The sequence below is a fragment of the Megascapheus bottae genome, chromosome 15, assembly GCF_031878675.1.
Source record: "Megascapheus bottae isolate mThoBot1 chromosome 15, mThoBot2.hap1, whole genome shotgun sequence".
Lineage (NCBI taxonomy): Eukaryota > Metazoa > Chordata > Mammalia > Rodentia > Geomyidae > Megascapheus > Megascapheus bottae.
Genome location: NC_143523.1, coordinates 22,514,643 through 22,656,627, shown reverse-complemented (window position 1 = coordinate 22,656,627; position 141,985 = coordinate 22,514,643). Strand labels below are relative to the sequence as shown.

At 44.2% G+C, this 141,985-nt stretch overlaps 5 protein-coding genes across 6 annotated transcripts in view; 2 read left to right on the top strand and 3 right to left on the bottom strand.

Annotated features, from left to right (window-relative positions):
* The window catches only part of LOC150053947 (acyl-CoA desaturase 1-like), an 8,011-nt gene extending 7,340 nt beyond the window's left edge, over nt 1-671 (bottom strand). Inside the window, exon 1 of the mRNA XM_090346073.1 lies at nt 563-671. Within this exon, the coding sequence (XP_090202199.1) occupies nt 563-586 (24 nt within the window). The 5' untranslated portion in view covers nt 587-671. The remainder of the gene's footprint in view (nt 1-562) is intronic.
* Nucleotides 672-52,809: 52,138 nt separating this feature from the next.
* On the top strand, nt 52,810-64,890 carry Wnt8b (Wnt family member 8B). Its single transcript, XM_090346911.1, has 6 exons — nt 52,810-52,862; nt 61,110-61,143; nt 61,830-61,968; nt 63,090-63,215; nt 64,070-64,212; nt 64,345-64,890. The coding sequence occupies exons 2-6, from the start codon at nt 61,129-61,131 to the stop codon at nt 64,888-64,890; spliced, it is 969 nt and encodes a 322-aa protein (XP_090203037.1). The 5' UTR covers nt 52,810-52,862; nt 61,110-61,128.
* Nucleotides 64,891-68,972: 4,082 nt separating this feature from the next.
* Nucleotides 68,973-97,982, bottom strand: Sec31b (SEC31 homolog B, COPII component). Its single transcript, XM_090346072.1, has 25 exons — nt 97,883-97,982; nt 97,270-97,393; nt 90,456-90,651; nt 90,155-90,250; nt 89,075-89,218; nt 88,115-88,257; nt 86,410-86,509; nt 86,112-86,273; nt 85,183-85,317; nt 84,001-84,231; nt 79,963-80,037; nt 79,651-79,749; nt 79,199-79,298; nt 78,224-78,402; nt 77,837-77,963; nt 77,338-77,483; nt 75,992-76,165; nt 75,079-75,237; nt 73,394-73,577; nt 72,262-72,558; nt 71,512-71,570; nt 71,081-71,227; nt 70,726-70,845; nt 70,227-70,298; nt 68,973-70,021 (listed from the first exon to the last, which is right to left on the bottom strand). The coding sequence occupies exons 1-25, from the start codon at nt 97,959-97,961 to the stop codon at nt 69,842-69,844; spliced, it is 3,528 nt and encodes a 1,175-aa protein (XP_090202198.1). The 5' UTR covers nt 97,962-97,982; the 3' UTR covers nt 68,973-69,841.
* Nucleotides 97,983-106,158: 8,176 nt separating this feature from the next.
* Ndufb8 (NADH:ubiquinone oxidoreductase subunit B8) lies at nt 106,159-111,069 on the bottom strand. The gene is made up of 5 exons (XM_090346071.1): nt 110,938-111,069; nt 110,682-110,808; nt 108,940-109,039; nt 108,415-108,570; nt 106,159-106,346 (listed from the first exon to the last, which is right to left on the bottom strand). The coding sequence occupies exons 1-5, from the start codon at nt 111,023-111,025 to the stop codon at nt 106,254-106,256; spliced, it is 564 nt and encodes a 187-aa protein (XP_090202197.1). The 5' UTR covers nt 111,026-111,069; the 3' UTR covers nt 106,159-106,253.
* Nucleotides 111,070-112,545: 1,476 nt separating this feature from the next.
* On the top strand, nt 112,546-124,796 carry Hif1an (hypoxia inducible factor 1 subunit alpha inhibitor). Of its 2 annotated transcripts, XM_090346069.1 has the most exons (9): nt 112,549-112,734; nt 113,000-113,250; nt 116,577-116,725; nt 120,126-120,271; nt 121,235-121,341; nt 121,705-121,768; nt 121,987-122,097; nt 122,832-122,904; nt 124,632-124,796. In XM_090346069.1, exons 1-8 carry the CDS (start codon nt 112,555-112,557, stop codon nt 122,874-122,876), a joined length of 1,053 nt encoding a protein of 350 aa, XP_090202195.1. In that variant the 5' UTR covers nt 112,549-112,554; the 3' UTR covers nt 122,877-122,904; nt 124,632-124,796. The 2 variants fall into 2 exon arrangements, with proteins under 2 accessions (XP_090202196.1, XP_090202195.1); XM_090346070.1 differs by having other exon boundaries at nt 112,546-112,734; nt 122,832-124,796.
* The last annotated feature ends 17,189 nt before the right edge of the window (nt 124,797-141,985 follow it).

Below are 141,985 nucleotides of genomic sequence, written 5' to 3'. Positions count from 1 at the left end.
TCCTCAGTACCACATACACAGAAAAAGCCAGAAGTGGTGCTGTGGATCAAGTGGTAGAGTGCTAGCCTCGAGCAAAAAGTGTCCAAGGACAGTGCCCTGGCCCCTGAGTTCAAGCTCCATGACTTGGGGGGGGGAAAGAAGAAAGCCAGAAGTGGGGCAGTGGCACAAGTGGTAGAGCGTTAGCCCCTGAGGTGGTAGGGAGAAGAGCTTAGGGACAACATCTAGGGCCTGAGTTCAAGCCCCAGGATGGGGAGGGGGGTAAGAGGGCAGGGGGGACGCACAGAAAATTTCCAGAAAAACTGTAAGAGTAGATTTTGGCAAAACTGAAGCTAAAGGGGGTGGGTGAAATACCTGCACTAGTAGCAATTCACAAAGGAACCTCCCCTCCCCACGCTGGCTCTCGAGTGGGTCTTTCCAAAAAGCCGGGAGTCAGCTGCGTGAAGTATACAGCCACCTCCCCGCACGGGGCGAGCGCAGCCCAGGTCCCCTCGGCGGCTCCCACTCCTCCCCGCACTCGTCCCCGGGACCGCACGCGGCGGGCCCGCCGGCTCGGGAAGCTCACCCCTTGCAGCATGTGCGCCGGCATCCTGGCTCTCCGCCGCTGGGCGATCGCACGCTGGAGAGGTGTCCGGAGTGCTTCCGCGGTGCTCGGGGCTGCGGGGCTGAGGATTTAAAGGGTAGCACCGGTCGTGGGTGGAGGTGTCCCGTATTTCCTCAGGCCCCTTTTATCCGCTGCCAGCAGAGGACAAAGTGCACGAGGTTCGGGCAGCCCGGGCGTGGAGATGGGAGGGGACAGAAAGCAGAGCCGGGCCACCCCGCCGGGATGCTGCGAACGAACGCCAAACCCCGCGCCGCTCCAGCCCTGGCCTCCGGGGAAATGCTAATAAGGCTCCTGTAAACTCTGTCTTGTCATTGGCCAAAAGGAATTTGGTGCCACCTCGTCTTGCCGTCGCCATTGGCTCGGCGCAATCTGCTGTTCCCTCAGCTACCAGCTCCTTGCTCCCCTCCCCTCCTTTTCCCCTTCCTGGCTTGTCTTCCTTGGGTCCTTGTACCTTAGCACGCATCCCCGGGTGCCGTGACCAAGGGGGAAAGGACTTAGTTTGCCAGGAGAGGTTGGGCAAACGCAGGGGAATTGCACCCGGACGCACAGGGAGTGATTGGACACTGGCAACGTGGCCCGCGGAACCGTGTGGAAGCCCCGGAGGCGAACACCGTTCCCAACTGCCTTCTGCCTTTCCCGTTCCCCCAGACGCCGTCCGGAGGAGAGTGAGTGCAGCCTCCTTCCCGCCAGAACGCCGCTCGCCCTGGGATGCTAGCCGTCGGTGGCGAGGGCCCTGCCCTCCTGGTCGCAGTCTCGCGGGTCACCGGGCCTGGCGACCACTCTCAGTCGCAGAACCTGTGCGGGAGGTTTGGGAGACTCTTTGATCCTTTGGTTGGAATTTGGGGATCTGCTGCCGAGAAGAAGGCTGAAAGCGCAGACAAGTGTTTGCACACCACAGCAGGCAAAGACTAGCATGTGGAATAAAAATTGCAATAACAAGCGGGGAGTGAGTGGCCCCCCACGGCTACCAGTGCCTGCATGTGAATTGCTCGCCCTCCACCGCCCCCCCCCCTGTGTTTGCCAGTCCTGGGGTTTGAACTCAAGGCCTGAGTGCTGTCTTGGAGCTTTTAGTCAAGGCTAAGTGCCCTACCACTTGAGTCACAGCTCCACTCCCATTTCCGGCTGCTTTTGTAGTTTAGTGGAGGTAAGAGTGTCTTATATTCCCTGGCCTGGCCGGTTCTGACTGTGATCCTGAGTTTGTGTAGCTAGGATTAACAGGCATGAGCCACCAATGACTATTGCTCTACTTTAAAGAGAGGTGAGAGGGGAGAGATCAAATAACTTTGTCATGGTCACAGCACCTGGTGGACCTATGATTTGGGCATAGAAATTGGAAGCTGGAGCCAGGTACCAGTGGCTCATTTTTAGAATCCTAGCTACTCAGAAACGGAGACCTGTAGGATCACAAATCTCCATCTCCAATTAACAAGCAAAATGCAGGAGTGGAGGCATGGCTCAAGTGGTGGAGCTACCAGTCATGAGCAAGAAAGCAGAGTCAGAATCTCTTGTAGGCCCTAATTCCAACTCTAATACTGTGTCACACACACACACAGAACACACTTTGAAGCTGGTCCTACTGCCTTAGGCTGCCTGGGACCTGAGGTGTGTTGATGTCACATGCTTCCTGACTATCTCCTCTGGGCCTTTGTAAGCAATATCAGAGAGCTATTCATTCACCTAATGTGGTTCAGCTAATCTGCTACTAATCTATGGTGTCTGTTCAACCAACCTACTATAGAATGGAGCCCTATCACTGTACAAATGTGTTTCTTTAGTTCTGGAACCTAGAAGTCTGGAACACCAGCACATTTGATGTATGCAAGAATTCACACTTATTTCCAGGGTTGACAGGCAGCCATCATTTTTGTCTCTCAAGAAGAAGGAAAAGGTATGCCTGAGGTTATCTTTTTTTTTGGCCAGTCTTGGGGCTTGAACTCAGGGCCTGGGCATTGTCCTTGCTAAAGGCGAATGCTCTGCAACACCACAGCACCACTTCCAGTTTTTTCTGTGTATGTGGTATCGAGGAATCAAACTCACAGCTTCACACATGCTAGGCATGCATTATACCACTAGGCCACACCCCTGGCCCCAGAGGTTATCTCTTTGATAAGGGCACTAAGGTTATTAATAAGGGCTGTGCATGCAAGTCCTTATGTCTCAATTTCAGACAACATGTGAAATGGGGAATTGGGGGTGCAAGGTTAGAACTCAGTGTATTAGCCTGACACAAGTAACATACCTCTACTCTAACTATTCAGGAGGCTGAGATCTGAGGATTGTGATTAGAAGCCAACAGTAAAGCTCCAGAGACTCTTATCTCCAATTAACTACTCAAGAAAAGCTGGGTGCAGCACTACAGCTCAGGTGCTAGAGTGCTAGCCTTGAACAAAAGAAAACAACACCTAAGCCCAAAGGTTAAGTCCCAGCGCCAGAAAGAGAGAGAGAGAGGCATATTACACTTCTCTAGGGAAAAGATTCAGGATTTCTTGTGGGGTATATCCTTAATTGTAACTAAAGATGGCTCTTTCTCTGAGCCAACTTTCTTTCTCTATAACTGCCATTGCTTCTTCCCAATTCTAGACTTGGCATTCCTTTTCTTTTTCTTTTGCCAGTCCTAGTGTGTGAACTCAGGGCCTGAGCCCTGTCCTTGGGCTTTCTCAAGGCTAGAGTTCCACCACTTGTGTCGGGGTCCTTCGTCCCCGGTCCCTCTCGACTAGAAGGGATGGGGAAAAACACACCCCGATGAGTCCAAGCCACGAGAGGAGAGGGCCCACTGTCCTCCCGCACTCAGTCTTCCTTCCCCAGAGCACGAACAGAGACGCCATGCAGCTTCATCAAGACAGGAAAATCTCTCTCTAATAAACCCCCTCCTGAGGAAGTCCCTCCAGCGAATATACCCCCACTCTAGGTCCCAGCAGAGAGTGATAAACAATAACACATTTGTAACCAATGGTAATCAAGCCTTGGCCCTGCCTCTTGCGCCTTGCCTTGTCTCAGCAGAAAGTTATTAGACATGGCGTTGCTCGGCCCCCAACACACTTGAGTCACAGCACCACTTCTGGCTTTTTCTATATATGTGGTACCAAGGAATAGAACCCGGGTCTTTGTGCATGCTAGGCAGGCACTCTACCACTAGGCCAAACTCTAGGCCTTGGCGTTCCTTTTCTACCAGAGAAAGCCAGGAGATGCCTACCAAGACAATAATATACAAAAGAAATCATGATTCCTCTCCAAAGACATTCTGCTGCCCTGTGGAAAGCTCTTAAAGCCCAGAGAAAATATGGGTTAGGGGGAGAAGTTTAGGAAGAAAGGATTACAACCTATCTCACTGTTGATAAGTTTAGAATGGTGAATGGATCCTACAGGGAATATCACATGGCTGTTTGCACTTTCAAACTTCTGAAGCTTACAGATAAACACAAATAAAACTGGTAATATAGAAAAAGCAAGAGGGTTAGTATCAGAAGGTATGTAGTCAGTGTCAAATCGGAGTTTATAAATACACGTGATAATTCTTTGTTTACAAAGTAATTTGTAATTTAATTGATATTTTATTTTAGAAGGTGAACATAGTCAGTATACTTGAGAAATGGAGTTTAGAGCTCTAAATATTCCTGTATGAGATGCAGTACAATGTTTTCAAACTTCCTTTCTAGTTTTCACCGGAAGAGAATAAGAAAATACAGGCGTTACCAAGACATGAGAAAGGGTATCAATGTATGTGAAGTAATGCACCTTCTATCTGGTGAATATAACGTAACCCTTCTATTAATTACAATAAAAAATACATGAAAAGAAAATACAGGCGTTATTTGGCCATCTTAAGTAAATAGGACATCAGTGGCAAGAAGTGTTGTAAATTAATCTCTACACTTAGTTCTCCTGAGACTGCTACTTCAGGCAGAAGATGAGTTATTTTCAGCACAGGATTACGAGTACAAATCCATGCTGTAATCATTCTCTGGGTTCATTGCATTTCTCTCGGTGTCAGGGTTCTCTCTCCATCCTGGGAGAACTATACTCTTCTGATTCCACCTAGTACATAGCCAGGTGACACTGTTGTCTCAGAGGAATGCTTTAAAATGGAACTATGCCAGATTGTAATTGTCCCTCATCCATGTTCTTGGAAACTTGTCGCTACTATTGACATGAACACTACTAAAATGTAATTTAGGATTGAACGATGTGTCGTGTCTATTTCAGCCATTGTTCTGTTCACCTTTATTACTACACAAAATTGACAGGTGCTTCCAGTGATGAGAAAGAGCTACCTGTAAGTAATCATGTGTGATTATTTATTTATTTATTCATTCATGTATTAGTTTGTGATATTGAGAATTAGAGCTAAGTATTTTTTCTTCTTCTATTTCTCTGGCTAGGGAGTTCTTTTCCCTTTCAAATGGGGATTATGTCATCTCCTGAGACTGGGCTCACTGTAGCTTTCAACTGATTTGGATTCTAAGTTTGTGTTTTGATCAGGGGCCCTAGTTGAGCAAAAGGAACAAATTGTCCCAATTATGAGAGCAAAAGGTCAGCAGCCTCATGCTGATTGACAAACAACTAAATGCCAAGTAATGAAAGAACAATTAGGCGATGGCTCAGCCTGTAATCCTAGCCACTCAGGAGGCTGAGATCTGAGGATTGTGGTTTAAAGCCAGCTTGGGTGCTAAAGTCCTTGAGACTCTTATCTCCAATTAACATCCAGAAAACTAGAAGTGGCTGCTGTGGTTCAAGGGATAGGGTGGAAGACTTGATCTGAAGAGCTCAAGGACAGCACCCAGGCCCAGAGTTCAAGTCCCATGACCTGGGGGGCGTGGTGGTGGTGGTGGTGGTGGGGAGCGCAGTGGGGGAGAACAATTAGACTGGCAGGAACTCATACAAGAAGAAATATGGTTGCCACACAAACACTTGTCTAACACTGAACTTCAGTCATTAAGAAAAAAGTGTAATTTGTCAAAATCAATGACTTGAAAATATTCAATATGGGAAAGATGAGATGAGATAAACATTCTTTTGTTTATGTTTGCATGCCAGTCAGTTGTAACATTATTTATAATATTAACAAAGTAAGAAAACAATATTATATGTAACAAAAATATATAATTTAATGTATATTGCATATATGTATACTAATTAAAATATTTTTTTTGTGGTACTGATATTGGTGTATGAACTCTGGGCCTGTGGTCTGTTCTTTAGCTTTTTCCCTCAAGGACGGCATTCTAACACTTGAGCCATAGTTCCACCTCTGGGTTTTGGGTAGTTAATTGGAGATAAGTTTCTCATGGACTTCTTGCTCTGGCTGGCTTTGAACCATGATCCTCAGATCTCAGCTCTTGAGTAGCTAGCGTTACAGGCATGGGCCAATAGTAGCTGGAAAAAATTATTTATGGACTAAGGAGATGTGGCTCAGTGGTAGAGTGATTGCTTAGCATGTAGGAGGCCCCAGGTTTAAACAGAAAACCTGCTTCAGAAGAACTTCTAGCGATATTGGAATGTGTTCATGTTATAATGATGTTCACAAGTAGAACACTAATGTATTTATATGATCTAAACAATGTACAAGAATTTTTTTTTTGTGGGTCATGGGGCTTGAACTCCCTTGGACTCTGTTCCTGAGCTCTTCATCTCAAGGCTACTGCCTTACCCTTGGGCCTGGGCATTGTCTCTGAGCTCTTCAGCTCCAGGCTACCACCCTACCCTTGAGCCAAGCCCCACATCCCATTTTCTAGAGGTTAATTGGAGCTAAGACTCTCAGGTCCTTTAGTGCCTGGGCTGGCTTTGAACCTTGATCCTCAGATCTCAGCCTCCTTAGTAACTACCATTACAGGTGTGAGCTGCCGCACCCAGCTTGTATTATAGAAAGCAGGGGAATGGAAGTATTAGGCTGAGATCTTGGTGTAGTGAACCATTAGCTAATGTTGGGCAATTTATTCTGTGAACTTTAATTTTGTCATATGTCAAATGAGAATAATATCATTTGCAAGACGATTTTAGATGTTGAAAATGCTTTGTTCATTTTTGGGGTACATAGTAAATTGCAATTGCTATTACTTCCAAGATGCTTCATTTTAGTATTCAAAGTGGTCTAGTGGTCTACTTATACCTTCATCAAGCTACACTCACTGATTTCTACAAATTCTTGGTGAAAGGCAAAGATGTAATAACTCCTACTGATTGTCAAACAGACTTCATTTTCTCAACCTTCTGTTGCACCCTCCCTGCCAAAATATTTCCTATGGACGAGTACAATAATACTTGCCTAGAATCCCAACACTCAGGAAGGCTGAGTGAGTGAGGGAAGAGGACCTTGACCTTAAGGCCTGTTCAGACTGAGCTAAACAGTGAGACTGTTTCAAAATATGTGTGTATGTATATATGTGTGTATGTTGATCTGGCATATCCATATGTAGGAGAAGACAAATGTTTACACACACACACACACATACACACACACACACCCTTTCCTGACATACAACTTGTTATGAATAATCATAGCAGCATTCTCCATGACAACCAGAAATGGATATAACAGAAAGCCTCTACCTACTGACTAAAAGATACATGAGAAGTGATATAGCCACACAATAGAATATTATTTGACAATACGAGATAATTACTACATGCTATGATGTAAGTGAACTTTGAAAATAGAATGTCAAGTGAGAGAAGTCAGTGGCAAAGGATCATATATTTCATGTTTCTTGTTTCTATGAAGTGTCCAGAACAGTCAAATTTATAGACACAGAAAGCAATTGGTGGTTGCTCCTGGCCTGGAGGAAGACTGGAAAGTAATGTGTAAAGAATTCACGGGGTTGGAGGGAAGGTAATGAAAACATTTTTAAAAGTTGATCCCAACAACTTTGTGACTTGGTTAAATGAGTAAATGATATGGTACTGAAACTGTAACCAAAAAGCCTTCCAGACAGTGCCATGTCACCTACTGCAAATCCTAAGATTAGATGTCAGTTTGCTCAAATAAATGAGCACACTGAGGCTCATTGTTATGCAACCAGTCCCACAGATCTGTCCATCTCTACTACACGTGGTATTGTGTCATTGGGAAAAGAGGTCAGAGCTGCAGAAACTGTCCTCATAACCTTAGAGCTCAGGCTTTCCTACGAGAGAAGCAGTGCAAGGAGGGAGGGATAGAAAGTGACCCCTGCTTCTGTCTCCGGTTGGCTTCAGCTAGTTGTTTGGACTTCTAGATCTTCCCTGTCTTGTAGTCCAAGCTGAATGCCAGGAAGCAGTTAGCTAGGAGAAATGGTACAAGTGGACTGTTTTCCCCACTGCCCAGGGGGACAAAGTTAGGGCTGATCTGCCATTCTGCAGCCCATCTGGCACCACTGGCTCCTGGAGGGGAAGGGATGAGACAAGTGATGGGACCTCCACTTCCATCAGCATGCAGTTCACTTGTTTAGTCCATGTCAATGAAAACACACAGGGCCCTACACTTGCATCCTAAAAGAGATCTCCTTATTTCCTGCTGATGGAGCTTAATCCAGGGTGTTGGGAGAAGCTGGAGGGCTTTATGTAAGAAAAGTTGGCTTTAAAAGTCCCAAGGGAAGCTGGGAGTTTGGCCTAGTGGTACGAGTGCATGACTATCATGCACGAAGACCTGGGTTTAGTTCCTTGGTACTACATACGTAGAAAAAGCCAGAAGTGGTGCTGTGGTTCAAGTGGTAGAGCTCTGGCATTGAGAGAGAAAGCTCAAGGACAGTGCTGAGGCCCTGAGTTCAAGTCCCAGGACTTGCAAAACAAAACAAAATAACCTTGGCCGGGAGTTTGGCCTAGTGGTAGAAGGCTTGCCTCGCATGCACAAAGACCTGAGTTTGGTTCCTTGGTACTACAGACGTAGAAAAAAAGCTTGAAATGGTACTGTGTGGCTCAAGTAGCAGAGCTCTAGCCTTGAGAAAGCCTAACAATAGCGCTCAGGCCCTGAGTTCAAGCTCTGGGACTAGCAAAAGAAAAAAAAATTCCCAAGGGATTATTGGATTAGGTGTAGAGAAGAACAGGAGACAATTCAGAGGCCACAGGAAGGGTGGACACTCTAGGGTGAGACTGCACTGATTACAATGCTCAGAAGATGTCTCCTTCTAGGCTCCAAGCTAAATAGATGGTGCTATACATCTTCTATTGTATGATTTTTTTGTTTGTTTGTTTTTTCTTTGTTTTGTTTTGCCAATCCTGGGACTTGAACTCTTGGCCTGAGCACTGTCCTTGAGCTTTCTCAAGGCTAGCACTCTACTGCTTGAGCCACAGCAACACTTCTGGCTACATGACCTTGTTAGAGAAGAGGACAATGTAGTTGTCTAACCTGGCTCCCTGGATTCCCAGATAAGTGTCTGTCCTGTATTTGATCCCCTTCTTATTCCAGCCCTCTCCCCCTGCTTCTTCCCTATCCCTATATGGATACACAGGCTAGTTTGTGAGTACAGGTGTGTGAAGTGAGGAAAGACCTCTACTAGGCTGTGACAGTCTCTCCCAAAGACCTGGCAACAGCACACCAGATCAGGGAGTGAGCGAAACTGACATTCTGTACATCTCTGTGTCAGGGTGTGTGACAGAAGTGGACAGCCTTGGCATTTGAGACCTGAGGACAAAGGTCCTAGAGTTGTACCAAGGTTGGAACTTTCTGTGGTGGCCTGACTCTGGAAGGTTACAGGCCGCTCAATCTCTTCTCTGGAGTACTGCAGCTTCAGCCTCACATCTGAGCCTTTTCATTAGAGACAGACAGAGAGGACAGGCTGGCCTAGACCCTGGGTCTTCAATGCCAAATTAATGAACAGAAAGGAAAGTCAATGCCTTGGTTCAACTTCTAGACCAATGTGAGACGGCCAGAAGGGCTTTCTCCAGCTTTGCCTATGTGGTCAGAGAATCATCTCATTCACTAGGCATTCCCGGAGGGAACCGCCAGGACTCTCTGGAGCCTGAACCAGTGCCTTTCTCTCTCCCTGAGGTATAAGAAACAGATCTAACCCAACCCCTTCCCTTTGGCCAGACTTTCTTCTTTCCTCTATCCCTCCCTAGCCACTTCCCCTCAACCTACCTTGCTGTGACCTACAGCTTTCCCCTTTGTCCTATAGTTACCTGATCTGCACTGCTCTCACCCTTGCCTTGCACTGATATAACCTCATACTGGCCACAGTGTAGTTGCAAGATTCGAGGGCAGCTGGCCATGGCCTAAGAGTGTTTCCCAACCAGGAGTCTGTGTCTCCCATCCAGTTCCTCTGTGCCAACACGCTCATTGGGGTTGGAGTGTTGGCTAAGCCTCCTCTGTGCCCACTGGAAAGCCAATACTCCCTCCGTGTCAGGGAATGGAGAATGTTCTGCTGTCACCATGGATAATTCACAGGTTTCTAAGAGAAATGGGACAAAGCACAATACCAAACTATGCTAGCCAGTATCTGATGGGCACGAAGTATAAACATACTGCATTGTATGGGGTAGGAGTTTAGGGAAGGGAGAGGAACTCTCAACAGAGGAGGAGGCCTTAGGATTGATCAGAACAAGAGAGCAGGTCTGAGACAGAGTGATGTGGCAGTATTTTAGTTTTATGTGCACTGTGCTAGGTGCTCTGACAACTTAGCAACAATGATTATATGAGAGAGTGGTGTGGGGGGAGAATCACTACTTTGCAGGCTCAGAAAGGTTGCTGAGGTGGGGGATGCTGTGGTGGGAATATATACTGGGGCCTATTGTCTACTAGATGCCTCCAGGTACTCTGTGTATCTTTCATGAACAAATAAGTGGGTTCCCCGCCCCCAGCCATAGAACAGACATGCTAATCAAAAAACAGGGCCCTGTTTTTCCTGGTCCCACCTCTACCCACTGTTGTTCTGTGAGGCCATCATGGCCACAGGCACTGTGGAAACTGATCATGACCCTTGGGACAGGAATGTCTGAAAGGTCCTCCAAGCCAATTAGAGGTGTTTACCTTTCATTCCAGTGTCCAATTCTACTTTCTTCCCCATCTCTCTCTGTTCAAGAATGAAAAGGGAAGTATCCCAAACTCATTCTCAGCTTTGCTTTTGTCATACAAGGTATAAGTGTATGTAGTTTTGGTAAATGTCCAGGCTTTTCTCAGCTGTTGCCCCACCAGAGGGTTTGGCTCCTTCTACAGAGGGTTTTTATTTTCTTCTTTTTTTATACAAGAACTGGATATGCAATGCCATCTGGCCCAGATGCTCTTTTGGAATGCTTGTTTTTTCCATGGCCTTCTGTCATGTGGCAGTCCAAAGAGACAATTGCATTTATCCCTGAGGACCTGCCAGGAAGAGAGGAGCCATATCCAGGGCCCCATACTCAGTAGTCCCTTATCCCTCCTCAATTCCTCCAATCTCGAGCACTCACAGAGCTTCAAAGGGGGTCTATGACCTACCCAGTCCTCATCCCATACAAAGGCCAATACCTGCCTACTTCCTTATCTTAAGAGCAACCAGTCCTCTGGGTTATCTGGCAGTGCTGTAGCTACCCTAGCATCTAACTTGGTCTTGGCTTTGGATACAGCCTCACTGTTACTATGACACCAGGGTAAGGCCATCTGAGAAATGGGGAGCAGGCCTGATGCTGGTCATTGAGCTTTCTGCCAGGTCAAGCTGCCACTTAGGTTGTTGCTGAAGCCAATAAGCAGGAAATAAATCCTCTTCATGTTGATGAATTATAAACAAGAAGGTGTCAAAGGCAGAGATGTGCAAGGACTGAGGTTGGCCTGGGGAACCAGTGTATCTGGAATCTTCTAGGTATAGAGTCACATTCAAGGGGTAGAAGGAACCTATGCTTTGGACTCTGGGGAGAGATTAGGAGATGGCAGTGACAAGGGAACAGAAAGTGAGAGGTGATGAGTGAATTTCCCCCCTGAAGGGTGGGGAAGAGACAGGGCACTAGATAGAAACCCTTGAGGCAAAAAAAGCCATGGAGACTACACACAGGGCTGTACCTTAAAGACTACTGAGAACATCATTGACTGACAGTGTCCACCTGGGGGGCTGCCTTTCCCTGTACCCCATCTTTCCTGGATGCAGCCAGGTCAATATAATGGAGGGGAGGGGATAGAGTGCTTGCCTAGCTAGCCATGCACAAAGTTCTGGGTTTGATTCCTCCATGCACATACACAGAAAAAGCCAGAAGTGGTGCTGTGGCTCAAGTGGTAGAGTGCTAACCTTGAGAAAACCCAAGGACAGTGCTCAGGCCCTGAGTCCAAGCCCTAGGACTGGCCAAAAAAGAAACAAAAAAAGGAGGGTAAAAAGCCCAGTCCTAGGAACACAGCACTCTACTTAGCACTTCTTGGTGGCCTATTTTGGCTCCCTGACCATCTTACCAACCTCCCTTAGACACTACACAGTCTTTCACCTAGTCTCCCCCTCCTCAGGCTTATTTACTGGGGTCGGGTGGACATCAGCAGAGCCAGCATACCCCCTGCCCCTTTCCTCTGTCATGGCCATGATCCCTTACAGGTGTTTCCTGTCTGAAAGTCTTGAATACAAGTCCAGCCTCTGTATGTGTTAGGTAGAGGAATCAGTTCTACGCAGAAGGTGTCTAGACCTCTAGAATGCCTGAGGAAAAGAAGAAATAACCGAAAAGAGCTGATGCCCACATCAGAGACCAGATCTAGTGCACAGCCCTCCTAGCTGGTTTGTCACTTGTTTTTTTTTGTTTTGTTTTGTTTTTTCTTTGTCCATGTGGATGGAGGTTGGGGGGGGGGGTCTTGGTTGTGCTGCCACCCTGTGGCCATGACAGGTAAAGGTAATTTGTGTGTGCCCCCAGAGGATCTGTCCTGGAGCTCCATCCCTCTCTTCTCTCTAGTCAGCTGTGCCTTAGATGGGGTTTGCTGAGTGGCTCCAAGCTCCTCACATATATTTCCTTTTTCTCTCATGTTTTTCTTGTTCCTCTCTGGTCCCTTTTCCCCCCACAAACTTACATGGAGGTTCCATTCCATTCCATCTAACATCAGGCCACAGAGCCTGATTCAACTAGAAGTGATAATGCTTATAGACTAAGTACTTCATAGTGTTGGGTGCATGATGTCTGGATTGTACTCAGCAAGTGGGCATGATGGAAGCCACAGAGCAAGTTTCTAAGTTTTGTGACCTGCATTATCTGTCTCCTGATGGGGGAAATGGACTGCTTCCCTCTTTCAGATCTGCCTTAGAAAGCATGGGCAGATGAACATAGATACAAAGGACATACCATAGATACCTAGGAACTAGGGCATAGCTGAGAGTCTCCTTTGAACAGAGATTCCTTCATTAGTGGAATAGAAGGTGCAAAATGATAAGACTTATGAAATCCAGGATAGGAAGGAAGGGAAAGGCTAAAAATGTCTCATTTTAATGAAATAGAGCACCTCCAACCTCTGTCAAGTTCCTGATGAAACTGTTTTCCAGGTGGAAGGCTAGAGATAGCAGCCACAAGACTCATAAAAACAGAACCTTCCAGTGGGTCTGAGTGCTTCATTGTGTTCCCTCTAAACTGGGTTTGAATTCAGACCTGGTGCTTGCTAGGCAGGTGCTCTGCTACTTGAGCTACTCCCTCAACCCATCAGTGTATGCCCTTTTAATGAGAAGTCTAATGTATGTAGAAGCTCAAAGGACATGGAGAAATACCGGCTTCATAATCATCAAAGGATTCGACTTGATTACCACACTTGCAACTATTCCTCCCTCCTCCTTCTCCTCCTCCTCCTCCTCCTCCTTCTTTTGTCAGTCATAGGGCTTAAACTCTTTGCCTGGGCACTGTCCCTGAACTCTTCAGCTCAAGGGTAGTGCTCTACCACCTGAGCCACAGCACCACTTCTGGTTTTCTGGTGTTTAGTTGGCGATAAGAGTCTCAAGGACTTGGGCCAGGAGTTTGGGCTAGTGGTTAAGTGCTTGCCTAGCAGGCAAGAAGACCTGGGTTTGATTCCTTGATATCACATACACAGAAAAAGTTGGAAGTGCTGCTGTGGCTCAAGTGGTAGAGCTCTAGTCTTGAGAAAGCCCAAGTGTTCAATGCCTTGAGTTCAAGCCCCAGGACTGGCAAAAAAAAAAAAAAAAAAAAAAAGAAAGAAAGAAAGAACGAGAGACTCTTATCTCCAATTAATCGAAGTGGGACTGTGGCTCAAAGGGTAGAGCTAAGGCAGGGCCATAGCCTTTAGCTGAAGAGCTCAGGGACAACCCCTAGGGCCTGGGGTAGGGTGGTAGCCTTGAGCTGAAGAGCTTAGGGACAACACCCAGGCCCAGAATTCAAGTCCCATGACGCACAAAAAGAAAAAAAAAAAGTCTCACAGACTTTCGTGCCTGTGCTGGCTTTGAACAGTGGATTACAGGTGTGAGCCACTGGCACCCAGCTTGCAACTTCTTAAGTAAGTTTAAACACCATGAGAATGCAGAACGTCTTCCCACAAGGACTAAATTAACACATTGAGGGAGTCCTCAGCAGAGAGCAGGGAAAAGTGACAGGATGGACCCCAGACAGAGGACTGTGAATGAAGTTGTACAGCCTAGAGTAAGCTTTTGGAATGGTGAGACTTCTCATGTTAGAAACCCACGTGAGGACTGGGAATGTGGCTTAGTGGTAGAGTACTTGCCTAGCATGCATGAAGCCCTGGGTTCAATTCCTCAGTACCACATAAACAGAAAAAGCCAGGACTAGCAAAACAAAGCAAAACAAATACACTGCCGAATCCCTTCAAAACTCCACTGATCACAGACACCTTCTAGAATTCCAAATTACCTAAAGCTGTGGAAGCTTAAACTCCTGAGTTTTTCTGCCCACTGTCAACTCTTGGTTCTGCATCCTGTCTTGAGGTTTCAGTTTGCAAGTCAGGGGTCCAAAGACTCATGGGTGCAAGTCAGCAGTTTTTCCTTCCTTAACATTCAACTGGTCTACCACAAGACAGTTAACACTAACTAGTTTCTCATTGCTTCTTTTCAAAGAAAACAGTCATCTGGGAGTGTCTCGTTGGCAGACACAGGAGCAGAGATTGGCACTTAGCCATCTAGTAAGGTTTGGTGACAGTTCCTCAGCTCTAGACCATGCAGGGACTCATCCCTGTCCAGTGACCTGAGCGGTGGCCAGGAGATTCATGGGCCCAGCTTCATGACATGACAGCTACTTTTACTCTGTTTTAGAAGTCAGTTACACAGATTTATCAAGTTGTTAAGGGCCTGAGTTGTCAAGAGCTCAGAAACATTCAAGACTAGAACCATGTAAGACAGAGGCTCCTTCTGCCCTTTTTATTTGCCCCACTGTGGAGATGGGGTGAGAAAGGAAAGAGACTACTTTCCAGGAGACAACTTAAAGAGAAAGGCTGAAGGGACACAAGAAACCACTGAATTTGGTGGGGGAGCAACTCTCAGTCTCCTGTGCTGGCCTCTGTCTCCACTTCAATTCATGTGGGCTCTTTCACAACCTCTTTGGATGGATACACAGAACTCACAGATATGTGTGTGTGTGTGTGTGTGTGTGTGTGTGTGTGTGTGTCTAAAAAATGGCAGTGATGTCTACATCAGACTTTAGCAGGTACAGAAAAGAGCTATTACATTGTTAGAATTTGACTTTTTAAACATAGAGACTAGGCATTAGGTAAAAATTTAACAAGGGTAGTTTCATTCTTGTTATTCTTTTTCCTCTTTATTTGTCCTTTGAGAGTGGTTATGGCAAAGTTGTCAAGTATTCGTAGCCTGTGGACTTAGTTGGCTAATGCTTTCTCCCATTCCCTGGAACCCTCAGCTGAAAATCAACACTATTAAAACAAACAAGCAAGGAAACGGCAATAACATTGGGCCTACTGGCAGTGACTCTGGAGCTCCTCTGACTTGAATGAGTACCTGCCTCAGACCTTGCAAGACTTTCCACATCTCCCAGACCACTTTGTCCTTTACAGTTCATCATAGTCCACCATCACTTTCATTGTCACTGTGGTTTACATGCCTATTTTTTTTACTCATTGAAGGCAGGGATGTCTTTTTTGTTGTTCTTGTTGTTTTGTTTTTTTGCCAGTCCTGGGGCTTGACTGCTAGGCCTGAGAGCTGTTCTTATGCCTCTTTTGCTCAAGGCTAGCACTCTACCACTTGAGCCACAGCACCACTTCTGGCTCTTTCTGTGATTAACTGGAGAGAAGAGTCTCACGACTTTCCTGCCTGGGCTGGCTTCGACCTGTGATCCTCAGATTTCAGCCTCCTGAGTAGCTGGGATTACAGGTGTGCGCCACCAGCATCTGGCTAGGGGTACATCTTGATGTACACTCTCTGGATTGATCTCTTTATCCCTTTGTACTTCCTTTTGTCCAAAAGAGAAGGAAAAGGAAAAAGGGTGAAAAGGCTGAACCAGGTCCCTTCAGGTCATAACTTAACAGATACGTCTACTTCCCATTCAAACTAACTCTTGGAAACATTGTCATGGAATATAATAAGGATATTAAAGCTATTTATGCTCTCACTTCCCCATGTGTGTATATGTTGAGAATAGAACCCAAAACTCTGTGCATACTAAGTACCTTCTCTATTACTGGGATATGGCTTAAGCCCCTCCCTCACTTGAATATTTCTTATATCTGCCTCCTTTCAAATCGATACTAAATACTCACTCTAGAAGGGCCTACAAGTGGGAGATTATTTCTATGCAAGTATGAATGAACATATACACATGTAGACCTATGTGTGTGATATCACAATGTAGCCCAGAAATCTTGGTTTACCCAGAAATGGAACTTGGAAGGCTTTGAGGAATTAGTGGTAGGCATGTTTCTAGAATCCTATCATCAGTTGATTTGGTCAGCAAGCCCTCTTTAATACAAGGTATTAATGTATTTTAATACATCTCAATGTTAGTATAGCTGTATGCTTAAGCCCATCCACTGCCCTCCTTTTCCAGCTTTATTTTCTTTTCTTTTTTTTTTTTTAGATGTGTGCACCTGCATGTGCACACACGGGTTGGTACTGTGGTTTAAACTCAGAGTCTCTCTTTTTTTTTTTTTTTTCCAGTACTGGGCTTGAGCACTGTCCTTGGACTTTCTCAAGGCTAGATCTCTACCACTTGAGCCTCAGCACCACTTCCGGCTTTTTTCTATGTATGTGGTACCGAGGAATCGAACCCGGGTCTTCATGAATGCTAGGCAAGCATGTTAACCACTAGGCCAAACTCCCGGTCCTTCCAGCTTTATTTTCTTAATTGGTAGGAAACTTTTCTAAACTGTTCAGATTTTCATTCAGGTGAGAATTATGTTGCAATGAAGTAAAACTTAAGGAGTTCAGCCATAATAGGATTTACTGTTCAGGTAATGAAAGTAAAGAAAGTCCAAAGGAGGGTAGGGCTCAGGGTGGATACATGGAAAGCATTAATGACATGGCTAAGAGCTGTCTATGGTTGGGTAGTAGTGGCTCACGCCTGTAATCCTAGTTCCTCAGAAGGCTGAGATTGTGGCTCATGGGGTTCATGGTTCGAAGCCAGCCCAGGCAGAAAAGTCTCAGTGAGACTCTTAGCTTCAACACAGCACTCAAAAAACAGAAATGGCACTGTGACTCAAGTAGTAGAGTGCTAGCCTTGAGCACAAAGAGGCTCAGGGACAACTCCCAGGCACTAAGTTAAGGCTCCACAACTCTCTCTCCTCTCTCTCTCTCTCTCTTTCTCTCTCTCTCTCTCTTTCTCTCTCTCCTACTATTACTACTAGAAAATTCTAGAAGGGTCCAGAAATATCATTTCACTATCCCCTTAGGTCTTGAAATGGGTCAAAAGATCTTTCCTATAATCCTGCCCAGGGATTTGAGGCCTGAGCTTAAGAATTGGAGTGGGAGCTTCTTATAGCATGCAAGATAAGCAGGGGAGGTAAGATCGATCCCTCAAATAAAAGTAAGAGAGGAGGGAACAGATCTTAAGGAAGAATAGCAGTGCTCAGCATGGTATCCAACAACTGTTCACTTTAGCCTGGGAACAGGAAGCAAAGAAGTGAAATTATTTTAAAGTGATTTTATCTTTGACTACTCTGCTGTTATTATTACAGCGCTGATTGAACCCCATGAGAATGAAGAGTAATAAAATTTACCTGCTATGTTACTTTTTTTTTGTTGTGGTTGTTGGTTGTGGACCTTGAACTCTAGGCCTGGATGTTTTCCCTGAGCTCTTCAGCTCAAGGCTACTACCTTACCCCTTAAGCCACAGTCCCACTTCCCTGCGTCACTTTTTGTTCTTTTCTTTCCTTCCTTCCTTCCTTCCTTCCTTCCTTCCTTCCTTCCTTCCTTTCTTTCTTTCTTTCTTTCTTTCTTTCTTTCTTTCTTTCTTTCTTTCTTTCTTTCTTTCTTTTTTGTGGGTCATGGGGCTTGAACTTGGCCTGGGTGCTGTCCCTGAGCTCTTCAGCTCAAGGCTACCACCCTATCCTCAAGCCAAGCCCCACTTTGCCTTTTCTAGAGGTTAATTGGAGATAAGAATCTCAGGTCTCTTTGTTGTGCCCGGGCTGGGTTTGAACCTTGATCCTCAGATCTCAGCCTTTCTGAGTAGCTAGGATTACAGGCGTGGGCTACCAGCCCGGCTCCCTGCATCACTTTTTGAAAGTCGGTTTTTACACAGCATTTTGATTTCTTTCCCCTCCAGTACTCCATATATGCTAGGCAATTTCTCTGTTGCAGAGATGCCTCCCAGCTAGCTACCATGCTTCTTGTTCTTTCTTTCTTTCTTTCTTTCTTTTCTTTCTTTCTTTCTTTCTTTCTTTCTTTCTTTCTTTCTTTCTTTCTTTCTTTCTTTCTTTCTTTCTTCCTTTCTTTCTTTCTTGCCAGTCCTGAACTCAGGGACTTGAACTCAGGGCCTGAGTGCTGTTCTTGGGCTTTTTCAAGGCTAGAGCCTTTAGCACTTGAGCCACAGCACCATTTCCAGCATTTTTCTATGTTTGTGATCCCAAGGAGTCCAACTGGGGTCTTTGTGCATGATAGACAGCATTCTAACACTAGGCCAAACTCCCGGCCGCTCCCATGCTTCTTTAGTTCATTATTGTTTCAGGTTTTGTTTTGAGCCAGTGTTTGCCCTATATTGCCGGGCTGGTTTGGGGCACTTTGCCCTTAGGCTTCCAAGTGCTAAGATACAGGATTGTGCCCCAACATTTGGATTTACGTACTGTTTTTCCTTTCCTTCTCTCCTCCCCACAAGCACTCTACCACTAGACCACACTCCTGGACCTTTTTTCTTTTCTTTTTTCTTTTTGGTCAGTCATGGGGCTTCACCTCTGGGCCTGAGTGCTGTCCCTGAGCTCTTCAGCTGACGGCTACTACCCTACCCCTGGGCCTGGGTGTTGTCCCCTATCTCTTCAACTCAAGGCTACTGTCCTACCCCTTGAACCACAGCACCACTTCAGGTTTTCTAGTGGTGGTTAATTGGTGATAAGAGTCTCGGTCTTTAGTGCCTGAGACTCTTATCACAGATCTTAGCCTCTTGAGTAGCTAGGATTACAGGCGTGAGCCACTGCACCCGGCCCCTTTTCTCTTTTCTATTAGTGTATATTATATTTTGTGATTTGTTCGGATATACATGTAATATACTTTGATACTTCTGTTATCCCCTGGAAACCAGAATGAGGAAAATGGAAGCTTCTTTGAACATGATGATCTTTTGAGATTACCTAGTGTTTTCCCAATCCATTTTTGACTCTAATAATAGATCCTTCAAATGTAGTTTGTGTACAAGAACACCTTACAGATTTGCACAATCCTAAGTATTTGAACTTACTTTTGAAAGGTGAGTCAGAATCTTTGATCAGAAATATTTAGGGCAGTATAATGGTATATTTGTGTTGTTCAGAAGGACACTTTGAAGTAAGGTAAACTTGAGTTTAAGTTTCCATTCTACTTTCTTGCTCTATGATCTTGGGAGAAATCATTTAAAAACATGCTGCATCTCGGTTACCTGAATAAAACTGAGATGGTAGTTTCTACTCTGTTAGGGTTTTCTCTGGAACAATGTATACAAAGCCTGATGAATGAATGTTAATCATGGTGCTTGTTATTGAGCTTGGGTAACTGTGAAACTGACTTGAAGCTATGATTCAGAGGCATGATATAGCAGATCAGAAGAATTTCATTTCTATACAGAAAAAAAAATCAAATACTCTTTGTACTGAATGGTGAAACTACCCCTGGACTTTCTGTTTCCTTCAGAGCATTCTCATGTAGTCATTTGTCCAGTGTCTGAAAATTTCTGATGAGGCCCTACATGTAGTGACTTATTGGCATTTGGAACTCTGAATCAAATTCTGACTCCTTCCTTTCCCCCCCCCCTTCTAATGTCACCTTTTGAAACACATGCAGCAACTCTCTCTGTTACTGGATCTCAAAAGCCCTTCCCAGTGCAGCCACCGTGTCTGGTGATTCTCAGCAGCCAGTCCTTTGGTAACACTTCAGGAATGAAAGTGGTGTTTGTTAAGTGGCTCATTTCATACTGGAAAGCAGTAGTGGTTCAGCCTTTATGGAGTATAAGTTGCTCCCATCCACCATAAAGTCTCTCCCTTGGATCTACTTCTGTCCTTAGAGCAGAACAGAATCTACTACTCTAGAGGTAGACAGACCTGCATTTGAATCCTGGCTCCATTAGTTCTTCGTCTTGGGTAGGTGACTTCAATTCCAAGAGTCGAAAATAGGGATGATAACAGCACTCACACACAGGGCTGTTGTGGGATTCAATGAAAAATACATGGAGCAGTAGCACAGGGCACAAATCAGACATTCAGAGGCAATGAGTGGCTACTCGGGTCATTTCTTTCTCTGACAGAAGGAAGAAAGATAGACCTGTTGTGAATCTTTATGAGTGTCAGAAATCTGTGAGCAGCGTGTTCCAGCTAGACAAGCTTGTTCCTCACAGGAAGGCTAACCTGGGATTCTCATTACCTGAAGAAAATGGAAGAACTGAGGGGGGAGACTGCAGGAAAGAATAAGTTTGCAATCTTCTTCCACAGGGCAGCTGAGGACATGACTCTCTGGCATGACCAGTACATTCTGTTGACAGTGTGTTTATAGCATTTCACCTAAATGGGGTAGAGTATTCTATATGGGCTATGTACTTTTTTTTTTTAAGCTTATTGAATTCCAGGGAGATTCTGTGAGGCCCCAGGGGAGATATGCTTCCCTTTCCCAGAAATCCACTGCCTCTTGACATCTCCATAGGAGAGAAGTGGGATTGGTTGATTGCAACAGACAGTGGTTCTCAAAGTGTGAACCTATAGTATCAGCGTTCCAGATCTTGTTAGCATGCACATGTTGAACTGGGAGTATAGCTAGGTGATAAACTGCTTGTCTGTAAAGCATGTGATTCAGTTGTATGCTAGTTTTCTTATCAGTGGCGTAAAGAAAAGGAGAGAATCATATGAACTGGCATTATCACTCCATGGAGAACCTTGGCTTTCTTTGCCTTGTTTTTGACTTTAGATTTTAGCAGCCTGTAAGCCTGATGCCTATCTGATATCCTGGCTGGATGACCTCTCACTGAGACCTGGCAGCAGTATTCCTGCCTCACACTGTGAGGTTATTGGCCGGCTGTCCTTGTTTGTTAGGGAACCTAAGGTCCAGCTTCACTTCTCTTACCCAAGATTTGTATGAGTTTATTGTCCTCTTATTTGGACTAAGAAATATGTTCCAATTTCTTTCCCGCATCTACTAAATAGAAGTTGTCTTTCACTATTTTTGAGGACATTGCCATTATAGGTCAAATATAGTGTCATAACAGTCTACTCAGTTTGGAAATGATTCACTTATTTTATTCTTCTATTATGCTTTATTTTATTTTTTAAAGTTCCTACTGTTGGTTCAGCCCAACAAACAGAAACTGAGAACCTAATAAATCCCAGATGCTATGCCAAACAAATAAAACTCAACTCTTCGTTGCTAAGCATCAAACAGCATGGTGACCTGAGCTACTGGTTGAGCATCTACTGTGCTCCATGCGTTCTAAAAACTTTATCATTCATTTTCGCATTATAAGGAAACATATTCATCATTTTACAGCTGAAAAAGCCAAGACTCAAATTTCAAACTTAGGTCTATATTGTAAGGGACAGGACTGGGATTTGTTTAGGTCAGTCTGTTTCCAGAGTTTATGATCATTCTGCTATACCAAGTTTATTCCAGGACATGCCTTCCTTGACCCAGCTATTACCATGAACACATGTTATTGTCATTTTGCCAATGCATCCATTCATGCATGCCTTCATGCAAAAGGAAAACAGTGTTGTCCTGGTTCCAGTCTATGGTCATATATCAGTTTTAGTGTTTCTTTAGTCTAAAGAAAAAAATTCTCCAATTATTCTTTGCCTTTTATGACTTGATCAAATGGTAAAATTAACAATAGCACATTACAATCCATAGGGAAAACACTAAGAATGTATGTGTTCAAACATACATATCAAATGACTAAAGGAAGGAAGGAGAAAAATCTCTTCTTGAAAGGAATAACAACTATTAAATGAAATGGGAGTGAGGGAATAAAAATTGCCATTAATAATCATTAGGGGCTGGGAGTTTAGCCTAGTAGTAGTGTGCTTGCCTAGCATGCACAAAGACGTGGGTTTGATTCCCCAGTACCACATACATAGAAAAAAGCTGGAAGTGGTGCTGTGGTTCAAGTGGTAGAGTTCTAGTCTCAAGAAAAGTCCAAGGACAGTGCTTAGGCCCTGAGTTGAAGCCCCATGACTGGCAAAAAAAACCCCATATTAATTATGGTCATACACAGATACTGGAACACATCTAATGGGCTCCCATTATATGTATCTGTGAACTGTGAGAAGGACACAGCCTCTAGGGTTATTTCTAGTCCTTTAGAACCCTAAAATAGGATACTAACATGTCAAAACACGTTAGTTAAAGGAAAGATCATCATATTACCCAGACGAAACCCAGTAGACATCCCTGTCACAAAAAGTCAACGTTAACTCCAGCACTAAGGAGACAATTTGTAGTACTGGCAAGGGCATCACATAGCCTGGGTGTTTTCCCCCCAACATTAACTGACTTTGACCAGGAGGAAACATGAGACAAAACTAAATTGAGGGACGATCTACAAAGTAACTGTATACCTTTAAAAAAAATCAGTTGTGGGGCTTGAACTCAGGATCTGGGCTCTATCCCTGAGCCTATCTGTACTCAAGGCTAGCACTCTACCACTTGAGCCACAGCACTACTTCCAGCTTTTTCTGTTTGTGTAGTAAAGTGGAATTGAATCTAGGGTTTTATGCATGCTAGATAAGCACTCTACCACTAAGCCATGTTCACAGTCCTGTGGACACCTTTTAAAATCCTTTCTTTAAACCAGAATACTTAGAGCTTCCTTTCTTTAGTCCTGTGTGTATAGAGTGACTGAAATAAATTCCTTTTTTTTTGTCAGAAGTCTCTTTTCCAGGAAATACATGTACATATCAGGACGCCCAGGTGCCATGCCTGCTGCCACTCCCATGGCTACAGAGCCATTGACTCTAGAAGCCAGGAGGCTGTATCTCCACTGGAAACATTTGGCCAGGGTTTCTAGAATTTGGAGCCACTTTCCAAAGGGCATAAATAAAAGACAACTCAAGAAAGCACCATGTAACACAGAAATCTCTTGGCTCTGGGGAGTAAGAACTATGGAGGTTAAGCTGAGTCAAGGGAAAAAGGGCTAATTCTGGAACAGTTGCTGAAAAGACTGCAATCTTTCTTTCTTTCTTCCTGTTCTTTCTTTCTTTCTTCCCCTCTTTCTCTCTCTCTCTGTCTCTTTCCTTCCTTCCTTCCTTCTTTCCTTCCTTCCTTCCTTCCTTCCTTCCTTCCTTCCTTCCTTCCTTCCTTCCTTCCTTCCTTCCTTCCGTTCTTTCTTTCTTGTCCTAGGGCTTGAACTCAGGGTCTGAGCACTGTCCTTAGGCTGTCTCAAGGCTAGAGCTCTACCACTTGAGTCGCAGCACCACTTCCAGTTTTTTCTATGTATGTGGTACCAAGGAATCGAAACCAGGTCTTCGTGCATGGGAGGCAAGCCCTCTGCAACTAGGCCAGACTCCCAGTCTGGACTGCAATCTTTCTATGTGTCTTGTAATCACACCCTTCCCTACTGCATACCTTGATTTGCTTAGGCTACCATCACCCTTCCAGGTCTGATGGGCACTATCTAGGTGTATCTCTGTGCCAGGAAAGTGGGATTTCTTGTCTTTTCTGGGAAATGGGTCAGGCTGGAATAATAGATTAGGCTAGAGCTCAGGTGGAGGTGGATGAAGGATTAGAATGTTGATCTAAGAATCAAACCAGAAGTTAGATTAGCACTAGGAGTCAGAGGAGAGGCTGAACTTTAAACTACATTTGAAAACCAGTCTGGTCAGGATCTGGTTGAGGCCATCACTGGGTCATCTGAGGGATCCAACGGTAAGAGACTGGAGACTAGTGGCGAGTTCAGGAGTGAGAAGAAATGTCATTCTAAGGGCTGGACCAAGCCCAGCCCGACTGGTGGTTCAGTTTCCCCATGGTCCACTTCTGAGCAGTGTGAACTGGACCAGGTGATACAACATCAGAGCCTGACCATGGCTCACATGTCTTCATCTGCTGTGACAACCTACTGCTGGGGTCCCAGGGCTATGGCAGGGGCAGGGGCACACTGATTCCTGAGCACTGCACAAGCATGTCAGGGAGGACATTTTGAGCTACAATAATGTCTACTCAGCGAAGACCAGCTCCTCTTTGGGGACTCTCTGTCTCTGTCTCTGTCTGTCTGTCTGTCTCTCTCTCTCTCTGTCTCTCTCCCTCCCTCCTTCCATCCCTCCCTCCCCAGTCTGGGAGCTTGAATTCAGGGCCTGAGCCTTGTCCTTGGGCTTACTCAAGGCTAGCACTCTACCATTTGAACCACAGCACCATTTCCAGGCTTTTCTGTGTATGTGGTACTAAGGAATCAAACCCAGGGCTTTGTATATGCCAGGCAAATACTCTACCAGTAAGCCTGTTCCACAACCCCTCTTTGGTCTCTTTCAATGGCAAAGCATGAGTGAGTCCCTGCCAAGAATGCAAAGTTTCCTCTCTAAATCTGACACCATCCCAGAGTGTGGGAACAGCTTTCACCAATTCTTTAAAATACCCAGGGATCAACACTTTGAGAGACTTGTGGTTATTTCTCAGAATCCCAACTGTGAGTCATTGGAGATGGTGGCATGTGTCATTCAGGAATGGCAGAAGTAGGTTAGCAAAGAAATCGCAGACAAACCCAGACAAACATAGCCCATAGTCACACTTATCCTGCCCTGCAGACAATTCTCCAGGGAAGGTGTACACTCAGTTATACTGTATGTGTGCAGACACAGAATATGTGTGAGATGGTAAAATCTAGTCATAAAGCGCTGCCATTGCTTGGAAGCTTGGGAAGCTTTCTGCTGACTCAGACCTGTCTTTGCTCAGATGGCCTTTTCTGTGGCAGGTGGACATATCACTCCCAGAATGAGCTGGGGGGCTCCTCCCACTGAGGCAGGCTCACAAGCTACAGTGGAGGCGGCTACTACCTGGATATCTCTCTCTCTCTCTCTCTCTCTCTCTCTCTCTCTCTCTCTCTCTCTCTCTCTCTCTCTCTCTCTCTCTCTCTCTTTTTTGCCAGTGCCAGGGCTTGAACTCAGAGCCTGAGCACTGTTCTTGAGCTTTCTTAAAGCACCACTTACTGCTTTTTCTGTGTATGTGGTACCAAACCCAGGGCTTTATGCACACTAGACAAGTATTCTACCACTAGGCCACACTCCTGGCCCCTACATGCACTTTTTAAATTATCAAATAACATCTAGGTTTTGTTTGTTTGTTTGTTTGTCAGTCATGGGACTTGAACTCTGGGCATGGGCGTTGCCCCTGAGCTCCTCAGCTCAAGGCTACCACCCTACCACTTGAGCCACAGTGTCACTTCCAGTTTTCTGTGGTTAATTGGAGATAAAAGTCTCACAGATGTTTAGTGCCCAGGCTGGCTTTGAATCATGATCCTCAGATCTCAGCTTTCTGAGTAGCAAGCATCACAGGTGTGAGCCACCACGCCTGGCTTGACATCTAGTTGTTTTGTTTTTGTTTTTGTTTTGTGATGGGTTATTTTGTCATGCTGAGTGGAGAGAAACGTAGGAGATTAGTAATGCACATCTGTGGGTAGGTTTTCCAGAGTGTGGTCAACAATCATCAGTTGTTCCATCTACTTGTGAATTTAACACCTGAACTTCCCATTGAGAAGTGCCCAGACTGTGAAAGGTGACGATAACTGGAAGATGTTGGTAATAGAGGTAGGTCGTTGAAGGGTATGTTTGGCCCCAGCTCCTTCTTGTTACTCCTAACTCTCTTTTATTCTTCTCCAGGAAGTGAGCAGCTTTGCTCTAGTATACTTTCTTTCTTTTTCTTTCTTTCTTTCTTTTTTTTTTTTGTGGGTCATGGGGCTTGAACTCTGGGCCTGAGAGCTGGCCCTGAGCTCTTCCGCTCAAGGCTACTGCCCTACCCCTTGAGCCACAGGGCCACTTTCATTTTCCAATCCTTAAACTATTCTCTAAGGTTATTTGTCACAGTTATAAAATATCTGACTACTTTTCTTTCTTTTGTTTTGCCAGTCCTGGGACCTGAACTCAGAGCCTGAGCACTGTTCTTGGGCTTTCTCAAGGCCAGAGCTCTACCACTTGAGCCATTGCACCATTTCTGGCTTTTTCTATGTATGTGGGTCTTTGTGCATGCTGGGTAAGCACTCTACCACTAGGCCAAACTACTGGCCCTAATTTTCTGTAGTATTGTGTTTCAGCCCTACTATAACTTGGATCTAACCTTTTGAAAACATTTTATGCATTATTTAAGATATAGCACAAAGTATTTAATGTGATATAACAAAACACTCGTATCCTCTATCAGTTTAACATAGTTTGGTCACTTATATAAACTCTCTGGTCACATGTTCTTTCCTAGTATTCTGAATTTGGTGGTATATATTGTGTATGTGTGTTTGTATTTGTGTCTGTGTTTGTATGCATATATTCCTAAATTGTAGGTTGAAGATCGTGTGGTTTGAAGGAATTTAAAATCTTTTAATATTAAATATTCCAAAGTACTTAAGTATAATAAATTTAATTAAATATTAAATAATTACAATCATTTTCTCTATTCAGTATTGTATTTTTGATATTTTCCCATAATGCTATTCATTCCATTTTCTAGTTGATACATACTGACTTATTCTCCTTATTTTGCTGTGAATATTCCATATCTATCTTCTTGTGTATAAGAGCTTCTCTAGAAACAGGATTTTTAGAGTACAGCATAAAAGCAGTTTTTACTTTCCTAAACACTGATAAATTGTTCTCCAATAGTTATATCAACTTAGAGTCTCATCAGCAGTGTGAGAATTTCCACTGCTCCACTTTCTCATCAACACATGATACTCTCAAACCCACTTCTAACCTACTTTTGTAGCTTCAATTCCCACTGCCCTACTTCATGAATCTTTTATTCCTGCTAAGTTGTAATACTCACTGGTCCTTGAATGTCGTCTGGACTTAATTTACATTCTCCCTCAAGATATTATTGAATAGGTAACCCTGTCAAAATTCCTGCTAAATGTCAGGGAAACATTTCAGGATGAAAAGGGAAGGATTTCTACCCTAAAGGAAATGATCATATATGGGGGAGACAGATTGGCAAACAGTTCTATGATATAACTGTCACAGGGAAAGTGTGTACAGATCACAGTATGCAGAGAGGCAGAGGAATGGGGAAAGAGTAGGCAGGGGGCAGGGGAGAAGGAAAGGAAGACTTACAAAGGGAACTTGGCACCTTTGCAGTAATCTTTGCCTAACAGATCCACCCCTGTTTTCTTGTCCAATCACCATCAGCTTGAAGACAAGCTCCCATAATGCCTCATCACCCTAGGAAAGCATTTTGTATGAATTGCATTGTTTCATGTTATAAATATTTATATAAGGGCCGGGAGTTTGGCCTAGTGCTCGTGTGTCATGCACAAAGACCCAGGTTCGATTCCTTGGTACCACATACATAGAAAAAAACCGGAAGTGATGCTGGGCTCAACTGGTAGAGCTATAGCCTGAGAAAGGCCAAGGAGAGTGCTCAGGCTCTGAGCTCAAGCCCAGGACTGGCAAAAAAATTATATATGTTACAGCCTTTGTTCAATTATAACTTCAGTAATGCAAGATTCTGTTCTCTTCCACATCTTCTTATCTCCCAGATAGCACAGACTTGTTGACAAGCTGCATGGGTTCAGTAAGCCCTTGTGGAGTGACAGATTAAAACAAAACAAAAGGGCCTCCATCCTTGCTTTTCTTTCTCCCACATACTTTGCTTCAAACATTTTAAGTGATTACTAATGCAACTGCTGTTTACTGCTGCCAACATAACAGGAAGACTTTTAATACAAGCACTTTTCCCAAGTCATCTACGAGTCCCTTGTTGCAATGAACACATTGTGTAACACTTTTAAATTCCGGTCAATCCACAGAGCTTGCTCTAGTATTCTGTTTCTTGCTTATTTAGTGTTGCTACACTTTTCCCTTCAAAACCCCAGCCAACAGACAATATTAATCCTTGACCACTGTACTCATCAGCAGAACGAAAAATATCACATATCTTTCTGTATGGCTGAAAAAAATGTGAAGGGACTTGGAAGCGACTAACTTACATTCTCTAGACTAGTGTTCCTCTGTAACAGAGAAGGACCATTGATTTTCCATATATACAAATTAAAAATGTATTAAAGTCTTGTGAAAATAAACTCGAATTACTTATAGTCAAGCCTTAAGGATCAATGTCCTCATTGTTTCTTAGAACTTGGAAGTGCTACTGAGAGCACAGAACCCTACAGAGGGAGGTAGCAGTTGAACATCTGAAGACTATTTTTTTTTGTCCGTCATGGGGGTTGAACTCTGGGCTTGGATGCTATCCTTGAGCTCTTCAGTTCAAGGCTACCACCATACCCCTTAAAACACAGTGCCACTTCTGGTGTCTGGTAGTTAATGAGATAAGACTCTCACAGACCTTAGTGCCTGGGCTGGCTTTGAACCATGATCTTCAGGTCTCTGCCTCCCAAGATATTAGGATTACAGTCATGAGCCAACACACCTAGCTGCGAAGTCTGTTTTTTTTTAATTAAATAATTTATTAACATTGATGTTTACATCATATTTCAAATGACATGTTTAACAAACAAGTATTCAAGAAGGGAATCTCTATATACAAGCACTGGCACTTAGATTTTAGAACATAATTAAAATTAAGTTGAGGGTTTGTGTGTCATAGATACATATTAATTGATGTAATAAAATATTATGTCTATAGAATCATAATGTGAAGACTATTTTTCAAAAAATATTTAGGGAATAGTTGTGGAACATCTAGTAGATGTCAGTCTACTGTCCAAACTCCTACCCTATATGAAAGCAGGAGTCTGATTCTGCACCAGGGTTTTGTGGGATGTGTCCTAGGTGCTAACTCCAGTTCTGCATGGAATAGTGCTTTTCTTCCCAATAGTTTTTCCCACATACCTATTTACTAGTAGTATACATATGACATCATAAAGCGATTAGAAGCGCTAGAAATTACATGAATATCTTCCCATGTTGGCTTCTTTACTCCCCATATTAGAAATTGCCCTGCATTCCTCTGACGTTTTAAGGTTAGCAAAGTGCAGAGAAGATACAAAAAGCATCCCAGAGCCTGAGTTGTTCCGAGCCATCTAGTGACCAGCGCAGGCACACCTAGGCAAGCTGGGACTGGACTGGTATCTACTGACAGGCCTATCTGAGGAACTCCTTTAGACATGGATCCCTCATGAAGGAGGTAACGAGGCCATGATTTGAACACGATAGCAAGAATCTTTAAATTTCCTTCGGAAGGAGGTTCTATTTACATATAGTCTTAGAACCAAGATTGGTAGGGAGGGAGAGAGAAGATTCTCTTTATGGACATATTGCTTAACAAATGAGAATGTGTTTTATTTTCTTTCTATAGTTCACAGTCCCAGGGCTGGTACTCAAGGCCTGGGCTCTATCCTTGGGCTTTTCTCAAGGCTAGAGCTCTACCACTTGCACCACAGTACCACTTTCGACTTTTTCTATATAAGACATTGGAATTGACCCTGGGTCTTCGTGCATGCTAGGCAAGCACTCTACCACTAGGCCAAACTCCTGGCCCTCCTCATGATGTTTCTAGGTTGTTCTCAGCCAGGCTCAGGCTGAGATGCAGAAAGGACCAGTGATGGGTTCTACATCTTCTAACTAAAGCCATTTTTTTAGAATCTTGTATTTGTAATCTCTGTGACCCAAACTAACTTCATGTCAAATTAAGGTAAAGCCACACTGGGCTTTGTGAGAATTTCAGAAGGTGTCGGCTGAGCATCCCCACTTCCACACTCAAAATTCCAGACTCATTGAACTGTCAGGGACCTTGGTCCATGTGACTACTTCTCAGTCTTTCTACCCAGGAGAATTGTCATCAGAACTGTTCCTTTCATATGAAATCAGTCTTGGGTGCAGCCAATTTGGGGGGGATTACTTCTCTTTGTAACCCAACAGCCTGAGAGTGCTGTGAGGGCGTGGGTGTGGCTGGACCCAATACTGATCCCCAGTTCTTTCTTCACAGTGCTCTGCTTTCATGCTGACTCTCATGAATAAAACATATCCACATGACATTTGTACTTTTCCTTGTTTATTCAGTTGATGCAGATAGCTACTTCCTTTAGGCAAAAAAGTGTCCACTCCACGTGTTCACTGATGATGAAAAGAGGCCCAAAGAAGCTCGTGAACTGGCTTAAGAGGATGCAGTGGGACTCTCACTTCTGGGATAATAGCAAAAGTACTGCATTCTGGGTGAATAATCATCTGCGTCTTTCCTATTACAAGTTCATCCACTGTCCACGACCAAAGCAATTCCTGTTACCTTTCTTGTTCTGGAAATGAATGTCTATGTGCCAGGTGAAGAAGAAAGGAGATAGAGACAGAAGGACCATGAATTCAAATTCAACCTGGGCGACACAATGAGATGTTATCTCATTAAAAAAGATGGCAAAGAAGAAAGGAGAGGAGTAAAGGAAAAAGGAAGGAAAGAAAGAAAAAAGGCCTTATTTTTACTTTTTAGAAAAATGTAAGCTTTGGCAAGCTTTGAAAATACAAACCTTTAGTAAGGTGTGTCTGACAACTTTGTAAAGCTCATGTCACTTGGAAGAACATACACACATACAGTGCCACATGTCCATCTTTTTTTTTTTTTGCCAGTCCTGGGGCTTGAACTCAGGGCCTGTCACTGTCCTTGGACAGTGTTTGTGGTACCAAGGAATCAAAACCAGGGCTTTGTGCATGCTAGGCGAGCACTCTACCAATAGCCACACTCCCAGCCCCGTGGAGACTTTTGGCAACAATTGACAATCTGGCATGTGCCGATTGTTCCCATAGTTGAATTATCCCTGTGCCAAGTTGGCTTATGAAATGTTTCCCAGAAATTTATAATAATATGATGAAAGGTACAGGCGGACCCAGAGGGCTTTTTAAACTCTACTTTCCTAACTTTTATTAAAGTACAAAATAAAGTTAGCATAGAAAATTGTCAGCAGATCTTGACTATTTGCGTGGTGGAGAACAAAGGAGGCTCACATGTGTGAGCTTACAAAATTAACTAACGAACTGGTAAATTAAATTAGGTAGTGAGGTGCTAGTGACTCATGCCAGCTTCTAGTTCGGCTGAGATTTGAGGGTTATGATTTGAAGCCAGCTGAGGCAGGAAAATCCATGAGACTCTTATCTTCAATTTACCACTGAAAAGCAAAAAGCTAAGGGACAGCTCCCAGTCCCCCAGTTCAAGTTCCAGTATTGACCAAGACACACACACACACACACACACACACACACACACACACACCATGCCACACACAGAACAATGATATAATCCTCTTCTTTTCTTCTTTACATTGGTACATGTACTTTCCTAACCTTGAAAGGCAATCTGGTTTTAGAATATTCAATCTGATAAACCATGATGAATAATTGTAATCCCCATACTTGGAAGGTTTGAACAGGAGAATTGTTAGTTCTCAATGAGTGGGGCTTCTTTAAGAGAGAGCGTGCACTCCTGTTTCAAAAACTCCCAAAGTGGTAAAAAGTGCATGTATGGACAGACATGGCCTCTATCCTCAGTCTCTAGTCTCTCCTAAAGAAGAGATCATTTGAGATTATTCACTTAGATTCCAAAACCCAATGCCAAACAGCTCCCTGCATGCATGCGGTCCCCTCACTGCTTTGAGAGGCTGCAGCACCCCATTCTATTACTTTTCAGACACAAAGAAATGGATTCTAATATATAATTAATATTAACTCAAATTTAATCTCCCATAAAGGAATTAAACCAATATTACTTTTTCTTTTTTTTCGAATTCTCCACCATTTTTAACTGCATTATGCTTTCTCATGTCTTTCCTTCTCTCCTCTATTTCTTTCATAAGTAATTTTTTTTTTTGCAGTCATGGGGCTTGAACTCTGGGCCTGGACATTGTCCCTGAGCTCTTCAGCTCAAGGGTATCACCCTACACCCTTGAACCACAATTCTACTTCCCATTTCCTAGTGATTAATTGGAGATAAGAGTCTCATGTTCTTTGGTGTCTGGGCTGTCTTTGAACCGCTATCCTCAAATCTCAGCCTCCTGAGTAGTTAGTATTACAGGCATGAGTAGTCATGCCCAGCTCTCATGAGTACCTTCAAAGTCCTTAAGTAAGCAAGGTAGATGAACAGAAACCAGAGGTGTCTAAAATGGTATCTAGAGGAGCCAAAATGGTAGGTGGGTCTCAAGGTAACTGTGAGTATTGCTTCATTTTGCCTTAGATCAGCCTAATCTTCATCCAAGAATGTCAAAGGTTTAACTGTCAGGCTTGGTTAGCCAGTGGAATTCCATGTCTCACAGATAGTTCATGTCAAGACTCTAACCCAAATAGCCAGAAAAGAAAGGCCTCTTGAGGAATTACAGCACATTTCTGTAAGCCTCTGAAGCCTCCTTGGCAAATAAGCTTGCCAGTACATAGAGCAGGGCATATTTTAGAAGAACCACACAATCTCTCACAGTCAACTAAGAAACTGAAAGGAATAATTAACTTCTTGGTGTAAGCATGGGCTTAGTTGTATATCATCATTCATGTCCCCAATCTAGTTATTGGAAAACTAATAAAACTATTTATGTGACATACTTTACACAAATTTTATGTAAAGGACAAAAAGACAAGGTTATACTTTCTGTCCCAAGGATTAATATGTGAAGGATTAACCAAAGTACCGTTTCCACTTTAGGTTTGCACAGACTGTCTTTGGAAACTGGAATGATGAAGTACAGATTTTGTTCCTGATCTCAATTTTCCAAGATTATATGACCAGGGAAAGCTGGCATAAAAACATGCCTTCCAGTAGGAGCAGGTAGCTCATGACTATAATCCTAGCTTTGCAGGAGGCTGAAATCTGAGAAGCATGATTCAAAGCCAGCCCAGGCACAAAAGGCGGTGAGACTCTTATCTCCAATTAACTACCAGAAACCAGAAGCAGTGCTGAGGCTCAAGGGGTAAAGTGCTTGCCTTGAGTTGAAGAGCTCAGGGACAACACCCAGGCCCTGAATTCAAGCCCCACCATACACCAAAACAAAAAACAAAAACCAACAACAAAAAAACAAGCATGGCTGGGAGTTTGACCCAATGGTAGAGTGCTTGCCTAGCATACACAAAGACCTGGGTTTGATTCCTCAGTACCACATATATAGAAAAAAGCCGGAAGTGGTGCTGTGGCTCAAGTGGTAGAGCTAGGCTTTAAAGGGCAAGGACAGTGCTCAGCCCCTGAGTTCAAGGCCCAGGACTGGCAAAAAAAAAAAAAAAAAAAAAAAAAGCCTTCTCAAGCTTTTAATGTAGAAATTCAGAGTGTCAAAATACTTCTGACAGTCTCAACCTGACCACTAAATGATCTTGGAACCTACCAGCCTTGCAGTCAGGAGGCTGCACTACTGTGCCTGGCAGCCAGTTCTCAGTTCCATGCTGGAGGCCATGTCTGCATCTCTGCATCTCTATGTGCTCTCATTTCACCCCATCTAAGAAGAGGTTAAAGTTGGTCTGAGCAGGAATCTGAGTTTAAGAGTACACAAAACCAAATCTATACCCAGAAAGCTGTGTCCACATGGTACACAGAAGGCTCTTAGATGTTATATGCCATAGTGTAGAAATCAAGGCCAAATCAAGGAATAAGGAAATGAGAGGAACACCATTCTTTCAATGGACTTGAATAAGGGAAACAGAATTTTCTGAGTCTCCCTTCCCAAAGGAACAGATGAGGAGGATTAAGGAAGGGATTTGGAGGTTAACTTCAAAATGACTCGTCGTTTCTCTTCTATTCAGGGAAGTTTTACTGGCCATCACAAACTTCTATTAACATTTCTGCGAACCATTCCAATCTAGCAGAGGGCCCTTAAACCCTACCTCAAAATTCATTCAAAAGGAATCTTAAGTTCCTTTTACTTTCTAACATTATACCAGGCAGTGTACATACAGATAGGAATTCACCATGGTCCTCAACTTTAAAGAACTTATAGGATTCTGGAGACTTGAGCATGTTCTGGAATAAGCAGGTGATTACATGAGTGTCTCTTACGGACAGTGCCATTTTCTGAGTCTGTATTATTATTACTACTGCTGTGGCTACTACTACTTTGCCAATCCTGGGGCTTGAACTCAGGGCCTAGGTGCGGTCGTTGAGCTTCTTTAGCTCAAGGTTAGCATTCTACCACTTGAGCCACCGTGCTACTTCTGGCTTTTTTGGTGTATATGGTATTGAGGAGTTGAACCTTGGGCTTCATTCATGCTAGGCAAGCACTCTACCACTGAGCCACATTTCCAGCCTCTTGAGTCTGTATTATTGAAACCAAAACCCTGAGTAGGCCTTAGTGATCACACTGTTAAATTTTCAACTGCCCCCCTGAAGAAAAGAGCTTTTGCAGTTCATTCTTCCTTTGATTCATTTCTGAGGTGTTTATCCTATAGGAATCTTTCCCACTTATTTAAGCCTATTCAGCAATTTTGAGAGTTATGGGCACATCTGATAAGTATAGGGCATGAGAATTTTCTGTTCTCTGATTTTCATGGCTCTCTTTGCCTTGTTTAAGGAGTCATGTGCTGTAATATTCTGTAGAATTTATGTTGAAAGTAGCCTTTAAAAGCTGGGCTTAACATTCCCTATTTGGTGGATTCACTTGATTATTAGAAGAGAGTTTTAAAACTTTATTATCTGGTTCCTGAATGTCAAACACTTGGTGTTTGACAAAGACAGTCTGAGTGAGACAAAAATCTGATGTTTCTACCATGACAATTAAAAATTATTCTTTTTGACTGCAGAACCTGGAAAAGCTGTTGCTGCTATCGATGCATAACATACTGGTCTTAGTGATCTTTTTATATAATTATAGATATATACAATTTGAATTTTTTGGAAACTTTAGCTGTGCTGTCAACTTTGGAAAAAGTATCCCAGTTTACTGTGTTGAGTTGGCATTGTACAGGAATTAATAGCCATATTTTTTCATTTTGTACAGGGGTAAACACACTGTATTAAATATGTAAGTTCTTATCTACATGGGTTTGATTACAGAAGCTACTAAAGTATTCTCTAAATAATGAAAAAAAATTCTTTTCTTCCATTTTTGAATTCTACCTTCAAAATGGTGACTATAATGAATTTAATCTATAATTTTCAAATCACCAGCCTGAAAAATGCCCAACAGATTAACATATGGATATATATAAGTGTATATAATAATATTATTATTATTTTAATACTTATGAGTATATTTTAAATAAATTTTAACAATATATTATTTTAAATATATATTTACTATTATGTATATATAGCATATAAGCTAGAAATGAAGTTACATAGATATTTTGTATTCATTTAATTCTTTCATTCATACAACCAACATTCACTGGAGGTTTTCTAGGGGGAAGGTACTGTTCTACCTGTTAAGCATACATTACGATGGCTGGGAGTTTGGCCTAGTGGCTAGCATGCACGAAGACCTGAGTTCTATTCCTTGGTACCACATACATAGAAAAAGCTGGGGCTCAAGTGGTGGAGTTCTAGCCTTGAGAAAGCCCAAGGACAGTGCTCAAGCCTTAAGCTCAAGCCCAGGACTGGCAAAAAAAAAAAAAAAAGAATACATCAGTAGCCGAATGTGGTGGTTCACACCTGTAATCCTAGCTACTCAGGAGGCTGAGATTTGAGGATCAAGCTTCAAAGCCAGCCTAGGCACTACAAAGCCATGAAACTTTTACCTCCAATTAACCACTAGAAAACCGAAGTAGCACTGTGGCTCAAGGGGTTTGATGGTAGCCTTGAGCTGAAGATCTCAGGGACAGAGTTCAAGCCCTATGACTGACAAAAAAAAAAAAGAATACATCAGTAAACTAAATGGAACCAATTCCTGTATTCCTGTCCCAATTAAGTTGATTACTTAGTTGAGACTATATTTGATTACAAACGTTGCAAATAACCAAATTTGAATGAACTCTATCTTCACAAGAGAAAGGAAAGAACCGACCAAACCCCACTCCATTGGATAGTCACAGCATGGCGTGGTCACCAGGGCACTAGGGTTGAGTTCAGGAGACATGGTTGTAGCTCTGGCTCTCCAGATCCTCCTTGCTATTTTGGGCCTTTGTTTCCTCATCTGTTACTTGATGACACTAAATTTCATAATCTCAAAAGTTCCTTGTGGGTGGAATGGTCAGTTATTCTAGGATATGTAACAGGCTCTTATTTGTTTGATTATGACAAGTGTACATACAATGGAAGGTACAGACCACAGGAGGCTGGCTATTTATTTAGTATTTATTCATTTTTTCACTAATGGTATTAGAACCCAGGGCCCTCTGCCTGCCAGACAAGCTCTCTACCACTGAGCTACACCCTCAGCCCAGATCTAGTTGGTTTTTGTTGTTGTTGTTTTTGCCAGTTCTGGGGTTTGAACTCAGGGCCTAGGTACTTTTTGCTCAAAGCTAGCACTCTGCCTCTTGAGTCACAGTGCCACTTCTGGCTTTTTCTTTTGTGCCAGTCCTGGACTCGAGCTCAGGGCCTGAGCATTGTCCTTGGACCTTCTCAAAGCTACAGCTCTACCACTTGAGCCACAGCACCACTTCCAGCTTTTTTCCATGTATGTGGTACTGAGGAATTGAACCTGGGTCTTAGTGCATGCTAGGCAAGCACTCTACCACTAGGCCAAACTCCCAGCCCACTTCTGGCTTTTTCTATGTATGTAGTATTGAGGAATTGAACCCAGGGTTAGGTGAGTACTCTACCATTAGGCTCCAATATCTAGGTTTTAAGTAAAGAAATAGGTAGGAATCATACTAAACTCATACACCTTCAGTTGCAACAGCACAATATAGAAGTATTTGTTGTATTTAGAGCAATGACCCCGAGGCATTGCAGGATGCTGAATCAGTAGGAGATTTAATTAAGTTCATTAGACTACTTATTAAAGTAGAAAATAGACTGAGGCTATTTAGAGAGATTTCAAACAAAAAGTATCTTCTCGTTAATCCATAGTTAATCAGAAACTCAATTAACCAATATCTTCTACTCCATGATTTTACTGTTTTCAAATTTATTTATTTTTCCTTATAACCATAACCAAACCACTGATCCAGTTCCTGGCCATTGCACATTTATACCATGAAAATCAATGGATTCTTTCTCCTGACAACAAGATGAAATGCTTCCTTGCAAAGCCATTACTGCAAATGAAAACAATCACTGCTGTAAGAAATAGACATGATTGAAATAATAAGATTCTGAGTTCTGCTTCTAAAGCATTTATTTTTGCCAGTCTTTGGGCTTGAACTCATGGTTTGGGTACTGGCCTTGGACATTCTTTGTTCAAGGCTAGTGCTCTGCCACTTGAGCCACAGCACCACTCCTGGCTTTTTCTGTTTGTTGTTTGTTTGCTTTTGCCAGTCCTGAGGCATGAACTCAGGACCTGAGCATTGTCCCTGGGCTTTTTCCTCAAGGCTAGCACTCTACCTCTTGAGCCACAGCATCACTTCCAGCTTTTTTCTGTGTATGTGGTACAGAGGAATTGAACCAGGGTCTCTGTGCATGCTAGGCAAGCACTCTACCACTAGGCCAAACTCCTGGCCCTCCTGGCTTTTTCTGTATATGTGGTACTGAGGAATCAAATCCAGGGCTTTGTTCGTGCTAGGTGAGCACTCTACCACTAGGTTACAGTCCCAGGCCAGCTTCTAAAGCATTTTGATGCATTCTATTAAGAATGTGGGAATTGGAAAGCAGCCAAAAAATAAGAAAACATGTACTTCCCAAGTGGCATAATCCTTCCCAAACTGTAACCATCCCTAAATATAAAGCTGTTTAGAGAGTCTCTGGAGCACGTCCCTTCCTGAGGAGGCTGGGTCAGAAGAGATGGCCAGATTTACTCACTATGTCCACTCTGGAGCTGAAGCAAATTCTGAAATTTTAGTAGACAGTCAAACCAGCTCCATTACAGAGGACAATAAAGCAAGTTAAAAGTGAGTTCAGACCTGTGATCCATATTTGATTGAAGCATTGCTCAGTCTACCACTTGAGTCACAGCACTACTTCCAGGTTTTTGAGTAGTTTGGAGGTAGCAGTCTTAGGCAGTTTCCTCTCTGACTGGCTTCAAACCTCAGTCCTCAGATCTAAGCCTCTTGAGTAACTAGGATTACAGGTGTGAGCCATTGGCGCCGGGCTTAGGTGAGAGTTTAGTGATCCATTACGTTACTTCTGTGCACTCATTTGTGAATCTATACTCTTCATCCAAAACTATAACTTTATGTTGGATATGGTGGCACACACCCACAATGCCCACACTTGGAAGGCAGAGGCAGGAGGATTATAAATTGTACATCAGGCTGGGTGTGGTGGTTCACACCTGTAATCCTAGCTACTCAGGAGGCTGAGATCTGAGGACTGAGGTTCAAAGCCAGCCCAGATACCAAAATGTCCAAAAGGTTCATGAGACCCTTATCTTCAATTAAGCATCAGAAAATTGGAAGTGGTGCTGTGGCTGAAGGGATAGGGCGGTAGCCTTGAGCTGAAGAGCTCAGGGACAGAGGCCAGGCTCAGAGTTCAAGTCCCACGACTGACAAAAAAAATGTACAACAGGGCTGGGAGTTTGGCCTTGTGGTAGAGGGCACGAAGACCCGGGTTCGATTCCTCCGTACCACATACTTAGAAAAAAGCCAGAAGTGGTGCTGTGGCTCAAGTGGTAGAGCTCTAGCCTTGAGAAAACCCAAGGATAGTGCTCAGACCCTGAACCCAAGCCCAGGACTGGCCAAAAAAAAGTACAACAGCCTACATAGCAAAAGTATCTCAAAACAAACAAAAATTATAACTTTCCATGGTATCTCTAGTACCATTTTCTAGTACCATTTTCTTTCAACCAGTGTTAGTGTGTGTGTGTAATCTCATTTCTTTGATCATGAATATCTTTTCAAATGCTATTATCCACAATAGCATTTCCATTTTGTGAAAATGCTAGCCTTCCTACACCCTCAGTTCATGCTGTCTTACATTTGACCCTCTGTGTCATTTTCCTGGCCTCAAATATTTCTTTTCCTTGTGCCACTGACATTTTTTTTTTTTGTCAGTCATGGGGCTTGAACTCCGGGCCTGGGCTTTGCCCCTGAGCTCTTCAGCTCAAGGCTACCGCCCTACTTCTTGAGCCACAGATCCACTTCTGGTTTTCTAGTGGTTAATTGGAGATGAGTCTCACGTTCTTTAGTGCTAGGGCTGGCTTTGAACCATGCTCCTCAGAGCTCAGCCTCCTGAGTAGCTAAGATTACGGTAGTGAGCCACCATGCCTGGCTACTGCTTACATTTTTATTCCTTCTTTCTTTCCTTTTCTTACTTTTTTCCCTTCCTTTCTTTTTCTTTCTTTCTTTCTCTCTCTCTTTCTTTCTTTCTTTCTCTCTTTCTTTCTTTCTTTCTTTCTTTCTTTCTTTCTTTCTTTCTTTCTTTCTTTCTTTCGCTCCTTACTTTTCCCTCTTCTGAACCACCTCATTATTCAACCTGTCACCCCTCATGGTTGTGTAGTGTATGTCCCACAATGTGTGTGGCACTGTTCCAAGATATAAGAGATGTTGGCTGAAGCTTGAAGTTCTAAGGCTTAGATTGTGATCAGGGATAATATATCCAAGGAAACAAATCAAAGAAGAAACCATTACTCCAGCCCACATGACCTTAACTATCAGTGTGATGCTAGAGCTATTTAGAACAGCTACCAGAAGAGGAGAAGTAGAGAATAAAACCAAGCAACCATCTGCCAGGAAATATTAGGCCAATCTGGAGAAGAATACACGCTTCGCAGTGCTAACTCTTCCTGTGAGGCCCTATGTGCATCTGTTAGAATGAAATCATTGTTGGCAAAGATATAAGTTAGTGAGGTCGTTATGGAAGACACTGTGGAGGCAACTCAAAGGTAAAGAAAGCAACAGCAAATAAAACTACTGAATGATGTAGCAATCTCATTACTGGTTATACATCCGAAGGAGATAATGTCAATTTGTTGAAGAGAATCCTGCACTGCCCTGCTCATTGCAGCACTATTCACATGCCCAAGATATGGAGTCAACATAAATTTCCTGTAAGGGACAATCAGCTAAAGAAACTATGTTTGGGGTGGAGAGAGGGAAATAGGGAAGGGGTATCAATGTTTGTGAAGTAATGCACCTTCTATCTGGTGAATATAACTATAATCCCTCTGTTAATTACAATAAAATATACGAAAAAAGAAACTATGGCATCAATTTACTGTAGAATATTTCTTTCTCAGAGAATGCAATCTTGTCTTCTGCAACCACATAGATGGACCTGGAGGCCATTATCTAAAATAAAATATGAACAGAAAATGAAACACTACATGATGCAAAAGGCTGAGGTTATAGAAGCTAGGAACAACGAGGGACAGAATGGAAGTGGGAACTGTGAGGAGAGACTGGGAACTAGATATAAGATAGGGGTTACAGGAGGAATAACTTCATGCATTCTAGGCTTAACAGAGCATCATTTAAAATGATGCATCATATACGTCACAACATCTAGAAGTGAGGATTTTCAATCTACCTAACAGAAACACATGATAAAGGCTCAAGGTAATTTCAGTTACCCAGATATGGTTATTTTACAGTGGTACAGTAATCAAAACAGCACCTGGACCCCATAAATATGCGCACTTGTTGGTCCAAAATTTTCTATGTATCAGAAGATGAATAGTTTGTCAATATTTCCTCCCGTTCACCAGGTTGTCTCTCACTCTGTTATTTCCTGCGTTGTGAAGAAACTTTTTAGTTTGCTCTAATTCCATTGGTCTCTTCTTACTTTTGCTGCCTATGCATTTTGGTGTCACATCGAAAAATCTGTCATTGCAGACACCCATGTCTTGAAGTGTTTTCCCTATGTTTTCTTGTTATAATACCACTGTTGTAGTTTTAACACTTAGGTTTTTCATCCACTTTGAGTTGATTCTTATGTGGGGAGGGGGTGGGAGAGAGAGAGAGAAGAATCTCGTTTTGCCCATTTGCATATGATGAGTGGTATACAGAATACATAAAGAACTCAAATAATTTTTTTTTTTTGCCAGTCCTGGGCTTGAGCTCAGGGCCTGAGCACTGTCCTTGGACTTTCTCAAGAACTCTACCACTTGAGCCTCAGCACCACTTCTGGCTTTTTTCTATATATGGTACCGAGGAATCGAACCCGGGTCTTCATGCATGCTAGGCAAGCACTCTACCACTAGGCCAAACTCCCGGCCCTCAAATAATTTTTTATTGGTGGGTCATGGGGCTTGAACTCGGCCTGGGTGCTCTTCAGCTCAAGGTTACCGCCCTACCCTTAAGCCAAGCCCCACTTCCAGCTTTCTAGGGATTAATTGGAGGTAAAAGTCTCAGGTCCTTTTGTGCCCAGGCTGGCTTTGAACCTTGATCCTCAGATCTCAGCCTCCTGAGCAGCTAGGACTACAGGCGTGAGCCATCCTGGCTAGAACTCAAATAGTTTAACATTAATTTTTAACTTATAAATGGATGAGGATATGGCTCAAGAAGCATGGCCTCTCAAGCACAAGATCTGAAAATTCAAACCCCAGGATCAGCCAAAAAAAGAAAAAGAAAAGAGGAGGGTGGGAGCTGAAAACTAAACAGGTACAACAAAGGCTTGCTCAAGCCTCTGTGCTTAGTCTGTTCCCAGCCTTTTCCAGTTTCACCACATGATGGTTCTTGGTTTCTGATCTGGCACAGGTGCTCCATTTCCATGACCTCTCCACCTGATGGTTGTCCACTGAGATCATCCACCCAGGTAGGCAAAGGAAGTCAGCAAGTAAGAATCTGAGGACGTGCTGCCCCCTGCAGGACACACTGGGACTTGCAGTCCCGCCATCCATTAGAACCGCGTCCTGTGCTTTTCCATGGGCTGTTGTTTCTCTCCACCACGCGGCGGCGCTGCTCTTCCAAGTGTCACGTCCAGCCAGTTAATGGGAAGCTAAACTTCATTGACACCAAGAAAGAGAAGGGATTGGGAGGGTGACAGGGAACTAGGGGGAGAGAAAGTTAAAGAAGAGAGCTAACAAGCTTCTTGCCAGACGAGGCTTCCTAGAGGTCCTTTGCTTTTGACTCATTTCAGTGAGGAAAGTTATTCCCTACTTTATTGGGATTTTTGGTCCAACAGTTCACAAACCTGGTAAGAAACAGAATCACTGGGAAAACTGCTTTGAATGTACAGATGCTCCAATTTTATTCCAGGAAACTCGTATTCAAAATGTGGGGAGGGGCTGGGTTATCCTTTCTCTTCAAAAATCTCTCAGGCTGATCATTGGTGTGCTGCTTACAAAAGAAGTGGAAGTGTAAAAAGTAGAGCCTGTTTCTCTCTCTCTCTCTCTCTCTCTCTCTCTCTCTCTCTCTCTCTCTCTCTCTCTCTCTCTCTCTCTCTCTCTCTCTCTCTCTCTCTCTCTCTCTTTCTCTCTCTCTTTGTGGGGTCATGGGACTTGAACTTGGCCAGGGTGCTGTCCCTGAGCTCTTCAGCTAGTACCTACCGCCCTACCCTTGAGCTGAGCCCTACTTCCCCATTTTCTAGAGGTTAATTGGAGATAAGAATCTCAGGTCCTTTTGTGCCCGGGCTGGCTTTGAACCTTGATCCTCAGATCTCAGCCTCCTGAGTAGCTAGGGTTACAGGAGTGAGCCACCACACCCCACTGTTTTTTAAAATAAAACAAAAACATCTTGCCTGCACCCCTTCCAACACTGCGCCCCCGCTTCACAGGCAATTGCCTGCTTGCTCACGTGACTCACCTTTAGAATAAGGACTGTGTCCTGCTGAACACCCACTATGCGCTAACTAGTAGATATGATTACAGTCTGAATAATGTAGTATTTATAGAAGCTGGTGGAATCTCAAGGTATCTCCAACTTTCATGTGAGGTAGCATATTTAAATATGAAGCGCATATCTAGTAAATGACCGAAGATTCCATTTCTAAGTATTTATTCCGAGTCAATGGAAGTCTGTGCTCAATAAAGTACACATTTGCTATCGTTTCCATCTTTGGTGCCTCTCAAAGGCCCATATGTTACAGGTTTTGTTTCCAGTGTGGTACTGTTGGGAGAAAATGAAACCCCTAAGGGTGGAGCCTAATGAGAAGTCTTTAGGTCACAAGGGCATTTGTCTTTCTGACAATTCATGATTAAGACATTCTTCTTAAGTGGTTGCCTAGCATGCACGAAGACCCAGGTTCGATTCCTCGGTACCACATACATAGAAAAAAGCCGGAAGTGGTGCTGAGGCTCAAGTGGTAGAGCTCTAGCCTTGAGAAAGTCCAAGGACAGTGCTCAGGCCCTGAGCTCAAGCCCAGGACTGGCAAAAAAAAAAAAAAAAAAAAAAGACATTCTTCTTCTCTCTATCCTTATCCCTTAGTAGATTACTATTGCTGATACAGAAGAGCTTGTTTACAAATGGTCTTTCATTTATCTGATTGCTCCTTTCTTTCCTTATGGTAAACTAAAAATAACATGAAGTTTATCAACTTAACTATGTTCTTGTAGGCAGTACTAAGATGTAAACTCAGGCTTCACACTTGCTAAGAAGGAGTCCTATCACTTGAGCTACACCCCAGTCCTAGAAATCTAATTTTATTTTTGGCTGTCGTGGGGCTTGAACTCAGGGCTTGGGCACTGTCCTTGAGTCTTTTTGTGTTCAAGGCCAGCACTCTACCACTTGAGCCACAGCACCCCTTCTGACTTTTTCTGAGTAGTTAATTGGAAGTAAGAGTCTCATGGACTTTTCTGTCTGGGCTGGCTTTGATTGGAGGTCATCAGATCTCAGTCTTCTGAGTAGCTAGGATTACTTGTATGAGCTACTGGCACCAGCTAAGATTAACCACTTTAGATGTCATTCATGTTAAGTATATCTATATGAGTGTGAAGCAGATCTTACTTACTTTTCTCTTTCTTCCTTAGCATGTTCCATAGATAGAAATCTTAGCTTTGAAATCTATATTAAAATGTTTTTATTTCTATAATGCTTGTGTATTTAGTATTTTCTTTTTTTATTGTAATTAATGAAAGGGTTACATGATATTTGCCATATAGAAGGTGCATTAATTCACATACATTGATACCCTTTCACATGTCTTGGTACCCTTTACTCTACCCCCTGCCCCCCCGTTTTGGTTTTCCCCCCTTCCCTATCAAATTTCAATTAATCAAATACAAATAAATTCAATATATCAGATAACAAAGTGAGGTACTGTAACAATATGAGATACCCAAGAGACAGCAAAGGAGATGAGAGATAACATAGTACATTAAGGACAACAATCATTCATTATATGGCTTTTGTTTCACTATCCTGGAGGTATTTTCACATTTGTTGTATAATGAAACTGTACTTAGTATAAATAAGAATCCTGCCTAGGCCCTGAGATCAAACCCCATGAACAAGAACAGTGAGAACAGAAAAGGCTGATTCTTTTTTTTTTTTTTTTGCCAATCCTGGGCTTGGGCTCAGGGCCTGAGCACTGTCCTTGGACTTTATCAAGGCTAGCACTCTACCACTTGAGCCTTAGCACCACTTCCGGCTTTTTGCTATGTATGTGGTACCGAGGAATTGAACCTGGGTCTTCGTGCATGCTAGGCAAGCACTCTACCACTAGGCCAAACTCCCAGACCAAGGCTGATTCTTGTATCAGGGCAGAAAGTATATAAGATAAGCTGGATCATCTTGCAATAAGAAAGTATACAATACATGTGTTATTAGGAAGAAAAATAAGAGAGAAAATTAATTCTTACAATAGTAGAGGTTTGTCACAGAGATCCAAGCCAACAGAAAAAGGTCCCAATGGTCAAATCTGGGGCCATTTGAGCAAGCAAATAAATAATGCAGTAATGAATTCTAATCCAATAGAAAAGACTAATGTCTATGACTTCTTACTGAGGCAAAGAAAAATCTACAATAATGAATGGAAAAGAACAGATAAAGCTTCCATGGAGAAGAATTCAAATAATTTATGTGTGGTATTCCATCCCCAAGAATGTGGAGGATAATTTTGTATTTTTTAAAGTATTGACCATTTATCTGGACTTCCTTCCAGAGATTACAAAAAGGAAAGGAAGTGAAGAAAAACCTAATGGCTGAACACAAATCAGTGCCTCAAGACAGACAACCAAGTTCTACACCCACGGTGATATCATGTTGGCAGTGTACATTCCTTATTCAAAGATGGCATACAATGCAATATGATAGAATTAACTAGCATCTTTACCTCTGTGATTTTCCTCCCTTAAACTCATAAATTCCAGCATAATCATAATTAAAAATTAAGAGATGTCATATAAATACCTGACCAGTACTTCCAAATATATTCAAAGTAATCAAAAACAAGGAAAATTTGAGAAATTACCATGGCTAAGAAGATTCTTCACAAGCATTGCCACTAGATAGTATGTGATATTCTTTGTAAGATCATAAAACAGGAAAATAATATTTAGATAAAATCAGTATATATAGGAATAATGTGAAATTAAGAATAAATATATTATTACTGATTCATTAATTGTACAAATGTATTGTGTGAATATAAAATATTAATCATAGTAATTAAATGAGGGATATATGAGAACACTTTATACCACCTTTATATTTTTTTCTGTACATTTGAAAAAATGTTCTAAAAATAAAATGTCTTTTAAAAATAAAGGGGGCGCTTGGGCCAGGAGTTTGGCCTAGTGGTAGAGTGCTTGCCTAGCATGCTTTTAGGGTTCGATTCCTTGGCACCACATACATAGAAAAAAGCCTGAAGTGGTGCTGCGGCTCAGGTGGTAGAGCTCTAGCCTTGAGAAAGTCCAAGGACAGTGCTCAGGCCTTGAGTTTAAGCCCCAGGACTGGCAAAAATAAATAAATAAATAAATACATACATACATACATACATACATACATACAAAGGTGATGATGAACACATATACCCAACACATAAAAGAACAAAAATTTAATAGTAAAGTTAAGAAGTTTTGACCAAGATCCTTTATTTCTAGTCATATGACAGACTAAAAATGGTAACAACTCTCTCATTAAAAATAACTAAAAATTCTAAACTGTTTTCAAACATTTTCTTAAGTGAATTCAATGAGCTAACAAAGTAAGAAGGAACAATGTAAGGTCAAGAAAATAAATAAGTGTAAGTAGTAAAAGAAGGTCAGTTCTGAAGAAAGTTGCTCTGGGACTGGGAGTGTGGCATGGTTGAAAGAGTGCTTGCCTAGCATGCATAAGGCCCTGGGTTTGATTCCATGGTGCCACATACACAGAAAAAGCCTGAAATGGTGCTGGGGCTCAAGTGGTAGAGCATTAGTCTTAAGAAAGCCCAAGAATAGAGCTCAGGCCCTGAGTTCAAGCTGCAGGACTGGCAAAAATAAAAAGTTACTTTGAAAGAGAGAGAGAGAGAGAGAGAGAGAGAGAGAGAGAGAGAGAGAGAGAGAGAGAGAGAGAGAGAGAGAGAGAGAGAGAGAAAGAGAGACCTCATGTAGGGTTCAAAACAGCCTGAGGAAGGTTTGAAATCCCCAATGAAGACATAGTCTAGAGGAGTCCACGTAAATAACAAAATATTGAGAGCAAGATCCCTAAATCAAATCAACTGGCCTGAATAATCTAGGTCATGAATCAGTGGAGTAATTCGTTACTTTTTTCTGTAGCTGTAGGGTAGATCTGGTCAGTGAGTTCTGAAGCAACAGGAAGAAAACAAAGATGAACCCATTACCCCTGGAGAATTAGTAAGAAAGGCAATGTGGATGCTAACCCGGAAGATGAGGACCGTGGGAGTATGGTTGGAATGCTGGGAGGAGACCTGGCATTGCCTCAGAGGGGGCCTCACCACTGAGGGGGCATTGCCACTGAGGGAGCCTCGCTCCCTCGGGGCGCAGGGGGGCTGCCACTGGGAGAAGTGGGAGCAAGGAGCCCTCTAGGCTCCATCCCCTGAATTTAAGAGGGTAGAGATTTTTGAAGCCACTTTTGTCTTAAAATCTCTTCCTTGAAACCCACATTCTACCTTCTTTTACCTAAGTAGATCTCCATCTGATTTAGTTATAGCAATGCAATTAAAAGTTGGGTAAATCACATACTTTTATTAGCACCTTACTAGACTGTACGTATCTTCAGGACAGAAATCACGCTTGGTTGTTTTTAAATCCACAGTGTCTATGTGGGGTGAGGACTACTGCCACAGGTGCTTCAAAACTCACTGATGGGTGCACGTAAAAGAGAGAACCCTCAGGGCCAACACCCAGGCCCAGGGGTAGGGCGGTAGCCTTGAGCTGAAGAGCTCAGGCAGGGACAAGACCCAGACCCAGGGTTCAAGCCCCACAACCAACCAACCAACCAACAACAACAACAAAAATTAAAAGGGAGAACTCTCAGGCGTCTCTAATCAGAGGGCTCCAATATGGTATATTTTGGGTTTTTTTTTCCTGCTGTTAATTATCTTCAATGCAAACTCAAAACATTATAAGGAGTAACCAGGAAAGCACAGAGCTCTTTAAATCCTATTTTTTTGGGGGGTGGGGTGGGGTGGGGACAAGGTCTCTGTGTGGATGTGTCTATGTATATGTGTGCATGGGTGCAGGGATGGTTGTAGTGTGGTGTAGTGGCTGGGGCAATGGAAGAGGGAGGAAAGAGACTCCACGCAGCGATTATGTGGAGGGGATTTACTATGTCTCTTTTCCTCCACCCTCCCTCGTCCTCCCCCACTTCTTTGTCCTCTTTCTCCTCGTCCCCTTCTGCATTTGTCTGGGAGGGTCCTGGAGTGTTCTTTTGATCAACTCAATCTTTCTCTAGCACTTGAGTTCTGATTGGCTGAAGGACTTAGAGGGGGAAAAAAACTTTAATTAAGTAGATAATCTCTTCTTTGGACGTTTGGCAGCTCCATTTCACCTCCCCTTAACTCTGTTTGGGATCGCTTACACACCAAGGAAGGTAGGCTCTGAGGAGGATTCCATCCCAATACCACAGAGGGGAATACTGCCCCATCTTACTTCTCTGCCCCCCAATATTTCAGAATTTTCTCTCTCTTACTCCGAGGATTATGTTTCTTGTGAAGCTTCCTGTGTGCATCTTTCTTCTCACCTGTGCCCTTCAACTCAGCCACACCTGGTAAGTAATCTGGACATCTACCTGGAATGGGAATATGTAAGTGTATCTAAGAAACTTCATTTTCTTTTCACAAATGTCACAGGCCTTGAGACCTCTCCTGGAAGAAAAAATTCTATGAAGTAGGGCTTTTCCTAAGTTTATGGCTGGTTTTAGTAAATCTTTAGGACCCCTATCAATAAAGAAATGTATTAAAACAAAAGAGATCCCTAGTTTTATAAATTACTATGGCACAAAAATTCCAAGTGATTTGGGGGAGAGATGGACTGTGGCCTTTTGTGCCAAATCCTGGTGTCAGCTTTGAGGACAAGAAGTGCCTCATGCAAGCTCTCCTGTGCCCCATCTGATGTTGTGTGAAGGCTAAAGTCAAAATTCAACAGTAGCTGAATTGGTACTTTCTGACTTGACTCTCTTGACTGACTTCAGAATATTCTAAGTAACTGCTCACGTTGTCATTTCCAAGTAATTAAAAGTTCATCTGAACCACTGCACTGAGTTGGTATTGGCTCAAGGAATATGTCCAGAAATCTGAACTAATCTACAAATGTATTTAATTTGCCCAACTTACAAAAAGTGTGTGTGTGTGTGTGTGTGTGTGTGTGTGTGTGTGTGTGTATGTTACTGTAGGTGAAAGTACTTTGCAAGCTTTAAATCACTCACTGCACAGATGATACATACATGTCTTCATTCTCATTTAGTTCCTGAGAACAACATGAATTATGTATACTTGCAAATGTTAATAACCAAGAACTCAATGACATACAGAAGCTCAACCTGGGAATGAAAGTTGCTAGGGTGTTTGGAGTTTCTCACCAATTCACAGTCTCCCTCTCTTACGCTCTCTCTCTCTCTCTCTCTCTCTCTCTCTCTCTCTCTCTCTCTCTCTCTCTCTCTCTCTCTCTTTCTCTCTCTCTCTCTTTCTCTCTCTCCATCAATTCTCATTTTGATAATCTGTTTAACTAAGACACAGAACCAATTGCCAGGAAGCTAGAAGAGAAATGTCTTTGCTGAAGTAAACATCCTACATTAATTGAGAATATGTTCTTATCATAAATAAGGCTGGTCATCATTATTGGAGTGTGGATTTTAAAGTATGCCAACCTAGTGCAACTGTTTGGAAGTAAACAAAACAATTTGTAGCATTTCTAATTATATACAGAACCACCAAATAATTGGTCCACTTTAATTGGCAATTTCCTTGAATATTTCAACATTGAAAAAAAAGATCTCTCTTCTCTGTGCCTCATGAGAACAAAAAGACAAAAGAGAGAGAAGACTATTTCAGAGCATCTCTACTGGTGTTCAGCTCATGGTATTCTTCAGCTGATTCAGTATCAGCAAAAGAGAAACACGAGATTCCTTTCCCTAGTCACCAGGGCAGTGCGAAGAATTGTTCTATGAAAAATACCTTTACTGTGTGTCCCCTTCCCTGCTGAAGGGGGTCATGTGCATTTCATTCCCATACTGACACAGCCACGCTGAAAGGTGGCTGGGTTGCTTGTCTGTCCAAATTCAAGTGTCTGGATTCAAAAAGAAAAGAGAAAAAAAGAGATGTGAAAGAAAGTTCGAATTTAAAAATAGGGTTTAAGGACCCCTTTTTGGTGGCTTGGTGAGGAGAAGAAAATGTACAAATCTCCGAGGTCATTCAATTTGATTTTCATTGCTTTTTCCTATAAGTCTCAACATTCACAGTTTGGCAAGATTCTGGTTTTGGGTAGTATTTCAAAAGTGATTTTTAAAATCTGACATTGAATCTTGATTATTCTTATAATGAAACCATCAAGGTTTGTATAAGGTTATCCTCCCTTTTGTGCCAGGCAGAGAAATTTGATCAACCACTGCCTTCAAGATATTTCTTTTAATAGTTCATTAACAACTTTTTACGTAAGAATCTCAAAAGCATTTAACAAACAGAGATCTTACCATTTCTTCTTGGCTGTTCAATTGTAAGCCTGAAAATTACTGTCAGAAAGAGTCCAACAGCAGAAATTCCTAGGCTTGAAAAGGGGAAAATAATGATGACATTCACCCACAATACACAGTTTCACTGGATAAATCAGTAAGATGTTTATTTTTTGTAAAGAATTTGGACATTTCAAGGAGAATTGTTGTATAGAATCTTGAGAAAAAAAATTTTCTTAATCCTTATGGCTTATTTAGAGAGAGACAGAGAGAGACACAGAAAGAGAGAGAAAGAGAGAGAGAGAGAGAGAGAGAGAGAGAAATGAATAGTTAAACAGATGGTGATGACTAGAGATGAACATTTATGAATTAGAGTAATTTCTCTGTGTATAATGGAATTTCATCAATAATAACATACTGAAGACTTCATTAGGGAAAGATTTAATTTCAGTTGGGTTTTTTGGTTGTTGTTGCTGTTGTTGTGCTGGGGACTGAACTCAAGGCCTCGGGCATGCTAGTCAAGAGTTCTACCACTGAGTTCACATCCTAGCCCAGAAATCTGTTATTGTGAAAAGTCAATATAGCCATAGTTCACCAAGCTAAAAATTCTTGTTTTCCATATACAGATGAGACTATTTTCAAATGCATATTATGAACAATAAAATATAAACATTTGAAAACTGATTGGCTTCATAACATTTTTGTTAGATTACGTTTTGTCTTGTTAATTTTCCCCATTGACAGATAGATATAGGAAGAACAAGTTCAGTGAAGGAAAGGTCCGTTGCAGTTGTTGAATGGGGAAGCGATTCTCTTCCTCAAAGAGGCTGGAGAGGTTTGAAGAGAAAGAAATGAAAAGCAAGGGGGTGAGGAACTGCTTTGGAATCTGAAAAACACCATGCACTATCAAGATTCGCTCAGTTAATAGCTTCCCTGGTCCATCTTTAAAAATGTGTATGACTCCCCTGCCACCCCTCTCCCCCACATTCTCCATGCCCCACAAAAAAAGCCTGGGGGCTGGTGTTGTGTGGCTCTGATGGTAACACTGCACTGAGAATGCAGTCTGGGGATTTGAGGCAGGGTCAGAGAACTTCAGCTCCTGGTTTATCCTTGGTTTCTCCAGCAGCCAAAGCTTGTGGTTACTTTTGTAGTCTCGGCTTCTCCGGTCATGGATGTATGTAGTCACTTACTATAGAATAACTATTAACAAAATTTATGAGGTTCTAGAAAGGGACACTTCATAGTAGCTTTCTTATGGTACCAGATTGTGTAAGCAATGAGGAAGATACTGTGAAGTGTAGGTCATATATGTGTGTGTATGCATGTGCGTGCATGTGTGTGTGTGTGTGTGTGTGTGTAAAAATATAATACAAAGAGGATCTCCATCTTGTGACTTGCACTGAGATAAAAAGGGCACAATAAGGACCAAGGAGCAAAGGAGGTCCCTCCCATTTTCTGGAGCTCATTTCCATATTATTTTATAGGGTCAAAGGGCGAAGGAAGTTTTATCCAGCTCTTTCTCTTTTGCTTTATTTTATTTTATTGTTGAGGTAATGTATAGAGGGGTTAGAGTTACATCTCTTTCTCTTTTATGGAAAGAGATTTTTTTTTCTTTTTTTCCAATTGTTCAATTGGTGAAAATGTTGCTATATATCGGGTAATGTTGTTTTGTCTCAAGACTATTAATAAAATTCCTTTTTCGTAGGCTCCAAGGACTCTTTTCTATTTCAATCAGGAGGCAGAGGAGAAATCATATGCCTTTGAGAGTGAAGCCAGGACAGTTTTCTTGGGCTAAATCCTTATTTTTCTGAAAGCAGGTTTTTCTTACTAAGTAAAGGATCAGGCTGGGTTAACAGCTGGGGGAAACTCTGAACTTGATTCACATCAATAACATTCCCCATTGCCGCCCATTTGAAATATATCTGGACTCCGAGGGCCTCTTGAAAGAAATAGCATCCACTGCAGACAGACTCCACAGTCTTATTATGGGTCAAACTTCTATGGTTTGTTTTTCTCAATCTTCATTGTAAGCCCTTGTTATTGATCACATCATTTCTCTGTGTGCTTCTCTGTTTTCTCTGGGCCAGGAGAAATTCAAACCATAAGGGGGCCACTGAAACTTCTCGTTATCTGACCAGCTCCAATGCATGGTTTTGAACAGGACAGCATCCTCTGTCCCAACCAAACTTCTTAAGAGTCGACTAGATCTGTCGCTCTCTGCAACTGTGTGTGAAATTCTATCTGCATGCTAATCTTCCCTTCGCTCTAAACTGTGATTACCTTTGACTGCACTAAATCTCAGTCTTTCTTTTACATTCAGGCTCTGAACATTCACCCTGTCCGACACTAACGGCTTCATTCCATACTAATATCCTGGATAACGAATTGCACACCAGCAGAAAGTTTTCTGCTTATCATTTTACTTTCATCACAGATTTCATATAGATGATGGCTTCAGGACCACTGTTGGCTTTTAAATGTTAATTATAGAAATGGAAATTTTCCTTTTCTAACAACAAAAACAACAACAAAAGCACAGATATGTAATGAACCCCTACAACTTCACTTTAGCCATTTTTCACTTCCTCACTAATCCTGTTTCACTCATACTTTCTGTTGTATTTTCACTCGAATATTTTTCTCATAGTCTAAACTTTCCAAACTGTTCAAATTGGGAAGAAGAGGGAAAAAATGGAATCTTCTCTCCTGAGCCTGCAATCTAGGCCAGTAAGTAAAATGCATTTTGGGAAGCATTGTGCAGATATGATTGCCTTTGGGGGAAACATCCAGACTATCAGTTAGCAAAAGGAGCTAAGTCATTCAAATATAGATTTAGATGTGTTTCTGCCTGAACAGTGGCCTGTTAGAAAGGACAACAGAAATTTATGGTTGGGGCAGATTGAGGTTAGAAATTGTTTACTAACTACTTGGATTTGCTTCACTGGATAGACAAAATGGTACTAAAGTACCCAACTCTACTAGCTTAAATGTTTCACTGGTGTCTTACAAGGTAATTCCTAGGGTTACCATATAACAAATCTCCTTGTTATTCAAATAACCAGTTTTCCATCTATCAGTGTAAGGGAGCTCATGATTTATTTAATTTTTTTTTGTCAGTTGTGGGTCTTGATCTCAGGATTTGGGCTCTGTCCCTAAGCCTCTCTGTGTTCAAGGCTAGCACTCTACTACTTGAGCCACAGTGCCACTTCCAATTATTAAGTGGTTAATTGGAGATGAGTCTCACAGAGACACTTCTTCTCAGGCTGGCTTTGAACTGTGATCCTCAGATCTCAGTCTCTTGAATAGATAAGATTACTGGCATAGCTACCAGCACCCAAAAAAACATTTAAAAAATATTTTTTAAAATCTAGACCACATGGCAGGGAGTTTGGCCTAGTGGTAGAGTGCTTGCCTAGCATGCATGAAGACTCGGGTTCAATTCCTAGGTACCACATACATAGAAAAAAAAGCCAGAAGTGGTGCTGAGGCTCAAGTGGTAGAGCTCTAGCCTTGAGGACAGTGCTCAGACCCTGAGCTCAAACCCAGGACTGGCAAAAAAAAAATCTAGACCACAGGATCCAGGGTTGACTAGATCAGGAAACATGACAAAGCTCTGCCTCCACAGTGACTATGTAAGGAGTTGCTGCAAAGCCGGCCTTTTGAGGACAGTGGCCTGGGCTACTCCTGGGCAGCTTTGACTTGGAGACCCAGGAGAGGGCAGGAAGCAGCCCTGGTTCTCTTAGAGTCCTTCCTCATTGAAATGCCAAGTGCTGAGGGCTTTTCTGTAGCTCAGTGTTTCTCAGCAGAGCTTGCTGTAATACACAAAGGAAGAAATGGGGCCAAGGAAAGACAGCCTGTGGCTCTCTAAAATATCCTGGAATACAGATGACATGGTTTCCCTTTTCAGGGGAAAAAGTTGAGATTTGTTGGGGAAGGAATCAGTCTGAGATTAGTTTGTAGATTTGCAGTGTGCCTGTCACACAGTTGTCCTGGGACTTTTGCCAATCAACAATTACGTGATAAAAATTGAAATTAAGGAAATATGAGATCTTAATATACATTTAATGTATACATTTAACATAAGGAATATTATTTTTAGAAAAGGAGAAACTTCTTGTTCATACATTTTAACTTTTTTACCCATCTTGAAAAATTCTTCCCTTGGCCACAATTTACAGTGGAGTCCAGTCTCCAAATTGGCTGGTAACAAGGTCCTGGTTGTGCAAAGGAGATTGTGATTGACACTCCTGGCTCAGTGCCTATCTATGCCACAGTGAGACAGTATTCACCCATGGCACAAAATGATAGACACAAATCATCTCACATAATTTGTAAGTGTGAGGAAAACTAGCACAAAATAAGGAGAAATAACAAACCGATTGGACTGTGGCTTAAGCCCTCATCCACAATTAGGTATAACTGCCAAAGAATGGGGGATTGGGGGATGAGCTGAGGGAGTAGTTCAAGTGGTAGAGCAGCCACCTTTAGAGGGAGAGGCGTTGACTTCCAATCTCTCTACCACCAAATATAAAAAGAAACTTACTCCAAAAAGTTTTATGCTAAAACAAAACAACAAATGGGAAATTGCAATCATCTCTGAATTCCCCAATGTGCTAAAGAAGGGTTTTGGCTATTGTGTGTGTGTGTGTGTGTGTGTGTGTGTGTGTGTGTGTGTGTGTGTGTGTGTTATGTGTATCTGAGTAATGAATGTTAAAGAAAAATAAAACATGCAAATAAAAGGGGGAAAATAGGGAGGAATGAGGAGGGAGGAGGAGAAAGAGAGGAGGGGGAGGAGGAGAAAGAGGAGGGGGAGAAGAAGAGAGGAGAGGAGAGAAGAGGAAAGGACTAATTATTCTTCCAAGTTCTTATTGCTGATAAACTAACTTAGGAACAAGATTGTATTAAGAGCTTACAGGAAGGGTGGTAGCATGGTTGATCACACCTGTAATCCTAGCTACTCAGGAGGCTGAGATCTGAGGATCTCAGTTCAAAGTCAGCCAGGGCGCAAAAATCCATGGGACTCTTATCTTCAATTAATCTCTAGAAAATGAGAAGTGGGGTTCCAGCATTAGCCTTGAGCTGAAGAGCTCAGAGACAGCGTCCAGGCCCAGAGTTCAAGGCCCATGACCCAGAAAAAAAAAAAAAAGCTCACAGGACAAAATAGACCAGATTGTGAGTTAAGGCACCACTCACTTCAGGACTGGTGACAGTGTATAGAGGCAGTCCTGAGATATAAACAAATAGCTTCAGCATTAAAGACTCCAGGGGTAGAAGAGTGAATGCAGGGGTTAGAGGGCAGAAGGCCTCTGGAATCTTTTTTGCCATTCCATCACCGAATAGTGTTTTAGTGTTAGGTAGATGGCTTTATGTCAACCATAATTGCTAAGGAGCCACTTTAGCCTGCAAGGAAGGAGAGCAAACCCAGCCAACTCTGGATGCTGGGTACAGGAGGAGAGACCAGCCCCTTACTAGGCAGTGTCCAGATAGAACATGAGAGCTGCCAAGCCAGGAGTTGTGTTTCATTTCTGAAGGCAGAAATGAAAGAAGAGAACATTCTCCAGTTTTCACTGTGGCACTAGAGAAGCTTTTCCAGAAGACTGGAGAAATGTTTTGTGTCTCTCAAATGGTTCCTTCAGTATTTGGCTGCCTGTGGGCCTGACCCTCCTCCTTGTCCTCCTTCCAGCCTTGTCTTTTCCAAGTGGGTCTCTGAGGATGGGCCAGCAAGGCTGTCCTTTCAAGAAAATATAGCACAGATTCTTGTCACCCACTTCGCCTCCCTGTTACCACCACTGATGAAGACTCTAAGGCTTTGATCTGGGAACCTTCATGGGAAATACAGTCTCCAGGGGCTTCTCATAAACTCCAGTGCGCAGGCACTGTAGCCACCTGGCCGCCTATGGTGAGCTGGTAGAGAGTGGCTCTTCCTTATGTATCCCTCCACTGGGGCTCACAGTGGGGCCAGGGCGCATATCTGCAGGATAGGCTGTCACCAGAGCTACCTCCCCAGCATAGGGGAACTTCCCATTGTCTGCAGTACCTGAGCATGTGGGTTTGCTTTGGAGTCAATAGAGATTGCCAGCTCCCTAGGCTGTAAGGAGCCTGTGACGACTCTTCAAAGTTAGCAGATTCTCCAGAGAATCAGTGTAGTAGTGGAAGGGTAGGAAAGTCAGGGATAGCAGGAACAGCAGCAACGGAACACTGGAGAGTCCATTTCTATCCTTCTTTTTTGTTTGTCTCCCTTTTGTTTGCAGTACTGGAAATTGAAGTCAAAGCCTTTCACTTGAGTATTTTACCCCTTGAATCTTGCTTTTAGTTTAGGTTTTTTTTTCTTTCTTTTTCAAATAAGGTCTTGTACTTTTGCCAAAGCTGGCCTTGGACTGCAATCCTCTTCCTGAGTAGCTAGAATTACAGGCATGCTCAGCTGTTCTTGACTTAGACCTTGGTGTTTTGCATGAGTCTTTATATGTGGCCTAGGCTTGCCTTGAATTTACAATCCTCCTGACTCAATCTCACAAGTACTAGGGTTCATCTTCTAGTTGGTCTTTGCAAAAATAGTTCTCTCTGAAAGAATCACCCTTTGCAGGGACTGCAAGCTATGCTAGCACGTGTGGGCATATCAAGAGAATTGGTTGGGCTGCAGGCAGAAGTTGATTGAAATGAGCAAAAGGGGAATCTTCCCCCAAACACCTATGCTCTGAAGGAAAGACCTAAAGAGTGCCAGCAACCAGCAAGACGCTTGACTTTATTAATGACCCCTCAGGCCAATGAAGGTCTTGGAAGGTTGCTAGGAGAGAGTATTGAAGGCCAAGGAAAATTCTGTTAGCAAAACTCAGAAAGCCCCTTGTGCACAAATGACAACCTCGATACCTATATGGGAAACAAAAGTCTAAAGAAAATTTGTTTATACATTTTTTTTCTCCAAAATGAATGGACATTTTAAAAAGTAGTTTTAGGTTTACAGAGAAGTTGAATAAAAACTGAAACCAGAGATGTTCTGTGGTTCTCATTCTCTTCCTTGAGCCCAGTGTCTCCTCCACCCCATTATCTCTTTGCCCAAATTGAGCAATATCAGTTCCCAGAAAACATGTACAGGGAATGTAATGTCCCCAGACAAAGTGGAGCCCTTGCCAGGTAGATGCAGTCATCCTGTGGACATGGAAGTTTCTAGAATTGGCCATTTATATATCTGTTTTGGGAAAATATCTACTCAATTCCTTTGAACATATTTTTTATTTAAAACTGTTTTTTTTTTTTTTTTGCTGGTCTTTAAGCTTGAACTCTGGGCCTAGGTACAGTTCCTGAGTTTTCATGTGCAAGGCTAGTGCTCTACCACTTGAGCCATAACTCCACTTCTGGCTTTTTGTGTTTAATTAGGATAAGAGCCTGATGGACCTTTCTGTCTGGGCTGGCTTTGAACTGTGATCCCTGTATCTCTGCCTCCTAAGTATCTAGGATTACAGGTATGAGGCACTGGCACACAGCCTGTCTTTCTTTTTTCTTTTTCTTTTTTTTTTTGACAGTCCTAGGCTTGGGCTTAGGGTCTGAGCACTGTCCTTGGGTTTTCTCAAGGCTAGAGCTCTACCACTTGAGCCACAGCACTACTTCTGGCTTTCTTCTATGTATGTGATACCAAGGAATCAAACCTGGGTCTTCGTGCATGCTAGGCAAGCACTCTACCACTAGGCCAAACTCCCGGCCCCATAGAGCTTGTCTTTTCACTTTCAGTTTTTGTTTTGTTTTTTCCAGTCCTGGGGCTTGAACTCAGGGCCTGGGCACTGTCCCTGAGCCTCTCTGTGGGCAAGGCTAGTACTCTACCACTTGAACCACTGTCTTTCTTTCTTTCTTTCTTTCTTTCTTTCTTTCTTTCTTTCTTTCTTTCTTTCTTTCTTTCTTTCTTTCTTTCTTTCTTTCTTTCTTTCTTTCTTTCCTTGGGTCATGGGCCTTGAACTCAGCCTGGGCACTGTCCTTGATCTCTTCAGCTCAAGGCCACCACCCTACCCTGGAGCCAACCCCCACTTCCTGTTTTCTAGAGGTTAATTGGACTTAAGAGTCTCAGGTCCTTTTGTGCCAGAGCTGGCTTTGAACCTTGATCCTCAGATCTCAGCTTCCTGAGTAGCTAGGATTACAGATGTGAGCCACCACTCTTAGCTGTCTTTTTACTTTCTTACAGTATCTTTTTTTTTTTTTACATTCCTGGGGCTTGAGCTCAGGGTTTGGACACTGTCCTTAGACACTTTATTGTTTCACTCTGCCACTTGAACCACTGTACCACTTTAGGCTTTTTCTGTGTATGTGGTACTGAGGAACAGAACCCAGGGCTTTATGCATGTTTGGTGAGCACTCTACCACCTGGCTACATTCCTGGCCCACATATAGCATCTTTTTTTTTTTTTGCCAGTCCTGTGCTTGGGCTCAGGGCCTGAGCACTGTCTTTAGACTTTCTCAAGGCTAGCACTCTACCACTTGAGCCTCAACACCACTTCCGGCTTTTTGCTACGTATGTGGTACCGAGGAATCGAACCTGGGTCTTCCTGCATGCTAGGCAAGCACTCTACCACTAAGCCAAACTCCCGGCCCCCACATATAGCATCTTTTAAAGCACAAGAGTTTCTATTTTTGCGGGAGCGTGGTGGCTCACACCTATAATCCTAGCTACTCAAGAGGCTGAGATCTGAAGATCAAGGTTCAAAGCCAGCCCAGGCACAAAAGTCCATTGGAATCTTATCTCCAATTAACCTCTAGAAAACGAAAAGTGGGGCTTGGCTCAAGGTTAAGGTGGTAGCCTTGAGCTGGAGAGTTCAGGGACAGGGACAGTGCCCAAGCAGAGTTCAAGCTCCATGACCCACACATAAAAAAATTAATTTTGCAGAGTGCCATTGACACACATCTGTAATCCTCGATACTCAGGGATGGAGATCTTGGGGTCACACTTCAAAGCCAGCCCAGGAAAGAAAGTCCGAGAAACTCTTATCTCCAATTAACCACCAGAAGTGTGTGTGACTCAGGTGGTATAAACAAAAAAAGTAACATTTTCTAATTTATTTTATTATTATTTTTTTCTGTTATGAGACTTGAACTCTGGGCCTGGATGTTGTTCCTGAGCAGTTTGGCTCAAGGCTACTGCCCTACCCCTTAAACCATGGCGCCACTTCTGGTTTTTCTAGTGGTTAATTGGAGATGAGAGTCTCATGGTCTTGGGCTTTGAATCGTGATCCTCAGATCTCAGCCTCCTGAGTAGCTAGGATTATAGGCTTGAGCCACCTTGCCTGGCTAAGTTTCTAATTTTAAAGAAACAAAGTTTGTCTTTGCTTTTTGGGGTTTTTTTGTGCTTTTGATATCTCTGAAAAACATTGCTTAATCTTAGGTCACAAAGATGTTCAACTCTAGATCAAAACCCTATGCATTGTTCTAAGAGTTCTATTACATTTAGACCAATGATTTATTTTGAGCTAATTTTCATATAAAGTGGGAGGTAAGGATCCATCTTCATTTTTTTTTGCATATGGATGGATATCCAAATGTCCAAGCACCATTGGCTGGAAACACCGATAATAGGCAGGGTTTAGTAGAACAGCGTGTGCAAAGGCATAGTGGCATGCATTCATGAAGACCTAGGAATAGTAACTGGTTCACCTTGACTATAGTATGTTGCCCTATGTGCAAATAGATCTGTTTTGTGATGGATGGAATTGGGAAGAGGTAGAGTGCCAAACGTTGGAGAGCTATGTAAACTTCTTGAGTAGAAGAACATCAGAGGCAGGCTTCTAGAAGACTAGTGTTGCTGTAGATTCTTCACTCGGTTGTTTTTATTGTTGGAATACTTTGTTCTGTTTTGTTTGTGCCTTGCTGAGGATTGTCCAGGGCCCTTGAGTATGCCAAGCAATGGCATATTTTTTTAAACCATTTACCCTTAGAAAGACATTTGAGTAGTTTCCACTTTGGGATTTTTATGAATAAAGCAGAATGGGGCCACTAGGCCTGAGTGAAAGAAGTTGTTTCCTTGGGTGAATACCCAGGAGTGCAACTTCAGAGTCATGTGGAAACCCAGTTTTAGATTTTTTTTTTTGCCAGTCCTGGGCTTGAGCTCAGAGCCTGAGCACTGTCCTTGCACTTTCTCAAGGCTAGAATTCTACCACTTGAGCCTCAGCACCACTTCCGGCTTTTTATTCTATGTATGTGGTACCAAGGAATCGAACCCGGGTCTTCATGCATGCTAGGCAAGCACTTTAACCACTAGGCCAAACTCCCGGCCCCCAGTTTTAGATTTTAAAAGGAAAAAAAAACAACACAATTTTTCCAGAGTTGGAATTTTAAGACAGATATCCCACTGTGTATTTCTTCTGAACTAGAAAAGCCTAGCCAGAGAAACCTAGATCTAAAGCCTGATTTACTCACTTAATAGCTCAATGAGCTTGAACATATATTTCTTTATTTTTGAGTTCAAGATTCACTATTTGCAGCGAAGGAAAGGGAGACATTGTCCAAGAAAAAAATGTATTCATTACCATTATGAAATGGTAACCTCTCTGTACAACTCCTTAATACTAACAATAAAATCATATTTTAAAAGTCTCACTATTTGCGTAAGAGAGACAATGATGCTTGAGACAGGAAGGATTCAGCAATACCCACATGTGAAGCACCAGGAGTGGAATGGAGTGTGTATACAATTGTGACAGTGCTACCTCTCTTTCCCCATCCATCCTATGAAAAAGAATCGAACATTATGTTCCATTTTTGTGGGACTAGAAGTTATAATTTACTTTCCAAGTTCAAAGGAAGTATACAATGTCTATTCATATTCTTTTGTTTTACCTACTTAGCTTTATTAGATCACTGACGCATGGATATTTCCTTAGGAAAACTAGCTTCCCTTTCTTCTATCAATGATATTGATGGCATAATTCTTCCAGTTCTTGGAGACAGACACAAGCTAATGTCTGTCTATTGTACACTAGTATTTCTTTCTTTTAGGTCTGTGAACAATTTCCTGATGACTGGTCCAAAGGTAAGGGAAAACTTCTTTCATCCTTTGCATATAAAAACATCTGTTATTATGCTGTAGTAGACATTACAAACAGAAAGCCTACGGCCCAGAGAGAGTTAGGACCATGCTTGGAAACACAGGGAGAATCAATGCCGGATGACAGATAACACTAAAGGATATTCTGACTTTATAGGCCATACTTTGAAGGAACAGATGTAACCAGCCTTGCTGTGTCAGGCAGCAAAGTTGCTGCATGCAGAGATGGGATGCATTTCCCAGGCAATTCCAGTGATGAAATTGAATGACACATCTCTACATGAGAGAGGATTTCCAGATCCCAAGTGTTCTTTTCCAAGACAGCAATGGCAGGAGAATGTGGAACCTTCATGAAGTATGTGGCTGCAGGTCATTTTAGAGAAGTAGTTTGGTATAATAAGTAAAGGCTAGTGGGAACAAAAGTGAGTCTGATAAATCTGGCTTTCATTCCAAGTATTGCCACTTGCTAACTGAATTATGTCATCTTCCCTTTCTGTGTCTCAACTTCCCAATCTATAAAATGGCCCCTGATTCATGAGATCACATGCAATATTAAATAAGACCATGTATATAAAGGATTACTCTGTTGTTATTTTGGAGGAATGGGTGAGTGGGCAGGAAGAGAAAATACTTCCTAAGTCCAGGCTAAATTTGACTCTGTGTTCCTGTAGGCTTATCTTATCTACTCCAGCAGTGTGGCAGCTGGTGCCCAGAGTGGTATTGAAGAATGCAAATACCAGTTTGCCTGGGACCGCTGGAACTGTCCTGAGAGGGCTTTGCAGCTGTCCAGCCATGGTGGACTCCGCAGCGGTAAGGAAAGCCTTGACCTCAGCTCCCTGGACCCCACTGGTCCATTTGGAGCCTAAAGGGATGGCCTCCTTCCTTCTCCATCCACTTAATTGTCACCTGGTCTCTTCTCTCAGGAAATCTCCCTCTTCTAAGATCTCTTTTTCTTCTCCATCTTCTCTTTTCCTACCTATGGAATTGTGTTCTTTCTTCCAAATCATCCTCACTGTTCAATGAATGAATCTGCTCTCACCTCCAGTCCTAGAAATAGCATGCTTGTTCACATACTTGACTAAGGTTTTCCTTACAAGGTAAGTGACATCAGGAGACAGGGCAGAGCCATAATTCATAATTATGATTCAGCAAGCTGAACAGAGAGTAACTGGGCAAATGGAAACTTAGAACTGAGAATTGATTTCCACAGAAGGACAGTAACCATTCCAATAAATGAAATGACTGTCAATCAGAGGTTCTTCATGAGACTAGCTATGCATGTCAGTTAGAGTCCAGCATTCCAGGAGGAAGTGGTGATGTGTTCTTTACAACCTGGCTTCCAACCATGGCTTCCCACATTTCTTTCCAGACGCCCACCAAAATCCTTTATAATAATCAACAACAACAACAATAATGTCAACAATAGTCTAGCCACCTAGTCATAAAATATGTGATCTGAGGCTGGGTGCAGTGGCTCACACCTGTGATCCTAGCTACTCAGAAGGCTGAGAGATCTGAGGATCAAGGTTCAAAGCCAGGCCGGGCACTAAAGTCTGAAGAGACTCTTATCTCCAATTAACCACAAGAAAACTGGAAGTGGTGCTGTGGCTCCAGGGGTAGGGTGAAAGCCTTGAGCTGAAGAGCTTAGGGACAATGCCCAGGCCCAGCGTTCAAGTCCCAGGACCAACTAAGAAAACAAAAAATGTGATCTGAAAAGACTGGGGCGGGGGGGGGGGGGGGGAGAGTGGGATAGGGCGGAGGCTAGGAGTAGAACAGACTGTGGAGGAAAAAATACACCATGAAGCAGAGGAAATAGGATGGAGCTAGGAAAAGGAAGTACTAACAATGGCCTTCCAAGGAAGATAACCTGACTGGAGTTTCTTTGAGGGCAATCTCTTCCTCTAACACTATGGATTTTGGGTTCCTATTAGCTAATCGGGAGACAGCATTTGTGCATGCCATCAGTTCTGCTGGAGTCATGTACACCCTAACGAGAAACTGCAGCCTTGGAGATTTTGACAACTGTGGCTGTGATGACTCTCGAAATGGGCAACTGGGTGAGTACAGATATGGGATGGACAGCAAGTCCAGGTCAGGTAAATTCACTTGTAGGATGAAGAGCTTGCTGGGTTAATGTAATCTTTTAAATATAAGGAAAATCATGTTGGCAATTAGTGAATCCATGTGAGCCCAAACCCCGCAGAGAGGTCCTCCTCTCCTATTGAGTGTTTGCTTATTTAAGAACAACAGTGGTTGTTACCACATACATAGACAAAAGCCAGAAGTGGTGCTGAGACCCAAGTGGTAGAGCTCTAGCCTTGAGAAAGTCCAAGGACAGTGCTCAGGCCCTGAACTTAAACCCAGGACTGGTGCGCGTGCACACACACACACACACACACACACACACACACACACACACACACACACACAGTCTCAGAATAATAGTGGAACAAAATGTCCTGTAGACACAATCATCTTCTCCAACACATGGGGACTTGTTCCATGCTGCCTATCCTGGTGTACTTTCCACTCTTCTCCAATCCTCCGTGTCTTCTCACACCATTTTCAAATTAGTTGTTTCACATGATTTCAGTTGTGCCCCTTTTGACCCCTTCCAAGACTATTTCCAGGCAGGACAAGAGCATTCTCTGCCCACTAAGTAGATGTGGATTCCCCGTGGCAACTCCCTACGTCATTTAGTCCTGAGCAGGGGATTGGCTGAGGCTAAAAGTGCTACCCCAAAGGTGACAAAAAAAAGAAAAAAGAAAAAAAAGAAAAAGCCCACAAAGACTCTTCTAGACTGAAAGAAATCCACCTTTCCTGTATCACCACCACCCCACCCCTCCCCTTTATAAACAGCGGCTCAGAAAGCTCCATGCCTGCTCAGTGACCGTCCCTGTCCCTTTCCCAGGGGGCCAAGGCTGGCTGTGGGGAGGCTGCAGTGACAACGTGGGCTTTGGAGAGGCCATTTCCAAGCAGTTTGTCGATGCCCTGGAGACGGGACAGGATGCTCGGGCAGCCATGAATCTGCACAACAACGAGGCCGGCCGCAAGGTGAGTCCTGCTTTCGTCCGGCCTTAGTCACTGTCAGCCCCGAGGCAGGCGGGCAACGTCCCAGGCCCTGCCCCAGAGCCGCCCCAGAGCCCCCTCGGGGACCGGGCCGCCGACGTTGGGCTCTCTTCCCAGGCGGTGAAGGGCACCATGAAACGCACGTGTAAATGCCACGGCGTGTCCGGCAGCTGCACCACGCAGACGTGCTGGCTGCAGCTGCCCGAGTTCCGCGAGGTGGGCGCGCACCTGAAGGAGAAGTACCACGCCGCCCTCAAGGTGGACCTGCTGCAGGGGGCGGGCAACAGCGCGGCGGGCCGCGGCGCCATCGCCGACACCTTCCGCTCCATCTCCACCCGCGAGCTGGTGCACCTGGAGGACTCGCCCGACTACTGCCTGGAGAACAAGACCCTGGGGCTCCTGGGCACGGAGGGCCGCGAGTGCCTGCGGCGCGGGCGGGCCCTGGGCCGCTGGGAGCGTCGCAGCTGCCGCCGGCTGTGCGGGGACTGCGGCCTGGCGGTGGAGGAGCGCCGCGCCGAGACGGTGTCCAGCTGCAACTGCAAGTTCCACTGGTGCTGCGCCGTGCGCTGCGAGCAGTGCCGCCGGCGCGTCACCAAGTACTTCTGCAGCCGCGCGGAGCGGCCGCCGGGAGGCGCTGTGCACAAGCCCGGGAGAGACCCCTAAGGGTCGCTCCTGCCTGCGGCCCCCTCGCTCGTCCTTGGCTTCTTGGAGAGACCCCAGTAATAGAGGAACCGAGGGAGTGGGAGCCTCGCATTCCCAGCCCAGAAGTCCTTAGAGGCAGAAACGTCAGTCTCTCCGGAGCTTGCCACTTTCCAGTTTCCTGGATTCCTCTGCCACCTCCCACCACGGGCTCTGTATGATCTTTGCTACCCATCCTTAGGTCTGAGAACTGTTCTAAAGATCCAGCGCTATTGATCTTCCTTGAACTAGAAGGAAAACGGGCATTCCTTCTCTACCACCCCCCACCCCAGCCCCATCTTAGCTGCCCTAATGCCTGATCTAGCCTAAGCCTTAGGACCCGGAAAGACCCTTCCCAGACAAGCAGCGCCCAGGTAAAGCCAGAACTGTTCTCTTTTCTCCTCCTATCTGCTTCCAGCTCTCCACCACAGCTTCATTTCCTTCTGCAGAGACCTCTCAGTATTTGCTTTCTTCCTTTCCTCTTGTCCTTCTTTCTTTGTAAAGAAACTAAGGGGAAACGAATCTGAGATGGAGCAGTGTGCCTCGAGACATAGCTGATTGTGGGAAGAGGGAACCAAAGAGCTCGCACGTGCTGAGTAACACCACCCGTTATTCCTCAGGCCCTAAGTCATCAGTGGATGTTACTGGTGTGGCAACGACCTTTCTTTCTTTCCTTGTTTGTTATTGAGCTTGAACTCTCAGCCTGGGTGCTGTTCTTCAGCCTTTTCCCTCAAGCGTAGCACTCTACCACTTTGAGCCACAGGGCCACTTCTGGTTTTCTGGTAGTTAATTGGCGATAAGAGTCTTAAAGACTTTCCTGCCAGGGCTGGCTTTGCACTGGAAGCATCAGATCTCAGCCTCCTGAGTAGCTAGGATTACAGGTGTGAGACACCTGCAAGCAGCAAGAGATAGTGACCTTTCTAAACAATCAACCACATACCTAAGGGGCACTTGTACTCCAGATAGACACCCAAGAGGTCTAGCAATTGAAAGGGGAGACCTATTGCCAATCATTTTCTACCTTTTTTTTTTTTGGTTGGTTATAGGGCTTGAACTCAGGACCTGGGCTCTGTCCCTGAGCTCTTTTGCTCTAAGCTAGCTGCAGTGCCACTTGCCATTTCCTATCTTACTTTCTCCTCCTACCAATCAACTTCAACTAAAAGAACTTTTCTCCAACGACCTTTGTTCCTCTGAGCCAAGATTGGGGTAATTGCTCACATCCCGCTCTGTACCTCCAAAGCAGGCCAAGGTAAAAAAAAAGAAAGAAAGAAAGAAAGAAAGAAGAAGAAGGCGGCGGGCCGTCTGTTTCACTTACTTGTTTCCAAATAGGGAGGATTTGGGCCATTGGATCCCTCCCTTCAGTAAGTGCCAGTAGGACTCGTAATGCCTTGACCTTTAATTTATTGCACTCATTGTGATATGTGCCCTTTTCCCCAGGCCCTGAGATTATTCTGGGGATTCTATGGGTGGGGAGGGGGTGGAATATATAATCTCCAGACTCTCTCCTTCCTTACCTAGGCTTGATCCCGTCCCATGCCTGGAGCCTTGCTTCCTTGGTAGCCTAAACAGCCTGGCTTGACTGAGGCTAATCTGCAAAGGATTAGTAAATCATACACATAAATCTCCCACTAATACCTTTTACTCCAAACCAAGAGCTTGCAGCTTGTGATGCTTGGTGTATTGGTTCCATTTTCAGAAAGAAGCAATTTGGAGGTGGGGGGAACCTGTTCATGAAAAAGGATTTTATGGAAAGATTACCCAATCTGTAGCAGTCCCTCTGCAGCCCAAGGAGCTTTCTATCTTGCTCCCTGCTACAGGCCAGTCCTGGGTTTGGTCACCCAAGAAGCTCTTCTGGACAAAAACTGGTCAAAATGCTAGACAATCTTTTCTCTCTTCTCCTAGAGTAAGAGGAAATGCAGAGGCCACAAAGCCAGTGCTCTAGGGGCTGGCTAGCCTGGAAGAGTAGTCTATACCATATTCTATACCAGACACTGGTGAAGTTAGGCCTTACCCCTACACAACTTCTGGTCCTACTAATATCTCCTGGGAAAGAGGTCCCTCTGTAGCAAGAGTATGCCTCTTGGGGACTCTTGAAGCTCTATCAGCAAAAGACTCTTGGTTCCTCCCTAGCTCTTACGTGCACCTCTTGACTCCCCTAATCAAGCAGCAGCATGAAATAACACACTGGCAGAGTCTACTTGGAAGACAATCCAGAAGGAGATCTGGAAGGCAGCTAGAAAACAGCAAAGTATACTGCTGCAAAAGTACAGCTGCCTTCCACCAGCAGTCTGTCAGAATGAAAGTGGAATTTATCAAGTTCAAGTTTCATAATTCCTAGTCAGTACTCTAAATAGGTCGTGTTGCCGGAAAGTTCTTTCATAGATTTCTGTTTTATATTCCCAAATAGGTAAGATTGGCACCAGATTTATTCCAGTTGTATAGAAAACATTGCTAAACTACCTTAGATATCTATTGCCTTTTCTTTCTCTTACATGATCCACTTGTTGGTTCATTCAATAAACACTGTGAATAGGGTAAACAGCACACCAACATCCCTGCATGCACGCTTCTCCTGTCACACTAAATCAGCAGGGCTGCATTCCCTTCTCAGGTGGACGACACCAGCCTTGCGGGCTAGGAGGTCAGCGAGTCACACTCCTGTACTTTATTTAAACTGATGCTGAGGAAGGTGACTGGCTTGGAATTTAGCATGCGGTTGAGTGCTGGAACCCAGGCCCCTTCCCTCCCCTTGGGCGTCTCAGGAGCCCATCTGCCTCAGCCTGAAGACAGAGCAGAGGGAGGTCCTGAGAAGTGACAAGAGCACTGGGCGGGATGGGCAAAACACAGTCTTCTTCCTGTCCCTGGCCTGTGAGTCTACACACAGGACAGACAGGCCTTTCTTTTCTTGGAAAAGAATCCCAGCCTCAACTGGCCTTAGCAGCAGGTCAGGGCAGAGACAGAGAGAGGGTCGTTCTTGGCGCGCTGGTGGTGCTGCTGGTGGTGGGAGGGGAGGGCAGGCCAGGGCACTTGCCTATTGTGCATTTGGATTGGATGCTTCCACTCATTCATTTCCTTTTAATTAACCCACATTCCTGGAGGAGAAATATTTATGTTGGCTCCCATAGAGGCAATCCTCAGACTGGAAAGAAGGGGGAAGAAAGCCTGTCTTAGCAAAACAATATCTCTAAAGAGCTCAAGAAGAGAAAATAGGGGAACAAAACGCCATTAAAATAGCCTTCTACCCCCACGGGAGTCAATGAAAACTTCATTTCACATGTTAATCCGCCACTCCGCCCCCTTCTCTTCTCACAACACCTTTTCCGAAAGTGTTTGGGAAAAGTCTTTGCAGTCAGTACACAGCTCCCTGCAGCTCACACTTCTCCTTGTGTTAGTTCAGGGCCCCAAGTGGGGCTCTCGCTCCAGCAGAGGCTTTTTTCAACCCCCCTTTAATTTAAACAAAGACTTCTGAGTTCATCAACCTCCCACTGAAATTCACAGCTGCTGAACAAACTAATCCCTTCTCCCGCCTTTCTTCCCTTCAATGGGCTCTTGGCTTCAAAGGCACTTTGGGAAAGGGCTTTGCTGGGGCTCACACTGCTTCATCAATAGAAGTTAGCGCAAGTATTATCTGAAGAGCAAGTGGCTTTACAAACAAATACAGCCGAACAATCCCTCCCTCCCAAACACACACATCTAGCCTGCAGACATGATGGGATCCACAACAGGATTAGGCTAGTACCCCCTGCTTCACACCCAGGCCCTTTGTGCAGCTGAGCTCAGCCCTGAAGTGGTGTGGGGGAAACCCTGTAGCTAAATGTCAGGCGTGGATGGACATGGACACACACACACACACACACACACACACACACACACACACACAAGCAGTGTGGTCACAAATGCTGCAATGGGGAGTCTTGCAGCCTACATCTATGGGGCTGGACTTGAAAAGGTTCCTTTCTTCAGCTCTCTTGCTTCCTCATCCCAACCTACCTAGGGTATAGGGACAAGACAGAGGATTCAAAAGACAGGTTGTGGCAAAATATGACCTACAGAAGATAACTGAAGAAAACAAATCAAAGCAGCTTTATTGCAGAATTAAGTACACCCATGTATCAAATGCAGAGTTGCGCTATGAAAATGCAACCAGAGAAGGCAGCCCTGAGTTGAGAGATAGCTGAGAAGGATAAATTATTCCAGAATGGAACTTAAAAATCACAGAATGGATAGCCTAAGGCCTTGGGTTGGGCTCAAATCTAGGTGGAATCAAGGGCAGTTCCTTGAGACTATGCCCCCCCTGTTTCTATCTCATAGCTCAAGACAGTTCCCAGCAAAAGGCAGTGCATCCCTTCCATCTGTTCTCTAGCCTGCCCAACCTGAGTAAAGCGGACACAGCAAAGTTCCACTGAAAATGGGCCAATTCCTCTCTCAGTTCTGCTTAGTACCCAACCCTCACTGCATGACTTCCTCAAAAGCTGAACAGCCAACTGTCCCTCCATCCTTGGGGCGACAGATGAATATGGACCTGAAAATATGTAGTCAGAGGTGTGAGAAGATAAGGACCAGACTCATCAGTCCCAGAAAATAAAAAACAGGAAACCAACAAGATAGGTCACAGCAGAGGTAGATGAGAATAGAACCCTGCTCATCTTCCCTGAAGCTTCTAGTCCAGAAGACATGCTGGTACAGGTCCTGTCATTGTACAGTATAAAGGGAAGTCACCCGGATCTATGCCCTTCCCACCAGAGGGCAGAGAGCCCAGGGTCAGAAGGCATAAGAGGTAAATTCAGACACTCAGCTGGTTTGGAGTCCACTGCATACATACCTGGCAAATAGGGAAGAGGGTTGGGAGAAACACTATCTGTTGCAAAACCTCCCCTTTTCTGCAAGGAGGAATGAAGGCAGCAGGAGTGGCCTCCTGGCAGGAGAGTGGCTCCGCCTAGCCCTGCAGTTTCTGTGCGATGGTGAGGATGGCCTTCAGAACAGGCATGAAGCTGGATACCTCGCTGAAGCTACTGCAGCTCACCACCTGCGCATGCACTGCAAGGCCCTGTGCAAAACTTCCTGCATCCACACATCGGGCAACTTCATGGAGCCCAGCCAGGACAGGGGGTGAGAGCTGTGGAGGGGTTGACCTCTATGTTAGTAAGGCAGGCAGCATGGAAAGGGCCTGAGGACAGAAGTGCCACAGACTGATGGAGAGGAGATGCATGACTCCGGTGGGGGGAGATTAGGAAGCCCCATGGGAAGAAGAGACACTGGGCTTCCTCTGCCCACTGGTGGTAGTGAAAAGGCCCAGGCAAGGGAGCAAAGCCAGTACTTACTGTCCTGTCACAGAGCTTCTCATAGAGACTCTCTAGACGTTGGGCTGCCTCATCCAACTTCCTTTTCGTCTTCTGCAGGGGGAGAAATGGATTCTGATTCCACTCCTAAGACTAATACTATTCAGGACTATAAAGAATCACAGTACATTAAAGCTCCGTAGTTCTTCATCTTACAGAGGAGGAGATGGAAGTCTACATATGGTAAGGGACTTGCTCAGGCTGACACAGCCAGAGAACGAATGGCAGCTCTCCTTATCTCTGGCTTTACCTTCCCTTCGGTACTTCCTGCTGCCTGTAAGTCTCCATGTGCTTTGATCCCTCTCCTAGGAGCTGGACCTCAGACCAGACTCCAAGTCCCTCCTCTACTCTGCAGGACATCAAAGAAGCATAACACACAGCCAGCCTAACTAGGAACAGAGTGGGAACTGCTCCATACCTGAAGCAGCTTGAAACCAAGTGTTGAGAAAGGCATTGGGGGTTGGGGGGAGTTCAAACTTACTAGGTCAGTTGCAGACAGGAAACAGCGCTGGAGAAGTGCCTCAAAGCTGACTTTCAAGGACTGATGCTCTAGAGGCAGCTCCTTCCTTTCCATCTTTTTAGAAGGCAGTTGTTGAAGATGCTAATGAAGGAGTCGGGAGAAAGGGAAGAAAGGCAAGCTGTCCTCATGGCTTCCCTAAGATCTAGCCCTCAATAAACCAGGGTCAAACTGTTCCCATGAGACCAGAGAGGTCCTACGGTAGGACGTACATCTTCAGTTCTGCTGCTACCTGAGGAATCTGCCAAGCTACCACTCTTCTATACCCGAGCAAGGATGGAAGGTCTCCCAGGGGAGAGGGCCACCTCTTCCCTGTTACCTGTGGGTTGCGTTCTCCTGGTGCTCCAGGGGTAGCATGACTCACACTGGAGACAGCAGATTGTGATGACAAGACAGGTTTGGGCTCATGGCTAGTGCTCATGACTGGAGCAGTAATTGGTGCCAGAGGCATAAATGTCTCTGGCAGCTAAAGAGAAAAAAACAGCACATGACTCTAAACAGAGAAATGCTCTAGGATCTGGTTTGAGCAGTGACAGACCACGGATATAGGATAGTGGTTAGTGGGAAACTGGAAAATGGAAAGAGTAATGAGTATGCATAGGCTGGAAAGAGGGCAACACAGAGTAAAGACTGGTTGCAAGAACAAGGATAACTTGAGAATGATAAAGATAGGGCTGGATTCTGTAAGGAGGTAGAAAGTGAGTCACTGATGAATTGAGAGGGTGAGTGGAGAAAGATGCACTCATTCACCGTTGTCCTCTGGAGGTTTCTCCTGGGGGCTGGAGCAACCTGCCAGCAATCTTGAGGTCCTGTAGAATAAAGACAGGATTTTTTTTGGCCAGTCCTGAGGCTTGGACTCAGGGCCTGAGCACTGTTGTTGGGTATTCCTCAAGACTAGTGCTCTACCACTTGAGCCACAGCACCACTTTTGGCTTTTCTCTATGTATATGGTACCAGGTCTTCGTGCATGCTAGGCAAGCACTCTACAACTAGGCCATGCTCCCAGTCCTGACTTTTTTTTGTGGGTCATGGGGCTTGAACTCTGGGCCTGGGTGCTGTCCCTGAACTCTTCAGCTAAGGCTACTGTACTACTCTTGAACCAAGCTCCTCTTCCCATTTTCTAAAGGTTAGTTGGAGATAAGAGTCTCAGGACCTTTTGTGCCTCAGATCTCAGCCTCCTGAGTAGTGAAGATTACAGGTGTGAGCCACTGCACCAGCACCGTTCAGCGAGACAGGGATTTTTAAGGGCATGGTCAGATCATTAGGAATGCCTGGCTAGTGGCATGGCTTAGTAGTATCATGGAAGCCTATCTAACATAAGATCTTGAGTTTAAACTCCAGTACCAGCAAAATAAATTAAAATTTAATTTTAACCCTTGGAGTCTGTCATGCCTTCCTATGCAGATTAGCCAAACTCCTGGCTGACACTACAACCCACAGGCTCTTCCAAAGAGAATGAGGTACTAACTGCAAGAGGAAAGCCATAGAGGGAAGTCTTACCTGCACGTGGAGTCCAGATGCCAGCATTTGGGGGGATACTATAGGGTGGGGCATCTGGCCCTCCAGGAGGATAAGTCATTGGGAAGCTAGGAGGCAGAGTTGGAACCTGGGAACTCAGGGCCCTGGGGCCTGGTGGTCCCACAGGAGGCAGAGGTTCAGGCAGGAAGGTAGAACCAGGCTGCATGACCTCTGGGGATGCCATGGGTGGATGAAGACTAGGAAGAGGCCATGTTCCAGGCAATCCCACAGGGTTCAGAGCTTGAGCCTTTTGTGCTGTCAGCTGTGGCTGAGACAAAGCTGAAGTAGAGAAGAAATGCATTATTTGCCATCACATAATTTGAGAGAGAGATTCAGAACTCGTCAAGGAGGAATCAGTCAGCAATGAAAAAGGAAGCCAGGTGTGCAGTATACTTGGGATGTGAAGAAGGAGGATTCCTTGAATGCAGGAGTTCAAGACCAAGTTGACAACATAGTAAGACACTGCCTCAAAAACAAAAAAATCCACAACTGATAATAGTAATGAATAATGAATATAGGTGTATAGCGAGCTATAAAGTACTTTTAACTATATTCCTTATTTGGCTCTCAAAAAAATAAGTCTATAGGACCAAGATAATCAACAGAAGTACTTTGATATATTCCAAGCTTTCCATCTCAGAGATAAAATTAAGAATTCAATAAGGGATAGTACTAGGAACTCAGACTTAAACTTCAAGTCCTTTTCTTTTTTTCTTTTTCTTTTCTTTCTTTCTTTTTTTTTTTTGTGGGTCATAGGCTTGAACTCGGCCTGGACACTGTTCCTAAGCTCTTCAGCTCAAGGCTACCCCCTTACCCCGTGAGCCAAGCCCCACTTCCCATTCTCTAGAGGTTAATTGGAGATTAGAGTCTCAGGTCATTTTGTGCTTGGGCTGGCTTTGAACCCTGATCTTCAGATCTCAGCCTCCTGAATAGCTAGGATGACAGGCGTGAGCCACTGTGCCGGGCTCCAAGTTCTTTTCTTTAAAAAACAAAAAAAACACAAAAAAACACCCCTTTTTTTTCTAGGTATGGACAGAATGGATTTGGAAGGCAGTATGTCTATTTTTCTGGAAACCTTTATGCTACATAAAGAAATCTCCACTCATTCACTCACCAGGCCTTACCCCAGGGCATAATGGCAAAGGCTGGGCTGCCTGGAGTGCAGGTGCCCCAGGAGCCCTGGAGTAACTAATTGTTTGTGTCATGGAGCCCTGAAAAGGGCTAGGATGGGGAGGTGTCAAAGGCATCACTAGGGAGGGCTGAGGTGTAGTCCTCCGCCTTGGAGATGAAGATGAAATCTGTAAAGAGAAGAAGGGTCAACTCTTAGAAAGAAAAAACAGTAACTGAAAAAAGAATAACATTATAAAAATTAATGAAACAAAAACTAGTTCTTTGAAGAGACAATAAAATCAATTCATTTCTGTAAAAATTGATAAAGATAAAAAGTGAGAGCTGAGGCTGGGTGCAGTGGCTCATTCCTGTAATCCTAGCTACTCTGGAGGCTGAGATCTGAGAATCAGGGTTCAAAGCCAGCCCTAGCACTAAAGCACATGAGACTTTTATCTCCAATTAACCACTAGAAAACAGGAAGTGACTCAAATAGGGAAATAGCCTTGAGCTGAAGAGCTGGGGACAGTGCCCAGGCCCAGAGTTCAAGCCCTATGACGCAACCAAAAAAAAAAAGTGAGAGCTGAGGATGTAGCTCATAGGCACAGCACACACCTAATAAGAGGCTTGGGGTTAGATCAATACTGGGGGCGGGGGAGAAGATAAAAAGGGGAAAGACAGTACGCATCAGTATTAGAGAGGCAATAGGAGATATTAAGTAGACTCTGAAACCACTAAAACAATAGCAAGGGATACTTAAGTTACTAAATTCAGTAAGTTAGAAATGGGGCCAATTCCTCAAAAACCACAAACTTCCAAACAATAAGCCTAAACCACTAGAGAAATCTCACCGGGTGCCAGTGGCTCACATCTGTAATCCTAGCTAAGGAGACTCAGAACTGAGGATCACAGTTCAAACCCAGTCTGGCCAGGAAAGTCTATTGAGATTCAAGTGGCACAGTGCTAGCTTTGAGGGAAAAAATAAGCTAAAGGACAGTTTTCAGGTGCTGACTTTTAGTCTCAAACTAGCACACACACACACATAAATTGCATCTCAAACCTAGATGTTTTCATTGGATAAGTCAATCAAATATTCAATGAATTAACACAAAAATTTATGCAATCTCTTCTAGAAAACAGAAGGAGCATTGTCTAATTCATTTTATGAGACCACTATGATCCCAATAACAACACTGCAAAAGATAGCTCAAAATAAAACCACAGTTCAATATTTCTCATGAACATAGATATATAACGATAAATTTTTAACCAATCTAATCCAACAATATACATTAACAAATAACATTCCCAAGTTGGGTGCTGGTAGTTCAAACCTGTGATTCTAGCTATTTAGGCTGCTGTGATCTGGAGGCCATCCTGGCCAAAAAACCCATGAAGGCCCCACCTCCCAAATAACCAGCAAAAATTCAGGCTGGCCAGCGGCATGGCTCAAATGACAGAGTACCAGATGAGTAAAAAAACTGAATAAGCATGAGACCCTGAGTTCAAACCCCAGCACCACCTATAAATAATAATAATAATAACAGTAATAATAATACTAATAATCTACAGCCAAGAGGGGTTTATTCTAGGACATGCAGGGATGATCTAATATATTTAAAAGTAAACTAGTATAATCCATTATATCAGGATGGTGCAGGATAAAAATAAAATAAATTAACTAAGTCTTACCTGGTAAGCAGGCTGGGATCCCAGTCTATAAGATGTCTCTTTAGAGTGGGGAGTAACTCCCACGACAACCCGGGAGAAGGGGAAAGGGGGAGCTTGTTGGCCCAAGACAGCAGAACCTTGGGCATGAAAAAGCCGATCTCTCAGCTGTTGAACTGATGGCTACAAGTAGTAAGAGATACGTTAAATAAATTAAAGCAAGCAACCACCTCTTAAAAGCCTAGCCTCTTTAAGCAAACTCAGTAATCCTTGCCTCCAACACCTGCATACTCACTTCCCTCCTGGCTGTTCTTTCTGTTCAGACCTTAAAGGTCCAGCTCAGCTTGTCTGGGCCACTGGAAAGCCTCTCTTGATGTCTCAAAACAAATTCAGGCTCTTCTCTGAAGTCCCACATTTTTTTTGTTGTTGTTGTTGTGTTTTGGTTTTGGTTTTTTGTGAGTCATGGGGCTTGAACTCAGCCTGGGGACTGTCACTGAGCTCTTCAGCTCAAGGCTACCACCCTACCCCTGGGCCTGGGCATTGTCCCTGAGCTCTTCAACTCAAGCCACCCTACCCTTGAGCCAAGGCCCACTTCCCCGTTTTCTAGAGGTTGGTTAATTAGAGTCTCTCAAGTTTTAGTGCTTTAGTGTCCAGGCTGGCTTTGAACCTTGCTGCTTAACTCTCAGCCTCCTTAATAGCTAGGATTACAGGTGTAAGCCACTGCACCAGGCCCACATTTCTTAAAGAAAGTTTCTGCTATAGCATTGCAAATTACTGATGTTTGATCTCTCTCCATACATTGTGAGCTGCTTGAGGATCATAATCTTATTTATCCTATGAGCTACAACATTAACATAGTCTCTGAAGCACAGAAGAGCTCAGCCGGTGTTAAATGATAGAACAGAAATTGTTTGCTCTTTCACTTGGCCCCACTCACCTGAGCACAGTCACTGGGTAGGAAGCTCATAGCAGTAGCTAGGCTTCCCTGGGCTGCAAGGAGGTTGGCATACTGGATGATCCTGTATGTTGTGGTAGGGCCTGGGCTCTCCCTGCCTGGACCTTGCAGTAACTCCAAGCTTCTTCTCAGGACCATTACCTTCTCCATCAGGTCCTATGAAGAAAACGATGAAGGCGGCCACCTGTTCAAAGCACATCCTGCTCTCTCAGAAACACCCCACCATGGGTTGAGAGGAAGGCGCCTTGCCGCTTCCTAGGTGGCTGCAGGAGGCCATGTCATATTAGAGAGATAACACAGAAAGGCCACTTGGTCTCACCTCCCAAAAGGTTAAGGTTGGGCTCAACGGACCCACCTGATGTTCAAGTCTTGTGAATCTCTGCTGCCTCTTTTGGCTTTCTTTGCCATTTCTACTAGTATACCATCAACGACCAACTCATATTAACTCTTTCATGCAGCACTTTTGCTCCTACCTTCATGTATACCCACAGAGCATAACTGAAATACATGGAATGCTTCACAGAAGCTAATAGAAAAAACCAGGCTCATAACTAAATCAACCCTATATGGGATTTTTTTTTGTGTGGGGTGCAAGTCCTGGGGATTGAACTCAGGACCTGGACACTGTCTCTGAGCTTCTTTTGCTTAAGGCTAGTGCTCTACCACTTGAGCCACAGCATCACTTCTGGCTTTTTCTGTGTATGTAGTACTGAGGAATGGAATCCAGGGCTTTGTGCATGTTAGACAAGCACTCTACCACTAGGCCACACCCCCGGCCCATATGGGAAAAAATTATTTTTGGGAGGGTGGGTCATGGGGCTTGAATTGGGCCTGAGTACTGTCCCAGAGCTCTTCAGCTCAAAGTTACCACCCTACCCCTGGGCCTGGACGTTGTCCCTGAGTTCTTCAGCTCAAGGCTACCTCCCTACCTCCCTGCCCCACTTCTCATTTTCTAGGGGTTGATTGGAGATAAGAATCTCAGGTCCTTTTGTGCCTGGGCTGGCTTTGAACTTTAATCCTCAGATCTCAGCCTCCTGAATAGCTAGGATTACAGGCGTGAGCCACAGTGCCTGTACCCGGCCATATGGGAAAATTTTTATGAAGGATAACCCCAAGCAGCTACTGCTCCTTTCCTTTGAGGAAAAGGATGATATTTCATCCTTGAAGAAGACTCCAGGCATGGAGGGCCTTTTGTTCCTCCCTAGGACCTTGGTTCTCACGTTATCAGGAAGTCTTACCTCTGCTCTCCAGACAACCTCCCCCCCCCCCGCCCCCGCTGCGCCCCGCTGACCTCCCCTAAGCGCAGCCAGCGCCCTGTGAAGAAGTACCTGCAGACCCATGGGGGTTGCATCCTGGGGGGACTTAGCATAGCACTCCACCAGTCGCTCCACACTCCCTGAGCACACGTAACAGATTCTGGCCTCAGAAGTTAGGGCCCTGCCACCTTCTTGTTCCATTCGAGTTCCCAGCATGTCTGTGGAGAGATGCAAACTCCATGAGTAGCTTTAAGAAAATACCAAGGCTAAGCGAGGCCGGAGCGAGCGGGGCCGGAGCGAGCGGGGCCAGAAAGAGAGAGAGAAGGGGGCAAAAAAAAAAAAAAAAAAAAAAAAGAAAATACCAAGGCTAAATTTGACCTACAGTGAAGGCCTAAACTCTTGCATCAAGAAGTGACAAGTGGCAGTGAGACAGAAATAATTGCCCCTACTGGAAGCTGGGGCATGAATTATAGACCTGGCCAGGAGGTCTATATTGACCCTCCCAGAACACTGGGGGCCTCTCAGCTTCCTCTTTCTTGAAGCCACACCTAAACATGAGAGCCACACCTACCACAGAATTCTGGGAACTTCTCTTGCCCTGAGTATGTCAGTAGCAGGGCCAGTGCTTCTCTCCAGTTCTTCAGACTACAGGCACATACCAGATCCTTCCAATTCTTCTGCACAACACAGGCTAGAAGCTATAATGGGCAGAGAAGGAAGGAAGCCCTCAGCCAGCCAGCCAGCACAGGCAGCAGGATTCACACCAGGATGTGCTAAGAAAGCCCCTCAAGAGCATGCCTCCTGTTATAGCACTGAGAAGGGCTAGCAGTGAGTAGGGGTCGTTAGAGTAGAAAGAGAGAGGCAGGCAGATCATTAGACACCAGTCCCAAGATGTGGGCTTCTACCTGCTAAGTTCAAGTAATTGCCACCCTTCTTTGCCCATCTGATAAGCAGTTACCGGAGAGATTTTGGTTCTCCTCTTGGCAAAGTAGAGCTCCTGTGTCCGCTTCAGCAAATTGGCACCCCCAGCTTGGGCCAGTATGATAGCTTCAGCGAAGCGCTCCTCCTTCAGACACAGCTCCACAGCAGGGCCCAGCTCCCCAAGCAGCAGAGCCTGGCTCAGGAGTCCATCCGTGTCTGCAGATAGAGGAGTCGCTTCCAAATTAGCTTGTCATCCTGCCCTCCTTTCCTGTCCTGCAGAGCCAATGGCTTCATCTCTCTGTCTCCATATCAAAAATTCTTAAGCTTCATTTCCTGAACAGCAAAGTGCAGTGAGACGCCCCAGGGATAGTGAAGTCCAGCAGTAACTCTAAAGATGGGACTCAACACCAGGAAGGGATTCATGTGGTTTATCACAGAGGTGACGTATGCTCGCCCCACACGGGCAGGGCACCCGGCCTTTCAGTAAGGATAGGAAAATAGACCTTGGTAGAAGACCTCCCAAGGAAAGACCCATCCTGAGTCTTTTTTTTTTTTTGCCAGTCCTGGGGCTTGAACTCAGGGCCTGGTTACTGTCCCTGAGACTCTCTGTGCTCAAGGATATCACTCTACCACTTGAGCGACAGCACTACTTCCAGCTTTTTCTGTGCATGTCGTACCAAGGAGTCAAATCAAGGTTTTGTGCATGCTAGGTAAGCGCTCTATCACTAAGCCACACTCCTGGTCCCCATCCTGCATCTTTAACTCCCAGTTCCTACATAAGGAGTGGAAAAATGTTTATCTGTCTTCTCCATTTTCCCCGACTTTAACCCTGCTAAACAAAAGATCCAATACATGAAAATGTATACCTAAAAGGGCTCTAACTGGTTAGAGACCCACTGGTATTTAAGATGGTGGGAGGTAGGCAGAAGACAAAAAGGGACTGGGGCTCGGGGCCATACGTCTAGGCCTACCTGCTCCCTAGCAGAATTTTTCTCCCTCAGGTCCCAGGTACCTTCTTTGGTGGGGATCTCCCATGGAGTCATGCTCTGAGGGACTAGTTCATCAAAGAAGGCTGAAGAAGCAGAAACTTCATCTGTTCTGTGTTTGGAGGCCTGTATAAGGAAGGACAAATGTAATGGTATAGGAAATGAATCCCAAATAAAGAGTGCATGCTTAGTAGTCCTCTCTGAGAACTGCTATTTGGTCCTTAGTGGTAAATACTAAAGAATAACCAGTAAGATTTAAGGAAAGTCCTAGTTATGGTTCAGGCACAGTCATGGTTCCCTTTTAACCCAAACACTTATGGGCTGTGTGTCTTACTTTAGTTCCAAAAAGTGAGTAATTTGAAGATTTCTGCAGAAGCGAATCATTTATTAATAGCAAAACAAAGAGCTAGAAAAGAGAGGATACTCTAAAGCATTCTCCATGCTACTCTAGGCCAGGCTGGCTGGGCTCCTATCATACCTGACTGCCAAAGGCATGTTGTCTGTGACTGTGGAGGTCATCTCCTTCAGGCAGAAGGCTCTCCCCTAACCCCACATTATTCTTCAGCCATGTGGCCACCTGCAGAGAGTCTGATGAGTACCACTCTTCCCAAAGTAAGGTCAAGCAAACCTTATGCTTTCCTCCCACCTCCACACTCCAGCAGCTGGACTCTACGATCCTTCATTCACTTGATTGGAAAAAGCCCAAATCCAGAAGGTAAAAGTATTCATTTGGGAATTCAGTCCATTTGTGAATGATTAAATCCATCTTCTAGATGTGAAAAGCACATACCTTCTTCTGAAGTTCATCTTTATTGTATCCTAATAGCTTTAGGAATTTCATTTTGGAGTCATGCTCTAAGGTCACCTAAGGAATGAGAAATACACATTAAAATGAATGTGGATGACCTTATCATTACACCATGGTGGATACCTGTGCTAGTATTAACAGTTCTGTGTTACTAGCAAAAGTGCCCTCAGCAGAATAATGCTACTTATCTCTTTTGATTTTTTTCCTTGCCTATGGGTAGGCTTAGCATAACCCTTTACCATTTTGTATAAGAGTTTGATTTTCAATTGACTTCCTATCTCTGTTACCTTGGTAAGCTGATAAGAGTAAAATGTCAGGGGCTGGGAGTTTGGCCTAGTGCTTGCCTAGCATGCGCAAAGACCCGGGTTCGATTCCTGGGTACCACATACATAGAAAAAAAAAAGCTGGAAAGTGGTGCTGAGGCTCAAGTGGTAGAGCCCTAGCCTTGAGAAAATCCAAGGACAGTGCTTAGACCCTGAGCCCAAGCCCAGGGCTGGCAATAAACAAATAAATAAATAAATATGTTTAAAAAGAAAAAAGAGTAAAATGTCAGTTGTACTGAAGAAATATTGCCCGTGTGTGTGTGTGTGTGTGTGTGTGTGTGTGTGTGTGTGTATACCTGTACTGGGGCTTAAACTCCAGGCCTTGAGGCTTTTTTACTCATAGGTGGTATTCTATCACTTGAGCCACACCCCCACTTTTAGCTTTTTGTTGGTTAATTTGGGGATAACAATCTCTTGGACTTTTATTTTTTTGGCCAGTCCTGGGCTTGAGCTCAGGGCCTGAGCACTGTCCTTGGACTTTCTCAAGGGTAGAGCTCTACCACTTGAGCCTCAGCACCACTTCTGGCTTTTTTCTATGTATGTGGTACCAAGGAATCGAGCCAGGGTCTTTGTGCATGCTAGGCAAGCACTCTACCACTAGGCCAAACTCCCAGCCCCTTTTGGACTTTTTTTCTAGGTTACCTTCAAACTGAGATTCTCAGGTCTTTGTCTACTGAATAGCTTGTTGCTTGTGATTGGTAAGTTGCATTTGTCCTGGAAGTATGACAACTACAAATAACTGGTATGGGTGCCACGCTCAGGGCTTCTCTGGTTGTACTGACTTTTGCTATTGGATAGCTCCCTTATAGGGACACAGAAGGCGAGTGATGCTTTGAGAGAAGGTGCCTTGTTGGTTCTTGTGATCAAAAGGCTTCTAACCAGGGCACCTTGCCTATCTCATAGCCTTACATCCAAGAAGCCTTTGAAGAGCTGAGGAAAAGCAATGAATTACTTTAAGGAATGCTGAAAGGATCCTATAAGAGACATCTTGGTGCTATCTTGAGGACAAACTGTGGTCCTTGTCCCCTAGCCATCTGAAGACACTCATGACAAGTATGACTGACAGTAATTTTGTGAGTCTAAATAGTGACGTCTACTTTAGTTGAGAAGATCCCTAGCAAAGGCTGACTGGAGACAGTAAGCAAAGTCAGCTTCCTCTTCAATGTCCCCAGATTTCCTAAAGTCTGGCTTATTTAGGTCTGGCCTGAACATTCACTTATTCCACATAAAACATGAATTCTGACCACAGTCTTTCTCATAGTCTCTCTGGGATTACTCCTCTTACGGTGTTTTCCTTGGGAAATGCCCCCCCACAATTCAGCTTCAGAAGGGCACCAATGGTTCATGCCTATAATCCTACTAATCAAGAGGCTGAGATTTCAGGATCATAGTTCAAAGCCAGCCTGGGCGGGAAAGTCTACAAAAAGCCAGAAGTGGAGCTGTGGCTCCAGTGATAGAACAGCAACCTTGAACAAAAAAATCTAAAGGACAGTGCCCAGGTCCTGACTTCAAGCACCAGGACAAAAAAAGAGAGAGAGGGAGAGACAGAGACAGAGACAGAGAGAGACAGAGAAACAGAGACAGAGAGACAGAGAGACAGACAGACAGACAGACAGACAGACAGAAGACAGAGACAAGGAGAGACAGAGAGTCTCTAAAAGGTTCTGAACTACTGACACAAAAAAAGGAAGAAGTGGCTCAAGGTGTAGGGCAGTAGCCTTGAGTTGAAGAGCTCGGAGACAGTGCCCAGGCCTAGAGTTCAGGCCCCAGGACTGACAAAAAAGAAGAAAAAAGAAAAAGAAAAGGAAAAAAGAAAGAAAGAAAAAACAAAGCCAAGAAACAAATGTTGAACAAAAAAAAAAAAAAGAAAAAGAAAGAAAGGGTGGGCCAGAACGTAGCCTAGTGGTATAGTGCTTGCCTAACATGCATAAAACCCTGGGTTCAATTCCTCAGTACTACATACTCAGGAAAATCTGGAAGTGGCACTGTGGCTCAAGTGGCAGAGCGCTAGCCTTGAGCAAAAAGTGTCCATGAACAGTGCAGGGTCCTGAGTTCAAGCTCTAGGACTGAGTTAAAGGCCTAGGACTGGCAAAAAAAAAAAAAAAAAAGGAAGGAAGGAAGGAGCCAGGCGTTTGGCCCAGTGGTAAGAGGACTTGCCTAGCATGCATGGAAACCTGAGCTTGATTCCACATACATTAAAAAAAAAAAACAAAACAGAAGTGGTACTGTAGGTCAAGTGCTAGGGCTTTAGCCTTGAGAAGGAACAAGGACAGTGCTCAGGCCCTGAGCTCAAGTCCAAGACTGGCCAAAAAAAAAAAAAAAAAAGGAAGGACCATTACGATGATCATAGCTTCCTTTGTTCACTAAAGGCTGACCTGATCACTCCTATTTTCTTTCACACTCCTCAGCTTCTATCCTAATTATATCAAAAATGTAATTTCTTAAAAGATCTTCCCAGATCAAATTCTTTTTTTTTTTTTGTGGGTCATAGGCTTGAACTCTGGGCCTGGGCACTGTCCCTGAGCTCTTCAGCTCAAGACTATCACCCTATCCCTGGGCCTGGGTGTTGTCACTGAGCTCTTCAGTAGCAAAAGAGCTACCACCCTACCCCTTGAGCCACAGCCCCACTTCCCTTTTCTAGTGATTCATTAGAGATAAGAGTCTCATGTTATTTAGGTTCTTTAGTGCTCCGGGCACCCCGGGCTGGCTTTGAACCATGATCCTCAGATCTCAGCTTCCCGAGTAGCTAGGATTACAGGCATGAGCCACTGTGCCCAGCTTCAAATTCTTTTGTCTTCCTAATGTGTCCTTTCATAAATCTATACTATATTTGAAGCACAGATTCCAAGTCTCTCAGATCTCCTGAGATATACCATGTCCTTCTTTTGCACTTTTTCTTATAATCTCCAAAGTTATATAATTTTTCTACCACCTGACTGACTAGTCAGTTTCTTTTTTCTCCTTCTCCTTCTCCTTCTTTTTTGCTGGCACTTGGGCTTGTACTCAGGGCCTGGGCTCTGTCCCTGAGTCTTTCCATACTCAATGACAGCACTCAACCACTTGAGCCACAGTACCACTTACAGATTTTTTTGACTGTTTATGTGGTACTAAGGAATCAAGTCCAGGGTTTCATGCATGCTAGGCAAGCACTCTACCACTAAGCCACACTGTCAGTCCTTTTTCTTCTTTTAGATCTCTCATCACTTTCTTTGACAGGTGTAGCACTCCAACCTGACACCATGTTAGAACTGGAATGGAATCTCTGAATCCACAGTATAGTGGCACCTGAACGTTGGGACAACCGAGATTACCTTGGGTTACCTGAAACAAACTCAAAGCTTTCTTGTAATTGTGTGCCCTTCCAAATAATCTTCCTTCCCTTCTTTCTCTCTTTCCTTTTTCTCTTCTTTCTTCCTATCACCTATGTATCCTCTGCATGATACTATGAAATCTTTTGCTTTGGCTCTGATATTTGCCATAGTATCAATGAAAAAAACCTTCATTTATACTTCCCATCTTCACAAGTGGCCTCTGGGATTCTGGTAGAAGGTGAAGTTTCTGTGTCAAAAGACACAGGGGAAACCCAATGTGGCTTAAGACTTTTATGATCTGGGTCTCAGTGTGGTTGTGTATCTTCTGGAACTGACAGATGTTGGAGTTCTGAGCTTTCAGGAAACATCTCTAAGCAGCCTCCTACCTTCAGGAACTCCCAGAGCATCTTTTCACTTGGCAGTGAAGTTTGCTGACTCTTCTTCTTACAATAATTCAAGAGATTTCCAGATCCCAAGGCCTCCTGTAGCTCAGCTGACTTCATTAGGAATTCCAATTCTGTGGTGACTTGACTGATGAAGATAAGGCGGGAGCACGGCTGTGTCACCTGCTGGGCAGGGGTGCTGGGAAGACCACAGGTAACCAGCTTTCCCCCAAACTGGTGGGAAAAAGTAAGAAGAAGAAAGGTTACACCTTCAAGCCAAAAGTGAATATCAAGTCAAGATCACAGGGAAGGTCAAGACTAGGATTGGAAGTCAATAAAAAGAACTCCTAGAGGTGGAATGGGATCCAAATTTGAATCCTAAATGTGCTCCATATCCAAACCACTCCTTCATTTTTAGTATCACTAACTTAACTTAAAATGTCACTGTGTGGGATACATTTCATCCTCTCCTGTCCTGGTATCACCACTCTTCCAGCACCTGGCCTAAATAAGGTACATTATCAGAATCTATACCCAGTACAGCTAAGTCTTCCCTCTTCTAGCTCAAAGTCTCTCATGTAACGCTCCTCCTCCCCACTCTGTGCTAGCAAATAGAACAATTTGCTAGCCTTCATTCTTTTCCCTCCTCTTGCATCCCACCTATTTCTTCTCCCAACCCATTCCTACTCAGGAGCTAAACGCACAAAGTCAAAGCCAAGTTTATTTTCCCAGAAGTTCTTCCTTTCTGCTCATGTATGTGACTATATCCTATGCCCCAAATATCTAGTATATTCCTGTTTCTATGCCTTTACCCAAAAAAGAAATGGGTTTTTGAGTTCAAGGGCTTTGAGCAAAGGAAAGACATTATAATATTGACTTTTTCTTTCTTTGTATTCTTTGCAACTTCACAGATAGGTGAAGGTTAGAGACATCTCAAGTGAAATCTCAGGATGGTCTCCACAACCACGAGGTCTGAAGCAATTTATTTCAGATAGCTCCAGCATGGCAAGCAGGGTAAAGAATGGATGATAGCATTGAGAGAAAATCTGGAATCACTGTCAGCTTGAGAGGTGCAACAAGACTTCATCTAAGACAGAGGCAGTGAGAGTAATCCTGAACTCTGCTCCTTACCAAGCACATGAGAGGCTCCCATGTCCAACCAAACTGTATACCCATGACACTTACAGCAAATGAAACACCTGCTGGCCTTCTGATCCATTTGGGAGGCTTTTTCAGGGGAGGTGTCAATGGTGCCTGAGCCACTTGCTCTGGCAGCTGCAGTGGTGGAAGAGGCTGGCCTTTGCTGAAGGAAGAGGAGATCTGGGTAGAAATGACACCTGCATCACAAACTTGATTAGTCAAGAACTCTACCTAGGGGCTGGGAATGTGGCTTAGCATGCACAAAGCCCTGGGTTTGATTCCTCAGCAGCACATAAACAGAAAAGGCCAGAAGTGGCACTGTGGCTCAAGTGGTAAAGTGCTAGTCTTGAGCAAAAAAGAAGCTCAGGCCGACAGGTGTGGTGGCTCACGCCTGTAATCCTAGCTACTCAGGAGGCTGAGATCTGAGGTTAAGGTTAAAAGCCAGCCCCAGCACTAAAGTCCATGAGACTCATCTCCAATGACTAGAAAACCAAAAGTGGGGCTGTGGCTCAAGGGGTAGGGCCGTACCCTTGAGCTGAAGAGCTCAGGGACAGTGTGTAGGCTCAGAGTAAAAGGCCCACAACCGACAAAAAAAATTTAAAAGAACTCTACCACCTACATATTCCTTGTTTTCAGGGGATGAGGATGGGACTGAAGGGGCTTTCTACACAGGAAACTCTCAGAAAGCCTACTACATTGGCAGCCAAGTGTGATTCAAAATGAATCTGCAGCTAAGGGGGAGAAAGAAGACAATCTATATTCCTGAGAGAATGGTCCCAGCATGGAGGTCTAATGTTCCTGGCATAAATTGATACCAAGAAGATGGGCACTGGAGCACTGGGTACAGCCCTCTAACCCCCAAGGTTTGGCCTCTTTTCAGTAGCTCCCACTTCTCCCTCAGCTACATATTCTTCTCTTTCCCCCAAACATACATAGTCCCTTCCCTCTAGCACTCTCAACCAAGCCTCTCAAACCTTGTCAGCCTGTCCCGTTTGCTGGACTTCCCAGCTCCTCCCCATCACAGAATACAAACTGATCCAGCCATCGAAGGAGGCAGCAGAGAATACTGGAGGGTTCCGAGGACACCACTGCACATCGAAGCACCAGCTGCTGTCTGTGGGTAGCGTGTATACCACCTGCCATGGAGAATTAACTGTGAGGGACCAGATAGCTCTGAAACCCTGAGTTAGGTGAGTCCCCCCAAAACAAACAACTGAGACTCTACCACCATTTCATCTCCACCCCTGCATGCCCACAGAAGGGCCGGCCTACCTCACTGCTCCCCAAGTTCCAGCAGAAGATCTGGCTGTCCTTGGCACTACTAAGCAGCAGCTCGGCATCAGCTTGGTTCCATGACATTGATAAGATCCCCCTAAAAAGAAAACACCTCTTATGAGGAAGCTGTCATGTGCCTCTCAGCTAACTCTCAGCCCTATAGAAAGAGCAGTCCTATTTCATTTCACAAATGAGAAAAAGGAGGGTTTGGAAAAACAAAACAACTTTCCAGACACAGTGGCTCATACCTGTAATCCTAGCTACTCAGGAAGCTGAGATCTGAGGATCAAAGTTCAAAGCCAGCCCAGGCACTAAAGCTTATGAGACTCTTATCTCCAAGAATCAGGAAGTGGCACTGTGGCTCAAGGGTAGATGGTAGCCTTGAGCTGAAGAGCTCAGGGACAGCTCCCAGGCCCAGAGTTCAAGCCCCACAGGGCAGGGGTGTGTGTGTGTGGGGGGGAGATAGCTGCACAGCCACAACCCAATCCAAATCCCAGAGGCTAAACATTGTAGGCTGCGCCTCCTTACCCTCCAGAGATCACTGCTAAATAGCCTGCTTTTTAGAGTAGGAGTATGTAAAAATATGAATCACACAAACACCGATCCTGATGGTGCTTTTAGAACAGGAGAATAAACATTGAAGACCTAACCCTTGAAGTCCCTAAGACGGTATAAAGGCCTTTCAGTTAGAAAGAACAGGTGATAGAGCCACTTCTGCTGAGGGCCCAAGGACTATGGCTTCCAGGGCAGGTCTGTTCATGGAGAGGTAGGAACTAAGCTGTTTTAATTAATAGGAAGTCTTGGAGGAAGCTACCTTATCACAAAGAGAAATAGACATTATCCTTAGATCAGATGCTAGGGAAATTCTTAGTAATGCTGATATTTTTGGAATCAAAGGCCCAATTGTTAAAGACTTGGTCCCCAGAGAGGTGTTACTAGATGCTGCAAAATCTTTAAGAGATAGGACTATTTTTTTGTCATGAAGAGCAGGCTCTCTCCTCTCTTTGCTCGCTGGCCAGGAGGTTAACAATTTTCCTCTGGCCTCCACTCATGTCATGATGTACTGCCTTCCTATAGGCTTAGAAGCAACGAGGCTAATCAATCATGAACTGACATCTTCAATAATAAAATAAACGACTTTATTTTTATTTGTTTTTGTGTCAGTCCTGCGGCCTGAACTCAGAGCCTGGGCACTGTCTCTGAGCTTTTCTGCTCAAGGTTTGCACTTTACCACTTTCAGCCACAGTTCTACTTCCAGTTTCAGGTGATTAAATGGAATAAGAGTCTCCCAGACTATCCTGCACAGGATAGCTTCAAACTGTAATCTTTAGATCTCAGCTTCTTGAGTAAATAGGTTTACAGGCATGAGACAATTGTGCCTGACATCTTTTCATTGATTGTGTTGATAGTTATTTATATATGATGGGAAGCTAATACAGAGACTAGGACTGGTTCAACTGTTTCTCATTACTCCACCCCTACTCCCATCCCCAGAAGTTAGATGGACTTGGCAGGCTCTCTCCACAATCTCAGGCTCTAAAGGAATGCCTCTTGGTTAGGGCTGGAGCTAGTGCTCACTCTACAGTGACTCTGAAATCAGAGAGGGTGGTTGGTGGCTAAAATGAGATGTTCATTGCTTCTTGTCCAAGTCAGTTGTGCCATGCAAGCTCCCAGAAGATGTGGTCTGTGTTTAAGATGCTACCTGCTGTGGTTCTCTAGCACCTTCAGAGGTGAAGAAGCAAAGCGCAAATCCCACAACTGAATCACTGGGAGACGGTCATCTTCTGAGCATAGCACTAATTGGGTGGCTATGTCTGGGTGCCAGGCCAGGCAGGAGCAGTTCATCTGTGAACAAAATAGATCACATTGAATAATGTAAGCTGACTGTATGATTATGAACTTTTGTGTCTCAGGAGGAATGGAACCACTCTGAGGTACTCTTTGTGTCTCTTCTGTATTGTGACACTGTAGCTAGCATGAATAGGTAAGAAGTGGCAGAAGCTTTCAGATCAGCTCTATTTAGCTTCCCTAAGTTTTTATTCCTTTTTATTGCCCAGTCTTGGGGCTTGAGTTCAGGGCTGGGGTGCCACCTGAGCCTCTTTGTACTCAAGGCCAGCACACTACTACCACTTGAGTCACACGCCATTTAGGGCTTTTTTTTTTTGTCAGTCCTGGGGCTTGAACTCAGGGCCTGGGCACTGTCCTTGGACAATTTTTGCTCAAGGCTAACACTCTGCCCCAGGACCACTTCTGACTTTTTCCGTGAATGTGGTTCTGGGGAATCAAACGCAGGGCTTTGTGCATGCTGGGCAAGCATGCTACCACTAGGCTACACTCCCAGGCCCCCAATTAGGGCTTTTTCTGAGTAGTTTATTGGGAGAAAAGAGCCCCACAAACTTTTTTTATCTGAGCTGACTTTGAACCATGATCCTAGGATCTCAGTCTCCTGAGTAACTAGGGTTACAGACATGAGCCACCATCACTCAGCAGCTTTTACTCTTAGTAGGACATCTGCTAAGGGACTAAATCCACATGTCCAACCCTCAAAAGTGGATTCCTGGCCTCGGATTTTCCAGCCACTCATTTTCCTTCCAAAAGCTGCAACTGCTCGTCATCAGGGTCCAATCAGGGCCCAATCCTGAGCTCTGGCCTCCACACTCACCTTGCTGCTGTGGTCACTGACTTTAATGATAGGCTCGTTCTTTCTGAGATCCCATACAATTGCCTTGCCACTGGAGTGAGCAGAAGACAGAATGTGCTGGACTTGGCGGTTCCAAGAGAGTGCCTTGACATCTTCTGGGGGCTGCTGAGGCAGGATGGCAGGGGGGAACAAGTTGTTACTCCCTGGACCAGGTGGCACTTGCCCTTCCACTGCTCCCAAATACCCACAGGGAGGGAGCTAAGAGTTCAATTTTCACAGAAAGATTGCTTTGTATATTGGCGAAGAAGTGAGGGTGTGTGTGTGTGTGTGTGTATGTGTGTGTGTGTGTGTGTGTGTGCGCGCGCGCGCGCACGCGCGCACATGCATATGTCTGAGAGAGAGAGGAAGAGAGAGAAACATTTGGACTTGAGTGTTGAGACTTGACTCTAGTTAAAAACAGCCCTCTTGTCTAGGACAAAGAGAGAGAGGAGGGAAAAAAAAGCTTGAATACCTAATACCTTCACAAAGAGAGAGTGAGGTAGAAACAGAAAATAGTGCTACTTTCAGGGCTGAAATCTGTACTTACCTCATGATACTAAAAACATGGAGAAAAGCCAGGAAGTAAAAAAGATGGACCAGTCACTGACTGACAGAGATGCACAGAAATAAAATGGACCATACCCCAAGTGTGTGGCAGACAAAGCTGACCCTCCTCACTTAGTAAAGACAATATGTCAAGTGTATTCCATCTCTGCTGCTCTGGTCCTATCCAAAGCACACAACCTGTAGTGTTGTATTAGTCTTAGTTGTTCTTAGTGTGCTTTGCTCCCAGTCACCACCAACTCCATACACACACCCTTAATCTTCCTTCCTGAGGCTCTTTGAACAGCTAATGAGCACAAACGAATTGCTCCACAGATGGCAACAACTCCCAGCCCCACCCTCCATCCCAGCTCTTCTCCAGCTGGTAGCATGTTAATCTCTGGGGTTTTATTGCCCTCCAGTGGTAAAATTCTGAAATTTCTTGTTCTCTGGCTGGTTACAGAATTAATCTGGACAGTTGCCCAACAGGTTGTAGCAACCCCAGGTCAGCCTCCTTACCTGTGACTTGGATCCCGGGGTCATTGGAACACTTAAGTTGTTCAAATCCCAAATGAAGATTTCAGAATCACTAGCTCCTGAGGCTAGGAGGTTGCCCTGTGTGAATAAAAGGAATTTGGAGGTGCACTATCCCAGAAACCAAGGAGAACAGGAGAGGGAGGAAACCCACATTTGGGATAGTTAAAGTTTCCCATTACAACAGCAAAAGGGTTCAAGATTCAGCCTGGAGGTATAAGCGAATGCTTCCATTTAGATCAGCTGCTCCATGGCTTGGTTATATTTGATTAACTGAAATTAGTACCTGGAAAGGGTTAAAGTCGAGAGCCCTGACAGCCCCCGTGTGCTTCTGTCTCTGGGCAATCACAGGTTCCTTTCCCGAAGACAGGATGTGGGTCACATTGTATAGAGTAAGCATGCCATTGTCCCCGCCGCCTGCAATAACCCCGGAGCTTTCCAGAAGCCCATTGCCAAAGCTCCCCCAGATCAGCTTGTGAAACCTACAAAGAGGAGGAACTGGTATCAGCACCAACTTATGTCCACATCAGCATGCAAAGTGCAGGTGTCTGTCAGGCTCTGCCACTATGCTGCCTACCTCCTTCCTTTCCCAGAAAAATGAAGGTCTCCTTTGACTGGTTCTGACCATCCTCTGAATAAAACATCCCAGCTATGTTACACAAGAATTCAGGAAGCCCCTGCCTCTAAGTTGTAAAAACACTTTATTTGTTTGTTATATAAACAATGAAGCCAGGCTTAGAGTTTCAAAATCTTAGGAGATAGAGATCAGGGGATTGTAGCTCAAGGCCAGCCTGGGCAAAATGCCTAGTGAGATTCTATCTTGTCCAATGGCTGGCTGGATGCAGTAGAGTGCCCCTGTCATCCCTGGGGCACTGGGAAGCACAAAATAAGAGGATTCCAGTCCAGGCTTGCCCAGGCATAAAGCAAGACCCTATCTTGAAAATAACCAACCCAAAAGGGGGCTGGCAGAATTGTTCAAGTAATAGAGTGCCTGCCTAACAAATGTGTAGTTCTGAGAGAAAGAAATTGAGTCATATGGGCCCTGTGAAAACTACTTTCAAATAGATCACTTAATCCTTACAACCCCTTTACTCAGATAACAGTAACAACAACCAATACATATTGAATACTTCTCACATAATGGCACTGCTAGGTGATTTACATGTACTAGCTGGATTCCTTTCAGCACTCCATAGGTATTACTATTATCCTCATTTTCAACTAAAGAAACAGGCTTAAAGAAATTGTTAAACTACTATGTATACAACTATTAAGTTCAATCTCACTTTACAGCTAGGACATGGTAGAATTAAGATTCAAAGTCAGACCCATTTCATTCTAAAGCTTGAGTTACAACATCAAAAAAAATACTTCTCATTCTAAGGAAGACCAAAACTCTCCTGTGCCTCACTCAAAGTAGCCTCTATGAGAAAGGATGATTGCTGTCCTTTTCTTCTTTAGATTGAAAGTAAGAAAACAGGGGCCGGGAGTTTGGCCTAGTGGTTAAAGTGCTTGCCTAGCATGCATGAAGAGCCGGGTTCGATTCCTCGGCACCACATACATACAAAAAAGCCGGAAGTGCTGCTGAGGCTCAAGTGGTAGAGCTCTAGCCTTGAGAAAGTCCAAGGACAGTGCTCAGGCCCTGAGCTCAAGCCCAGGACTGGTAAAAAAAAAAAAAAAGAAAGAAAGTAAGAAAACAACTTGGAGCTTTCCCTATGCTTTGGCTTTTCCATGTGTCTGTGTCACTGTGGCTGTCATTAACAACGGGGCAGCCATACAAACATAGAGGCATGAAATATTAGGTGCATAGCACCAAAGAACTAGGAAACACTTTCTGGCTTTCTGGGGATACTTCTAGAAAGAGAATGGCAGTAAAAAGAAAGGGATGTGCCCTGGAGTCTCTGCCAGCAAGTATGGGTGCCCTGCAAAGCCCCTTGGGAAGCCTGGAAGGGCAGCCATCTCCTATTCTTTTTTTGTGGGTCACGAGGCTTGAACTCTGGGCCTGGGCACTGTCTCTGAGCTCTTCAGTTCAAGGCTACCACCCTACCCTTGAGCCACAGCACCACTTGCCCTTTTCTAGAGGTTAATTGGAGATATGAGTCTCAGGTTCTTTTGTGCCCAGGCTGGCTTTGAACCTTGATCCTCAGATCTCAGCCTCCTAAGTAGCTAGGATTACAGGCATGAGCCACCTCACCCTGCTCCATCTCCTATTCTATAGCAGCTAGCCAAGGACATTGCCACAGTCCTTCAGAGAAGCCAGATTTCCACACAAAATGATGTTCCAAAACTTCTAGCTGCAATGAAGTATTTCCACACACTGCCAGGCATTCAAACAGAGCCAACCTGGCAAGATGCAAGATCAAGCACCAGTTCAGTCTAGGCCATCATCTAAAGCCGGATTGCAAAGTGGACACCCTGTAGCTCTGGTGCTATCTTCAATCAGAGGCTTAGGTAGGCAGATGCACTGATCTTCATGTGGAAGAACAAGATATATTGCCTCAAGTGGCTGCCATGTCACTGAGGGACTGATGCTCCAGGAGAGGGCAAACCAGCAGAGTGGCCAGAGATGCCTATTAACAGGTTGCACAGGAGACAGAGAGTGTATGGCTAATGAAAATACTCACACAGGCTTGCACAGATTTCAGCGTGGCCAGAGCACATGATATCTACATCAAAATAAAAAGATCTAAGCCCTCAAAAGTCACCAAAGGGTTAGAGAATAGAGGTTATTTCAAGGAGCAAACTGCAGAACATACAGTGTGACAAAAATGGGTTTCTTTCTGTATTTACACAGAAAGTTTATTTCTGTTGCTATCTGCCTTTCCAATGAGAGTGAAGCTAGCACCTGGAAAAGCTGTGACAGAGGACATGTTGGTCAAACAAGGAAGGATACTCTATCACTCAGTGGGCTCATGGAGTGTCAATCATCTCTGCCCTTCAAGTGGACAGAAAATGAGAAAGTCATAAGAGGAGGAGCAGCAGGAGGCAAATATCACAAAATGTTAGTAATTGATATAGCTAAGTAAAGGTCACAATTGCTTATTATATTTCTATAATATACTAAGTAAAAAAACACAGTGGGGCTGGGATTTTGGTCTAGTGGTTAAAGTGCTTGCCTAGCATGCATGAAGACCCGGGTTCGATTCCTTGGTACCACATACATAGAAAAAAAAAAGCTGGAAGTGGTGCTGAGCACCATGTCCAAGGACAGTGCTCAGGCCCTGAGCTCAAGCCCAGGACTGGCAAAAAAAAAACAAAAACAAAAAACAAAAAACAAAAAAACACAGTGAACAACAAAAATGATGAAATAAGCCGGGCGTGGTGGTTCACAGCTGTAACCCTAGCTACTCAGGGGCCTGAGATCTGAGGAGCAAGGTTCAAAGTCAGCCCCAGCACAAAAGTAACTGAAACTCTCCAATTAACCTCTAAAAAAATGGGAAGTGGGGCTTGGCTCAAGGGTATGGCAGTAGCCTTGAGGTGGACTTGAGCTCAGGGCCTGACTACTGTACTTGGGATTTCTCAAGGCTAGAGCTCTACCACTTGAGCCTCAGCACCACTTCCGGCTTTTTTCCATGTATGTGGTGCCGCGGAATCGAAGCCAGGTCTTTGTGCATGCGAGGAGAGCACTCTACCACTGGGCCAAATTCCCCGCCTGGAAGGTGTGAATTTTGAAACATGAGAATATAGGTGGAATTCCCTAGCAACAGGCTATCAATGATAATAATAATGATGGCGATACTAGAAATTACATGGCATTACAGAGTGATGGGTAGTATCTGAGGAACATACACGTTCACTGAATCCCACTAGACTTCATAGCACAGAATGTCCAGAAGCACATCATCAGAAGCTACATTTGTAACAGAAACTCCCAAGTGATTACAAGAGTCCAGGACTAGAAACCCTGTACTAGATACATCAAACTGCACACTGGCCTAGAGCAAGAAGGGAAAACATCGAATCTCAAAAAAAAAAATAGAGCAGAATAATGTGATGAATGTAAAATCAGGATGATACTCGAGTGAAGTGTATCTGAGACTAGTATTCAACACCTTATGATACCTGCAGTATACACCAAGAAAAAAAGTAACAGGAAAGTAAAACAGGCTAGGCTAGGGGTGGGGGTGGAAACTGGCAGGAGGAGAGAGGGTTAATAAAGAGAATGAATGGAGAATATGGTCAAAGCACTTTGTTTACACGTATGAAAATAGAACAAGGAAAACTAGAAATTACATTAAGAAGGGAGGGATAGGGAGAACAATGGAGAAAAAAGTTGACATGGATGGATACATTGTTTTTATGTGGACAAATGTCATGATGAAACCTCCTTTGTACAAATAATGAGGGCTAATCAAAGAAAGAGTAATATCTGCGGTATAAATTTTTGCTGCCATGATTTCTCTACTTCATTATTTTGACTAGTGGTTTCTTTGGAAAAATCTTTAGACAAAGCATGGTGGTCTTAATGCCTGTAGTGTTAGTTACTCAGGAGGTGGAGATTGGGAGATGATGGTTCAAGTCTAGCCCAGACAAAAAGTTAGCAAGACCCCCCTCCCCATCTCGTCAATCAACTTAGTCATGGTACCTCCCACCTGTAATTTGTGATGCTGAGTTTTCAGTAAGTAACCAGCTGAGATTAGAATAGAAACAAGTAGGTGTCTTACACCCTGGGGTGTCCAACATGATTTCTTCAGCAAGACCCCAACATGACTGGTAATCCCCAGGACCTGAGGAATGAGAATCTACCTTAGGACTCGGTTACACAAGTGACAGTTACATAAGTGGAAAAAGAAAAGGGAGATGAAATACTCAACATGAAAATAGCCTTAATATGCTAACAGGGCCTGGGCTGCAGCTCAGAAACAGAACACTTGTCTAACAAGTACAAAGTACTAGGTTTGATTCTGCACACTGCTTGTTAACTATATTATTCATTTTGACCACTGGCTCCAAGTCTCTGCAGTACAAGCAAGCAAATGAGATAAAATTCAATACTTGTATTTCAAAGTCCCTTCAGTATTGTTGGCTGCAAAATGAATTGTCACCCTGTAAACCTCTTAAGGGACAAAGACTAAAAATGAACTGAGGTGTTGGATGTAAATTCTGCTTGGTAACCCTTAAGCTCAAGGCTACTACCCTAACCCTTGAGCAACAGCACCACTTTTGTTTTCTGGCGGTTAATTGGAAATAAGAGTCTCAGGGACTTTAGTACTTGGGCTCGCTTTGAACTGCAATCCTTAGATCTTAGCCTCCTAAGTAGCTAGGACTACAGGTGTGAGCCACCATGCCTGGCTTTTGTTTTGTTTTGCCAGTTGTGGGGCCTGGACTCTGGGACTGGGCACTATTTCTAAGCTCTTCAGCTCAAGGCTAGTGCTACTTGAGCCACAGCACCACTTCCTGAAGTTTTCAGCATTCATTCGTTCAACAGACATGCCATTCCTGGGCTGATACTGAGGCTTAACAAGAGCTCTTTCTTGCTGCCCTCTTTTTTTTTTTTTTAATCTCCAGGACTATAAGTATTAGCTCATTCTTTTGAAGGTCCTTTCTGAAAAGCTTGCAAAAAACCTAAGAATATCTCATCAAAAATAATCGACAGACCCTCAACTGCCCATTTCTCAAAAATACAGATACAGGAAATATGAAAGATACAAAACATGGAACAACAAGGGATACTGTTATAAAGACATGCATGGGCTCCAGAATGAGTGAACATTAAGAAATGTTTCATTGGGGGGTGGAGGGGAGGGTAATGGGGACCAAGACATGTGAAAGGGTATCAATATATGTGAATTAATGCACCTTCTATCTGGCAAATATCATGTAACCCTTTTATTAATTACAATAAAAAATATAAAAAAAGAAATGTTTCATTATTAGGGCAAACAACGCAAAAAAAAAGAAGAGGATCTTTTGTCTAAACATTTAACTAAACTTTCATAGAGAGCAAGAAATGCACAAAGGGCTCATCAATGATCAGATGGGAGATTGCCTTCTAGACCAGTAATCTCTAGGGTAAGGTGGCCAAAACAATTCTCTGGGCTATAGTAAATATATGTATATATATGCATATACATTAAAAATATAAAAATATATAAAGCATAGTTTATTAATAGTATGATGGTTATTGAATATAAATTTATAGACCATTGCTTCAGACTGTAAGATCTACATTTCAAACCTCTGAAAAGTAGAGAAGGCCTGGTATGGTGGCATACACCCTAATACCAGCTATTCTGGAAGTTGAAGTGGGAAGATTATCGTTCACGGCCACCCTGGGCAACCTACCCACATTAAATTCTAAAAGAAGAAGAAGGAGGAGGAGGAGGGGGAGGAAGAGATGGAAGAAGAGGAAGAGGAGGAGGAGGAGGAGGAGGAGGAGGAGGGAGAGAAAAAAAGTAAAAGAATGGAATAATAGAAAGAAGGTAGGCTTTAGACACAGATAGGCCTAGAGTTAAATTCTAGCTTCTCAGAATTTCCATGCTTCCTATGTAAAATGGAAATAATTGTACTTATCAATAGAATAATTTTGAGGAATGAGTATAGTAAAGAGGGCCCCCAGCATACCATCTGGCATATAGGTAAGTATATAGTTATGTGTTCAATGAATAATAGTGCTTTGTCTATCAAGCCTACAAGGCCTTCCTTGTAACCTCTTCTACCAACCAATAAGGAGAATGAATGATCTTTTCTCATTGCTGTTACACAATATCATCCGTTAAGTGAGTGCCCAATCAGTACCTAACAGCAATGAGAAGAGTACCTCCCACTCTCCTCCATGTTGGCAGACAAGTGTCATATGGTGTAACTTTGTTCTCGTCACAAATGCCAAGGGAGGAAGGGTTCAAAAACAACCCCAGGTACATGTAGGGCCAGGCTTATGTGAAGTTGATTGCATGCATTCTTGCTGCTGCTGCTGCTCAAGATGATGACCAGGAAGGTGGAGGGTGGGCTACTATGGCAAAGTATGCCCAGGATTAACTTCTTCTCAGAAAAGGCACCTTTTCCCCTCACTGTCACCTTATAATCTCTGAGTTGCATTCACTACCCTCATCAGTGTCAGTCAAGATCGGCCCTGCATACCCATTGGTAGTCCAGAGTACCTGCTTAAAGAAGAAAGGCCTCCTTTGTGTTTCAAGTGCAGAGAAGGGTCCCTGAAATCGACCTCAAAGATTTCCAGTGCGCCACTGGTGCTAAAGGAGGCATCTAGCTGCTGGGCAGATGTTCCTAGGCATAAGAAAAGGTAGATTATGAGTAAGCATGACTAAATGGGTTAGGGAATGCTCTGAATAGAGTATAGAGGTAACTGGCCTTAAGCCTAAGTCTATGGTGGTTGCCAAGTACCCTATAACTCCTAATAGTCCTGTTGCTTAAATTGGGCACCATCTCACTTGTCTAAAGATTTCTCTGGGGGCCAGGAGTTTGGCCTAGTGGTAGAATGCTTGCCTAACATGAATGAAGACCCAGATTTAATTCCTCAGTACCACATACATAGAAAAAACTGCAAGTGGGGTTGTGGCTCAAGTGGTAGAGCTCTAGCCTTAAGAAAGCCCAAGGACAGGGCTCAGGTCCTGAGTTAAAGCCCCACAACTGGAAAAAATTAAAAATAAAAATAAAAAAGATTTCTCTGATGCACATTCACTGAAGAATTCTAGATGCTGAATCTCCCTTCAACCTTTACACTTCCAGGGCTCCTGGTCTGCAGGACTATCTTACCTGTGGCCAGATATACAGGATACTGGTTGGCTGGGCTCCACACTTGGACAGCTGGCTGCTGAAGTTGCTTCATCTTCATGGTCAATCCTGTGGGTGGCAGAAAACTAACATGGTGTTGGCCCACTGAAAATAGAAGCTAGTAAGTACAAGAGCCAGATCCAGGGGACATCCAGAAACACAAGATCTTGTTTCTCTCCTCCACGAGATGGGGCAATTCAGGGCAACACAGAATGACAAGACTAACTGCAGAAGTAAGTACAGCCCAATTACCCTATTACTGAAATCTAACTTTTTAAAGCTAACTCCTTAAATCCCAAAGGGGATTTAACCACACCAATTATAACAGGCCCAATGTGATAATCATCAAACCAGATCATTTCTCAAAGATTTTGTCAAGTCTTTTGCTTTAAATATCATTCATATGCTGATGTCTTCCGAATTTGTATCACCCACACAAATTTCTCTTCCGAGAACTGTTTTATTTTTTTTACTTGTTTATTATAAAGTTTATTTAAATGAACAACCAGAAGTACATTTGGTGAGAAGTATCCTTACATACAATTGCTATTAAATATTTCTGCCTGTATAAATGGAATTTTCTATTCCATGGTCTCTTTACCCACACTTTTTTGTTTTTTATGTTAATTTTTTCCATCTTGGGAAATGATATCTCTGTCTACCACCTCTAACCACATAGCTGTTCGGCCCAGAAACCTGAACTGATCCCTCCCTCTCTCCCTCTCTCTCTCTCTCTCTCTCTCTCTCTCTCTCTCTCTCTCTCTCTCTCTCTCTTTCTTCTTCCTTTCTTTCTTTCATCAGTCATGGAACTTGAACTCTGGGCCTGGGCATTGTCCCTGAGCTCTTCAGCTCAAGGCTACCACCCCATCCCTTGAACCACTCACCACTTCCAGTTTTCTGGTGATTAATTGGAGATAAATCTCACTGACTTTTTTTAATGCCTGGGCTGGCTCTGAACCACAATCCTCAGATCTCAGCCTCCTGAGTAGCTAGGATTACGGCATAAGCCACCACACCCGGCTTTCTTTACTGTTTCTAACACATAATTTTGGCTTCTTGATTTTCACTTCTGAAATGTTAGTCTGCCTACTTTTCTCTATGTTCAAAGCCTCCAGACTATGTGAAGATATCATCTTGCTCGCCTGAAATACTGCAATAATCTTCAATTAGTTTTCTCCTCACTGTTCATGGAATCCCCCAATTCCTTCTCTACACCACAGCAGGAGTGAGCTTCTAAAAGAAAATAATAAGAATTTGCAAACTCCATGCATAAACTCTTTCAATGATCTATCATACACTGACAAAAAAACCCTAGTCCTACGTTACCACCTCATCTTTAACTATATTTCCCCCAGAAAAGTGTGCTCTGGCCATTCTAGCCTTTTTCATGACCTTTTCCTATACTAGAGCCTTTGCAGATGCTGTCCTCTGTTCTCTTCCCTTTGCATGACAAGCACTTTATCACATCTTTCCGAGTTCAGTGTCTAACTTCTTCAGACCCATCTAAGCAAAAACAACTTCATCTTTTTCTTCCTAGAAATTTATACTTGTTCACATTGTGTTATCCATCTCTTTCACTAACATGAAAGCTCCATAATATCTTTGTGTCTTCTTTGTTTCACCATGTTATACCAGTGCAAAGACCAAAGACTGACAAATAGTAAGTGCTTGGTAGGTATTTGTTGAGTGATTACAGATCTCACTTTAACTCTGTGGTTTTCAATCTAATTCTAATGCATACTCAAGCCCTATCTCAAGAGGCTAAAAAGGAGCAGAAATATTTTTTTAAAATGAAAGCTGTTGGCCTGACTTCTGTGGTAGAATGTTCAGCTAGTAATTGTGAGGTTCTGAGTTCAAATCCTAGTAACACACACACAAACACACACACACTTTTTAAAAATGAAAGCTGTTGGCCTGACTCCTATGGTAGAATGTTCAGCTAGTAATTGTGAGGTACAGAGTTCAAATCCTAGTAACAACATATACACACACACACCCCTTAAAAAAGGGAAATGTAGGGCCAGAAGTTTGGCTTAGTGGTAGAGTGCTTGCCTAGCATGCACAAAGACCTGGGTTTGATTCCTCAGTACCACATACATAGAAAAAAGCCAGAAGCGGTGCTGTGACTCAAGTGGTAGAACTCTAGCCTTGAGAAAGTCCAAGGACAGTGCTCAGGCTCTGAGTTCAAGCCCTGGAACTGGTCAAAAAAAATGAGGAAAGAAAGAAGAAAAGAAGGAAGGAAGGAAGAAAAGAAAGAAAAGAAAAAAAGAAACTTAGGACCTACTGGGCCAGTCAGGGGAATCTCACCTATAAAAACAGGACATAGTATTTTATCTCTTGTGTACTTCCCAGTTTAAAAAAAAGTTTAAGGCTGCCAAGGGCCTGTTTTTGTTTTTGGTGGGGGGGGGGGGGCTTGTTCTGGGGCTCTTCTTTTACTCAAGGCTAGCACCCTACCATTTAAGTCACACCACCACCACCTCTGGCCTTTTCTGTGTATGTGGTACTGAGGAATTAGACCAAGGGCTTCATGTATGCTAAGCAAGCACCCTACCACTAAGCCACAGTAACAGCCCCGAGGCCAGGGACCTACCTCTCAATGAAGTTCTATCAGGTGTCCTCACACCAGCTGCACAGTACACAATAGTACAGTCATCACCAGTGCCACCTGCTGGCTTTAGTCATTTTTCACATTTCTGGGCAAAAATTTAATATCCAAAGTTGGAGCTGGCTCACGAGGGTGGCTTGGGAATGCCTATCTCATCTCCTTCTCTTGATAAAAGTGCATTCAACTGTTATCTCCATTATAGACAACTGGGTAGGCCAAGATGTGAACCCCAGTAAGCATCAAGGACCCATAATTTGAACCATCATAGTAATGTAGACTAAACTGCAGAAATTGTGTAAATCGCTGACCGTTTGGGAACGGGGAACAAGGTCTTTTAATCCACTTCGCTCAGAGGTCAGAAGAGGCCCGGCTGGGGTCAGGGCAGCCGAGGCAGTGGTGGGTGGCATGGAGGCGGGAAGCGAGCACCAAAGCGAGGACCACTCAAGCCAGAGCCGACCCGACCAGCGGCCAAGGGGAGGGCCGGGGCTCCGGGGCTGGCGGGTCGGGGCCGGGAAGCGGCGACAGGGACCGAGGAGGACGGGAAGGTCCCCCACGGGGGTGGGTCAGCCTTAGAGCGAGCGCCACCGTGCGCCGGGACCCCGGGCTCCCGGCGCCGCAGGGAGGGCGCAGCCAGGCCCCACCCGAGACTGCGCGGTGGGCGCCGCAGGGAGGCGCAATGGCCGAACCCCGGGCGGACCGGACCCAGGGCCACCAGCCTGGGCCTCTGCCTCTGCCTCGAGAGAACTCCCGTCCCCCGGCGGCGCACCCCCCCCGGGCCAGCGAGGGGAAACCCACCTGTAAGGAGGGCCGGGTCAGGGGTCAGGTCCTCTCAAAGCCAAGGGCTTTAGGGGTCAGCCGGCGAGGTGGACGGCGCCTGCCGAGGGCCAAAAGTAGTAGTCCAGCTCCGGCCAGGCCTCCGCACGCCGCCGAGCGGGGCTGGCGCGGCGGATCTGGAGGAAGGCGCAGGGCGCCGCTGCTCACCGCGCCTCCGCACCTGCCCGGAGACCGCGCAGGGATCCTACCCTGGTAAACCCTGCTCTGTTCAATTCGAGCCAGACTCCCGGGACAAGCCTACGAAAAGAGAACGTACTGATGCAACCCATTAGCGGATGGAAGCTTCAGAAGACCCGACACTCGCTCCAGGGGCCCTCCGTGGAATCCACTTAGTTGAAAAGGCAAAAAAGCAAGCAAGAATGGAGGGAATAACTGGCCGTGCCATTGCACTCCTGCAATAATGGGTGTCACAAACTCTTGATTGAATTGGGGAAAACAGGTGTGAGCAGAGTGAGACTACAGTAGACCAGGGGCTTCTTAGCTTTCAGGCATAAGACAGGAAAATGGAGGGGGGGGATGGCTGAGTGCAGTTGCAAAAACAGGTAATGGATCAAGCAAGAAGGGGCCGAAGTGGACGCGGGTCCGTAGGGACTGTAGATTCTGGCTTCAGTTCTGAGGTCATCTGGGAATGACTTAACTTGAGTATGTTTGCACAACAGTGATTGTATTTTGCGCCTAGCAATATGAAATCCCTTGGAGAGCTAGCAGAGCTGAATTTAAGTTAAAAGACTAATAGACAAATCTTGATAATCCTGTGAAGATGATTGCTAAAAAGAAAAAAAAAAAGCTAGCTGCACAAGCTGTTGGGACTGATACCAGGAAGGAGTTTAAGACTGTTAAGGCTTTCAGGTGAGGGGACTAGAAGAAGAAGTGCTTTCATAGGAGATGGGTGTGAAAAAATCACTTTATGTTGGGGAGAATTGTGACGTTTTCAAAATAAAAAAGCTGAATATGTTGGACCTGATGATTCAAAAGTTCATCTTAAAACCAGGTCCCAGTGTCTCTCGTTTGCAATCCTAACTACTCAGGAGGCTGAGATCTGAAGATTGTGGTTTGAAGCCAGCCCAGGCAGAAAAGTCCATAAGACTTTATCACCAATTAGCCCATCCCCCCCCAGTAGAGTTGAAGTAGAGCTGTGGCTCAAGTGGGAGAGTACTGGACAGTGTCCAGGCCCTGAGGCCCAGACCCAGAATCACTACACACAAAAAAGTTCATTTTACAGCCCTGAACAAGAAAGCAAATCAACAGCTCAATAATGAGTTCAAACCAGTACACATACACACAAAATGGGTGAAAAAAGGAGCTAACACTCAAGTTCATCTTAATGGTTCCTACTGCATTCTTCCCTGATTTATTTCCAAAGCTGAGGTACAGTTACCCAGTACTGGAGCCAAACTCATTGTGACACAATTCTGAAAAATGTCCCACATAGACATGGGAGCTTAGAGATCAGACAGAGGTAAGTTATACCATTATCTGTGCCTTGACTACTCTACTTACTCAACCTCAAAATGTATTTTGAACTTTTTTTTTGGGGGGGGGAAGAGTTGTCAGTTGTGGTGCTTGAACTCAGGGCCTGGGTGCTATCCTCAGGTTCTTTGGCTCAAGGCTAGTGGCTCTACCTCTTTGAGCCACAGCACCACTTAATGGTTGTTGGATGGTTGATTGGAGAAGAGTTTCACAGGGACTCTAGTGCCTGGGCTGGCTTTGGACTGTGATCCTCAGATCTCAGCCTCCTGAGTAGCTAGGATTATAGGTGTGAGGCACTGACATCTGTCATTTCTTGAAATTTTTAGCACCATAACAGTGGACAAGACTTGAGGAAAAGGGAGAAGTGAACCCTAGCCAATGCCTGGCATTAGGAAATACAGTAGAAACGGCACCAATGTAAGTACTCCAAAGGAAATCTGAATCTGAGACATAGAGACACAATTTGAAGTGTGACATGATTAAATAAAAGTGTATCTTTCTGCACTCACCAATTTCAGGCTTTTTTTTTTTTTTTGGTGGGTCATGGAGCTTGAACTCTGAGCCTGGGCACTGTCCCTGAACTCTTTAGCTCAGGGCTACCACCCTACCCCTGAGCCACAGCCCCACTTCCCATTTTCTAGTGATTAACTGGAGATGAGTCTCATTCTTTAGTTCCCAGGCTGGCTTTGAACCACGATCCTCAGATCTCAGCCTTCTGAATAGCTAGGATTATAGGTGTGAGCCACCTCACCTGGCAAATTTCAGGAATTCTTTTCACCTTGATTTTTTAATTGCTACGTTCTTTTTCTAGGTAACTGCTTGAAGGCAATTACTTTGTCTTGTTCAATTTTATGTCCCCAAGGCCTATCAGTGTCTGATATACATTAGACAGACAGATGTTTGCTAAATAAATGATTATTAAATGCTATAGAGGACAATGAAAACAGATAAAAAGTCATGGGCACCTTCAAAGTGTGGCATTTCAATAGAGGTATTGTTCATAATCACAAAGCATTCATTCTGTGTGTAAATGTGTCTATGCTAGTACTGGGGCTTCAACTCAGTGCCTGGGCACTGTCCTTTTGCTTTTTGGTTTAAAGGTGGTTTGAACCACAGCTTCACTTTTTTTTTTTTTTTTTGCCAGTCCTGGGGCTTGAACTCAGGTTCTTGGCATTGTCCTTGAGGTTTCTTCAAGGCTGGCACTCTACTACTTGAGTCACAGCCTTTTCTATGTATGTAGTAGAGAAATAGAATCCCAGCTTCACGCATGCTAAGCAAGCACTCTATCATTAGGCCATGTTCCCAACCCTTCTACCTTTTTGCTGGCAATATGGTAATTTAAGATAATTTAAGGTTGGCAAGGAGTTTGGCCTAGTGGTAGAGTGCTTGCCTAGCATGCAGGAATACCCAGGTTTGATTCCTTGATATCACATACACAGAAAAAGCTGGAAGTAGTGCTGTGGTTCAAGTGGTACAGTGGTAGCCTTGAGAAAGCCCAAGGACAGTGCTCAGGCCTTGAGTTCAAGCTCCAGGACTGTGTGTGTGTGTGTGTGTGTATAATATATATTTTTTTTGAAAAAAAATTTTTTTGTATACACACACACAGGGCACTGAATATAGGTTGGTTCACTTAGAAACAGATTTTGGCCTAGTGGTAGAGTGCTTGCCTAGCATGCACAAAGACCCAGGTACCACATACATAGAAAAAAAGCCAGAAATGGTGCTGAGACTCAAGTGGTAGAGCTCTAACCATGAGAAAGTCCAAGGACAGTGCTCAGGCCCTGAGCTCAAGCCCAGGACTGGCCAAAAAAAAAAAAAAAAAAAAAAAAGAAACAGATGTATTGATTAGTCACTGGGAGAATTAATTTCATGATGTTATTTTCAAATCATCTTGGTTAACTCTCCAGTCTTAAAAAGTTCAGAAATTACTTTCCCTCTGCCTTTTCTTTTGTGCCAGTGCTAAAGCTTGAACTCAGGGCCTAGACTCTGTCCTCAAGCTTCTGTGCTCTACCACTTGCACCACAGAACCACTTCTGCCTTTTCTGAGTAATTTATTGGAGTTAAGAATCTCGTGGACTTTTCTGCCAGCGCTGGCTTCAAACTGTGAACCTCAGATCTCAGCCTCCTGAGTAGCTAGGATGACAGGCATGAGCCACTGGTGTCCAGCTTCCTTCTGCCAATTCTTACCTTTTTTTTTTTTTCCTGCCCTGGGGCTTGTATTCAGGACCTGAATACTGTCCTTGGGCTTTCTCAAACTCTACCACTTGAGCCACAGCATCACTTCTGGCTTTTTCTATGTGCTACCAAGGAATCAAACCTGGGTTTTCATGAATGCTAGGTATTCTACCACGAGGCCAAACTTCCAGCCCAATTCTTATCTTCTTTAGAACTCATTTGTTCATTTGAATTTCCTTAGATTTCATATTTCAATGATTCCTCATTATTCACCTTCATATCACTCATTTCTACTTAATATGCCTTTTGTCCATGGAGTACTAAACAGGGCTACTCTGTAGGTTATTCTATGGCATTTTTTTTTCTCCTAAGGTAGACTCCATGTATTTCAAGCTGGCCTCAAACTCATGACCCTCATAGTTTGAGGTGGGATTACAATCAAATGTCACCATTCCCAGCTTCCACAGTAATCTTGTCACCATTGCTATAACTTTGTGTTTGCCAGCACAAGCGCTTTCACTCAGGGCCTCAAACTCTCACTCAGCCTGTCTAGTGTTTTACCACCGAGCCATACCTTCAGTCTGGATTTTTTTGCTGTCTAATTAGAAATAAGGCTATGGACTTTGCTGCTCAAACTGGCTTCAAGATCTCAGCCTTCCTAGTAGCTAGGATTATGAGGTACCTAGCATATTCTTACAATACCACAGACTGGCATAGCCTTAGGCTAGCTTCCCTAATCACATAATGGACTCAAAACATGTTAAGAGTACTTAAAAACAAAATTAACCATCATTATTAAAAGGGTCTGGTTGGTGTGACTGGCTGTTTTCTTTCTTTTGAGAAAGGGTCTTATGTAGTTCAAGCTGGCCTTGAATTCAGTCTTCCTATTTCAGCCTTGTAAGTGCTGGGACCGTAGGTATACACTATCATAGTTTACGGGAAATAAATCATTCCAGTGTGGGAAGTTGGGAATGGGATCTCTGCAAGTGGACCTCTCACCCACCTGCAGAGCTCCAATGAAATGAACAAATGAGAAACTCACTCTTAGCATCCCTGCTCCCATCCTCCTACTTTCAGAGCAGGAAAACAGACAGCAAGTAGGGGAAACATTTAAAAGGATGAGAATGGGATTCTTCACAGCAGCGACAAGTCCTGGGGAAATGAGGCACAGATATCATAGCACTGAGTTTTAATAGGAATTTCATTAAGGTTAAATTCCTAGGAATGAGAAAATCCTAGTTTGAGGGCACGAAAGCCCGCGAAGCTTTCTCAGATATCATAGTGAATCACAGGTTCAGGTTCTTTGGTGGGATCACCACCTCGTTCCAGGTACAGATTATTATAAGGATACTGCTTCGGCCCCTAAGGAAAAAAGAAAGACAGGTCAGTAAGAATAACATACATCCAGCCAATACCTGGCTACTCCCTGCTCTGAGTTAATGACTCTACTGGGTACAGAATAGCTTCTGGTTCAGACACAGCTGCACTAAAATGGAAGGAGTGGCGCTCTCTTTCTAGCTCAGCCCACAGCACAAAGGAGCCTAGATTGCAAGAGAAATGCTGCCTACCCCGTGAGTGAGGAAAAGGAAGAGAAGAGGAAAGGGAAATTTGAGGAGGGAGGGAGGGTGGGAAAGACAGAGAGGGTCAGTCAAAGCTTTCTAAATGAGACGATGCATCCATCCATCCCACTCTCTCTCTTGGGGTCGAGACAGACTCAATCTCCTTTAAGTCACTCAGCCTCTAATGGCTCTACCACTAAAGTGGCCTGGCAAATGAGGCGTGTAGGAGTAGCAGTGGGGGAAAGCACAGAGGAGACACAGCTAGGATGTGCTTTAGGGGCTGCTAGCTTTACCAACAAACAGCTGTCAGAGAACACAGCTCAAGGGGAGGAGAAAGGGTGATGTGCTTACAGAACTGAAAAATGGAAGAGCCAAACTGTGTTTTGCTCTCCTGAAGTGAAGTTAGTGCTCACCCTAGCTCCTTGTGCACTCTCCAGCAAGAAACCCTTGGGGCTTGGCAAGAAGGCTCGTGTCAGTGCACACGGACATATACCAGCTTCCTTCAGGACACTGACTATTTATCTCTACAGAGGTAGCACTGGGTAGGTGACAGCAAACAATGAAGTCTCTCTGCCTTCACTTCTCCTGCTCATACATCCCAAAGACCACTCCCAGAGTATCGTCCTAAGATTCCAGCTTCCATCCATCACTCTTTCTATCCAAAAACCTCAAATGGCTCCACCCTACTACAATTAGACCACTCCAACAGCCTCAGTTCTTGGTATATACAGTCTGAACTTGGTCCATGGTTGGGGCTGTATATGTATTTATTGAATACATCACTATACTCAAGTCCAAATCCCTTAGCCATGCAATAAAAGCTGTCTGACTTAACTGACAACTCACCTCACAGTATTTTTTTTCACAATGATTTCCAAGTGATCTGTTATCAGAATTGCCAATCACCATCAGATTGTTGAAAACACTAAATCTAAAACCCTACTATCGAGCTACTAAATGGGATCTCCAAAGTAGGGCCTAGGTTTTTGAATGTTCAGCAGCTCCCTAGGAAACTAATATAGCTGGTTATCTAGGAACTACTTTATACTCTTACTTCTATCTCATCCAAACGGAAGAAAAATGTTTTCTCCAAATTCTTTGCATCCCCCAATCTGTTGTTTAGCATCTGGTTTAACCCTACTCCCTAATGGGAGCTCATTCCATTTTGAACACACATTCTCACCTCATGCATTTATACATATAAACTATGTCAACTGCTCATGTATCTGTTCAAATGCTGCTCTTTTTGTCATTTATCTAAAGTTTATTAAACCTCAGAGCAAGAGTAAATTTTCTGTGTCCTTTAGATTCTCTAAATTTTAACTGTTGGAGTAGATTTTTTCATTGCTTTTAGTATTGTGTAGGAAGTACCCTTCATGTGCCCAACAAAAGATAAAGTTTTTAAGCGCTAGATTCCTTGACTTGTCATTCCTTGACTACTCATTGAAATAAAACTGTTAGGGCCAGGAGTTTGGCCTAGTGACAGAGTGTTTGCCTAGCATGCACGAGGACCTGGGTTCAATTCCTTGGTACCACATACATAGAAAAAAGCCAGAAGTGATGCTGAGGCTCAAGTGGTAGAGCTTTAGCCTTGAGAAAAGACCAAGGACAGTGCTCAGGCCCTGAGCTCAAGCCCAGGACTGGCAAAAAAAGAAAAAAAAGAAAAAAAGAAAACCGTTAAATATATCTTCAAATGGCAACTCTGAAGACTAGCCAACTTCCACATTCTTACTCTTTACCTAGTCCAGGGGTTAAAGTCTTTCTATCTCCTAAGACGCTAAGAAGCCAAATTTGGTATTGGTACCAAATTGGTAATCACTCAGAACAGGGGCTAAGCAAATGTAACAAGGGGGTATTTCTCTGATACTCACCACAGGCTGGTAGCTGGGAAAAACATCCCCAATCCAGAACATGAAAACCATGAAAGCTATGAAGCCAAAGAGCTGCTTATACATGATATCCCAAGAAACAGGTGTGGGCGTCGTGTCCACTCGGCTCCTGATATACATGTCCAGGTCCCAATGTAACTGAAGCAAAAAGGCAGATAACTGTCATAAACTGCTCTTCCTGCAAAAAGCAGGTAGTTTCATGATTACACACTAATACAAGACTTGACAGAAGCAACCCACTGCCTGCGGGCCATATTCTGGGTGTTAAGTCTGAAACACACAGGTCCACGGGACTGGATGCTGTCTTATCTCAGCCTCACCAGAGACAGCTCGATCATGAAATGGACAGCTTTCACAGGACTAAGCTTGGATTTCCCCCCAAAGGGAAATCCCTCACAGGTCTCAAATTACTGAACTTACTTCTTTGAGCAGGAAAGCATAGTGTTAACTAGACAGAAGTATCATTGGAACAAGTGAAGAAGGGTAAAATGGGTATGGTTTTCTCACCGGTTCACCCCAATTCGTTCTCAGGTCTGGGTGGTCCCACTCATACCATGGGTCCCTCTCCTGCTGTGAGCGGTCAGGGAGCTTAGGATAGTCACCATACCTGAGAGACAGTAAGAACTTCTGGAAAAGGCCATGAGCAGTTTCAGACAATTCAGAGATCTCATCTCAGATACGAGAAACCAAGTGATAAATATACTTTCCCAAAGGACAAAAGAAATGTTTTCCAAAAGATATCTCAAGTTCTAGTCATTAAGCACAGAGCTAACCAAAAAGTCCAAATTGTAAATCAAAAGCCATGCTCTCCTTTCTTTCAAAAAGCCATATAGTACTAAAACATTAGAACTAAAAGCAAATGTAACAATAACTCAGATTCCCTCATCAGATACTAAATGAAAATAAACTTTAGGATCTAAATCAGAAACCACTCAGCAAACTGGGCTTAAAAAAAAAAAAAAAAAAAAAAAAAGGTAGGTGAGCACAGCTCACACCTGTAATCCTAGCTACTCAGGAAGCTGAGATCTGAGGATCACGGTTCAAAGCCAGCCTGGGCACTAAAATCCGTGAGACTCTTATCTCCAATTAACCACTATAAAACTGGAAGTGGCCCTGTGGCTCAAGGGGCAGGACAGTAGCCTTAGAGCTGAAGAGCTCAGGGACAGTACCCAGGCCCAAGGTTCTTCAAGTCCTGTGACCGAGCCCCCCGCCCCCCGAAAAAAAAGTGTATAGGGGAAAGAAACAGAGAGGAAAAACGAGGGCTGGTAACCAGGTTCATCAAGAAATGTACTCATAGGCTGGGAGTGTAGCCTCCTGGTAGAGTGCTTGCCTAGCATGCACAAAGCCCTGAGTTCACTTCCTTTATACCACATACACAGAAAAAAACAGAAGAGGTGTTGTGGCTCAAGTGGTAGAGTGCTAGCCTTGAGAAAGCTCAAGAACAGTGTCCAGGCCCTGAGTTCAAGCCCCAGGACTGGCAAAGAAAGAAAAAAGTACATATTGCTTTACTTATGTAACTGTATCCCCTCTGTATATCACCTTTACAACAAAATAACATTAAACAGTGTACAAATTAGAAAAGCAGTATTTTCATAGCAACTGTGCTGGCATTCCTCTCTATGTCTCAAACTTTCTTCTTAACTGCGTTAGGTTCGCCATATACAGACCAGCCCAAGACACAATTAAACACAAACGATAGCATTTCCAGAAAATGACTGGAAAACAAGAATGGGGTTACTGAAACCAAGACTGAACAAGAGACACCAGAATAGGATGTGAAGGGGGTTGGTTATTTAATCTGCCTAACAGTTGCTGCAACTTCCCCAGCTCTATCAGAAGAATATACACACACACATATGTGTGTTTACGCACACACGGTCTGTGTGTGGGGGGGGAGGCATACACATACACAGAAATCAAGAACTCCATCTACCAATACGGTTCTCATGACAGGAACCCGGCGCCAGCCTTGTCCCGTGCCTGGATGACAGCCCCTGGGCCCAGCAGATGCTCCATCTAAATGAAACTCAGCACTCTGGATGCCAAGGAAGGTTCCTGCGCTTCGGGAGACCTCAGGGAGTCATTAAAACCCCTGTTTTCTCATTTGAGGAAAGAGCTAGAGCCAAGGGGGGGGGACCAAAAACAAAAACGGAGGGCCTCTGGGCTGCATCTGCTCGCCCACTCCCACCAAGAAACGCATCCAGGAGAGGGGTCGGGCAAACAACCCACCCGGCGTCCTCTCTCCTCACCCCATGCCATCATCCGGGTACGGCTCGTAGTCTTCCACACGCATGTTATACTTCTTGGCGGCGGCGGCGCGTTCTGCGGGGGTCTTTGGATAGGGCCCCGGCATCATGTCTTTGCTCATGTGGAAGGCTGAAGGGCAGAAGGGGGCATTTCAGCCCGACTCCGTTTCTCCAGCGGCCGGAGCCCCGGGGCTTGGCCGGACACTACACATCCCAGGCCTCCCCTTCCCGCACCAAGGTCTCTCCCATTTGCGCCGACCTGTCCGTGCTCCTAGCGGCACCAGGCTCCGGGCTGACCTTTGCAGCCATCGGACTCCCAGGGCTCCCGCCCTCGACGCCGCAGCCATCTTCACCTTCTTCGGGGTTGGAACCGCGCATGCGCAAAGGCCGCGACGGCGGCCGAGCCAGACCAAACACAACTGCGCGAGCTTTGCGGAGCTGGGGGGGGGGTGGGGGATGGAGGGGGAGGGGCGGGGGGAGGGGAAGCCTTCAGGATTCCTCCCCGGCGGGCGGTAAAACCAGGCCCTTCAAATCTTCTAGGAAAGTGAGCGGGAGCAAATAGCAGGAAGGAGAAAAAAGCTAGGCAGGCAACTTCGTTGATATTTCAGGTTGTTGTGTTGCTTTGCTCCCTCAGCTAAGGGGGGAGTTACAGTTACATAAGTCAGGCAAAGAGTACATTTCCTTTTGGACAGTGTCATCCTTTCTCTCACTGTTTCCCAGTTTCCCCCCTCCCCTCCCATCCACAAGTTATATAGTGCATTTTCAACATAGTGTCCAGTGAGTGCTTTCGCTGCATTTGAGACAGGGGCTTGCTATGCAGCTAGGCTGGCCTTGAACTTGGTTTTCCTGCCTTCCAAAGTGCTGGGGCGGACCAACACATCCAGTTTAGAATTCCCTGTCTGATGACTTCCAAGACTTGGGTTTGATTTATATGCACCTTGTTCTTTCCTTAAACCTGGAAAAAATTGAAACCTTAGCATTTAGACCCCACATCCAGCCATAAGAACTGTCTAAATAAGCAATAGAGGTCATGCATGATACAGCATTTTTATAAACCAGCATTATTTGAAAATGTGGGTTCCATGGTTGGTCTCAGAGCAAAATGCAATCAAATAGGATATATGGGGACATAGGGGGAAAAAAAAGTCTAGTGATGCTAAGGAAAAGAAAACCTCCCTTGCTTTTATTTTATTTTACCTTTTTAAGGGGGGTGGGGGCAGGGTATACAATCTAAAGGCATGATTCAGTATAAAGTATCTTCTTAGAGATCATGAAGTCCTGAGTTCAAACACTAGCGCGTGTAAACACACACACACACAGAGAGAGAGAGAGAGAGAGAGAGAGAGAGAGAGAGAGAGAGAGAGAGAGAGAGAGAGAGTCTTGTTCTGTTGCTTAGGCTGGACCTGAATCTCAAATGATTTGCGTCTGTCTCAGCCTCCTGAGTACTTGGGACTCTAGGGAGGTGTCACAATGCACCTCATGCATGGTTTTGCAAGATTTGAATTTCCCACTTAACTTCTTGCCTAAGACTTCAGTGCCGTCTTTTTCCAACATCCATGTGTGTCTTCCTTAGCTAGGCCCGCTTCTCTCACCATCCATGAGTATAATGTCTGAAGTTTAACTACACTTACCTGCTTCTTTGCTTTCTGTGTAGACCTGGGTACACTGAGGCACTATTTTGTCGGTTGGCTTGTCTGTGACCCTAGAGTGACAACTCTGTTCTCCAGGGATGGAGCCTAGGCTGTGGAGCTGTCAGTCACCAGTAGATGGCGCTCCGTTTCCACGTGCCCGAACCACTCTGTTTCACAGTTCGTCTCTATGGTTTCCGTTGTAGTTTCGGCCGGAAGAGGCGGGGCTTCCGCTTCCTAGCTCAGAGATGGCGGCGGCGACGGCGGCGGAGGCTGCAGCTTCGGTCTCTGGAGAGCTCCGGGAGGAGGCCGAGGCCCCGGGCCTGGCCTGGGATGAATCTCAGTTGCGCAGCTATGGTTTCCCGACCCGGCCCATCCCTCGTCTGAGTCAGAGCGACCCCCGGGCGGAGGAGCTCATCGAGAATGAGGTGGGGGGCGGGGCCGCGCCCTGAGGGGGAGGAGAAGGGACCCGGCGGGGAGGGGAGGTCGCTGGCCGCGGGGAGAGGCGGTGGGGTGGGGGGCTCGCCTGGGCTTGGACTGACGGGACCTCGGGTTGTGGGGAGCTCTGGCGAGCGAGGCGGAGTTCGTGCTGCCTGAAGGGAGAAGTGATTCTGAAGTTGGTCAGGGAAGAGAACCCACTTACTTCTCGGGATTCTCGCATTTCTTTCTTTTCACATGGTGTCTTTGGCTCAGGAGCCTGTGGTGCTCACCGACACAAATCTTGTGTATCCTGCCCTGAAATGGGACCTTGGATATCTGCAAGAGAATATTGGCAATGGAGACTTCTCTGTGTACAGTGCCAGCACCCACAAGTTCTTATACTATGATGAGAAGAAGATGGCTAACTTCCAGAACTTTAAACCGAGGTCCAACCGGGAGGAAATGAAATTCCATGAGTTCGTTGAGAAACTGCAGGATATACAACAACATGGAGGGGAAGACAGGTAAGTGATCAGACCCTGGTTTTGCCAGTGGATTTATGACACACGTGTACCTTTCCTGTACTTCTTTAAAGGCGTGGCAGTGATAGGTGAAGATTGGAATCTCCCATCTCTGGATTCCTACTGAGTATTCTTCCCTCCCACATTGTTCTTGGGGGGTTGGGGAGCTGTAGCCTGTCGACTTGAGGGCTTGGCATGGTGGCTCACGTCTGTAATCCTAGCTACTCAGGAGGCTGAGATCTGAGGATCAGAGTTCAAAGCCAGTCCAGGCACTACAAAGCCAGGAGACTCTTTATCTCCAATTAATCACTGGAAAATAAGTAGTGGGGCTGTGGCTCCAGGGTAGGGTGGTAGCCTTGAGCTGAAGAGCTCAGGGACAGGCCAGAGCTCCCAGGCCCAGAGTTCAAGCTCCTGACCCCCACATACAAAAGAGAAAATTATCAAATCCAACTGTGGATCTCTAGCGTCTCATTTTCCTCAAAATGAGTGTGAGTTAAACCTACCTTGAGGGGGTCAGGCAAATGATTGAAATTAACAACAAACATGTCTGTGGAAACTGAAGCCAAAGCAAATATTTTATTAAAAGTGAGGAGCCAGTATTTTGTTTGTATGACAGGGCTTAGGGTTGCTAGATGTACTGTTTTTGTTTTTTAAAACAAGGTAAAAAATGAGGATTCTTATTTACAGCCTTTGGACTTTTTATGGTGGGTCATGGGGCTTGAACTCAGTGTGGGCACTGTCCCTGAGCTCTTCATCTCAAGGTTTCCACCCCATCCCTGGGCCTAAGCATTGTCCGTGAGCCCTTGAGCTCAAGGCTGCCGCCCTACCCTTGAGCCAAGCCCCATTTCCTGTTTTCTAGAGGTTAGAGATAAGAGTCTCAGGTCCTTTTGTGCCTGGGCTGGCTTTGAACCTTGATCCTCAGATCTCAGCCTCCTGAATAGCTAGGATTACAGGCTTGAGCCACTGCGCCCAGCAAGTCTTTGGAGTTGAGTGGACAGTTATTCAATTTTTTTTTTTTGTTTGTGTGTGCCAGTCCTGGGGCTTGAACTCAGGACCTGTACATTGTCCTTGAGCTTTTCTCAAGGCTAGTGCTTTACCACTTGAGCCACAGCATCACTTATGGAGTTTTCTTTGTATGTGGTACCGAAGAATCAAACCCAGGGCTTCATGCATGCTAGGTAAGAACTCTACTACTAGCTATACTCCTGACCCCTCATTTTTTTTTTTAATGAGGCTAAACAAAATTATTTCTCATTAAATTTATCTCTAAAATAATGTTTGCAGCTCTTCTAAAATATTGTGCTTTCTTGAGACAGTTCATGCTGAAAAGTTACATGTTTTGCTGTGATTTGGGATTAAAGGATAAGCAGGATCCACTAGTTTAGAGATGAAAGAAGATTGAAAGTGTGCATAAGGGATAGAGCATATACCTAGCAAGCACACGGCCCTGAGTTTAGGAATAGTACTGTCACTAATAATAATTGTTGTTATAACAATACTGCCTTAACCATTGCAGTGTTAGGTTAAGTACTTTTCTTAGAACCAAAACAGGGTTGCTTCTGTCTCTTCTTCAACTGCCCACCTGTGAATATCTCTGGTAGGGTTTTCATATCACTTGAGTATCGTGTGACCTTCCTCAGATATGTAAGGAGCCTGGGTGTGCACCTGAGGAGGCATCCTCATCATGTCTGTAAAAGGCTGCTACTAAAAGCTGCTTAAATCAGCTAAGGTAATCTAGACTTGAAGTTAGAGCTCAACTTGGAAACAAGAAGGGTTCATTTCTCACTTTTTATAAATGTTTATAGAAGCTGGGTGTGGTGGCTCACCCTGTAATCCTAGCGACTCAGGAGGCTGAGATCTGAGGATCAAGATTCAAAGCCAGCCCAGGCACAAAAGGACTTGGCACAAAAGGATCTGAGACTCTTATCTCTAATAAACCTCTAGAAAACAAGAAGTGGGGCTTGGCTCAAGGGTAGGGCTGTAGCCTTGAACTCAGAGGGACAGTACCCAGGCCGAGTTCAAGCTCTATGACCCACAAATAAATAAATAAATAAATAATATGCTTATTGTAAGTGCAGTCATCTTGTTCTGAAATCATCTTGTTGGTTCTTGAGGTCCAAATTGGCCCAGTAACAGATTTAGCCAGACCTTGGCAATTGCTATGACAGAAGGCAAGATGGGATAGTGACACGTCACCTCTGCAAACACTTCATAGGTCAAAAAGTTAAACAAGCAAGTCTGACTTAAGTGGGCATGAAAAAGTGGCTCTTCCATTGGGAGGGACCACCTCCTGGTAAGCAGGAATACAGTCTACCATAGTGGCCAAAGATGTGAAACTAAGAGCCTCTGGAACAAGATGGACTCATCATTCCAGGCTTTGTGGAACTAAAGTGGGAGAGACTCTTATCTCCAATTAACCACCAGAAAACTGGAAGTAGCACTATTGCCCAAGAGGTAGTGTGGTAGCCTTGAGCTGAAGAGGTTAGGGACAATGCCCAGACCCAAGTTCGAGTCCCGTAACCGAATTGGTCTGCCTGGCCTGGCTTCAAACCACAGTCCTCAGATCTCAGCCTCCCAAGTAGGTTGGATTATAAGTATGAACCACTGGTACCCAGCTGAACAGTAGGTTTTTAAAATAACAAAATATTTTATTCTGTTTATTTGTGGGTTATGGGGCACCGTCCCTGAGCTCTTCAGCTCAAGGCTGCCACCTTACCTCTAGGCCTAGGTGTTGTCCTTGAGCTCTTCTGCTCAAGGCTATAGCTCTAATTCCCATTTTCTAGTGATGAATTGGAGATAAGAGTCTCATAATCTTTAGTGCCTGGGCTGGATTTGAACCACAATCCTCAGATCTCAACCTCCTGAGTAGCTAGGATCACAGATGTGAGCCATTGTACCAGCTACAAAAGATTTTAAATGACATCTTTTAGAACCCTGATGTTCAAAGAAGGTGAAATAATTCAGTTTTATGGAAATGGCCCTGTGGTTCCAAGGACCAGAGTGCTAGTGTTTAGCTGAAGAGCTTAGGGATAGTGCCCAGGCCCTGAGTTCAAGTCCTATGACCACCACCACCAACAACAACAAAAACCAGGCAAGAGAAAATATGTGGTACTAACATCAGATAAAACAAAATATAAAACAATAAAACCAATGTTTATTTGAGGAAAAAAAAAGAATTCAGTTTTGTGAGAATCCATATCAGTCAAGATTTTCATGACTCTAACTTGACATGCTAGTGTGGATTTTGGTTTATGTTTTCAGATGGGGACAGATCACGTTAGGGACTTCTGTGCACACACTGATAAGAGTCTTTTTCTTGGGGAATGTAGGTTATATCTGCAGCAAACTTTGAATGACACTGTCGGTAGAAAGATTGTCATGGACTTCTTGGGCTTTAACTGGAACTGGATTAATAAACAACAGGTAAAGCGTGGCTGGGGGCAGCTGACCTCTAACCTGCTGCTCATTGGCATGGAAGGTAAGAAATACTTTGGAAAGTATTTAAAGTCATTCAAACCTGATTTCTAATTCTGTCTCTACCGCTTATTAGTTCCATGTCATTTAAGGTGTCACTGAACTTGTTTAAGACTCAGCTTTTTCATCTGCAAAGGGAACATCATTATATTTTATAAATAGTTATGGCAGTTAAATGAGATAATGTATGTTAAGTCTTAAATCCTGTTTCCTACACTCTTTTTTTTTTTTTCTTTCTTGCCAGTCTTGGGGCTTGAACTCAGGGCCTAGGCACTACTACCCTTGGACACTTTTTACTCTAGTGCTCTGCTACTTGAGCCACAGTGCCACTTCTGGCTTTTCCTATGTATATAGTACTGCGGAATCCAACCCAGGGCTTCATGCATGCTACGCCACACTCCTGGCCCTAGATTTCTACACTCTTTTTTTTTTTGGTCGGTCCTAGGGCTTGAACTTAGGGTCTGAGCACTGTCCTTGGGCTTTCTCAAGATTGGCAATCTACCACTTGAGCCACAGTACCACTTCTGGGGTTTTCTGTGTATGTGGTACTGAGGAATCAAACCCAGGGCTTTGTGCATGCTAGGCAAGCACTCTTACGGCTAGGCCACACTCCCAGCCTTCTTGCATTCTTAAGAATAAGTTCCTTTTTCCCTTTCTTAGCTGTTCTGTGGGTGTACATGCTGAGACATTGAGACATCTGAAATGCTGCTGGTCTCTATTGAGTCATCCTAGCAAAAAAGGGGAAATATATTTTTCTAATATAGATTTAACTTTATCTTTTAAACAGATAATTTATGGAGATAAAAATTCACAAATAATAAATAGGCATGTAAATCTTCTTTCCATCTCTCCTACCTTCACAGTTTCTCTTCCTGGAGGTGCTATTATGTTAGTTGTTTGTGTTTTCTGCATGCATAAGCAAGTATGTGAATATCTTCTGTTTTTCTTTTTAATGCTCCATTTGGGGAAGGAGTACTATGTTTGGGGCAGCACATTGTCCTTTTCTTTCTCTTCTTTATTTTTTTTTGCCAGTACTGGGGCTTGAACTCAGGGCCTGGACACTGCCCTTTGGCTTTCTCAAGGCTAGTCAAGACAGTACCATGTCTGACTTTTTCTATGTATGTAGTACCAAGGAGTCAAACTCAGGGCTTCATGCATGCTTGGCAAGCACTCTGCCACTAGGCCATGCTCCTGGCCCTCATTTAAAAATTTTTTTTCCTTTTTTTTTTCTGTCGGTCATGGGGCTTGGACTCTGGGCCTGAGCGCCATCCCTGACTGTTCAGCTCAAGGCTACCACCCTATCCCTTGAGGCACAACCCTACTTTCCATTTTTCTAGTGGTTAATTAGAGATAAAGAGTCTCAGGGTCTTTAGTGCCCAGGCTGGCTTCGAATCACAATCCTCTATTCTAAGCCTCCTGAATAGTTAGGATTACTGAGCCACTGCGTCCAGCTTACAATTTTTTTTTAGGTGTGTGTAATTCTAAGAATTGAACTCAGGGTTTCCTACTGCCTAGGCAAGTGCTGTACTACTTAAGCCAAATCTTCATTGTCCATTTTTATTTCTACTAGTATAAGGCCCTAAATAGGTACTTTTTTTTTTTTTTTTTTGTGCTGGGTCTGGGGCTTGAATTCAGGGTCTGGGTGCTATTTCTGAGCATCTTTGTGCTCAAGGCTAGCATCTATCACTTCAGTCACAGTGCCACCTTGGCTTTTTTGGAGAGAAGAGTCTTGAACTCTAGGCCTGGGCACTGTCCCTGAGCTGTTCAGCTTAAGCCTACAGCCATACCCATTGAGCCACAACTCCACTTCCCATTTCCTAGTGAGTAATTGGAGATAAGAGTCTCAGGTTCTTTTGTGCCTGGGCTGGCTTTGAACCTCTATCCTCATCCTCAGATCTCGGCCTCTAGATTAGCTAGGATTACAGATGTGAGCCTCCAGCCTGGCTTAAACATTTTTTTTTTTTTTGCCAGCCTTGGGCCTTGAACTCAGGGCCTGAGCACTGTCCTTGGGCTTATCTCAAGGCTAGAGCACTGTCACTTGAGCCACATTACCACTTCTGGCTTTTTTCTATGTATTTGGTACCAAGGAATCAACCTAGGTTTTCCTGCATGCTAGGCGTGCACTCTACCACTAGGCCAAACTCATGGCCCCTAAACATTTTTTTTTTTAAACAAAGAATCAATAACTGTTCATTGTCTTTTCTTTGGATCTGAATCCTTAGCTAATATTAATCAAGTTTCTAGCAATGCAGCTTATGAATTGGCACATACCTGCTCCTTGGATGCCATTTCTTAGTTGTTCTGCTTGGGGGAGAGGGGGAGCTGTTCTAGTTCCACAACTCAGAGTTGTTCCGTTGCTTTCCTCTCCTGTGGCAGGTAGGCCACAGGGATTCCTTAGGAAGAGATGAGAGAACAACTGTCATTTGAGGTCATTGACTTGGAACATTTGAGAAGGCAGATAATGGCATATTCAGGTTGGGCTGCGGCGTGTTTACTACATTCAAGGGTTTTGCAAATGATACAGAGGTGACCTCAGTTGCACAGGAATATATGGGTGACATAATGTACCTATTTCTACAACACACTTCTGTAATCTGATTAAACTTCCCTTTAGTGAAAGTTACAGCTGTAGTGTGCCCATGTGTTGCTCTGGGAATGCTGTCAACCACAAATGTGGTAAAGTGGGAGCTCCAAAAGACCTTTCCAAAGCAAGAATACAATTGAAATGACTGGTTAAGTCCTCAGAGCAGATCGTGTATGCATTGTTGGGCAGTCATTTTTCTTTTTTTTTTTTTTTTGGTGGGTCATGTAGTTTGAACTAGGCCTAGGCCCCGACCCTGAGTTCTTCAGTTCAAGGCTACAGCCCTACCCTTGAGCCACAGCTCCACTTCCTGTTTTCTAGAGGTTAATTGGAGATAAGAGTCTCAGGTCCTTTTGTGCCCCGGCTGGCTTTGAACCTTGATCCTCAGATCTCAGCTTCCTGAGTAGCTAGGGTTACAGGTGTGACCCACCACGTCCAGCTGGTCAGTCATTTCTAACTGTTTTACTTCCTTGGAAATCTTGGCATGGTCAAGGAGAGTGCAAGTTCATGCAATATATTATATTGTTGGATGTGTGACGATAGTTTTGATGTATTTCTGCTTTCAGTAAGGGCAGAAGTCATCTTTTAGGAAAGTCTACCTGATGATGGACTCTTACCTAATGATGGTTGCTTGGACTTAGTACTCATAAGTGTGACATTTAATTTGCTGAGTTGTTTTCACAATTTCCATGGTTTTGCCTGAAGTTTGATTTGTAACCCTCAGCTGGGGGGGCAGGCTGGGTTTCCCTCTGGCATTGAGCTTTCTTTTAACCTATGCAGTAGAGCTACTTCTCCAGATAAGAAAATGTCTTTCTTCCTACAGGAAATGTGACCCCTGCTCACTATGATGAGCAACAGAACTTCTTTGCTCAGATAAAAGGCCATAAACGATGTATCTTATTCCCTCCGGATCAGTTTGAGTGCCTATATCCATATCCTGTCCATCACCCCTGTGACAGACAGAGCCAGGTGAGCTTGAGTGGAAGAGGTTGTGGAATTCCAGAATCTAGGAGTGCCTAGAAATCAATAGCTCTTATGTGCTTCCCTCTTTACTGTGGTAGTGATGCCAGGTTTGGATTGTGGGCTAGTATTGCCTGAGAAACCACTACAGGATAATTTCACAGAGTAGCTCACATATTCTAAGGTCCCCAGTATACAGTGTAAACAGCCTATAGATAGAGCTAATTCTTGAGGGACAGACCCTATCTTTGATGTTGGTAGACTTAGATTACTCTGATTGGCTTATAAGTTCATGGAACAAAATGTTCTATTGGATTTAATCTTTTTTTTTTTTGCCAGTCCTGGAGGGCCTGAGTACTACTATTCTTGGGCTTTCCTCAAGGCCTAGTGCTCTACCATTTGAGCACCACTTCTGACTTTTTTTTTTTTTTTTAATATGTGGTACCAAGGAATTGAACCCGGGTCTTTGTGCATGCTAGGTAAGCACTCTTACCATTAGACCAAACTCCTGGCCCCTCATTGGTGTGTTTTTTTGTTTTTTTGTTTTTTACATGCTGTTTCTTCTTATATGGAGATAGGTGAATAAAAGTCATACATATCACATGGATCCAAGTGAGGCATGTAGTTGACTTTATGATTATCCAGAGGCACTTCCTCTTCATTGAAGGGTTTCCTGGTTAGAATTGTTTGGAGGAGAATGTTTCTTATGCATGAATCCTAGTTTGGGCCATTGAGGTAGTCTTCAGACCTCAGGAACACTGAAGCCTAGGATTCTTTATCACATGGTATCACATGTGCACTGCTTTATGTAGTTCTTTGAGAAAGAAAAGAGGTTTAATGTGTATTGTGTTCTGCTGGAGAGAAATTCTACAGACTTTTTTAAAGGCATCTTTTTCAAGGTAACTAGCATGTAGTCACTGGTAAAGGTTTGGTGATCGACTTTATCTTTTTTCTTTTTCTTTACTCCCTTAGGTGGACTTTGACAATCCTGACTACGAGAAGTTCCCCAATTTTCAAAACGTGGTTGGTTATGAAACAGTTGTTGGTCCTGGTGATGTTCTTTACATCCCAATGTACTGGTGAGAATGAAGCTAGGGATGGGGGCATCTTTTTTCTCAATCTCTGAAAAAATTATCTGTGTCCTTTCTGAGTTGTGGCAGGATTACTCTTAGGCAATCCATAGGAAGGTTGGCCAGATGTGAACATACATATCCATGGGGGAGATGATAATCCTATCTGTAGGAAAAGAGAACAATTTGCCAAATCCAAAGAGACACAGCTGGAGGAACTGTTCTTATTTCTTTGCTATGAAGAGACTGAATACCATTGAATCTGGACTGCTCTGTGTTTGACAGTATCTTTGCTAGTTCCTTTAACTGGATTCTACCTAGTTTTCCATCTCCTCTGAAAATTAAATAGGAACCTTTTGGTTTTTCTTGCAGGTGGCACCACATAGAGTCATTATTAAACGGGGGGATTACCATCACTGTGAACTTCTGGTATAAGGTGAATATGTCTGATTGTTTTGCCCAGATGGAACTGGGGATGGGGTGAAGTAGATCCAATAAATGGTTTTATCTGGGGTTAGGTGGTTGGTCATCCCTCGGAGTGATTCCGAGGTCAGAGGAGAAGCAGAGGGATAGAATTGAATTCCTTACAAGAAGCAGCAAGGTCATTTGAGTCTGGTGCTAAGAGCATTTCTTGAGCTGCTGCTTCCTTTGTAGGGGGCTCCTACTCCTAAGAGAATTGAATATCCTCTCAAAGCTCATCAGAAAGTGGCCATCATGAGAAATATTGAGAAAATGCTTGGAGAAGCCTTGGGGAATCCTCAAGAGGTAAGATGGGGTTGGTGCAATATTCTCTATAGCTCTACTTTGTCAGTATCTGATGTCCCTCTTCATAGAGGTTATAAAAATGTTTAGAAAAGCCTTTTCTGATGAGAGCTGGGTGTGACTGACTGATAAATTATAGTCTATTCCATGCTAGTAGTAATGTCCCTCATGGGGCTTAGGTGCCAGCTGGGGACCCCTAAGGGGATTCTTCTGGAATGGGAAGTGGGCAGTAGAGCATCTTGTGCTCTCCCTGCTGGGCCAAGGCAGCTCAAGGTAGCCTAGCTTTCCATGCAGGTGCATCACTGGCCCACTGAGTAAATGAGGGAAGTTTGTGTTTATAATACTCTTCTTTTTTTTCTTATAAACCCTCAGCATTCAGAGATGCCTCTGGGATGGGGAAGTAGCACCAGGCACAATCATAGGTAGCTTTTTGGTGAAGATACACATTTAAAATTTTTCTCGCATATTAGAGAAGCATGTAGGCACACTCTCAGGTATTTGAAACTTGTTAGCTTCTCCATCCTTCTCTTGGTGCTGCTTGCAGATGAATACAGGGTGTTGTGAAGTACACACACCCTGCCCCCCTTTATGACCCACATAAATAAGTTTGATTAGAGGGCTCACAAGATTGAATGTGAGCCTTGTCCCTGACTTTGGCTGGGCATTAAATGTCTCTAGATATGCCCAGTCCATCTCCAGGGAATAGGCAGTTCTGATCCTCCTCTGTCTCTTTACAGGTGGGGCCCTTGTTGAACACAATGATCAAGGGGCGATACAACTAGCCTGTCAGGGGTCCAGGCTTCCTGCCAGGTGACTGCTATCCCGTCCACACTGCTTCGTTGATGAGGACAGGAGACTCCAAGCACTAGTATTGCACGCTGCACTTAAATGGACTGGACTCTTGCCATGACCCTGGAGGCAGGTGTTTGGGGCAAGGCAGGGTAGTTGGCACTCCAATCCTATCTTGAAGGACTTCTCACCCTTGCCTGTTGTGCCCCAACACTTTCCTTCTCTGCCTCCTGAAAGTCCTGCATCCAGTGTGTGGAGTCCTAGCTTCTGGTTGCCATCATGTCTCTGTGTGTTAGTCTGTCAACTTTGGGTTATGTGAGTGTGTGTATGTGTGCACACATGTGCACACATACATGCAGGTATGTCTTTGTTCCTTGTTCCCTCCTCCTGGGTCAGGATGTCATTTCTGACTCCTAGACCTATCTTCTGTAGCCTCAGTGCCTCAGCCTGAGAGAGAGGGTATGCTCCTACACTCCCACTCCTTCTGGGCTGCAGAGCCAAAGCAAGTGTGACCGTTAGGTCAGTCTGCTCCAGCCAGTTTTTACAGTTACACTGCAGGCCAGATAGGAATGGCTACCGAGACTCTACTGGGAAAATTGAAAGGGAGGTTTACCTTTGGGAGCATAGATAGCTTCTAGTGGAAAATGACTGGACAGGATTCCAGCGGGGACCTACAACCTCAAGCCATACATTGAAAAGAACCTTGGGACATAAGAACTAAGAATTGTGCTTACGTTCCAAATTGTGGGCACATACAGCTTTTCTTTTCTAGCACCAGCTCTTGCCCCTGTACTATCAAGAGAGTTCCCTTAGCATGGCTAGGGATGTCAGCCTTTTGACATGCATACATACATATGTGCACTCATTTGCACATTTGTATGTGTGGGAATGTCCAAACTAGCCAGCTGTCTGCTTACCAAGGTTCTCCACTTGCTTACCTTATCCAGTGTAGAATACAGTTTGAGTCTCTGGATACTACAGCTTTTTAACTCAGATTTTAGCCATTCTGTGTTCGTCAGGTCTCAATGCAGTCTGCCCGAGGCTGACAGGAGACAGCCTCCAGGTCCTATGTCCCTCTTTTCCAGTCCATGTCTCCTACTATTGCTGAGCTTTTTGGCTGAGGAGATGAAATGGGGTCAAGCTTAGGCAGGTAACACTACCTTTTATCCACTGTGGGGCAGAAATACACCCTTGCCTGTTAAAGCTAGCGCCTCTACCAGACCCCACTGTCATGTTCTTCTACACCCTCAAAAGAGTAACTGGTTGAACATGAAAGGAGAATTTCCTTCTCTGTTAGTGACTACTCGTGGGAACCCTTCTCAGGGCTGCATCTTACAGCTGGGCAGCTGAGTATTGTACAACTCAGGGCCGTCATTCATGCCTATTCAGTGGGATATTTGGGCCCCTAGGAAGAGAGGTGGCCCTTTGTCTATTCACTTCCAATTCCTTCTCCTTTTCTCTGGAAGAGAAGAGAAAATTAGAAGTTCCTCCAAAGGTTTACTTCTGAACGATGGCTCTCACATGTGAAATTCCATTTACAGTGCCCTGATGGACTGAGAAGATGCATGTGTATGCGTGTGAGCACCGTGTGTATTTGGGGAGGGGCATTTATCTTAGTGCCCCATTCTGGGGTTCTCTGATACAGTATGGATTTGCAAACCCAGTACTTCCTCAAGTATAGCTGTTTAAAATACAGCCATTGCTGGGAAATGTGATTACAGTGAACACCATGCCTCTATTTCTTTCAGGAAAGAGGAGTGTCACAAAAAGCAGGGCAGATGAAGGATAAACTTGGCCACAGTCACAATTGGAAAGATAGATTATCTCTGTTCTCAACAAGTCTGCTGCCTTTCTGCTCAACTCAGAATTGTAGGTGATACACAGCAGGGTGCCATGGATTGAGTTTTACAAAGAACACACTTAGGCTTGCTGTAAGGTGGCCAAAGGGAGGGAGAAGGAAGGAAAGTGACTGAAACCTTCATAGCATCAGTCCTAATCCTTGGCTAATACAGTAGCTACTCCTGATTTTTAGACACATAATAATATAACTAGTGCTTTTATCTCTCTTCTTCACTATAATACAAGGTAGGTTTCCCACTGCAATGAAAAAAGGGGCTTGAAGTAGCAACTAAGTAATGTTTGGCTGCAAACACCTGATCCTCCTTTTCCATTTTTTGGTTCAGTTCTGGGCTTGAGCTCAGGGCCTGAGCAATATCTTTGGGATTTCTCAAGGCTAGATCTCTACCACTTGAGCCATAGCACCATTTCTGGCTTTTTATTCTCCTATGTATGTGGTACCAAGGAATCAAAACCCGAGTCTTTGTGTATGCTAGGCAAGCACTCTATCACTAGACCACACTCCCAGCCCCTCCACCAAACTTGCTGACTCCTCACCCTCCTTGTCATAAGGCTTCACCAACTAGGCAGTATGTGCAGGTGAGCTAAGACTAAGAGGGTGCAGGAAGACTCCTCTAAAGACATCTGGAAAAACTGCTAGAGAAACCATATCACAAGCTAAGAGTGCTGGGAGCCACTGTGTGGGATGAAAAGCCAGGTCCCTGTGCTTCACTGATGACATCCAGGAGTTATTCCTAGCCGATCTGTACATCACAGAGTTGAAACTCCAATTCTAGATGCTCATTAAGAGCTTTGGTTTACATTTGGTTGTGCCCAGGGAAGAGATGGAAGCACTTCACCTATCTAGAGTAGGGCTGTTTTGGCTCAAATTGTGCAGCAGAGGAAACGTTGCTCTAACACTTACCCCTATCCTGTTACCCCATCTAAGGTAGTCGTGTGGCAGTCAGATGTGACTTGGACCTGTCTACAGGTCAGCCATATTGCAAGCTCCTGTTTTCACATTAGCAGGTACCTTATAAACTACTGTTTTGTGAAGTCAAATATTTGTTGGGGGGTGGAATTCTGGAGGAGAAGGAGGGGCTGTTCTGGGCATCCGTTGAGCAGATGCCCAAGATGCCTGGGGGAGACCAGCTTCCCCTACAAATCAGAGCTCTAAATTACAAGGTTTTTACCAATGCGAACAGTTGGGGGAAGTCGTCTGCTCTCATTTGCGTAATGGTTTCTGTCACTGGTGATTAGACACAGGATGAAGGAAAAGAAATTTGACAATTAGGAATGAACGATCATTAATCTGAATCTGTTAGGAGACAGAGAGGGGAATGATCCTTCCAATGGGCCAGCCCGGTATGGGGAGAGATCTCTATCTCTGTCCCCCAGAGACTGCAGTCCAAACACTCTTTTCTTGTTTCCACAAGTAGGTAGAGCTTACGTTTCTTAAAGCCTGAAGTGGGTACAGAAAGACTTCTTTGGGAAAGATAGATGAGTGTCAAACACAAGCTTTAGGGCATAGATCACAATAGAGTAGTTTTTTCCATGTGTTTACTGTTCGTGGAAAATGTTTTCTGCTAGTCAACACTGTTGATTCCTTACCTGTGACAAGTATTTGTCATCTTCCAGTACTGCAGGCTAAGAGGGAACCTGTTTTTGGTTTTGTTTTGTTTTTAACCAAACTCCAGGAACTTCAGCTTGCAGAGGAAACAAGGTAGGAAGCAGTGATCACTGCTTCTGTGAATACCCTATGTAGACAGTTAGGGACTTTATTTAGGACAGGAAGAGAATAGGGCAGTGCTTTCTCTAGGGAATGACTCATCCAATATCAGCAGGATCATGACTGGAGGGTACTAGGTCCTGGGGCCACAGGTTTTGACCAGTGATGAACAGGCTGAGTGGTTGTTTTTTGTTTGTTTGTTTTTCCTTGTCAGCCCTAGGCTCAAACTTAGAGCCTGTCCTTGGGCTTTCTACTACTTAAGCCACAGTGCCACTCGGCTTTTCTGTGTATTTCTGTGCACCAAGAAATTGAACCCAGGGCTTCATGCATGCTAGGCAAGCACTCTACCACTTGGCCATGCTCCTTTTTAGGCTGAGTCTTAATATATAGAAAATGCATTCTGAGCTCTCATTTCTGATCCTTCAAAGTCAGTATTTGCACTAAGTGGTATGTGTTCCTCAGTTTTATGGTTGGTATGTAGTATGTTTCTTAAATCATAAATCCTTCAAGTAATGAGAGTGAAGGTTCTCCTTTTTCATATCAACTTCCCAAGAATAGGGCTCTCTCATTGGTAAATTCCCCTACCTCTGGGTCTCCACCCATCAAAATCTGGTGCAAAGTTTAGCAAGTTCTGTAAGCACTGGATGGGGTGATACATCATGTGCATGGAAGTAGCTTGGGGTTCCAGAGGCCCGGGCCTTTTTCAGCCCATGATCTCACTGGGACTTCCAATTGCTTATCCTCTGGTTTCTGCCTACTTCTCTTGGTGTCCTCTCAAACTGCCTACTCTAAAGGGATGTTTCAATTTCCCTTTCCAGAGCTTTTTCCTGCCAGACTTTCCAGTAGCCTCTTCACCAAGACCTTTCCCCCAAAGCTGTATGGCATCAAATGTTTGGGTAGATTGGTTTTAGGACCCCTGTCTCTGGGTTCAAATGTTTATCTTATTTCTGACCATAGTGAATCACATGGCGTATCCCTAGGTAGCCCTTGTGTGTTGTGTGTGTTGTCCTCTGGCCAGTCCTTGTCAGTGGATAATTCTGGCTTAGTTTGCTTCATATAGGTGTCCTTTTCTGTGTGTCCTTCAACTCATAGATCAAGGGATCCTGACCCCATGCTTATAGTGTTGCTAAGCACTTTGGGGGCTTGGCTGGGGAACAAAGGTTCAGAAACTGGCAGCCTTGAGGCCCATAAGCCAAGGACTAGTGAGGCCTCAGATGAGATAGGGGACAAACCTGTTGAGTGGTGGGGAAGAGGTTGCAGTTGGTCTAGAAATTAAGAATGGAGCAGCACTACATAAGCCAACGTGGAACTACTAAACTTTTTGTTGCCATCTAATGTGTTGTGTCTATGTGCCTTAGGGCTCAGCAATTCAGGGATGGTCGAGGGGTATCTTATGAATGTCACTTAATTTCTCTCAGGTCTTATCTCAGTGTCAACAAGTATGACCTCTGCAAGTGGTTGCTGAAAGAGAAACTTAAGTAGTATGATGTCAGGAGTGGAGGTCTCAGGCAAGAATGATCTTGGAGGGTAGGAGAAGGGGTCTCCATGGCCAGCTTATTCCAAGATAATTCATTCTTAAGTTTTCCAGTACAAAAGCTGCTTCAAAAAGTTAATTGCCCCTTCCTAAAATTTGGTCTCATGTTTCTGAATAAGTATGCCTTAAAAAAAATTTAGTTCTACAAAAGCAGTGTGTTCTTTAACTTCCAAGAGGAAACAGTCTAGCATAGAGTTTACCTAAATTCAGATTTCTAAGCGTGGCTGCTTACTACCCGGATTTGACCCTGGCTGATTTGCTTAATCTCTCTTAGCCTCAACTTACTTAACTATAATGGTATGTGGGGGTGGGGCAGGAATTTTGAAAATATCTACCTCAGGGCTGTTCAATTAACTAAAATAATGTCTGTAAAGCTTTAGCACAGTGCTTGGCAAAGCACTTAATAAATGGTTGTGGTGGTGGTTATATTCATTATGTGACTTACTGAAAAGTTTGGTTTCATTGATGCTTAAACAGATCTCAGTAATTCTTTTTCTCAAGGAAAGTATAGGAAAGAAAAGGAAAAGTACTCCAAAGCCTACCCATGTAAATTGGGGACAGACTGGATGGGTATCTAAACCCACTCTAGAAAATGGCTGATGTGTCTTCTGCCTGGTAAGGCAAATACCTGCTGCACCTATGTGCATGCTTCCCCATTCCACCTGTAGAAGCTGATGCCTGTCATGGTGGGGCACTGTGATCAGTTCCTGAGCAGGGCTCAGGGATGAGCATTCACTCCTCATGGTATTAATCCTCCTTTCTGCAGCCTCTTACTCACAAGGACCCCATTACACTGCCATCACTGTAGTGAGCTTCTCACTATATAATCTCTTGAAGAGATTCTGTTGCAGTCAGCTCAAGCCCCTTTGCCTCAATTTTGTACCTCTCACTGTATAAATTTTCAGTGTTAAAAGTTGTTGTAGGGAAGAGCATTAGAATATAAGAATTCAGAAAAAGGTTATGTGGGTTATTAGCTACCATTTGTCAGCACTTCTGTCCCAGGCACTTTACTAGTCCTTAGCTCTGGGCCCTCAGTTCAGTGAGTGAGGTAGTTGGAGTTGAGGGTTCATGGAGGAGAAGCAGCTGACCCAGCTCAGATGCTCTTAGTTAGGTAGGCCTGTAGGAAATGTAGTCTGAACTGGTATCTGGAAGAGGAGTAGCTACCCAAAGATTAGGGGTGCCTGAGCTAAAAACAAATTGCTCCCATGCTTTTGGGGTTTTTTTTGTGTGCTGTGGATTACTGCAAGGAAAGACCCAGATGACATATCCCAAAAACATCACAGAAAACTGAACTTGTTTGGGTCTACATTTACAGAGAAAGGACATATTCATTTCCACTCATCCTCTGAATGGGATCCTATTTGGAAGAGGTATTGAATTCTGGCTTGAGATAAATTCTAGCTGATTAGGATTCTCAGCACCTTCTACAATGCATTCCCATTGACCCGTTTATCTCCACTGTTAGCCATGGCTCTGTGGTTATCCTCGGTAGCTACTCAGACCATCTTGCCTTAGAACTTGGCCCCTTGGGAGGACACCATGTATCACTTGGAGTCACTTTGCAGTCACCTTATTCTGGATAACTGGCTTTGGGACTTGGCTGCTTTCTCTTTGTCCTTAGCCAGTTTTTCAGTTTTATTCCATTTGCTTAAGACTTAATAGAGCACTGAGATCAATCAACCTGGCTTCTTAAGCCAAAATCTAAGGTATGTCTGGGCCACGTTTCCATTCCTTGATATCTGTGAGGATAAATTACCTTCCTTCTTCAGGATCATCTGTCCTTAGCATCCAGAGGCCCCACCAGCTTCTGTCCTTACCTCTAAGCTTTAGAGCAGAGCACAGATGTGACCACCCATTTCTGTCATGGTACCAGTCCCTCCCTTCTCAATGATCTCTTAACTTTCATAGAGACCATATCACCACTGCTATCCTTGGGGAATGAGACTAAATTTTATTTTTTACAGTATTAAAGTAGATACCTGAAACACTAAAAAAACAAGACATCAGACCTGCTCTTTCCATCATGGTAGCACATGCCTGTAAACACTCTAGAAGCTATGAGTTAGGAGGATCAAGTTTGAGACTGGCTTGGGTTACAGCAAGTCTAAAAAATGTACATATTTCATGAAACAGCCCCACTTTCCTTTTTCTAGAGATTAATTGGAGATAAGACTCGCATGGACTTTTGTGCCCAGGCTTTAAACTGAGATCCTCGGTTCTCAGCTTCCTGAGTAGCTAGGATTACAGGTGTGAGCCGCACAGTACCCAGCTTGAGTTTAACAGGTCCTTCATATAGCTCTTGGAAATGAATGCAACAACTCAGTTGAAACCATTAACTCAGTTTCTGGTGTCCATTAAGTGCTCAGTAAATGTTCCCTTTCTTCCATTTCTTTCCTTGGGAAGCATCCAGTTTACCTAGTCAGTTGCCCATGTCTTAATGCAAACAACCCCAGATTTCCTTTTCTTTCTGAGGTGGGATTAGTGGTCCTGAGGGAATGTCTTAGTGGAAAAGAATTATGAGGTGGAGTAGGACTCTACAATATTGGACACAGGGTGGGTTCTCTGTTTTTTTTAGGGGTGTAGAGAGTAAAGCTTAAGAGTTAAAAATCTCAAGAAAGGGGATGGGTGCCATCAAGTACCTGAGTGGAAAGCCAGTTAAGAACAGAACACTGAATTGATGGTGGGGAAACCAGAATTCTATCAGCAGAATCCCAAACTGACTGTAGGTCACACCTAGGTTGAGAGAGAAATCCTGTAATTAGCCAGGTTTATTTGAAAAACCTGTAAGAGCACTGGTCTTAGAAAAGGAAAAATTAAAAATTGGCAAGAAGGGAAAACATCTTATTTTAAGAGCCAAGGAAATGTATTATCTGGTCAAGGTATATGACAGCTAACCTTCTATGAGGACATATAGTAAAATGCTGAAAAGCACCAGCTCATAAAAGTCTAGATATGCAGTGGAAGCCCTGCGATAAGGCTTTCACAAATCCATAAATAAGGGTTTCTGGGTCTCTCCAGAATCAAATCATTTGCCCAACCAGTGTTTCTGGTTATTTTGTAATCTTAGTCACCTTCCATTGAATGTAACCTCAGTTGTTTCCTTGATAAACCTTTTTTTTTTTTTTTTTTTATTTTACAAGTCCTAGGGCTTGAACTTAGGGCCTGGGCATTGTCCTTGAACTTTTTCAAGGCTAGCAATCTATCACTTGAGCCACAGAACCACTTCTGGGTTTTTCTATGTATGTGGTACTGAGGAAGCAAACCTAGGACTTCTTACATTACTTTACCACTAAGCCACACACCTGGCTCTCCATAATTTTTTTTTTTTTTTTAACGATTGAGGCCTTAGAACAAAGAATATCCATGCTTAACCACATAGCATCAAACTCACATCATTGCTGTCTTTTTTATGAAATATGTGCATTTTTTTAGACACTTTTGCTGAAACCCAAGCTATTCTCAAACTTGATCCTCCTGACTCAGTTTCTAGAGTTCTGAGATTACAGGTATGTGCTGCCATGCCTGGATGCTGGAATTCTGTGTTTTAAACCCTTGTTATATAGAATAAAATGGTATTGTTAAGTTTTGGTTTTTTAAGTTATAATAAATCTTATAAAGTTTCTATGTAGTTTTACAACATTAAAATGTTATGGCTAGACTGTAGCTCCGTGGCAAAGCATTTACCTAGCAAGTGCAGTGTCCTGGGTTTGATCCCCAGTGCCAAAAAGGAAAAAACAAAAACCAACAAAAAAAACAGTTACACAAGTCCAAACAAAATTGGGTGCAGTGGCTCGCACCTATAATCCTAGCTACTCAGGAGGCTGAGATCTGAAGGCCAAAGCCAGCCCCCAGCCCAGGCACTAAAGTCTATGAGACTCTTATCTCCAATTAATGATCAGAAAACCAGAAGTGGCACTGTGGCTCAAGGGGTAAGGCAGTAGCTGTGAGTTGAAGAGATCAGGGGCAACGCCCAGGCCCAGAATTACAGTCTTGCCTTACTCATGAGGCTAAGATTTGAGGATTTTGGTTCAATGTCGGTTCAAAGCTAGCCTGGGCACCAAAGACCATGAGACTCTTATCTCCAATTAACCACAAGAAAAACAGGAAGTAGGGCTGTGGCTCAAGGGGTAGGGCAGTAGCCTGGAGCTGAAGAGCAAAGAAAGTGGCAAAGCCCAGAGTCTAAGCCCCATGACTGACAAAAAAAACCCCCAAAATCCCATGACCGACAAGAAAAAAAAATCAGAACAAAAAATAAAATGGCAATGTTTGCTGTACTTATAAACTTAATTTATTACGGATAATAATAGGTAGCTAGAAATGTTTGATTTGGTCAGATAAATGAAATACTTGAGAAAATCAAGTATATTAACCTTTTAGATATTAAGTTATCTAAAGGAGTTTAAATGTAATTTGGATCAAATATTTAATCAAGTTTCTTTGTTATGAGTAAATAACATTTGTAACCTAAACTTAAAAGCTCTAAAAAAAACTACTTTGAATTTGGAACTTTGAAATATTGAATATTTTTAGAGACAAATAATTTCCGAGTAATTGTTTCTATAGAACCTAGAAGTCACTCTCATGGATACCAAAAAAACCTCAGAGGATAACCTTGGCATTTAAGTAAATTTCTAAGATCTGGCAACAGGAACTGTTTCCCATTGGTTGACCATTGGTTGAAACTAAACAAGAACTGTGTTCCTCCAGTTGGTTACTCTTCACTTCTCATAGGACCTTACACCTGCTTTGCCTCTTGTTGACCTGTATGACCACATAAATATTTGTGTGTGCATGAGACCTCTGAACTTCCTTGGCATTTCTAGCACCTGGTGCTGTGTGACTTCAGATAAGGATGTTAAGAAAAGTACAGTCTCTACCTTCCACTCTCAGTCCGCCCAGCTAGGGTCCTTCTCTGACCTGGCTTCAGGACTACTAGCTTCTCCAGGAAACATGGGAAGTTCTGAGACTCAGGTCTCTCAATGTTTGCTGTTCCTCCCTGTGACCAGGCTCTGCTTATATCCTGATTCTGTCTCAGTTTCTATGAACTTCATTGTTTGACTACAGTCTGCCTTTGGCCTGATGGGTCTCAGACTCTTGCTTTATAAAGATTCTGTATCTGATCTTTCTGGCCAGTTTGTGAATCTGTCTTGTATCTCTCCACCATCATTGCTTAGAAGCCAGACTGCTGCTGAAGGTTTAGGAGACAGAAAGTGAGTATGGAAATCTTTATAGATTCTCTCCTGTAGGCTTGCCTTCCTCATCAAAGCACTGCCCCTTAACAGTTTTAAGATTAAATAAGGGGGCTGGGAGTTTGGCTTAGTGGTTAAAGTGCTTGCCTAGCATGCATGAAGACCCGGGTTCGATTCCTCGGTACCACATACATAGAAAAAAGCCAGAAGTGGTGCTGAGGCTCAAGTGGTAGAGCTCTAGCCTTGAGAAAGTCCAAGGACAGTGCTCAGGCCCTGAGCTCAAGCCCAGGACTGGCAAAAAAAAAAAAATAAAGTCTCAAAAGAGACACAATGTGATAAGATATGAAATAGCAAAGACAGCCGGGGAGCTCCTGGAGCTCAGAAACATTACCTCAAGTCCTTCAAGAGGGGGCACCACTGGAAATCTATAAATTCATGCTGGAGGTTTGGAGGGCAGAAAGGAAGCCTAGGTGATGCTGAGGACACAGCCTGGGGCAAGGAAACTTAATGCCAATGCCCCTGGTAGAGCCTTTCATGATATCTATGGATATGACATGGTAGATGCATCTGAACCAAATCCCCAGGAAGCTTGGTGAAGATCCAGATCCTAGTGAGGGTTGATTAATGTATCCCCATCATCCTAGGCTATAGGATGTCTTCAGCAGTGTGCCTTGGGGCTCAGGCTAGACCTGTGCTCTCTCTGACATTTTTATTGACAACTGAGCAAGGCAGCAGGCTCATCAAGTTTGCAGGTGATAGAGCTAGGAGGGGCAGTTAATACTTTGCATGAAAGAGTCAGGATTCAAAATGATTTCAACAGGCTGGAACACTGGGCTGGAACCAACAAGATTAAATTTAACAGGGATAAATGTAGAGTCCTGCACTTAGGTTAAAACAAAATCAATGACATAAGTACCGGGTAGGGGGGAGCAGGCCCAGCTTGACAGCAGTTCATGGAGAAAAGACCTGGGGGGTTTAGTTGACTGCAAGCTCAATATGAGTCAACTGTGTGATGTGACTGCTAAAACTAATACAGTCATGTGTTCCGTTAACCAAGCCAGAGTTGGATCAAAGAAGGTGTTCTCAATGCTTGCTGAGAGGGTCAGGCCACCTCTGGAATACTGGGGCTGCTTCTGAGGGTTTTGTTTATTTTGTTATTTTATTTTTTAGAGCTCAGTGACAAGTGAGAGTGCTCCATAGGCAGCTAGTGGGGAATGGGTGTTAATACTGTCAGAAACTTGCCAGGGCACCTAAGATGTTAAGATTTCTAGAATGGATAAGAGTCCTTTGACCCCAAGCAAAAGTGATGATATCTGGAACACCTTTCTGAGATTTAGAGAAAAACACGGGGGCCTGTGCTCATTTCATCCTGTGGGAGCCCGGTGACACTGGCCTGTTAGTGTCATTTCTTGTCTTCCTGTGGGATTCGTTAGAAGGGGTCCAGGATAGAGGTCAGCATAACAGTGGAGAGGTATCTGGACATTTGGATCCCAAACACCATCTTTCCACTGCCCTCCCCTGGGACGTGCCACCTCTGCTGTGGCCACAGCGTGGCGCAGTCGTTCCACGCAGGGATACTGAGGCGCTGCCTAGCCAAGTAGCCAACCGGAACACAGCTGCATTTCCCACACTCACCACTACGGGGAGCCCATACCCCCACTCCGCACAGGTTAGGCTGAGAATCCTGCGTAATGGGATGAAACTCGCCTGTGGTCCAAACTCTGGTGGAATCCAGGTGTGACTTTTGTTTGGGGCCATTCATCCCTGTCTCAGCTTCTATGTTGGTGTGGAGTCCACAGTGCAGATGGCCTTTTGTGAGAGGTTATCCCCAGGACCAAGAGCTCAATGGTGACCTAAAGGAACCTGAATTCCTGTCCTTGACCACTGACTGGCTGTGTGACTGTGTGTTACCAGTTTACCTCAGCTCTGGATATCTTAGGTTCCTTAACTGTTGGAAGTAGAATAGTACTGCAAATTTCAGATTGTCTAGAAGTAAGGAATCAAACATCTAGAGCAATGATTCTGCACAGGTACAAGAATCCCCAGAGTAGCATTGGAAATAACACATCTCGAGTTCCATCTTCAGAATTGGTAGTTCTTAGTAGAGCCTGGGAATCTGTACTTTTTAACCAGTTTCCTCTGTGGTTCTGATGTGATAATCTGGTCACATTTTGCAAAGTTGACCTAGGACATAGCAGGTTACCCAATACATACTAGTTCTCTCCCCCAGACTCATGCTATAGTCAATATGGGCTATTGTAGGTCTAGATTGATGGGAGTACACAGGCTTGCCCTTAGGTGACAAGATGGTGGCAGAAAGAGGTTGGGTGTATGAGTGGGGCCATAACAATCTCCCAGTGTATATTAGTCCTGGAGGATGACGTGTACCAAGGGCATGGGAAGGCTTGAGTATTGGTACTTGGTTGTGTGATGCTTTGGTGGTAGGGTTATGGGGCAGGGGTGACAGTCCAGTAGTAATGATGAGTTGTTGAAGGGAATGAAGTCAGAGAGGCAAAGATAAGGAAGGGGAGGAAGCAAAGGGAGAGGGGGCTATTTGGAGTTTTCTTGAAGGGTCGTAATGGAAGTTTTTATATCCTGATCAGGCCAAGAGGACAGGAAAGGAACACTGCGATGCTTCATGAAGCCCCATGGGGGCAGCCATTCCTTGTGATTTGTGACGAGGCCTTGAGCCCCAGGATGCTGTCTATTCTCTGTTCTGGATTAAAAGGAGCAGAGATACCCTTTAAGAGCTTTGAGGGAGAACTTTCCTGGTTTACCCAGGTCATGTAAGAGAAGCTGGTTTTCTTATTTGTTTTTCAATGTGTGATAATTTCAAAACCCCCTTTCTGTTGGATTCAAAACAAGGTTTACAGGATACCCCCCCTTTCAGTTTGCAGTGGGGTAAACTCTCCAAAAGGTAGGCATTGCTCTAGCAGCTCATGAATACATATCCATTTGCTAACTGAAGACAACTTCAAGAAATTCTAAAGACCTTCCATGAGGAACATTGTGAAAATAAATCTACATATTCCAAATCCTTGAAAAACACAGCTGGAAGAGAACTTGCATACCATCAGATACAGTCTCTCAGTCCTGGAGAGTAGACAGTATGAATGCCCAGCCTTGTAAACTTCTAAGGATCCTAGCACCTGATGTGGAAGGCAAGACTCGTGCATTACTCAGAGAAGAAGGAGAGAGGGGGGTCAGAGGTATTAAGAGTCTACAAAAGAAGGCACCTTGGAGAACAGCTAGAACTGCATCTTAAAATGGGTAGGATTTTTTTTTAAAGCATTTTCCCTGATTTGAACTATTGGGAGAGTGTGACATGTTGCACTACAATGGACAAAGTACACAAGCCAGGATTTACCTGAGGATTCAAGAATAGGAAGGAGACCAGGTTGGTTAGAGGGAGTGACTACTGAGGGGCAGAGGAAGGAAGATGGCTGAAAGGTCTTGTTGCTAGAGGATCTGTGGGACTGGGACCAGAGGAAAGAAATTCAGGGTTGGGGGTCTACTAACTAGGGCTAGTGAAGTTTGGGCAGATGAGAGCAACCAGGGAGATAAGAAGAGAGAACAAGAGAGTGCTTTAGGTGTAGATGTATAATCAGTACAGGAGTCATCAGAATGGTGGCTGAAATTGAGTACTCAGTGGTAGAGTGCTTGTCTAGTAACCTAGCATGTACAAGAGCCCTGGCGTCATCCCTAGCTCAGGAGTGGGTGAAGGGTCACTGGGATTGAAGGAGTAAGGTAGGCTGGTCACCAGGGTCAACTTTGAGGTTTTGGATGTACATGTGGTAAGGACCCAGCAAAGATTGTTAGAGTTGGTAGTGAAACAGTCAGTCGATTGGTAGGAGTTAGAAAGCTGGAGTGGGTAGCTGGGAATGGTGGCTAATGCCTAGCTACTCAGGAGGCTGAGATCTAAGGATCACAGTTCAAAGCTAGCCCAGGCACTACAGTCCATGAGACTTTTTTTTTTTTTTGCCAGTCCTGGGCTTGAGCGCAGAGCCTGAGCACTGTCCTTGGACTTTCTCAAGGCTAGAGCTCTACCACTTGAGCCTCAGCACCACTTCCGGCTTTTTTCTATGTATGTGGTACCGAGGAATCAAACCCCGGTCTTTGTGCATGCTAGGCAGGCACTCTACCACTAGGCCAAACTCCTGACCCTCCATGAGACTCTTATCTCCAATTAACCACTAGAAAATGGGAAGTGGGGTTGTGGCTCAAGTTCTTGGGCTGAAGAGCTCAGGGACAACACCCAGGCCTAGAGTTCAAGCCCCATGACCTACAAAAAGAAAGAAAGTTGGAGAGGAAATGGCAGTGTAGAAGGGACAACTGGAGAGAGAGAAAGTGAAGCAGTTAGTTCTAGAAGGGAAAGAAAGAACAGGACTAGGGCCTAGAAAAAGCCAAAGTCTAGAAAGGTTGAAATAAAGAACTCAACTTGGATCATAGATCCTCTCTGCCTTGCCTGACAAGCGGGCCAGAGCCGAGCTATGGGGGAGAAGGTGCAGGGAAGGGACCCCACATCTGCTAGAGCCCTGCCTGGGACCAGCATTCCATGGAAGCTATATCTTTCCTGCACGACAGGAAGCCCAGAGGGAAGGAGGCAGGCCTGATGGTCCAGGTGGGCCGGGCAGACAGAGGGCTTTAGCCTCATTCTTTAATGTCATCATCATAATATTTATTTAAATGTAGTTATTTTGGTATTTAATTTTTTTTAAGAGAGGGGGAAGAAATCCTGTATTTTCCTAGTGGAATGAAATGGCTCAGAATGGTATATTTAGGCAATTTAAAAACATTATTTACATAAAGACCAATTTAAAAATAAAAAACAAACTCAACTTGGATCCAGGCTTTGATCTGTAAGCAGGAGTCAAAGTTACAATTAGGCTCCTTTATGTCTGGCTCGGCTGGAGGGACACAGAGAAAGGGATAGAGTTGCTGTTGTAGAGAATTTGGTTGGAGTCTGTGGTGTGGCTCAGTAGGGGGATGTGCAATGGAGCTAGGCTGATGTTCTGCATCTAGAAACTGGAGAAGCAAGCAAACCACTGTGTTCTGATTTGATTAGAACAGGCTCAGGACTAGGTCACTTATGAGGAAGAGGGTGTTCACTGGGGGAAAGGAGAGACCAGGGTGGTGGCCATTTCGCTTGGGGGTCAAGAGCTTGAGCCCTAAAGTCAAGGGCCTGAGTTCCCATGTGAACCCATGAACATTGTCAGGTGTTTTGGTTAAGTATCTGAGGCAGGCTGTGGATAGAACATGAGGAGGTGCTGGAAGGATGTATCTGCTTTGTGTCAAGCATTGTTCTAATTCTCTGAAAACTCCCATGAACTAGTTACTATTTTATTATTGCCATTTTACAACTGAGGTAATTGAAACTCTGAGAAAGGGAATCATTTGGTCAAGATCACACAGAAGTATTTGAAAGTTTTGTATGTGGTGTGTGTTTTTTCCCTTTACTGCCTAGCCTGTGCTTTGTGCTGTGTCTGTTGGGTGACTTTATTTTTTTTTTTTTTTGCCAGTCACGGGCTTGAGCTCAGGGCCTGAGCACTGTCCTTGGACTTTCTCAAGGTTAGAGCTCTACCACTTGAGCCTCAGCACCATTTCTGGCTTTTTTCTATGTATGTGGTACCGAGGAATTGAACCCGGGTCTTCGTGCATGCTAGGAAAGCACTTTAACCACTAGGCCAAACTCCTGGCCTGTTGGGTGACTTTAGACAAAATGTTTTCCCCCCAGTTTCCTCATGTATAAAGAAAGATGATAGTAGTGCGATTTCACAGGAAGAACAATGGAGAAAAGTGAATCTATGTAGAGGATGTAGTATGTAGAAAGTGCTGCCTGAGGGGAATGCTGCCACTGTCATTGTTATGACTTATGACTTCTTAACAGCCTCCATCCAGAAACTAAGGAGTTAAAGACAGGCAAAAGAAGTCACAAGAGGGGGGAGAGGAGGGAAATGGGGACCAAGACATGAGAAAGGGTATCAATGTATGTGAAGTAATGCACCTTCTATCTGGTGAATATAATGTAACCTTTCCATTAATTACAATAAAAAATATATGAGAAAAAAAAAGTCACAGAGTAGGGTAGATTGGTAACTCAGAGAGTGCAATGGAGGAGAAAGTTGAAGAACAACATCCAACATTGGTTCTTTATTTTTATTTTGTGTGTGTTTGTGTGTGTGTGTGTGTGTGTGTGTGTTTGATACTAGGGCTTAAACTCAGGCCCTTGGCACTGTGCCTTGGCTTTTTTGCTCAAGGCTGGTGCCCGATCACTTCTGGCTTTTTGGTGGTTAATTAGAGATCAGAGTCTCTCCTGAACTTTTCTGCCTAGGATGGTTTTGAACCACAAGCCTCAGATGTCAGCCTTCTGAGTAGCTAGGATTATAGGCATGAGCCACTGGTGCTGGAGTTAGCAAGTTCATGGTGGAGAAGAAGCATTCTGGGAAAGATGGGCTGGATTGAGACTCAAGGTGATCAGTTGGAAGTCAGGACTGAAGTACTGTTTTGGGAGTCATCAGTCCACACCCAATGAGTACCCTGATGCTCAATACACATATCAAATAGAGCCCCTTTGAGGATCATTCCTAGGGGGGCGCTAGCTGAATTTGAAGTCCTGCTTATAGATGAGTTCTCTGTGGAAGAAATTGTGGAGGGGAAGCACTGCACACCTCCAGCCTGAGTCAGGCCCGGGCTCAGTCTGCATGTAGAATTGAAGAGATGTTGGGGTGGCTGCTCAGAGAAGCTGGAGGATTTAGCCAGGGAAGCTCAGGTACTGCAGGAAGGACCTTGGCCTGGGCTGCTTCCAGAGGGACTTGAGATCCTGGCAGGGTAGAGGCTGGAAAGAGTGGAGACAATGGATAAAGGAACAGGCTAGGGTGATGAACAGATGGACTTGGGGCCTAGGAGGCAGGTTGAAGGAGGCGTGCATATGAGAGATAGATGCTGAGGTGTGATAGGGAAGGGAGGAGGGGAGAAGGTTCTGAGTTCTTTTCTCAGCTGGGGAGTTCACAGGGAGCCTCTCCCATAGGTACAAAGTAGTGGATTTCTCCCAGTTCTACTTTCTGCCCTCCTCCCTACTTTCCCCAGTGCACAAGCACATGTACACACACACACACACACACACACACACACACACACACACACGCACGCACGCACATCTGGAAGCTATTTCTTCCAACCTTGCCTCAAGAAACATGGAGAAAAATAGCCTGTATCTGGTTTCTATCCTCATCTACATCTCTCTGCCTTTCCTACCTTGGTCTCTGGATTCTCAGGGAGAAAGTTCAGCCCCTAATGGTAGCTCAATAGTGGAGTTGGTTCTGTTCAGTGTGTATGGGCTTTACAAATGGCTCCCCATACCCTCCCCCATCATCTTTTCCCACTCCAGACGTTTTTTTGGCTATTATTTGATTGCTGTCTCTCTGAGAACTGGTGTCCTGACCCCTGCCTTCATCAGGCCCTTTATTTCTTAGGGTCTATCACCCAGAGTTAGGAATATGCATGAGCACTGAAACCTTCTCTCCTAGGAATCTTCCTCCAGTTGGATTCATTCAGTGCTCAGTTCTCCCTTCCCCCAGGAAGGAGATCCATTTAGACAACTGCACCAGTCACTCAGAATCCTAGCTACTCAGGAGACTGAGATCTGAGGATTGGGGTTCAAAGACAGCCTGGGCAGAAAAGTTCAGGAGATTTTATTTCCAGTTCACTTCCAAAAAAGCCAAAGGGGAGCTGTGGGTCCAGTGGTAGACCTCTAGCCTTGAGGGGGAAGAAAAAACTTAAATCTCAGGGACAGTGCCTAGGCCCTGAGTTCAAGCCCAGGATCAGCACCAAATAATAATAATAATAATAATAATAATAATATAGATAACTACTGATTGTGTTAGAATCATTCTTGCTTCTAATTGCATTATGATATCCCCAAAAGGATCTTGGCATCACTTAGACCAGGGGCTTCAAAAGATACTTTAATCTTAGAAACATCAATCCTGAATGTATAAGTATATCTAGGCACACAAAAGCAGAAGTAACTAACTGAAGTTTGTTTGCCCTTATCCTTGCCCTTATCCCACTCTCTACCCATAGTAGCCCTAAATGATTCTGAGAAACCCTAGGGCTCCACAGAGGAAACACTGAAAATCTAAGTCCTTCCCCAACAGGTAAGAAAACCAGAGACCCACGGACTCACTCAAAGTCACATAGTAAGAGCAAACAACAACAACAAAACCAAAAACCAAAACCACCCACCCACATTTTTTCCCAATTCAACCCCTGAAAGACCTACTTGCCTCTAGCCTGGAACTAACTCTAGTGGGGTTTTGTTTTTTGTTTTTTGGGGGTTTTTTTTTGGTTGGTCGTGGGATTTTAACTCTGGGCCTGGGCATTGTCCTTGAGCAGTTCAGCTGAAGGCTACTGCCCTACCCCTTGAGCAACAGCACCACTTTTGGTTTTCTGGTGGTTAATTGGAGATAAGAGTCTCACAGACTTCAGTGCCCAGCTGACTTTGAACTGCTATCCTCCAATCTTAGCCTCCTGAGTAGCTAGGATTATAGGCGTGAGCTACCGTGCCCAGCTTAACTCTTTTATGTACTTTGAGTTTGCCATTCATTTGCACAGCAGGTTTATTGAGTACCTACTGCATGCCAGGCATACAGTAAGCCCTTGAGACTGTTAGGTGTTGGTCTTGGGTATCATTGGGAGCTGAAGCAGACAGTCTGCCCTCACAGGGCTTTCAGTCAAGGCAGGCCTATTGTATCCGTGAGAAATGCCAACAAGGAAGGAGGCCTTTTCAGGGTTGCCTTCACCTAGATAGGAAGT

Excerpts from the sequence above, each read along its gene's own strand:
- Wnt8b (XM_090346911.1), top strand. Across the intron at positions 61,969-63,089 it reads CCATGGTGGACTCCGCAGCG|CTAATCGGGAGACAGCATTT; the intron begins GTAAGGAAAGCC and ends GGTTCCTATTAG. Across the intron at positions 64,213-64,344 it reads ACAACGAGGCCGGCCGCAAG|GCGGTGAAGGGCACCATGAA; the intron begins GTGAGTCCTGCT and ends CTCTCTTCCCAG.
- Sec31b (XM_090346072.1), bottom strand. The coding sequence starts at position 97,961 with ATGAAGATGAAGCAACTTCAGCAGCCAGCTGTCCAAGTGTGGAGCCCA. Across the intron at positions 71,228-71,511 it reads GAAACCTCCAGAGGACAACG|CTGCCAGAGACATTTATGCC; the intron begins GTGAATGAGTGC and ends TTTTCTCTTTAG. Across the intron at positions 70,022-70,226 it reads AGAAGCTCTGTGACAGGACA|CTCTCACCCCCTGTCCTGGC; the intron begins GTAAGTACTGGC and ends ACCCCTCCACAG.
- Ndufb8 (XM_090346071.1), bottom strand. The coding sequence starts at position 111,025 with ATGGCTGCGGCGTCGAGGGCGGGAGCCCTGGGAGTCCGATGGCTGCAA. Across the intron at positions 109,040-110,681 it reads TACCCGGATGATGGCATGGG|GTATGGTGACTATCCTAAGC; the intron begins GTGAGGAGAGAG and ends ACTGTCTCTCAG. Across the intron at positions 108,571-108,939 it reads GAACGAATTGGGGTGAACCG|TTACATTGGGACCTGGACAT; the intron begins GTGAGAAAACCA and ends TTTTTGCTTCAG.
- Hif1an (XM_090346070.1), top strand. The coding sequence starts at position 112,555 with ATGGCGGCGGCGACGGCGGCGGAGGCTGCAGCTTCGGTCTCTGGAGAG. Across the intron at positions 112,735-112,999 it reads AGGAGCTCATCGAGAATGAG|GAGCCTGTGGTGCTCACCGA; the intron begins GTGGGGGGCGGG and ends TCTTTGGCTCAG. Across the intron at positions 121,769-121,986 it reads CTGTGAACTTCTGGTATAAG|GGGGCTCCTACTCCTAAGAG; the intron begins GTGAATATGTCT and ends CTTCCTTTGTAG.